Source organism: Felis catus, chromosome C1 (genome assembly GCF_018350175.1).
Source record: "Felis catus isolate Fca126 chromosome C1, F.catus_Fca126_mat1.0, whole genome shotgun sequence".
Lineage (NCBI taxonomy): Eukaryota > Metazoa > Chordata > Mammalia > Carnivora > Felidae > Felis > Felis catus.
This window is the reverse complement of record NC_058375.1, coordinates 192503749-192647927: the sequence shown is the minus strand read 5'-3', so window position 1 is coordinate 192647927 and position 144179 is coordinate 192503749. Positions and strand designations below refer to the sequence as shown.

Here is a 144179-nt window from a genome sequence, read left to right as displayed (position 1 = left end):
TGTAAGTAGATTTCACTGTAAAAATACTATTATACTTACTTTGCACTATTCTCTCAGTAATGGCACTGGGCCCACAGTGCAGTTATAGGACCAAATCACAGTAGGCATTTAAAATTCATGATCTTGCTGCTGCACGGCAGAACAATATAAATTGAAAGGCACAGCCTGGATACCATCTTGTGGTCTTTATAAGGGGAAAATTAGTGGCACTTTGATTCACGAAAGGCTTATGACAGGCCTGGGCCTGTGGTGGCACTAATATAGCCATCACTGGAATGCCAAGAGGTGGCCTGCTGTGTTAACAGCTGTCATTTTGTGCCAAACTCACATAACTAAAAGGTTATGGGCCAATAAAAAAAAAAAAAAAAAAAAAAAAAAAAGATGCTGCTCTTCTTTGGTTATGAGATGCGAGAGCAAGCACTTTGGAAAGCAAGCTACCTTGTTTCCTGTTAAAATATGCCTGTCAAAGTGGCTGGTTTCTATGGTGAAAGACATTTTGTAAACAAGTCCATGTCGGCATTTCTTTGTCTAGTTGGCGAGTCTCGCTGAAGTATGGTCCTTAGAGCTGAATCCTGGGCTCTGGGGGAAACTGACTTAGGATGGGGTTACTTGAGCATTTCAGTCAGGATGGTGGCTTGTATGGGGACCAAGGTGACTCTGGGAGGCAGAACGGCACCAGTGCAAAGCGCCTGAGCTCTGTGGTCAGAAAGACCTGGCTTTGCCACTTGGCAGCTATTTAATTTCATGCAAGTCACACGGCTGGTCCGGACCTGTGTTGCCATATATGTATAATGGAGTGACCGTCTATTTGGAAGCGTTGTTTTAAAAGATCAGAAATAATGTATACGAGGTGCTTTAAAACAGTAACAAACCTGAGTTCTTACTATCTGCCAGGCTCCATGCTAGGCAGTTTAATATGCATTATATCATTTGATTCTCATTATTGCCCATAGAGGTAAATCGTATTTTTATTTCCCATTTGACAGGTAAGGAAACTGAGTCTTAGAGAAATAATTTGCTGAAGCAATTTCCCCGGCTGGTAAGTGGGAAAATGAGGATATAAACCCTAATCTGTTGGCTCTGGATTCTGTTTTACTAAAGACTAAGTTATAAGGGTTAGTCAAATGGCGGTCATGGTTGTGATTTAGAGTCTGCCTTGCACTGTATAATTCTACCACAAGGAATTAGGGATGAGTATATCTCATCTATTGCCTGTTTCCCTGTAGGTTTAATTGAATTCTTGTCATACTCTGAAATTGCAGCTCCATGAGCCTGAGTATTTATTTATTTATATAGTCATAGTTATTGGGAAGAGAAAAGCAGTTTAGCATTTAGAGAAGTGGGACCAGGTACTGTGATTCCTCTTTCTTTTCGCTTTTCACTGACACAAACTTATTGTGTGTCTTATCTCAACCGTTAGAGGTTCTACATTGGGATTAGCCATCAGGAAAATGCAAATAATGGCCTCACCTAGGAAATGTTTCCAGGAATCAATTAAAGTGCAAAATAGTCCTGCTAATCTCCCTTTTGGGGCTATACTGGTGCCAACACAATGATCCTCAGGTGTTGAAGATCATTTTACAACCAACGGTACGCAAAACAACAAGGCATCTTTAATATTCAACGTGCCTTCATCAGAGAGGAAACTTAACCTCCCTTCAGTGTTAATAGTTCCAGAATGTTTTTACGCTTTTTCCACCCTTGTTCCTAGTGATTATAGTGTTTATAGAATGCATGGGAAATCTCTAAGAATTTACTCTTCTGTGAAAATGCACTTCAGTGTTTTAATGCCTAAAGTTCGGAATTAGCACATCTTAGGCTCTAAGGGCTTCTTCGAAGTAGGTGATCAGATGGCTGAGGTAAGGATGGGGTTCTGTATCTATAAATACTTTCCAACATCCAGGGTGCCTGGGTGGCTTAGCCTGTTAAATGTCCGCTTCAGCCTCTCTGTCTCTTTCTGACCCGCCCTCACTCATGCACTCATGTTCTCTCTCTTTCTCTCTCTCTGTCAAAAATATATAAACATTAAAAAAAAAATACTTTCCAACATCCAAAGCGCTAGTGTATTTTCTTAAAGAATGCGGGTACTTATTCTGACTCCCACCGTAGCACTCACTTTTGTCCTTTGCCTTAGGACAGCCCTGTGGGGAAGACACTATATTTCCCAGTGTTATAGATGAGAAAACTGAGTTGCAGAGAAACTGAGATCACTGATTTGACAGGCGTGTGTCAAAACTGGACTTCAGATATAGCCTTGGGATTCCAAAGAATCCTGTAGCCTCTCTTGAAGGTTTTCATTTCAGCCTTGACCAAGTCATGGCGCTACTCACAGCGAGATACTTTCTGGGGAAGAGATTGTGATGATTATTGAGCAAAGTACTGAGGTTGAGAAGGGGCTCTGGAACCCAGCTGCTTTGACTTAAGACCTGATTTTGCTATATAGCTAATGTTACTTTACTTTCATTGTGCCTCATTCTTATGAAGAAACACTTCACAAGCTTGGTGTAAAGACTAAATAAGTTAATACTTAAATCATATGTAAGAACAAAAGACACACTCTTTAAAAATTAGCTATCATTATTCTACCAAGAGGTAAGATCAATGTTTTGTTCCTTGCTATAATTACAACATCTAGAGAAACTTCTGGCATGTAGTAGATACTCCGGATCTTTTAATCGTTACAAATGATTAAATTAATGAATGCATAAGGCAATTATAAGGGATTATACCCAGTCCTGACAGCGAAGTAAGATTTAGATTTTGTCAGCTCAGTCCTCTAGTCAACATCATTTGGCAACAAAAATACAAAGAATAAGAGCAACATGGAACTTAGGAGCTAGGAGGAACCAATTACGTCATCTACTCTACCTTGTTGTGAATGAGGAGACTGAAGTTCCAAGAAGTTAGGCGACATTGTATGAGGCAATTCAGTGAATGGACAAAGCTGGTGTTACAATCTGGGTTTGTTTTTTTTTTTTTTAACTTCTCAAGGACTTCATGAGCCTGCTGGAACTATATCAGAGGTGTTTTGAATTTAGTTTTTTTAAAAAAAAACCTTTTTTTTTTAACCACCTTTTCACAGTTTTCCATGGAAGGAGGGAAACACAGTGGAAGAAGAAGAACCATCTTCTTTTTAAAGCTATCAGTTAATTTGGAAGGGAATCTCCATAATGTTTGTGGTGTAAACCTCAATTTTAGGGCCGGTTCCTAGCTTTGGATTTGGACACGGGTTGGGATCCCGACTCCGTGATTTGTAATCTCTGTGACCTCGAGCAAGTCACTCAACCCGTATGAGCCTGAGCATATCTCGTCTGTGAGGTTAATTATTATACAGACTCAAAAAGTTGTCATGAGGAGGATTAAAGGAAATATTGTGACTAGAGCACTTTGTACAGTCCTGGCACAGAGTAAGTTCTGATTAAGTGGTAGCCATTATTGTGGATCGGGTTGATTTTTTTCTATGGAAGTTCTCGCTTAACTATTTCTTGTGGGGTTCCCATCCTAGTATAGTTCCTGGATCTACTACTGGTGTAATACCTCATTTCTCCCCTCTTTATGCCCTACAACATATGGCTCCTAGCTTTGTTAAATACTCTCCCAAGCTGTCCATTGGTCCTGAAGTTTCATCTCTACATAAAATTTAGACCTTCTGACTTGTTTCTTACTTTTATTTTCAAAATCTTTTAATTTAAATTTTATTTTTGTTAATTTAAATTCAAATTATTTAACATATAGTATACTACTGGTTTCAGGAGTAGAATTTAGTGATCACTTACATATAATACCCAGTGATCATCCTAACAAGTGTCCTCCTTAACAACCATTTAGCGCCTCCCCCCCACCTACCTCCCCTACAGCAACCCTTAGTTTATTCTCTGTATTTAAGAGTCTCTTATGGTTTGCCTCCCTCTCTGTTTTTATCTTATTTTTTCCTTCCCTTTCCCTATGTTCATCTGTTTTCGTTCTCAAATTCCACATGAGTGAAATCATATAAAATTTGTCTTTCTCTGACTGACTTATTCCACTTAGCATAATACATTCTAGTTCCATCGATGCTGTTGCAATTGACAAGATTTAATTCTTTTTGTTGGCTGAGTAATATTCCATTGTGTGTGTATGTCTCTGTGTGTGTGTGTGTGTGTGTGTGTGTGTACCACATCTTCTTTATATGTTCACCAGTCGATGGGCATTTGGGCTCTTTCCATACTTTGGGTACTGTCGATAGTGCTGCTATAAACATTGGGGTGCATGTGCCCCTTCAAAACAGCACACCTGTATCCTTTGGATAAATATCTAGTAGTCCAATTGCTGTGTCACAGGGTAGTTCCATTTTTAATTTTTTGAGGAATCTCCATACTGTTTTCCAGAGTGGCTGCACAAGTTTACATTTCCACCAACAGTACAAAAGTGTTCCCCTTGCTCCACACCCTTGCCAACACCTGTTGCTGTTGCCTGAGTTAATCTTAGCCAATCTGACTGGTGTGAGGTGGTATCTCATTATGGTTTTGATTTGTATTTTCCTGATGATGAGTAATGTTGAGCACCTTTTCATGTGTCTATTAACCATCTGTATGTCTTCTTTGGAAAAGTGTCTATTCATGTCTTTTGCCCATTTCTTCACTGGATTATTTGTTGTTTGCGTGTTGAGTTTGATAAGTTCTTTACCTGATATGTCATTTACAAATATCTTCTCCCATTCCATTGGTTGCATTTTAGTTTTGTTGATTGTTTCCTTCACTGTGAGGAAGCTTCTTATCTTGATGAGGTCCCACTAGTTCATTTTTGCTTTTGTTTCCCTTGCCTCTGGAGACATGTCTAGTAAGAAGCTGCTGCTGATTTATTTTTTAAAATCCTCGTCGTAAAGCCTCTCTTTGCCTCTCTTACCTCTTCTTGCTACTCCTTTCCAAGTGTATTTTTCCATTGGCCCATCTCTGCTCTGTCCGTGGTCCTGACTTCTCAGGTTCACATTCTTGGCTTCTCCCCTCTTTTAGGCTATCCAAATCCTCTTTAAGTTTCAAGAAACAGCTGCAGTGCCAGCTCCTCCAAGAAACCTTCTCTGATTATTCCAGTCTTCATTGTATTGCTATTTTGAGTCCTGACAGTGCTTTTGAAACCTGTTAGGATAGTGCCTGATTTTCGCTGCAATGGGTGATCATCAACTGTGACTGAAGGTAAATTACTGTAAAGTTTTAAGTGCAATGTTGTATTTGCCGGTTGCATCTGATCAAGAACTACAACAAATATATTATTTTAATACCAATCTATCATATTGACATAATAATATGTCAGTAAATTATACAGAATAATAGTAAATATAGGCATGAGTTTCTGTAAAATAGGTAAAGATGAATACCTGACATTAATTTGCTGAAAGGAATTTGTAAATATTTAAATAAAGGTATTCAAGAAAGTACATTTTTTTCTTATTAAAATATTCATGTCAGTGGGAAAAATGTACAGAGATTTTTTTTGGTAGCGTTGTTTAAGATGTCAAAACATTGAAAACACTCTAAGTATATGTCAATAAGGCTTGAAGTTATGATATATCTATACACAATGCTACGCACTTATTGAAAAGAACAAAATAGATCTCTATATATTGATAAGGAATGATATCTTTGGCACAGTATGTACAAACAGCAAGCTGTAGACTAGTCCATATGACTAAATTTTTGTAATACAAACATATATTTCATATATATTTTATCTTTATGGGTAGGAAAAAATCTAGGTACACGATAAACTGTTAAAAGTGCTTATCTGTGAGAAGTTAGATATTGGAAATTGATTGGGGAAGCTGGAAGAATAGTTACTATATTTTTTAAGTATCTATACAACAAATAAAAAATCTAAGGTCTCTATGTCCTAAGTTTAGACCAAAGCACAAGCCAATTATAATAGGTTCCAAAATTTTTATACAGGGGCAAATGGATGGCTCAGTTGGTTAAGCGTCTGAATCTTGATTTTGGCTTAGGTCATGATCTTACTGTTTGTGGGTTCGAGCCCCATGTTGGGCTCTGTACTGGCAGTGTGGGCCTGCTTGGGATTCCCTCTCCCTCTCTGTCTGCCCCTCCCCTCATTCATGTGCACGTGCATGCTTTCTCTTTCTCTCTCTCTCTCAAAATAAATAAACTTTTTAATATAAATAAAATTTTTATTAAATAAAATTTTTATATAAACCTTAAAAGAAATGAAGTATATAAAGTATTTAACTAAAAGAATTAGCTTTTCCTTGTTATAAATTTTCTCCTAGCAAAGAGTGTTATTCATATTGCCTTCCTTTAACCTTAGAGATGCTTTCAGATTTGACATTATTCTTCTGAAAAAACAATATTCAGCATCCACAAATTTCAGGGACCCAGTAAGTAGTTAAGGGAGATGATATTTTAAAATATGTCACATCCTCAATGACTTTTGAACTGACCAGTTAGGACAGATGCAGACTGGTATGCTGGACTGGGGTATCCTGACAGAAGACAAGCCCTGGCCAGAGCTTTGAGCAGTGGTAGAAGGTAGTCCCTTGAATATGTTTTTCACCTTTGTCTTCTTGTGTTGATCTCTCCTTTTTCCCACCCCACCCAGAATCAGGGGCCATTTTGAAGAAGACTATTCACAGGCAAGGTGGAGGTGACAACAGGTATAGGCATGATTTGGTCAAGATGATAGAAGATATGATGGGGGCAGTGACAACTGGAAAGAGTGTGAGCTTTGGAGCAGACAGATCTGGGTTTGAGTCCTGGCTCATTTTCTGGTTGTGTGGCCTGGGGCAAGGCAAGTAATCTCTCTGAGCTACTTCTTTATGTGTAAAATGATGATGTTGATCCCTATAGAGCCCATGTTAAGGGAAAATGTGGTCACCTGTGAAGTGGCTGGGGATATACTTGGAATTTATAAATGTTAGTAATTCCTTATCTCTTCTCTTCTCCCCGGTCCTCCTTCTCATATGCCCTTAATTTACTCTAAGCATGTAAGGTCAGGTTTTTTTGGCATCTGCTGATAAATCCACTCTTTGTCCTGCTATGTACTACCTATCTGAGTTATTGCTCAGTGTCAGGTGTAATGCTGAGTGAGGTACAGGTGTTTATCAGGCAGCTTTGAATGTATGATTATCAAACAGTCCAGAGCACCAACCTAGCAATTTAGCCATAAATACACATGGGTTCACATGGGTCAGTTTCACCTCTTCTAACTCAATCAGCAGCTCCTTGAAGGCAGAAGCCAACTATTATCCTACATCTACAAAAATGCCTTGCACAATTATGAGCACATTTACCAATTCTTTGTTGGCTGACTGACTGGTCCAGGGGTAGCTGAGTCTCCTTAGGTGTGGACAAAGCAGCTTCCAAACTGGTTAACTGGGCTTGATAAGAAATAAAGCCCAAATCTGACTGTTGGAGCTTAATTACACTTTATAAGCAAACACATCTACACCTGCATCATTGCAAATTGGAGAAAATCTTCCATCTGTAGCTATTTTTCATTTTCTCATTGGCTTTGTAGCAGCTCATTAGTGTAATGGAGATGCCTTAAGGCAAGCTTCGATAGCCTTAGAACACAAGCAGACATCCCTGAGCTCAGGCAAGTACCTGGACAGGCCCTGAAAGCATGAGGGAAAGCTTTGGAAAAGGCAATTGAGAAACCTCCCGGCGAGACATTGTCTGCAGATCACTGGCCCGATATCACATAAAGGCCCCATCTGAGCCATTACAGCCTATTGTGTCAATGTGTTTTCTGGGAGGCTGTCATCCATAGATCACAGTCGGCAGTGAAGGTAATGCCTCCACGGGAACTGTTACTATTTCCCATCGGTGAATTCTATTAGAGGTCCGTGGGTTACTGCCACTGGAGTTCATATTAACTCGGTCAAAGGGATGGTGATTGATTCTGTGGAATTTTGTGAATACACACAAAATACATTTCATACTGTCATCTGGGTTTTGTATTGCACTTCCATGATCCTTGCTACATGGTAAATCCAATATCATCTACTCCAATTGCCACAGAGAAAAAAACAAATTTCCCATGCCATTTTAAAGCTAAAATACCTGCCCATTTCTTTTCTTCTCCAGTCAGAAAAGATTTAGACCTGGCTATAAACCACTGACTTCTCTTCTGACTTAACTACTTGATCTGATGGGAAGGGCATTTATAGAATGCCCACTGTGTACCAAGAAATAGCAGTGGTTACTACAGGATGATATCAGAAAATTGATACAGTGGGTTTGTGTCCCCAGGGAATTTACAATATAGTTAGACAGAAGGCACTTATAAAATGATTAAAGAATATAATTATGAAACAAATAACAGGAAGTACCAGATTAATACATATTGTATCACCAACATAGGGCAACAGCCATATTCTTGAAAAGATAAATTGTTACTGAATCTTGTGAAGCGCTGAAACCAAAAATAGCTATTTATAGGGGTCCTTTGTGGTAAACTGTGATTATTTTATAGCCTAATTTATTGATATTAAAATTTCTAAAGTTTGTGAAACTCCCTGTTCTTTGAAGTAGGTTATGTACTTTAGACTCCTGGGCCAGGAAAAACACCAAGTTTAGGAGTAACCTGAGAAAGTTTCCTAGATAAAGTGAATTTCAGTTGAGATGCTGAAAGTGAAGGACATGAACTGGTAGTGATTTGAGAGAGGACCCACCTTCTCATATGCTCAAAGCAGAAAAAAGCACGTCAGGTCTCCCTTTCCTTCCTGAATGGATGCTGCTCAACATAGGAAAAGCTAGTGCTGAAATGCTCATGCTATGTGCAGTGGAGTTTTGTAACTGATGTATGAGTCCTTTTACGAGCCTTTCTGAACTGCATTCTGACATATTCTATGTTCAGTGCCTTGACCACCTGAGACCTTACATGTACCTTATGGATAGATAATTGGTGGTCCATTGACCCCATATCTGGACTCCTAAAGGAGAGGCAGTTACTCTCAGGGCATCCTGTGTTATTGTGGTCAGTGGCACACTGAATGGAAGGGCCCAAGGATCTCATTCATTACAGAAATTCTTTTGTTTGCATGATCCCTCTCTCTGAAGGTCTTCAAAAACAGCCGTACTGGTGGGAGCTTCATTAGATTGAGGTCGCCATTTGGAAAATGGAATGATGATCTGGGTGGATAAAGTTCCTTTTAATTCCTTCATAACAATTCCTACAATATCCCTTGAGTTTGTACCTCCTTTTAATTTTCAAACTCTTTGTTGTTTGGGCTTTCTTTGCCAGATAGATAGATAGCCGATAGATAGCTGATAGGTAGCTGATAGGTAGGTAAGTAGGTGATAAGAGAAAGGTAGGTGAATAGATAGGTATATAGATAGATAGCAACAGCTCTTAGATTATTCTAACATTCATTTCTCCTTTGTCCAACCCATTCTAAAGTCAGCTGGAATGCAACTGTCCTCAAGTTCAGAAACCACCATGTTACTCCACTGATCAAGAATTCCCTATTGCTTATATTGATGGGTCCAAGTTCTTCACTCAAACACCAAGGTCTCTCACAAACTCCCTTTCAGTGCAACTAAACCCCTCTCTCTATCCCTTTCTTTAATCACCAGCATCTTTCCTTCCTTTGTACTCTCTGCTGTCTCCAAGTAAAGTTGGTTCCTTCCTCTTCTGTTGTTTTCTGGGAGGTATCCCACGGCTCAAAAGCCCCATTCACTTCTCCCTTCCAAGCCACATCCTTTGAAGCACAGGTTTGTTTTGTTTTGTTTTATTTTGTTTTGTTTTTTAATAAATTTAAAGAACTGCTTGGCAGGTAGACGCCTTATTTCCATGGCACAATGGTTGTGCAGCCTGAAGAGACAGGATCATGGAGGACTGAGGAATGCTTCTGCAGCAGTCCCAGACTTGGGGAGCATGGGATCCAATCTCCAAACACCCGCTTTGAAGGGAGCCCACATTGGCCAAATGCAGACATTAGTTCTGCAGAGCTAAGAAAGAATAGGGGATAGCTGTCTCAGGCAAGACCAAAAGCTGAGAGCAACGGACAGGGGAATGATTTAAGCTTGCAAATTACAGGAAAGCTGGGGTTCAAGCCCCAAACAAAATCCCAACAACCAGTTCTGCGGTCAGAGGGCAAGGTTCACACAGCTGAGAGTTCAGAGGCAAGAGGAAGTCAGCCACAGAGTCTGCAGGAGCTTATGGCATCTTTCAGTGGTAGTGGTGGGACCAGGAGAACGAGGTGTTGGCAGGTGTGTGGTATGGGAGAACTCAACTTCTGTCTCCCAAGGGCAGTGGAAGCAAGGAAGAGAGTAGTGGGAGGTTCCTTCTCTCTTGGCCTCTGGGGATTGGAGTGCTCCCCTGACATAGACAACATTTGTTCAGGGCACGTAAGCATTCATCATAGGCATTATTACATCTACCTGCATATATCTAAGGGAGCTTAGCTCTATGAGAGTAAGGGCAGATCTGTTTTGTTCACTATGTCTACATAGCCTAATGGGCTTCCTGGAACCATTTCGAGGTAGGATATAGCTGCTGAATGGGTAAGTTTGTTGAGGAAATTAAATGAACTAACATGTAGAAATTGGCTGAGTGTTTGTATTCCCTCAAAATTCATACACTGAAGCCCTAACCCCCAATGTGATGGTGTTTGGAGATGGGGCCTATGGGAGGTAGTTGGTTTGGATGACATCATGGGACCAGAGCTCTCACAAGAGGATTAGTGCCCTTATAAAGGGAAGAAGAGACTAGATCTCCCCTCCCCCCCATCTCTCTGTCGCTCTCTCTTTCTCTCCCTCTCTCTCCCCTTCTCTTCCTCTGCCCTGTAAGGATACAGTAAGAAGGCAGCTGTCTATAAACCAGGAAGCAGTTTCTCACCAGATACCAGATCTGCTATTATTGTTATAGCAATGTGAATTGACTAAATCCAAAGGGCTTAGCCAAAAGTGAATCATATATTGCAAGGCTGATTTAATTATACTAATTAATTGGTGAAAAGATCTAACTTGAAATCCTGCATCCATATATCATAATAAGGGGTAAAACACTTTTGCTGTAATATGATATGCATATGCCTGAAAAAACAACAAAAAAGCTTGTGTTCTGCAAAAGCCCACACTGAAAACAGCAGCACATTTGGTAAAAATAATATTGAGGCAGACCAACTAACACTGAGACAACATTGTAAACAGAGTACCGAAGAAACAACAATTTCAATTAAATTCTCATATTTTTAGGGGCTCCTGGGGGGCTCAGTTGGTTGAGTGTCTGACTTTGGCTCAGGTCATGATCTCACAGTTCATGAGTTCAAGCCCTGCGTCAGGCTCTGTGTTGAGAGCTCGGGGTCTGGAGCCTGCTTCGGATTCTGTGTCTCCTCTCTCTCTGTCCTTCCCCCATTTGCGCGTGTGCGCTCTCTCTCTCTCAAAAATAAGTTAACATTAAAAAATGTTTTTGAAATTCTCATACTTTAAAAAATCAAATCACGTCAATTTCTTAATAAATACATACTATGGTATTATATATAAGACTTTAAAAATAAGGTGGCTTGATAAAAGGGATATTAAGGGAAACATTGAGTCTGCAGATGATGGAGACAAGGCCAAGCAAGATACAAAAAGATTGGGGGAAACTGTGTAAATGATCACTTCTAAGACAGAGCGGGGTGAACAGAACAATGCTGTATTCCTCTGTGATTTGCTGCACTGAGGCTGATGTGCTTTGTATCCAACTGCCATTGCTTTATGACACAAAGCATCCATGCACTGGCAGAAAACTCTGTGTGAACCAACATGTCGTTTATGTTAACACAGTTCTTTTATTTTCCAATCATAGATTAGGTCTGTTACATTCTGGAAACATGTTTAGAAGTAAAACAGACAAGGTTTCGCATTCTGAATAAAGATGATCTAGAGAATTATTCCTTTTGAATATCCTGAGTTCCTCCACTGAAGAAGGTTCATGACGATTATAGAAGTCTTCCGTGTGGCTTATGCAGTATGTTTAAGAATTTTGAATTCGTGTGTTCAAATTCAAATATTCAGAGGTTTTTTTTTTTTTAAATAAAAATGTGGTTTTATGCTTCTTATTCCCACATGGCAATAATTTGGTGGCCTGGCTAGTGGCTTTCTCCATTGAGAGACTGGTTGTATTCATTTATGTTACCTGCATGTTCCTATAGGTATTGGGGTTAGCAAGACTGGTTATACTTTTCCTTTGCCGGGGCTCTGCTCTTATGTGTGTGTATTCATAAGTCGGATATTTGTAATTTAGGGAATGCCTGCATTTTATTTATATCCACAGTCCTTTTGTGGACTTCTCATTACCCTAAAATGCATACTCTTCAATTTAAAAGTGACCTAGATCCATACTAAACAGGTCACAGGTAAGAGAGATAAATGAATCCCAGAAATAGAATAAGAAATAATGAGTTTTATGGGCAAATCAAACATTACCCTCCTAATTATCACAGTTAGCTGCTTAAGGAAGATCTGTTGATCACCTTTGAATAGTGAGTATTTTAGTACCTTCTTCTAAATTTAATTTGATTTGATTGCTGTGGCTCTTCTGGAAAGACAAGTATATATAATGTCAATGTAATTTTATTAGCTACCTCCCACATAATTGCTTTAAAATAAGATAATTTTTCATTGCTACACCTTGAGGTTCTATTATTATTATTATAAACATAAACAGAGCATAAAACCTTTAATTTTTGTGTGACAACTCTCTATTAGTTTTACTATTGATCTTGTTATTGAGGTGAAATCAATACACATTTACATATTAGGTCTTTGTTTTTTCAAAGAAGATGATGAATATTTCTTTATATTGATCTAGAAAATAGGACTGGTACCAGGATACTCCTCAATGTAATTTTTATGTTTAGAATGTTTGGTTTGGAATTTGGCATTTCTTTACATCTGAGTCCCATGGTATGTAATCACTCCCCCACATACACTCTAATGAAGTGAATAATTAAGAGCTTTGTTCCTGTGTTTGACCATGGAAGGGTTTGTGTTATGCATAAGCTTCATTTAAAACAGTTCATATTCCTTGACTTGGCATTTAATGGATGTGTGCTCACTGCCTCAAATTCACCCTGTCCTGTTCCAACAATGATTGACAGCCTTGATTTAAGACCAGTGAGTTAAAGGCAGATTGTTCAAAGGATGGCTACCATTCCCTATCAGGATGTGAATGGTCTGCAGACAGTACACAGTCCACAAACTTAGAGCTTCTCAAACAAAGAGCGGGAAATATAAATGTATGAAACTATTAACGTAATAGGTTCTCTTCTCCTTATGATTTTACTTGGTTAAAAGATTATCAACACTAGGGGCACCTGGGTGGTGCAGTGGGTTAAGCGTCTGACTTCAGCTCAGGTCATGATCTCACAGGTTTGTGATTTCGAGCCAGGCATCAGGTTCTGTGCTAACAGCTCAGAGCCTGGAGACTGCTTCGGATTCTGTGTCTCCCTGTCTCTCTGCCCCTCCCTTACTCTTGCTCTGTCTCTCTGTTTCTCTCTCTCTCTCTCTCTCAAAAAAAAAAAAAAAAGATTATTTACACCAATCATGAGCAGTCATCTAGCATGAGATAATTAAGTGAACTATAACTGAATTGTTAGAAGTCATCGTTAATTTCACATCCTACCAGACCTGGAAGCTCAACTTACTGTTCCTTTTGGTGTTATTGCTAATTAATTATGTTTTCACGGTCAAAAATATTCCGTGTATTTTTTCCTGTCCTTCTACCACTCAAGTGTTACATAGATAAATATTTTTATGGGGTTTAGTTGTTCATTCTCTAGTCAGTCAAAGATGTTGTGATGTTCTACCTCCCTGTCTTTCTGATAGAGTGGCATATTTTCATGGAAAGTTATAGAAGATCAAGAAATAGAAGGTTCTTTTCACGTCCCAGAAAATGATCTCGCTTACCTCCTCTGCCTCACCTACTGTATCTACTGCTGTTGTTGTCTCAGACAATCTTTACGAATGTTTATTTTTTATTATTTTTTATTTTTTATTAAAAATTTTGTTTCAATGTTTATTTATTTTTGACAGAGAGAGAGACAGAGAATGAGCGGGGGAGGGGCAGAGAGAGAAGGAGACACAGAATGTGAAGCAGGCTCCAGGCTCTGAACTGTCAGCAAAGAGCCCAACGCGGGGTTCGAACCCATAGACCGCGAAATCATGACCTGAGCCGAAGTCGGATGCTCAACCGACTGAGCCACCCAGGCGCCCCCGAATGTTTCTTTTTTAGCTTTTATCTCTGAGTTCCTAAGTCAACACAAAACTACTTCACACAAATCCCCCTGCCCCCAAATAGGTGCTTATTTTTCATTCTCCAAAGCTTCAAATTGTCATGGTACCTACCAAGGATTTCTACTCTCACCTTTGGTAATTTTTATTCATGATTATTAAATAAGTTACTGAATAGACACATGAATTGCCTCGGTTTTTACCTGCAGAAACGTTTTAAAAATTCATTTTCAAGGAGTTTCCAGTTAGGAAGGAAGCCTGTAAGCGTGCACAGCATGCTGCCCCACTACTGCCAGTGTTCGTGGCCCTGGGGACCCGGCAGATGTTGTCAATGACCGTGAAGGAACAGTGAGCCTCAGGCTTCTGACACGCTACCTTCTTTGGAAGGAGCACTTGGATTGGGGGTTAGGAGAGCTGTCCCGACCTTTACAATATAAATATTTAGCCCCCCACCTCTTACTACAAATGGTTTAAGACTACTTATAACAATATCGCAAGATTAGTGAAGCCATGAATGGAAGTAATAAGGCAGGATAAACGTGAAGAGAACCAGAAATATGCCAAGCCTCCAGTCACGAGGGTTGCTGTTGAGCTTGCGGCCAGGGCAAGGTTACAGTCCAGGGTCTATCTCTAACATCCTGGTGACCTTGAGCAAGATGCTGCATCTCTCTGGAAAGTACAGGGATTACATTATAGGATGATTTCTGAAATATCCTCCATCTTTAAAATTCCAGATTTCTACAGTTTGGGGCTTTCACGAATCAGTCATCTGAATATAAAGAAAAAATGGTTTTAGGGCCGATGGAGTGTCTAGTAAGTCTAGCTAGTTATCTTGGAGATGGGGTTTCTCTTGCTTATGGTGTAGACAGTGCAAGAAAATGCAGAAAACAACAGCCTGTCTCCACTGAGGGGTTGGAGGGTGAGCCTCAAAGCTGACCATGTTTTTATTTTCATAGGGATAGCCTATGCAGTTAACCCCCAAAGTACAGTATCTTCTACCGTCCTCTTCTCTGCAAAGTGTCCCTTCAGCTTTAGACACAACCAATTTTTCAGATTTATTCATTCATTCACTTATATATGAATCTGACGTTTCTTTTAAAGGAAAATTACTTTATAGTTTTTATACAACATATCTTTTTACAGCACAAAGAGATTTTAAACAATCAGGAGAGTAAAAGCAGAAGGCTGAAACAGAACCAAACAGCAAAGAAAAACCAGACTAAATCCTACAACCCAGAAATCGTCATCACTGATTGTTCAAATGAAGCTACTTTGAGAGAATAGGTAAATAGAAATGTTTTTATAAAACTGGGTAATATTACACTTACTGTTTTAAACCCCTTGAATTGATTTTAGGGGCACCTGGGTAGCTCAGTCGGTTAAGTGTCTGACTTTTGATTTCAGCTCAGGTCATGATCTCATGGTTGTGAGATCGAGTCCCACGTCGGCTCTGCACTGGGCGTGAACCCTGCTTAACATTCTCCCTCTCCCTCTGCCCCTCCTTTGCTTGAGCATGTGTGCTCTCTCTCAAAAGAAAGTTGATTTTAATTTAATTTCAAATGCAATATAAATAAATGTAAACTGAAGTGAAACTAAAGGAATTACCTAGTTTAAAATAAACGCTTGCTCCCCATCTGTTGTGGCAAGATGACTTTTATCGCATACATTTATCCCACACATTTATGTTCACTTACAAGGGGGTACGGAGACCAAAACATTTAATGCCGAGCTCATTCTCATAACTTTATCATTTTCTTCTACTGTGATAGTTAAGTGTAACATATGTCTCTACCTTAGAGTGTAATTCCAGTTAAACTTGAGTATTTGGACCAACGGTTCCATGGGGATAGGTACTGCTTAGCCAAAAGAAAAGAAAAAAGTCCACATGTTTGTGTTTAATGGCTAATCCGCAGGGAGTTTCTAGAGAGATGATGCTGTGGCCCTGAGTATAAGCAGTGCATGGCATGAGCTCCTTTGCACCCTCAGAAGTGCATACTTCTTAAAACTGGAGAGAGGCAGGATGACCATATAGATGTGTGGAAGGCAGCCCAAGGATCTGGCCCCCACTCCCACACCGCCGTCAATCATCCAGTGGTTTCCAAAGCAGAGAGAACGCAGCCTAATCCATGAGAAGAGAACAAATTTCGAACTCGTCCTTTCCCAATGTCTATTTTTGGTGTATGCTTTACAATGTACCTCATGCATTACTGCAGTAGTACAAGTATATCACTTACAAAGAAATGAATACAAAGGTATACTTTGAGGGCACGTGCTTAAAATTTGCTTAGCGATAGGAGTGCCCAGTCACGACTTAGAGATCCTGCATTAAATGGAAGTCTCCATTCATAGGTTGCAGTTCCTCTCCCCTCTGTTCCTGCCACCTCCTTTTCAGAGAAGTTGGGAGGTCCAGAGAGAACTCTGTTGCCCTAAAGAGCAAAAATGCCATAAACATTCTGCATGAACTGGGGTAATTTAATTCAGATTTAAAAAATTGTTTTATAGGACTTATTTTAGATCGTATGTTAATGTTTTTCACTTCCTATGTTTAATTCATGCTTGTGGGCATTCTCCCAAACATATATTCTGAATTAAATTAAGAAACCAAAAAAAGAAAAATGTCTGGAAGAAGCTTTTGACTATACCTGACAGATTCAAACTGAATCCCCGTGCCTTAATATACAACTGAGGGGTATAACGTAAGCGGACTCGGAATTTCTCCCATGTAGCTCATTTACGAGAGTACCTCGGCTGCTGAGAATCTGCCTCTTGTTGGCCATCAGAACACTTACTGGAATATTTATTAGTTATTAACACGGAAAGTGTGTTTGCATGTGTGTGTGCACATGCTGAAAGAAATGTCGCTCTCCCCCTGCTTATTTTTCGGGCTAGTTTAGATTATAATATGTTATATGTGGGGGGGGGGGTGGAGGAAACAACAACTAGATCCAAGAGTGAATGGAGCTGAGACTCAGGAGGACAAGGTGATGGGCTGATGGGGGCAAAAGCAGAGAGACCCTCTCTGTATTTCTGGGATTCAGAGGCGCAGTCCCCTGTAAATCTAGCTGCAGAGCTCTTTCTGCCTAACACTGTGGCTGTTGTACCAGTCTGCTTGGGCTACTTTGCAAAGCACCACGGGCTGGGTGGCTTTTATGTCAGAAATTTATTTTCTCACAGTTCTCTGGAGGCTGGAGGGCTGAGACCAAGCTGTCAGTAGGGTTGTTTTCTTCCGAAGCCTCTCTCCTAAACCTGTAGACGGCTACCTTCCTCCTATGTCTGTACATAGTCTTTACTCTGTGTGTACCTGTGTCCTAATCCCCTCTTCTTATGAGGGCACATATAAGGACATACCAGACATATGGAAGTAAGGTCCACCCTAGCGGTCTCATTTTATCTTTCCTTTCACCTGTTTAAAAGCCTCATCTCCAAATACAGTCATTATGAGATACTCAGAGTGAAGACTTCAACATACGAACTTCAGGGGCCACAATTCAACCCACAAATAATGACATTCCCCAAGGTGATGGCCGGACAGTCATCCTAACAACATGCCAGGTAAGTTACAGCTAAATGCACACTGGACAGTAGCTTTCCCTGGCTTGGACTATCTTTACTTACTATTGTGAAATGCTTTATTGTGTAGCTGTTAAATAAAGTTTGTTGCTTTCCATGCCAGAAGTGGCTATATTCCAGATATGAATGAAATGTTTCCTGTGCTTTTTCTGTAATGAGAGATGGTGAGAAGAGAAAATTGGGGACATTAGTACTGTCAATTATTTTCATAAGTGTTCAGGAGTGCATGTTTTAATCTTATTTGTAGGTTTCATTTTCATGGAAAGAATTTGATTTATAAATCAACATAAATTTGGTTTATTTTCCTCCTGATTCAATTCCGCTTGAAGAGACCTGAACTTGAATTCTTCAGAAGAGAGAAGAGGGTCAAAATGCAATTGGTTTGCTAAGCTGCCACACAAGATTCTCTTGTTAACATTGGCAGTATTTTCCTTGGCTGACCAAGCACTTTTCTCCCTGGAAAGTAAACAGCAAACAGCTATTTATGAAACAGGTCAGAGCAAATATATTTGGTCAGGTGCAGGATAAATAGATCATAGATTGACTAAAATAGTCCTAAACAAAACAGAACAAAACAAATCTCTAAGCCACACAGATCCAACCTGAAGGCTTTCAAAGTTAAAATAGGCAAACAAAACATCTAATATATTCACGATCAGTTCATATTTCTATTAAAGGTATGTTTCCTAAAGCTTTATTCTGATAACTATAGATGACCAGAGTACCAATGAACCAACCAAAAACCATGAGCTTAACAGAATTTTTAGTCTATGGTATCTCATGATGTGGTAGACCAGAGAGGTGGTCTAAAGATTCTGGAACTTTCAAAATCATAGAGAATGGAATGATTGCTGCCTCAAAAGATAGGAGAATATAAGAAGTTATAATGAAGCCGGATATTCCGGATAATGATGAGTATTCTTTTAATGCCCAGGAGAGCCTATGAGGAGCTATATGGACAGAATTTATAGGGAAAAAAATACTCAACTGGTAAAGCAAAATAAACAAAATCTATCACCTCCACCAAAAATAATTCAGACAATGAGACATTTAATCTGTGAGATATTGACTTTCAAAGACTGTTGGATTTTTCCTGTTCTATGTCAATCACATCAGTCCCTTAGCAAAACCCAGTATCATTACAACTGTCAATGGGAATCATAGAATTCTAGATTTCAGTGGGAAATTAGAGATATTCCTTCCTTAAAACTCCCTTGGTTTTGACAATATTGCTCTAACTTGGCTTTTCGTCCACATTTCTAGTTGATTTTTCTTAGTCTTCTGTGCAACCTCTTCATGCTCTGTCCATCCTCAGGTTTTGGTGGTTTAGTCCTTTGTATTTTTCTCACTCCATCTGGGATCTTAATCACTCCCATGTTTTCAGCTGCCATCTTTGTGCTGATGACCACAGGGCACATCTCTCTTCTGAATCACAGTTCACAAATCTGGCTCTCTGCTGTGCATCTCCACCCACCTTGACACTACATAAGTACTTTATGTTCAAACCTGAACACCCCAGATTGAAACCTTCACTGTCCCCAGTTGAGATAGCCAGCTGACAGAATGACCTCCCTATGATCCCTGCCTCTTGGTTTTTATGCCTTGTTGTATCCCTTCTCACATTAGATAGGGCTGACCTGTGTAACCAAGAGAAAATTGTGGAAATGATGAAGTGTGGATTTCAAGGCTTCGTCATAAAACTGTGGCTTCTTTATTGCTCTCTCTTGGATTGTATGCTCAAGGGAAAGCCTGCTGCTATGTCATGAGGACACTGAACAACCCTAGGAAGAAGACCATGTGGCATGGAAGATGCCTCCTACCAACAACCAGCACTAACTTGTTAGGCCTCTGAGTGAGCCAAACTAGGAGCAAATCTCCAGCCCCAGTCAAGCCTTCAGATGACTGCAGCCCCACCCAACATTTTGACAGACACTTCTTGAGAGACCCTGAAGCAAAACCATCTAGCTAAGTTACTCTCGAACACTGAACCATAGAAATGGTGTGAAAAAATAAATGTTTACTGTCATTTTGGACCACTAAGTTTGGCGGTCATGCAGCAAATATATAACCAATATTCCAACCAAACCTAAAACTCCTCCTGTGTTTCCCTCTTCAGACATGTATGCCAGCATATAATTTCAACACATCACGCAAGGAATAATGAGGACCTGGTTTAACGTAGTGATAATGGATATGGCAAGAAGTGAATGGACTATGTAGACATAAAGGAAGCATCGGTAACAGGAGGTGGGGGGTAAGAGAGTGATAGGCATTTATTCACTTGGTTTTATGTTTTGCTGAATTCAGTTCCAAAGGAATGAAAGAAAAATTAAGCCAAATAACCTTTAATGAGTTAGGTCTTCTTTCATAAATCAGTTTGCCCAATTTCTTCACAGGAATCAGATTTTAAATATCATGACTGAAAAGAGAAAATGGCAAGAGGAGGGTACCTTTATGGTCAGCCAACAATGATCTTCTAGGGGCACCTGGGTGGCCCAGTTGGTTAAGCATCTGACCTCGGCTCAGGTCATGATCTCACGGTCTGTGAGTTCGAGCCCCGTGTTGGGCTCTGTGTTGACAGCTCAGAGCCTGGAGCCTGCTTCGGATTCTGTGTCTCCCTCTCTCTCTCTGCCCCTTTCCTACTCATGCTCTGTCTCTCTCTCTCTCAAAAGTAAATAAACATTAAACAATGATCTTTTATGCTTTCATATTTCTGTTTATACTCTTGAAATTTCCTTTATATGCATTAGCTCATTTGCTGTTTACAACAATATTATGTATTAGCTCACTCAGTGTTTATGCAAATAGAAGCAGTGAGAAAAAAATGAGATAATGTGCCAGTTAGTGCATTTTTTATTGAAATTATGGCACAAGGCTCAACTCAAACTGGCTTAAGCTAAAAAGAGAGTTTATTACTAAATTTGTAGGAATAGATACAGCTTCAGATCAGTGTGAGTCATTCCTCAATGAGGCCACCAGCATCCGTTTCTTGGCTCTGCTTTATTTCTTCCTCTGGGATTGCTCCTTCTTAGGCTCTGTGTAGTGTGGCTCAGTGACATAGGCTCCCAACAGTCAGACTGATAGAGCTAGAACAAGTCTCATCAGGTCACTTCTGGTAAAGTCCCAAGATTCACTTTGATTGGCTGTTTACCTCTGAATCATCCACATAATCCAAGGAAATATGAAATGCTGACGGGGCAGGCTTAATGCACATGCTTCACTCCTAGATCTGAGAAGGGATTTACTCCATCCTGAAGCTCAGAGGAAAACCAGAATGGGGTTAGCAAAGCAAGCGACTCAGGATGCGGGAACAGAAACCAGTAACTGCCCAATAGTAATATTATATGGAAAAGCTGGGAACATGTACCCAATGCGTAGTCATTATCAAGAAAAAAAGTTGTTATGTCTAAATGTGGAAATTGAAGCGAAGGATGCACCTAAGTAAAACTAGAAACCGGAGAGCCTGAGTGTTAGATTGATTTGAGCTACTCTAACCCGGCCACTGCTGAGATGAGTGTTAGCTGTCGCCCAGGTTGCACATAGTGGATGGTTGCTCTCGTAATGCCAGCACCCTGCCTCCCACCTTCTCATTTCTTAGCTGGGCTGAGTTATCCCGTGTTCTTAATGCTGACAGTGGAGGTCACGGCCATGCCCATATATTGTCTGAGCCTCCTTTGACTGCAAAGATCCCTGAGACTCGCAGAACAAAACCAAAACTGGGGCGGGGGCGGGGGGTGGGGTGGGGGGGGCACCAATGAATCAAGCAGCAAACTGCAGAGAAGGGACACCTCTACCCAAAGCAGGAAATCGGGTCAGATAGCAGAGCAATAGACATATTGTGCATCCTTCATTGGCGTGGAGACCACTTCTGGCTTGGAGTCTTGCGGGAGGGAAGCTTTCTCTCTAGCCCCACAGCGGGGACGCCGTGTCAAGTGGGGACACTGCAGCAGAGTTGCAGCAAAACCTCTCAAGTACTGTGGGCAAGTATGTTTCCAAGGAGGGGCCAAAGTGAGTCTTCATAAACAAAGTGCTGAGAAAATGTGAGTAAGAGGCAGATGAAGCAGTCAAGGCATGATCACTTAGTCATGGCATCATAAGAATTCCACTCAAGAGTCCTTAAAAGGTTGTCTACTAAATTCCCTGACTCAGGTAGGTCAGCTTTGAAATCATCCAAATAGCTGATCTTCTGTGTTATGTTTAAAGGCATTTGGAAAGGAAGATCCCTAGTTTGGAAACGTGTTCTTACACTGAAGCACAGTCTCAACCAAAAATTCCTCCTTACATATTACTATATTCCATTTCTGGTCTCTAAAGAGAGCTAAATAATTTGAATCTGGGAAGTGAGTTGAACGACCAGTTTTTCACGACTATTTGACCTCACATTTTGTCCTCTTGCTTTCCATTGCCATAATTTTTACATCGATAAATCAGAAATGATAAATAACCTCCTTTGTAGGAACATAATGAAGATGAGAAGATACAATATGAAAAGTATATTGAGCCAGAAATACAAAAAGCTCTATTTAAACAAGTGTATTATTCTAACCTGAATTACTAACAATGATAGTTGTAGTAATATGCCTCTGTGCAGAAAAAAGAGAATTGAGTAATTTCTAGTTTGGTAAACACGTGCCCTTGAATTAAGAAAAGAGGAGCAGTAATATTTAACTATCACTTGATTTTCCATTTGTTGTAAGAAAACAATTGAGAATTTCTCTGAGAGAGAGAGAGAGAGAGAGAACCATACAAAGAATAAGCAATATTTTGCATTGGAGGCCGAAATTGGAAATCAGTATGGCCTCAAGTTTTGTTCATTAATTTTCATACCTTTCTACAATAGCCCCCAGATATGTTAAAACCAACCTTTTCCTTTCTAATCTGGGGGCATTTTTGGGTGCAGATGGTCATAAATCTCGAAAGGAGTCCTGCTCACTTCTTGTAAGAATTACTGGCGATTTCTAGGTGGGAGCACACAGTCATGTATCATGCCCATGAGCATTAAGATTTTCCCAGCAGAGATGCTCAGTAGAAGTCTGGCAGCTTTCGTAGCTCCCAGCAATTTCACAGTTACTGTCCGAAGCAGAAAGGGCACATCATCAAATTCTTCCTTCTAATGCAATCTTGTCTTCCTGGAATTTGTAATATTTTTCTAATATGAATAGGGAATATTTTTTTGAGAGTGCACAGTCATGTTAAAGTAAATACCCCGGAGAAATACTTTCAATTAAAATTCAGAAGGTTTAAGAATCCAGGCTAGAAAGGATTTCCCTGACCTACAAAACCTAATAAGATTTTTCCTTTCCATTTTCTCCCGCCCCGTCCCCTCTAAGTGTGTGGAGCCGTCCTGCTTTTTTACCTGGTGGCCCCATTTAGCTCTGCCCTCTAGACATTTAAGTCAGAATATGGCTTTAAAGAATGTTTTGAGAAAACTTGACATACTGATCTACTCTCAAACTCAATGAATTTTTTTTTTTTTTTTGAAGCTGGAAAAGAGAAAGAAACCGCAAAAGCAAAGCAACAATAATATCTGTTAGTTAAGTAAGAAAAATCTGACCAGGAGACGAAGAGGTAGAATTTGTGGTGATTGAGGGAATTAAAGTAAGAGAAACAGAGAGGGGAGATTTTTAGGCCTGAAGGGAGGGCAGGATGCAGGCAGTGAACGTAGGAGTGGAACAAGGTGGGGGGCCAGGCGTCGGTCATTTCATCTGTCTTGGTCTCAGCTGCAAAGTGGGACCCGGATGGTGCCTGCATTGCAGAATTTCTTAGTATTACAGATAGTACATGCACAATACCTATACAGTTTGAGTACATAGGTACTTGCTTGTTTGAGGTATCACTGTAAGAAATGAAATGCCTGGCTATGAGGGGGAGAAAATCTCGTTTTCTGTGAATGTGTTCTTATTAGGAGTATAGCTATTCAACTGAAAGTAATAACAGATCATAGTGTCGATTGAAGATCATTCTTAGCCAAAGGCAGGGCGAACACAGGAGAAATGCCCAGGGTGAAACTTACGAGGTGCTGGCCCTGTACTGCACCGCACAGAGAGTGAGCGCCTCCTTCAGTTTCACTCCCGAGGAGACTCTCCTGCTTTCCCCGAGTCCCCGTCCTGTTCAGAGGACATCCTCCCTGGTTCATCGGCAACTGCCTTACTTTCCTTCCCGGCACTTTCCTTCCTACTTACAATATCTGGAGTCACAATAGCCACTTGTTGTCAGACTCCTTTGGCTCCCCAAAGAGCCCCAAAGAGATCATTACAAGGCACAGCACGTGAAAGGGAACCTAGGTGCATTTAAGACTATAAATTTTAACTGCAGAGAGGATCCCACGTTCAGTCGTCAAAGAAGTACACGGAGGGACTTACTAAAATTTCCACTGTTGAGGGCAACAAGTCATGACCTCATTCTCTCACGCCAGGACCTTGCTATAAATGCTAGGAATAGCAAGCAGGATCTTTTTTATTGGCTTGTCCAGAACAGCATTGGAGGGTGGGAGACGCCCGTCTCCTTCGAGAACTAGAGACAGAGGGGAGCTTGAAGGCCGTTGGTGGACAGCCTCCAACACACATATTCTTCTTAGACGTTGTTTGCAAAATGTCTAAAAAGGCACGATAACTTCCACTATTCAATTCCTTCAACCTCCTCCTCCATCTAAATCATTTATAAGCATAGCCTGTAATAATTAGCTCTTTTACTCTGGCTTATTGTATAATTTGATAAAATCATGTAACGCCAGTTATTGGAGAGTGGTAAAGTATATTAAGAACGTGTTTGGCTATAAGCCAGGGAAAGCCCCACTACAAGGACTTTTAGCAAAGGGGTTAATTTTCCTCCTGTACCAGATATGAAGAGTCGGGCAACTGCTTAGTTCTCTTGGTCTTTCTCTCCTAATCCCAATAAGGCAGAGCAGCTCCAGCTACGGAGGCAGAATATAAAGCAGAAAGGATAGTGGAAGGGGAGCACCCCGTGGCTGTCCCCTTTTGTGAGAGAAGCCAAAGCGCCCCAAGAACACCATACTCCTCCCGTGTGTTGGGGTTGAATTGTGTTTTTCCTCCCAACCCCCCCCCCCAAGAATATGTTGGACTATTAACCCCCCAGTACCTCAGAGTGTGATCTTATTTGGAGATAGGGGCTTTACAGAAGTAGTCAAGTGCAAACGGGGTCACTGGTGTGGGCCCTAGTCCAATATGACCGGTGTCTTTATAAGAGGGTGAAATTTGGATACAGAAACGTGCACACAGGGGGATTGCCATGTGAACGGGGCACAGCCATCGACAAGTCAAGGAGAGATGCGGGGAACAGACCTTTCCTTTGGGAAAGGAACTGACCTTGCATCCACCTTGATCTCAGACTTCGGCCACCAGAGCTGTGAGACAATACGGTTCTGTTGTTTACAAGCTATCGCTTGTGGCACTTTGTTACCACAGCCCCAGCAAGCTCATACCTCCCACACACTTCCATTTACAGCTCACTGACCAGAATTGCCATGGGCCACCCCTAGCTACAAGGAGCAAGTATGTATATAGCTGAACATATTCTAACGGAAACATTAGGTTTCTGGTAGCAAATTTAAAAAAGAGTTGGCTGGGCAACTAAGAGCATTTTCCACAGAGGAGCAAGTGTTTGCGCTTGGTAAATGGTGCTAGGATGGGTCGCTCTCCCTCCAGCACTGCTCAGAAATTTGGAGCAATACATTGGAGATAGAGTCGTGCGGTGGAAAGAAAGCAAAGGGTCTGGATGCTACCACGGATATTGCCACTAGTTACTATACGATTTCACCAAGGTTGCTTTAAGCTGTAAGCCTCCGCTTTCTCACCCGACAAATGGGAATAATAAGCTATGCTCTGATAGGAATATAAATTTATATAAATATAAGTGTAGGAAGCCATTTATAACAAGTTCAGAAACAGAGAGGTCACGAGCCGTTGGCCTATGACAATGCTTCTCAAGCTTTGTATGCACATAGATCCCATGGGCATTTTGTTAAAATGCGTATTGGAGTTCAGCAGGTCTGGGGTGTGGTTCGCCAATGTGCAATTCTAACAAGCTTCAGCTATATCAAGATAGCTGGTCCAAGGAGCACACTTTTAATAGCAAGGTCTGTATCACTGAAAGAGAAACTGAACCCAAGAGTAGGAACCTTTCAGAACTGAAAGTCTCACAATGCATTGGTGAATGACTCTACTGAGGAAAATATGTAAAGTATCTAAAAACTCTGCCCTGTTTGGGGGATATCTTCAATAAACTTAGCTTCTAGAAGAACGTATAAAAGTTGGAAGCAGAGACATAAGACCAGGGGCAATTACAAACCGTGTAGACTTGTCTAGAAGGTATTAGAACAGAGTAAGCTATGTTATCTATAAATTACTTAAATTTATAAAGCAATGGGAGGGATGCCCAGGAGGTGGGCCTGTGGCTAAGAATCCTATTTTTTCTTATAGTAACATCTTGTTATTCTTATAACAATCTATTTGGGGGCCCACCAAAATCCCCTCCTGGGTCAGGTTGTATTTTGATGCTTGACATCATTTCTTAGTCAAATCCCAGACTTAATTATTAAACTGATGACTTCCACGGTCCCCAAAAGGGAAGCCACCGTCCCCAGGATCCAGCATCCATGCCACAAGATGGAGTCAGGCCAAGCCAGACCAAACAATATCCCTGTTTGGGGGATGACCTGGCCGGAGGCAAAGGGCTCGTGGACATGGTTCATCTAAGCAAAGCAGCCAGCGAGAACTTTCATGGTATCCTCGTGGACAAGCTGACAAGATATAGAATGTGTAGAATGTGCGACAAGTAGTCCATTGACTTTGTGGTCCCCTCCCCCCAATAAAGACTCAACTTGGAAGGTAGTCTTTAGAAGGGTTCGGCATTTTAGTCTCATCTATATAAATTGCCCTTAGAACTCTGAAAGGACAAAGCATGAAAGTTAAGCTGAAAGTTAAGCATGCAGGCTTTGTATTTGATTACTTGGCCCGTCACCTAGAAGCTGTGTAGCCCACAGCTTCACCTCTCTATGCCTCAGTTTTTAAGTATGTATAATGGGTATATGATTAGTCCCTCACTCAGAGGGTGGTCGTGAGTATGAAATAATGCATGCAGACACTCAGAATGGGGCCCGGTATATAGGAAGGTTTACACACATAAGCGGTTATTATTAGGCCTATCCAATTTGTAGGTGACATGTAGTTGAGAGGGAAGGAAGCGTGTTACATGGCAAAATCAGGAGCCTAAAAAGATTTTTGACACAAAGGAAATCTGAGCTGAAAGTAACAAAATTTTCCAGTGAATAACCGTATACTCACTGTCTGTATTCCACCATTAGCATTTTACTATGCTTGCTTACATATCTGTCTACATACCATGTTTAAGTAGTTCAAAATATATTCAATGTTTTCCTGTGATATGCTCTTTAACTTACAGGCTATGTAGTAGTATATTTCTTCATTTCTGAATGCATGGGAACTTTACACTTATCTTTTTGTTAGTGATTTCTGGCTTAATTCCCACGACAGTGAAATCATCTATTTTGTCTAGTTTTCACTCTTTAGAATTTGCTGAGACTTGCATATGGCACAATATATGATCCGTTTGGGTCAATTTTCTGCATGAAGTTGAAAATACGTTTTCTATGAGCATTGTGTCAGGTTCTATATTTGATAATTAGGTAGACATCTTTGTGCTCAAATCTTTTATATCATTACTGATTTTTGTCTGTTTGTTCTGTCAGTTACAAAAAAAAAGTTAAACTCTATCAGTATGATGGTAGATTTTTCTAGTTCTCTCCTACTTCTTCCAGCTTACTTTACCATTTTGAGTCTATATCTATAGATCTAGAAGTGCTGTATCTTTTCGTGTACTCTATTGTACTATAAAATACCTCACTATCTGTACTGCGTTTACTAACCCAAATCTCATTTGTTGAGCATTCTTAGAGCTAAGCCAACTTTGTTTTAGTTATATTTGCATAATTTATCTTTTTTCTTCCTTTCATTCTCTCTATGTTTAATAAGTATCTTTTCTAAATAGCATTCATTTCTGATAAAAATACTTCAAGCTGCCAGTATTAGACCATTTCCAATCTATAAAAATGGGAACTTCATTATGCTTGAGTTTTGTTTTTTATTTAGTTATACACTGTCTTTTAATTGGATATTTTAGTCTGTTTGCAAAACTGATATAACTGAAAATTTTGGGTTTAAATATGCCATCTTACTATTTATTCTCTATTTTTACATCTTATTTCTTTTGCTATCCTTTCCTAGATTAATAATTTTATTTCTCCCCTTTTACTAGCTTGTTATTTAAGATTCTTAAATTATTTTCTTTAGGTTGCCTTAGAAATGACAACATTTTTCTTATTTGTTAAAGCCTAATACATATTACTGCTTTTCCATGTCTTGGGACAATGCAAGGGTATTAGACTATTTTAACTCTATTTCCCTATTTGTGTGTTATTTTATATTTCACATCATTTAAAACCTCATAGATCTTCTTATTATTGTCTTATACAATCAAAATTTATATTCCTTTCTCCCACCCATCACCATACCTTCTTCTGGTACCATTATCTTTCTGGTGAACATCTGTGCTTAGTATTACTTTAGAGTAGATCTGCCCCCAACAATTTTTGGAGGACATTTTCACTGGGTATAGAAATCTAAATTGGCACTTATTTTCTTATGGCACTTTGAATATGTCATTCCATTGTCTTTTGCTTCCAATGTTTCTGATAAGAATGAAGCACTATGTCTTATCCAGGCTTGGTGAGTTTTTGTTGCATTGCTACTTCTCCAATACCTTCATCATGTAATTTTAATATTTTTTCTAGATTTCCTAGTTGTTCTGGGGATGGGGGGGCACTCATCCAATACAGCTAGTCTACACTTGCTGGAAGCCATATCACTCGATGGTAATTTTTAAACTTTTTCTAATATACAGCCAGTGCTTGGAATATTGAGTTTAAGAGTGCTCTGTGCCAGAAGTGATGTTGAAGCTCACTGTCACTTAGATTTTAGCCCAATGATTCCTTATTATCTTGTCCGCTCATCAGTGCTTAGGTCCCAGAATTTTGGCCATTTTTTACAAGGAGGAAGTATGTCTCAATAATCTAGTATGCCATATTATCCATATGATTTTTTATTTGTATCTCTCCTCATTTAACATATCAGATGTAGAAGCATAAGAATCATCTCATTATCCTTATAGTCCCAGCCCCCAGCCTCCTGTTTGACAGAATAGGTGCTCAATAAATGTTAAGTAAACGAAATTATGTGGCTTTAAATAAGACTACCTGGGCATCTTAGTGGAGCCACCAGAACTGAAAAATATGAAGCTCAGTGTTGCCAGTTCATAAACAAATAACTTGTGCTCTAGGAGTATTGGTTCACACGAGGCAAGTTTACAAGGAAATAATATCTAAGTAACAACATAGCTGGATCAGTGTTGACTAGGAGACACAGCTGGAATGATAATGGATCCTCATTACATTTCTTCTTCCCTCACCCTTGAGCACTTGACTTCTGTCTTTCAGTTAATGCTAATAGTTTTCTGTATTGTCATTCTCATATTTTATTGCCTTTATTCATACTTCCTCTCTGAGCCTAGATGAAATAATAAAGGATGCAAATAAATAAAAAGAGACGCTACCTGTTTACAAAAGGCAATATAAGTGAGTCCACTCAGAAGACCAAATTACAGGTGAGAAAGTTGCTATGGTAAAGGTAAGACAGAAAGAGGAAATTCAAGGTTACTGAACACTTACTTTCAAGTTGCTAACATAGATCTCTATTCTAAGTGATCTTTAAAGCCCTTTTAGCATCGGGACACCCTTTCGTCCAGGTCGGTGTGAAAGAAACTTAAATTTAACAAATTCTTGCTCTCCAGCTTTCCTTTTGCTAAAGTTGTTACTAGTTCCCAGAAAAGTCTGTTATTACACCACTCTGTGAAATATTACAATATTCAGGATTACAGTCTCTCTTACAATGTAACAAATGTAACAGCCTCTGTTTCCTGATAGACTGGGAAGTACCTTATTTTAAAATATTTTTAGGATCTCCAAATCAGTCTGGGAAGTGGGTTCCTTGACAACGCATCTCATGTACTTTATGTAGATGTTGGTGATTTTAATTACAGACATTTTTGCTAAGTGCCTTAGATCTTCATTTTCTTTTAACCACATTTGACATCATTTGAGGTAATGCCATTTCCTCCTATTTAGGCCAGTCTCACAGAAACCTGCACAAATAATACAGTGTCCAAACAGTACTGGAGAATACTATTTTTAAATTTTACTAAAAATATTTTGTCTGATCTCTCCTAATTTGGGTTTAAAAAACTTTATGTATACTATAACAGATCTTGGATTCTCTATAGGGTGATCAGACAAACGTTCCCCAGAAATTTGTCATCTCAAAAGGGCAACGATGCACATCGAACACGTGGAAAGGACGAAAATACTCGGGATCGGTTTAACATCGACATCCCTCGAAACTCAAGGATCGATATCGCAGAAAAGCAAAGGGTAGATTAATGGGGCAGGCCAAGAGAACTGGGTTAGAACTTCACGTTTGGACATGTCGGGGGGAGGGAGTGGGCCCCTTTCATTCCGCCCCCTTTTGGCCTTCATCAGCGGCATTTCCCTACCTTCCCAAATAATGACGAGCACTGAAGCAAAACAGAAGAGTGTGTTGTATGTGGGACCCAGTCTGGGAGAGGCCCAAATGAAACGGCTCTCTGTAAAGCCTGACCACATTGGCATAGAATGGTCTCCGAGCATTGCAAAACAGTGGGGAGAGTGGAGAGAGGGTTGTGAGGCTGTGGTGGACCCTGAGGCATCCTCCCCGCACACCCATTTAGAAGGCATAAATGGAAGGCTAGGGCATTGCCTTGCTTACTCCGGAGGAGAGCGGTAACCAAGATTCGAAACTGACTCAGCTGACTCTTCTAACCATGCAAACGAGCATGCTTCCGGTAAAGAGAATTCAGTGAAATTCAAATGAGCAACCAGTCAGCAAAAAAACTGCTGCTGACATTATTAATCTTCCAAACTACCCAGATCTATCATACACAGAAAAACTCATCATTGGGCACTTGTGGAATAGGTATCCCTCACTTAAAGGAATGGTCACTGTCAGCAAAGTTTGCAGCACAGAGACTTTCTATCAAATCAATCTGTTCTCCCATTGATTTCCATTACAAAATCTGAGATGCATTCTGCTGTTAAATCCCATGAAGCATGTACCAAACGCTTTGCAAATGGCATGTTTAAAAGAAAAATGATAATATTCGCATAAAACATTGACAGTGATGTTTAATATATTAATAGCAATGCTGGGCTACATTCAACATGTCACTGCAAACAAATACTCAGGATGAAACATAACACAATTTTCCAAACTGTGCCTCACAGGCTGTAAGGGGTAATAATCCCTAAAACATCAGCAACTTGATTTCACACAGGCTTCAAACTGTCTTGGCATTCCTATCATTACATAGCCAAAGGAATTCTTTTATTATTGAAAAATCTTTCCTCGTTTTCTGCTGGCCTCTTTCCCAAAATCTTTGTCCAGAACCCCCAGAATAGCTTCTGATGCTATTCTTAGGTGGGGAAGGGAAAATGAGCCTGCTAGGTTCCATCACAGTGGTTTATCCCACTGCCTGCTGGGGTTTCCCCATCACTGAAGCAACTGGGCCTCTCCGGGAAGGAATGTTGCAGAAAGAAGCAGTGGGTCTGTGAAGGTTGGACCAGACACTTCAATGCCTTTTCAAACTTCTAAGATATAATACTACCAACATTGGTAATGTGTCTGTTTGCAATTCTATTTTCAACCTATGCACTCTGCTTAATATATGTTAAATGACCAAACGCTTTGCCTACTGTACGATAAATGACTGAATGTTTTGCATCATATATTTTTTTAATTTTTTAATGTTTATTTATTTTTGAGAGAGAGAGACAGACAGACAGACAGTGAGTACGGGAGGCGCAGAGAGGGAAACACAATCTGAAACAGGCTCCAGGCTCTGAGCTGTCAGCACAGAGCCCAACGCGGAGCTTGAACTCACGCACCGTGAGATCGTGACCTGAGCCGAAGTCGGTCGCTTGACCCACTGAGCCACTCAGGTGCCACGCATCATATTTGTTGAATAACTAATTGAATTTATGTGATGGTTTTGTTCTGCAGTAGAGGATACTGACGCTTGTAAGTGCTGTAGCTTAAGCTGGAAAAGTGACTACAAGGGTGCCTGGGTGGCTCAGTCAGTTAAGCATTTGACTTTGGCTCAGGTCATGATCTCGCGGTCCGGTCCGTGAGTTCGAGCCCCGCGGCAGGCTCTGTGCTGACAGCTCAGAGCCTGGAGCCCGCTTCAGATTCTGTGTCTCTGGCTCCCTCTGCCCCTCCCCCACTTGCACTCTGTCTCTCTGTCTCTCTCAAAAATAAACATTAAAAAAAAGTGACTGCAGATATTAATCACCACAGGAATAATGCACTACAGGTCATAATAACATTAAATGTTCAATTCTAAGGTCTGGGTAGGACATTCCTGACAGTAAACTTTTAAAGAAATTTTTGAATGCCTTACCTTTATCACTCCGGTAGGTCAATTTTTGTTAAGCAAAAGACTACTTGAGTCAGAGCAACATGCCCATCACCAGCAATGCGCCTTTATCCTGTTTGTATGACCCAATACAATGAAGAATTCAACATTCAGGGTTGGCTTTAACATTTCGTGAAAAAAAAAAAAAACCATTTTGTTTTTTATTAAACTATAACATCCCCGAAGAATTCTGACAAGCAATAGCAATATTGGCATGTTTTCTGGAGATCAGCAAACTATCTGCCAAGAGTTTTTGGTTAATTCGTTAAGACCAAGATTTCTTTCCTTCCTTCCTCCCTCCCTTCCTCCCTCTCTCCTTTCCCTCCCTCTCTCTCTCCCTCCCTCCCTCCCTTCCTTCCTTCCTTCCTTCCTTCCTTCCTTCCTTCCTTTTTTTAGCTCATCGTGTCCAGAAACCTCAACATGTCAGAGTGTCAAAGCTGAACACATCCAGGGAGCCAAGCCCATGCTAACTATACTCCCAGAAAACACAATTATAACTAAAATGTCTTCGTATTGACAAAACAACCAAAACTGTCACGATGAGCACCGGGCTCCTGTGGTTGTAGCCAGTACATTCTTTCCCTGCAGGCAGAACAAGGGGGAAACCAAATTATGAGCAGATAGAAAGTACAGAATGAAAACAGAAGGTGATGTCTATCCTTGAGGAGTATTTTTTCCAGGACATGAGAGCCTGATTAAGGTGCCATTTTTTTTCAAGGATGAAACAACTCTTTGGTTATATGTATATACATATGTCATTCGCTCTATGACACATACGGACAAAAAGTTTTTCTTCCAGATTCAAACCATGTCTCTCAGTCTTGTTTACTAACCTCCACCTCCTCTGACATGCTTATTTTCTGTGATATCATCAAAACATGCTCCCTAAGTTCACACGTTCTTTCATTGCAGTGAGACTGTGAAGGGAAGCAAAAATCCTAGGTATGTGGAAATATTTATTAATGACATGGCCACCTATAAATGAGTTCCCCATTCAAACATCTTTTGAACACAAGGCTCCCCTCCTCTACTCCCCATGGTGGTAAACATTTGTAATCCAATGCAAATAAATTTAGTTCTATTGCGAAGTGAAATTGCAAATCTTGCGAAAGGTATAAGGTTTCGTGATGTCAGTGAAAGTGAAATTGGTAAAGCAAGTAGCAAGTGAGGGTCTGTAAAGTTAAACAGACAACTGAAGGTAAAATCAACAGGAATGATGACTATGTTGATGCTTTAAAAGAAGAGAAGACGATACTTTGAATATCACAAAATTAATTGAGATCCCGGGGAAAACTGATGAAGCCCTCGAACATTTTAATAAAATGACCTTCCTTTTGATTATGGCATAAAAGTCAAAAATGAACTAAAGCATGTTGTAAGGCTCTTCACGTTTGGTCAAAACAAATGAAGCCAACGGTAATCTTGATTTATTGTTTATTCATTCTAAAATTAGCATAGTGGTACTTACAACATAAATTTTGTTCAATAAAAGATAGAGTAAACGTATTCTAATAACGTCGAGTTTTATTTTCAGGTGAAGTCTACTTTTCACCAACTGCTCTGAGATTTGGCCCCTGCTTTAAGTAGATTTATTTTTAGGAGGCTTTACCAGCGCTAATCACACATGGCTAATAAGGACTTCCTATACTAACGAACGAGACTTTTCTAGTAGAAACAGTCTGATGTCTTGGTTGCGTCTATTTACATATCAAATTTTTACTATGTTGTTCACAAAACGTCCTCAATTCTTAGTTTTGTGGGGCGGGGGAGGCAAACATTATTTACTCTCAGGTGTTTCCTACGGGATAACTTCCAAAGGGTGATATTATTCAAAGTAGTATCAGTGTCTCCTAAGGCAACGTGTGTAGAGGTCACAGACTCTGGAGTCATCTTGGAATCAGACCTATATTTGAATCGGCTTGTACCACCTAACAGACATATGGTAATGGGCAAATTACGTACCCTCTCTGAACTTGCATACCTTCATCTGTGAAAATGGAGCAGGGACAGCTCCCTCACAAGATCGTGGTGAAGATTGGATGAGAACATGTGTAAAATGCCTGATCCAGAGAGGGCATTCGATATATGATGCTTAGAGTGGTGATGTTTATTTTTGGTTTGTTTGACCGCCAAAGTTCCCTTGTGATCTTAATTTGTTGATTATTCTGTACATTCAGATTCTTTGTATGCGTTTTGCAATGTGAAACTAGGGTCTCTAGGCTATAAAAAGTAGCTTTTTGAAATGTGACTTTAGGAGTGCCTTGTGGCACAAACTTCTTAGAATGAATTCTAAAGTATTCCATAAAGCTTTGAAGAGAGTCATAATGAGGTCTTTCAGATTGACACTGTGAGATTTTGGTTGAGTTCTATAAGTTGGACGGTTGATATTTACAAGGAGAAAAACCTCAAAGGAAGCCCCCCTTCTCCACACTGAAGCATTTTTGTAAACAAATCTTGACTTAAAACAAGAAACTTAAGTCTTTCACCGCACACAGACCCCCAGGCAAAGCAAAGTCTTGAAAGTCAGATGCTCCTGGATTTGAACCTCTGCTCAGTTCCTTCTCAGTTGTGACCTTGACCAACTATTTCTAAGCCTGTGTATTTTCATCTATAAAGTTGGAGATACAAAAATACTTCCGTCAGGTTGTCGTGAGGATGAAATGAAGAATTGCATATAAAAATCGTTTGTGTGCCCATACAGCCTGGCATACTGAAAGTGTTTAACTAGTTAACTATTATCTGTATAATCTTTGAACTCACAGGTTAACAAGAATGTCATATTTTGTTCAAAAATGGCAAGAGGGTAATGCACAAAACAGAAATGAAGTTCACTTGAGTTCAGACATCAAATTACATGCTTTGGCCTTGCCTTGCCTTTGGCTTCTTGAGTTTCTCTGGGTCTAAGTTCTTTTCCTTCCCCTATTTACTGGAGAACTTGTTTTCTGCCTCAGGGCTTTTCAATGGTCTCTTCCCCATCCCCCCACACAATAGGAACATTACATTCGTAATACTTATTACAAATTGGCAAGGGGCTTATACCGCTCCTCTTAGTCTCTAAGACTTTGGTATGTCCCTTCCCACCACCCCTCCATGGGTCTCATTAGTTCAGATATCTTATTTGGTCTACTTAGCCAAAGCCAGGAGATAATGACGGTTAACATTTAGCATCGACCTAATAACACCAGATACTATGCTAGGTGAGTTGCAAACCTTACTTTGATTCTTCCCGACATCCAGGCGAGGCAGATACCATTATTTCTATTTCTGAGATGGGTAATCAGAGGGTCTGAGCTAGGAAGCTCAGTCACAGGGCCAGTAAGCAGCAGCACCAGTGACCATAAGGATCAAGTTAACGCATTAACTGGGATGTGATGGCTCTAAGTGGTTTTCTACTTCTGGGAAAGACCCATCTGGCCTTTCAAAGAGAGGCCTTCATGAGAAGTATGCCCTGTGCTAACACATATGTGTGCTATCATGATATCATCTTATTCATGTAGCCGTTTAACCTTTCTGTATCATCATTCCCCTAGCACTACTAATGTGTACATACCTAATACTAAATGCACTAAGATCCTTGCACGTCTTATACACACTCCAGTAACTCTGCCAATTATTCTCCTACAACGGATGCTGTAGGTCTAACCAACAGAACTCCAGACATCACAAAGCAAATACATTAGACTTTCCTCAAGCCCAGTAATTTGTTTCATTTCCCCTGGCAAGAACTAAATTTCAAATTATGCTCATTCTGTAAAGCAGAATCTTACAAAGATTATGATATGGAGTCCCACAGAGTCAGAAGGAGAGAAGGCTGAGAAGGGCGACTAAGGTGGATGGGTTTCTTTTCTTAGGAGTAAAATTAAGTTTCTCATCTGAAGAAGTACCGAATTCTGCAGTCGTTCCAAAGGTGTAGGCTTGGCTCATGGTACATTTCAGGGAAACGTGAATCACACTGACCACGGAAGGTCAAGCAAACAACTGGTCGACCCTAGAAACGTGCGTGTGCAGGGTTCGCATCTAAGAGAGGAGTATCTCTGGATATTTCTACGTGCCAGTTCCAGAGCCGGATCCGGTTCCGACTCTTCACCACCGCAGCTCGCTAGACACCTCTCTCCCTAAGCCACATGGGGAGACACGGAAGCTGCCTGCGCCCCGCGTCGGTCCGGGCGCCTTCCATTCTGACTCCCACTCCCGCGAAATGTCCCCTTTCGATCAACGCTAACTGGGCGTCTGCCTCCCGACGCGGACCCCGCGTGGGGTCCCAGCGAGGGGAGGACGGCTGGCGGCGCGCACCGGGGCGGGGACTGCGTGCGGGGGGCGGGCGCCGGTGGTTGTCTCCGCGCCGCTCCCCTTTGTTCGGTTCCATTGTGTGCCACTTCCTCCTCGGGCGCTTCTTCCTGCGCCCTGGCAGCCTGTGGGCAATTTGTGAAAGGGCTTTGGGGACCTTTTTCTTTCTTTCTCGGTTTATTTTTTAGTGAGCCCCCCCTCCCCCCCTTTGCACGCCTCTCCCTCGCGGCTCTCCGCCCCCGGGTCCCGGAGCCGGGCGGAGTGGGAAGTGTCACTGCCTCCTCCCCCACCCCCCGACGGCAGCTCCGCCGGGCTCCCGCCCCGCTCCTCCTCCAGGAGGCATCCTAACCCCGCATTCTGGACTTTCACCTCCTGACCGGCCGCGTCACCGCCAGGAAGGCGACACGCGACCCCGCCCCTCCGAGGGGCGCAGGCTCCCGGCGCCCGGGGCTCCGCCAGGCACCGAAGCGAAGGTCGGAGGCCGGCGCGCGGCCCAAGCCCGGCCGCCTCGGCGTCCCGGGAGCCGGCGCGAGTGTCGCCGCGGCCCTCCCCGTCCCTCGCGCTCGCGCTCCCCGGCCGCCGCGCGGCCGCCTCAGCCCCCTTATATAGCCCTCTAAAAATAGCTCGCCTCGCACCGCCTTGTAAGGCAGCAGGGAGATCCGCAGCCCGCCAATCCGCGCTCGCCGCCAGAGCCGAGCCCCGCCCCCGACCCCGCTCCGCGCTCCCCATTGGTCCTCAGTGACTTCATGAGCCCCCTGTTTACCTTACATGGTCACACGCGGCCTAATGGACGCCCTCCTCCGAGATCCCACGGCTGCGCGGAGAGCCAGGCGGAGGGGGGGAGTTTGGGGAGGGGGAAGAGCAGGAGGAGGAGAAAAGGAGGGGGGAGAGACTACAAACTAGCAAGGATGGGGTGGGGGGTGGGGAGGGAAGGGACGGGGGGGAGAGAAGCGATCGCGAGAAAAAAAAAATGCAACCTCCCAAAATAAAGAGCAAAGATTGCATTAGGAGCGAACAGCGCTGCAGAAATAGATGGCAGCTTCGTGTCAGTGAGTTTGCATCCCCCTTCCTGATCCACGAGCTGGAGTGATTAGAGCCCTGGAAGGGAATTGTTACTCCCGTGGAGAAGTCCCCTTTTCCTGGCAGCGGTCTGCACTTGTACACGCTGGATGCCTCTCTCCATCCACCCCACTCACTCTCTCCTCTCTCACCTCCTCTCTTCCTCTCTCCTGCATTGATTTTTTTTTCCTTTTTAGTTGACTGAAACAAAACAAAACAAAAGGGCCACTGGATGTCTGCCTTCTTGGGGGGTGAGCCAGACAGACTGACAAACAAACAGACCCAACTGTGTTCGGGGGAGGGTTTCTCCTCCCGTTTTGCCCGGCAGCAGCAGCATGGACGTGTTGGCTAGTTATAGTATATTCCAGGAGCTACAACTTGTCCACGACACCGGCTACTTCTCAGCTTTGCCATCCCTGGAGGAGACCTGGCAGCAGGTGAATGATTTAAATTACTTGTGTAAATCGTGTGGTGGCGGCGGAGGCGCAGGGGCTGCGTTGGTGTGGGCTCGGGGTTGAATTTTTTGTTTGTTTGTTTTATTCCCCCCACCCTTTTTTGGCTGTTTGTTGGTTAAAATGTTTTCGGAAACAGTCATCTGCGCTTACCTCTCCACCCACCCTCTAACCCCTTAGCGTGCTGAGCTGAGCAGCCGGTCTGAGCTGCCTGCGTTTCAGTCACCAACACACATCCTTGCGCACACGTTGTCGGGCTCACTGTCCCCAGCACAGACCTGCGTAACTTCTGGGGTTCGGAGGAACCGGGTGGAAAGGTGGTTTGGGGCTCGATGAGCCATTAATGCCAGGATACTGCGTCCCTACATGCTCGAGCTCTACCTGCTTGGTACCTTAAATCGGGTTCAGTTCTTTCAACTGGTGCTGACGACCGTCAGATGGGGGTCAGGAGGTAGGAGCATAGCGGAGTGTTTGCCCAGTAATTAGCCAGTGTCAAGACAAGAGAGAAACTTGATTTTGAGATTGAGGAGGTGGGCAGAGGGGAGAGGAGCCCAGTGACAAAAGATATTCCAGGATATCTAGGAGGAGCACGGGGAGATGTATCTACCTAACGCTGACCATGCATTGTAGGTTTCCCCAGTGCGATGCCTCTGTATGTGTCCCTGTTTCTCTTTTTTTGTTTGGGGTCCCTCCCTAGTTAGACAGCACAACCTCTGACAAAGGGTGATATGTGCTTCCGTGCCTCTGACTTTGTCTTAGAGGACTAGTTAAGAAACTCCTATGATGCTGAAGGGCACCGATGCCAAGTTGGCTAGGCGTCCCACTGAGGGCAAAGTGGGTCTGGTGACAAGTTCACCGGGCTTTGTGAAGTGGAATAAAGAAAGTGCTGGTCAGTGGAAAGTGCTAGATCTGCTGCGGAAACAGTGGTTTTCTCAGCATGGATTAGGAGCTGCTGAAGGGACACTCTGCAGGAAAGATGGTGGGTGGGGGGCGGGGGGTTGGGGTATCCTTTAAAAATACTACACTGTGCCCCGTGGAACGTCCAACAACACAGGCTGGGTTTGCACATCGGAAGTGTGAACTCGCACAGTCCGTCCTGGAGAAACCAGCCTGCCCTTGGGGAAGACCGAGAGAGGCTCGGTGTGTGGCTGCTCATGTAACTTCGCTGCATGACAGCAGCTTGTTAAGGCTAATGAACGGCTGAATTTCTCCTGCCAGGATCCAAAGCGGGATTTGCCAGCTCGAGGCTGGGAAGTAACAGTTGCCGCTTTCGCGGGTGAGGTTTGGCTTTTGGTGTAGGGTGAAGAGGGGCAAAGCCGATCCTCTGACTGTACCTTTGTTACTAGTTACTGTTCTCCCCTGGTTAGAGGCTGTGAGTTTTCCTCCAGGTACCGGCCCCTGTGTCCACATGTATGTTGCTGCCCAGGGATGCTGGCAGATACACTCGACTTTGTCTCTCAGTGCGCACATAGTTCATACGTTTTTAGCGCAAGGCATTTCTTCAGTGCATCCTTCCTCCGCCCCCCCCCCCCCATCCTTAATGAGACTGTCTCATGAAGGGTCTCGCTAGATCTTTTCCTCCTTTTATTTCACATGCTAATTAAGCCAAAATGTGGCCAGAATTTCATTTTCCGAAATAGCCTCCATTTCACATTGTCAGCCCACTGGTGTCAAACCGGTTGCGTATTTAACGACTGTCTAGACAGGTTAGGGTAGGGAATCTGTTGATTTAGTCAGCCTGCCCAAGGCAGCCCTTGTTTGTGACTAACTGTTAAGCAGTGTTGGAGGGAAGAAAGTTGGCTTTATTTGTTACGGCGTTCCCTCCTGATGAATCACACAACTTTGTTTTGGTTCAAGTTTTCACAGTAGTAAAGCCTGCTTCGGGGGAAGGCCGCTCCGGAGGAAACCTGCTTTTCTAGATCTGGTTTAGAGCGTCCAGGAGAAAGTCTGGATATGTAAAGAAGCATCACTGGTTGGATAATTCGGGGATGTGTTAGATCTATTGTTTCCTCAGAAGCCTTCTCTGCTTTTCCTTCCCCCTCCTCTCTCTACCCGTCTCCACTCACCTCCTTCAAGGAACCTCTAGCTTAGTTTCTACCGCAGGCCAAGGAATATCACCCCCCCCACACACACACACACCTCCCTCCTTACTTCTTGCCTTAACCCTCTCCAACTGGCAACTACTCTTACCTTAAGACCCTTTGCCAAGCTGTTTGAGAAGCATGCTCCTAGCCTATGCCGAAACATAACTTGTGGGGAAGCACTACTAAATAAGATATCACTCCAAGGACCTTTCTGCCCTGCTCTCTATAGTCACAACTGCTCTCTTTAAAGGTGACTATGACTCTTAAGTTCATGCTGATGACAAAACCTCCAACCTCCATCTCTTCCTTCCTCCCTCTCCTTGGCCCTCCCCTCCCCCACCCTTTGCTGCTTCTGTGTGTAAGGAGAGGGGGATGGTTATATGCAACTGCTGGGGCCAAATCAACCATCAGATGGTGAAATTTTGAGACTCCTTTGCTCAAAATGGCTTAAGAAGGTTGTTGCAAAGAACCCCAGGCAGGAGGAAGTTTCCTGATGCTCTGGGGTAATCAGATTTTGGAGGTCAAATGGGGAGCAATTATTAGATGTTCTCTGCAAGTGAACAGTGTACCTGGCCTTGAGATGAACGAAATACAGAGATTCTAATAATCTGATTTGGTTTGTAGAGAAAGAGTGGCTTGGATGATAAACCCAAGAACATCTGTGCCTTTGAAAATTAAAGATGGACTATTTGGGGATGTTATTTTAAACTGGGGTCTGGGATCATCGTCCTGCTTGACCGTCAGTGAGCTTGGGATGGTCCTGCTGTCACAGGGGTCGTCATTTTGACATTGGGCTTTCAGGCAGTGATGTCTATAGCAACATACAGCTCCAACTCTGAAAATCATTGCCGGTGTAATTTTAAAATCCAGATGGACATCCTACATTAACAGCTCTCCATTCCCCGGCTCTGACTGCATACTTAAGCACTTGGCCCAAGTAACATCATCTCTGCCTGTCATATAACTGTAAATTACACTGTGCTTCTGTGGTCTATTATTTTATGGAATTCAGCTGACGCACAACTCTTAAGGCTACTAGCCTTAAGTTCTTTGGAAACTTGCAGGAAATTTTCCAAGAGCTGTCTGAGCAAAAGTAGGAAAAAGTCAAAGGTAGGACAGAAGCTGGAGTAGCGTATAGGGTACCACTTGCTGATGGATAAAGGGAAACACATTCATGAGTTTTGTTGCCAGTAGAAATCATGATTTTTCTGGACCCGCTGTTGCCTTGGAAAATAAAAAGGATTTGATGTGATACACTTGGTTATTTTTCTCCGAGAAGCTACAAAGACTTTTAGAATCTGGATATATTTTCCATACCTCGCCTGCTCTTTCAGGAGTGTGGGTCAAGCAACGAAGTTCTAAGTTGTTATTTGCACTTAGCTTTGCTTCATGTCATTGAGGAGCATGGTATGTTTGCTTGAAAACTCTTATGGAATTATGCTTGTCATTAATGCTGATTCATAATTGGCAGATGGGGTCAGTTTCAGGCCTCCTTTTTGCTCAGAGAAAATTTTCCACTGCTCCTGGAAACAAATAAATAAATCATAGGACATTCCTCCCTCCTCCCCCCATTCCCCCATTGTTTTAAACTAATGGCACTTTAGTGAGAACTAAAGTGTCCCCATAACACTGCAATTTCATCTTGGTTTCAGGCACCCTGTAACGCTTGTTACAAGGGCTTTTGATACGAGGCATCTCTAGGGGACAACCTACAAAAATGGTTGCCTTCCAAGAACAGCCTCATGATACCAGGGATGGGATTTGTTCTCTGAGCTACATTGCTGCTTCCTCTTTTTGGTGCTCTGGCCTGTGCACTGCCTTCTACAGGCCTGAGCGGCCAGGTGCTGTCTCAGCCGGAAAGACAAAGCAAACTGTAGGGTCCCCGCATCTGTAGGTTTGCCTCTGTCCCCAATTTGCAGAAAACCTTGTCATGAATTAGAATTTCTTGGCAACAGCACCACCCAGGGAAATTTGTAGACACAAAGGAGCCTAGCTAACCACACTGAAAGGATAAACTAGCTGGCTTTTTTGCCTTTTTGTATGTTATGTGGGTGCTCTTTAGTTACATCAATCTATTTTTTTTTTTTTAATTTGAAATAATGACTTGGGAGATGAAAAAAAAAAAAAGGAAAAGAAAACTGTCCTGTAATTCAGATGTTCTTCATAAGGATACAGTCACTAAGTAAATGTGGCTTTACAAATGAAAGCACATGTGTATGCAATCAATCACACACTTAGCCTTTCTTTAATAGATTCTTTCCATGTTCTTCTTAATGGAGACATCTTTGTGTCGATTTAGGGGTCACGAACACGATCATTCCATCTACCTGTTTGTAGTTTAGTATGTTAAAGGGAGTGGATGCTACACTGCAGATATTCTCATTACATCTGTCTTCCGTGGGGGGATAAAGGAAATGGTGACTTCTTTGTTCTCCATGCAACTCCCACCACCACCCCCCCCCACCCCGAGGAGAATGTGATGTTGGGGTCCAATGCATTTAAAGGGCAGAGCAGAAGATGCACTGTGACAGCCTCACCCTGAAATGATTTATGTGTGGGTATGTCAGAGACCTTCAGTGTTCAGATGTGGGTTCTTCCTCTCTTCCAGCCCATTTTAAATATAAATGCCAGTGGGGGCTCTTTGCCTCTCCACTTAAATGGGACTAGTTTAGAGAGGGTCCTAATGGGGCTTTTAGTAGCCACTCTTATAAATCTTCAGATTCTTCTCCCTTCAGAGAATTCCTGTATTTTAACTTTTTGAGTCCAAGAAGGCATTGCAGTCTTCTTTAATCACTCTGTGCCCGTTGGGCAAAGGAAAATACAGTTTACTCTGGCCAGCCCCAACTGGCTCGTGTTGATCGGATGGCTGACGCCCCCTATCTCTGCAGTTTGTAGTAGTGGGCAAGGAGTTCTTTATCTCCTGTGCTGGACCCTGTGACTGGTGAACGCAGACTACTCTGTGATTCTGTTCACTCAGTACGTCAGTTAGCATGTATGTTGGAATTAGGATTTGCTGAAAGTTTAGGACAGCTCCCCGATTTAACCTGAGTGGTGCCAGGAGAGTGAGGGGTGGAGATTTGGTCTCTGCAAAGAAATCCCTTTGTTTTCCTGAATCATCTGAATGCTTACTTAGCATAAACAAGTAGAAACATTTTAACCCAAACTGCTGAATCTTAACAAGTACAGAGATTAGGAAGCTCTACAACTCCTAATAGCTTAAAATCCGTGGAACGATTTGCAGTACCTAATCATGAGCATTTCATGTAACGTGGGCAACTTAAGAAACACCCCTCTACCCTGTTCCATCGTGTGCTCGCCCTAGAGCATCCACCTGAGAAGCTGTCCTTTCCCAATTTAGTGTAAGAGTTCCCCAAATAAATGAAGCATTGCCTTTACCAGGATATGCTTTCACTTAAACACGGTCATGATCGTGTTCCTTCCCCTTCCTTGCCTTTATCTGTTGCCGCTCATTTGGAGGGTTATTTCTACCATCTTGACTCCTTTTTGTTTTCCTCCCTTGGTATTTTGGCGTGCCGGAGAACTTGCTAAGCGTCCTGCTAAGGGTGTTGTGTCCATTTCTCCCTGCAATAGAGCAGCTTCTAGCTGTCCTCGCCATCACATGCGTCGTAACGTTGGTATCACAGCCAAGAGTCCGCAGCAGTCTTGGTTAGGGGTCCAGTATCAGCCTGCTTGAGGTGCGGGTGACTTCTGATTTCATGGCGATCCCGTTCCTGATTGAGCTGGTGAATGCAGTCGGTCACACCTTGTGAGATTCTCTTTGTTTATTTATATTAAAATATGGAAAATATGTCACAGTAAAGACTTAGTCCTTTCTTAATGCTGGTTAGGTGCAAAGAGACTCTTGGGGTGATGCAGAGTTGACTTGGATATAAGCTTGTGAGTGAAGGTTACACTGCAGGTACTTTTTACTACATATCTGCCCTCTAAGCTGGACTCCCAGTAGGGGAAAGTCAACATGTTCAAAATTCGGTAGTACAGAATCAGAACATAACTGCCAGAAAAAGAAATTGTAAGTCTTGTGAGTTTTTGAGTACTGCCCTATGCCTATCTGTGTTTCCCCACTTTGCTACAACCTTGTTCATAACGTGTGCCTTAGATTTACTACTTCCTGTTGCTCTTTTAGCTAATGGCCTGTCGGGGCTGGTGGCCCTTGTAGGGCAGATGAGTATACAGTGTGAATACACATGTCCATAATGGCCAGGAAACAGCATCCATGTCTGTGTCATTCGGAAATGATTAGAGGTAATTAAAATAATTAATGTAGAGCCACATGCGATATCTATTTCTGAATTTGGGTTTATTGACATTCCCTGAGGGTCCATATTGAAAGTCAGGCCCCAGGCCTCGTACCAAACCTAGGAACATAGAATCTTGGAATTTCAAATCCTGAAAAGGGTCTTGGTTTCTTCAGTTCAAAGACTGTAGTGTTGGACCAAGTGGTTGTTAAAGCAGATGAGGCATTGAACCCTCCAAGGTCATATACACCTGTGGTTAACAGCGCTGGTGGTTCCAGGGCTCAGGACCCTTTTGGATGCCCACATCAGTTTGCTTGCTTTTTGTTACACTGTCTGAATATAATTTGAGTCACTTCTCATTTTTTCTTCCTCTCTCTTGTCCTCTCTCCCCTTTAAGGGAACAAGAAAATGCCCTTTTTACTTAGAACAGTACTAGTACATGGAATTTTGGAATTATCTGGGGCCTAAACCAAGCTCTTGGTTTTCTTGGCTAAGGCTTATGTGTATGATTTAATCCCTTTTCCACTTTTAATAATGTGTGCTAACCTGGAAAATGTACACTGTCCTGAAGAAAACGAACAAAAGCCTCCAGTTATATGTGTAGGTTTGTTTACAAAAGGACTGTCACTTAAATGATAACACGTAGAGTGGGAGTAAGGAGGGTGTAGGATGTAGGCAGTAGTTGGATGGACCATAGAACTGGGGTTTTATGTCAAAAGCATCGAATGTTCAATGGCTTTGTCGCTGACACCAGGCCAACAAAGGGACTGAACAAAACTGTAACAGCAATCATGTGCCAATTCAGGAAAAAAAAATATGAAGTGTTTCTAAGTTTCTAGAGCAGGTTGGATGGGCAGTGAGGTTGTAATGTTCTACAAATTTGAACAACAACAACAGCAAAATACTCCATATTGGGATAAGCAGTTGGGAAGAAAGTCAACTTCTGTAACCTTTCAGAATGTCCTCTTGGGGCTGGTGGATGAAGCAGGCTTGATTCCACATGGCCATCCTGAGCAAAGGAAATGAAGGGTGCTCTTTGCCCCTGTGCCTGATGATTTTTTCCCTTCCCAACCCAATCTTGGGATACTCTCTGTGGGAACGCATCTCACTGATGTTAGAAGTCGCAGTTTCCCCTCTAAAGGGGGGAAACTCCTCAAAGCTGTGACCTCCATCTTTATTTCCTCAAAGCTGTGACCTCCATCTCCAACTCCAGATATGTTCTTGAATTTCAGGCCCCACTTTTGGATTGAAAACATGGGACTGACAATAAAGCCCTTAGGGGTTGTCCCAGGATCATCCCGGTTGAATGTGTTCCAAAGCTTGAACTCAGCAACTTCTTTTCCCCTCTTCCTGGCTGCCCAGTTTCTTTTTTGAGATGACCTTCTTTTTTGTGGTCTAGGTTTGAAAGCTCCAGTCATCTTTGGCTCCTCTCTTCCCTTGAATCCAATCAGGTGGAAAATCCCACTGATTTGGCCCCTGACATACTACACCGTGCTCTTCAACTTCCTTCTCCCTCTGCCATTGCCCCAGAGCAGCCCCTTGCACTTCCCCTGGACTGACTTTCTACCTCCATCACCATGTTTTCAAGCTGTCGATGGCTCTTTCTCTCTTGCACATAGGATGAGGCCAAACTTTAAGGACTTAGGATATTCTAAGATGTTCCAGTTCCCGGCCTGGGTAATGATCTCCTTTCCCCCTCTTGAGTGCAGTAAATGCCATCCAAACTGGATGACTGTGCCTTTCCTGCTTCTGTCTTTATTTCTGTCATTTCCTATAGCCTTTTCCTTCTTCCTCCCTCTTCCCTTCTGATTCTGTTTGTCCAAATTCTACCCATCCTTTAAGTTTCAGATGGTTGCCACATCTTCCAGGACACTCCTTTCCCTTCCCTTGGCCGATAGTAATTGCTACTACTTGTACGCTCTTGTGTAGAGCTTTTTAATTTTTCATGATGCTTTTTAGTTTTGTCTTATAGTACAATTTTCCTTTCTTTTTCTTTTCTTTTTTCCCGCTGACTTAGTTTTCCAATGAGGTGGTATATTTTAGAGCAGAGTTGACGCCTTGATTATAATTTTGATAGTAAACTTTTTTTTAAGGTTTATTTATTTATTTTGAGAGAGAGAGAGAGAGAGAGAGAGAGAGAGAGAGAGAGAGAATCCCAAGCAGGCTCCCCACTGTCAGGGCAGAGCCCGATGTGGAGCTCGAACTCATGAAAAAGGAGATCATGACCTGAGCCAAAACCAAAAGTCAGATGCTTAACTGACTGAGTCACCCAGGTGCACTGCTAATAAACTTTTAATATGTAACCCTTCAGGTTCATAGAGAGCTTTGCACACAGTAGGCATTCAATACATATGTAGCGATTATGATATGACAGGAGTTAACATTTGACTATGTCTGCAGCAAATAGTTCTCAATCATGGGTACACCCCAGACGAATTAAGTCAGTATCCCTTTGAGTGGAAGCCAGGCATGGTTGTTTTTGTTGTTGTTGTTGCTGGTTTTTAAGCTTCCAGGTGATTCCAATAGGTAGCCAAGGCTTTGAGCCATTAAGCTTCAGAGAGTTAATATCAGGTGTATCAGAGTCGTCGGTGCCTGCTGCTTATATGGAAATACCTGATTTCTTGTGTAACTTGGAGTCCAAGTGTAACAGAGGTATAGAATAAAGCAGGACAGTGCCGGTGGATGCACGTCATCCAGCTCACTGGTTAATAGCGACTGCCCAAGCGTTGTTTCATCCTTCTTGTTTTGCTTTCCCTCACCTTAAAGTGTCAAGTGCGGTCCCATTTGGCTCACATTCCTGTGACCCTCTACAGGTTTACTTAACCTGGTCAAACTCCGTTTCTGGTACCTTTGTGGTGTTGGGCGTTCAACTGCCGCCATGCCGTGCTTCAAATAATTCATTCGCGGCAGGCCCTTGACCATGATTTTCCACTTACCTCAGCCTGCTCTGTGGTTTCACAGGGATGGATGCATGCATGAACATCTGTTGGATGATGCCAGATAGACGTTAGGAAGCAGCTCCCCATATTTCTTACTGACCTCACTGTTTGGAAGTAGATTCTGTTTATAAAGGATTTCAAAAGGCCCATGTCTCTAGTAAGAGGAGCAAAAATAAACTGTGGAAAAATTGCCACGGAGGACATCCAGGCAAGGAGGCTGCCTCCTTGTCCGTGGAAGGCTTAGCTCTTGTGGTAATGACCGTGGCATGTGGTGATCTTCACAAAGAAGCCTTAGAAGTGCCTCCATTTCACACTGTGATGTTTGCAAAAATGTATGTACTGTAGCTACATCCTTTTATCTATAAACTGCCTTTGATGGGGGTACGGGTTGGGGAGAAAGAACATCATGAGAGGAGCTCAGAGCTTAGGGTTGAAGGATGCCTTTTGGAAAGCTCAACCCAGCTGTGAAAACGGCAATTAGCTGTGGAGCAGTTGCTGTGCAAGGGAGTGCCTGCCTGTTCCTGACCCCGCTCCATGGGCTCATCTTCCGGAGCTCGGGTAGCAGGAATGCAACGGAGTGCTCACGGTGCTGGCTCTTATTTTTGGAGAGGCGGCACATTTGTCAGCGCGCAAAGGAGTGGAAATAGATTGCCCCCGTCCCACACCTTTTGAGCTTTTGATGTTTGTTCATATGGCCACCATAGATCCCGATAACAGAGCACAGTCCCTGCATATGGTGATAGAAGATGTCTTCTGGGAAGAGGCCCCGTGCGGAGCTGATTCTCCCGTAAGCCCCCGGGGATGCTGCTCCGTGTCAAATTGAGTCGTTGGGTTCACTTCTGTGTTCTTAAGATTGTTCAGCCCCCACCTGTGCATTTGCCTCTCTCGCTCAGTGTTCAGTATGGACCAGGAGATAATTTCCTCTGTGATGGGGATTTTCTCACTGCTTTTGAGCGTCTAACAAACATCTGTATTAAGCTTTTGTTCAGAAGGTATCAGGGTGTTTTGCTCATGGTCTCTTGTCGTTAGCACGTTCCTCCTGTGGCCAAGGAGCGGGCAGATATTACAGAATTTCCCGTTCAGAGGTGGGAAAATGGAAGCAGAGGAAGATTGAGCAAGTTGTCTTCTTGTGGCTGCGAAGTAAATGAGTTGCAAGACCAGTGGTAGAACACGTTTTCCTCCTCCCTCTTTCCACTCGGTGACTCTTCCTATCGCCAAGTAAGCATTGTAATAATATCTAATATATGTCTAACATCTTCATTCCTGAGGATGATCTCACTGGAGCACCTTATCTGCAGCATTTCATTTAGTCCTTCCAACCCTGTGAGATACAGATTCTGTGTGTCTCCATTTTACGGAGGGAGACCTCGAGGTTGGAGGTATTAAGTGGCTTGGAAGCGATTGAGCCAGGATCCAAACTCAGGCAGTCTGCTCGACACTCTGAATTTTTAACATTTATGCAGACTCTTGATTAGATAGGAGACACCAGGGCAGAAGCTAAAGACGATGGCCTGGCAACCAATGGACCTGTATGGATTTGAACCGTTCTCTGGTATGGCTTCTTTCTGGGGCTTGGTTTTGTCATCTCTAAGAGGACTGGATTGTGCTACATCTCCTTGAGGTCACAGTGTTTGGTGGTAGCCAAATTACACGGAGGTGTTGGAATAAGGCAGAGCTGAAACCTTGAGACAGCGTCTCTGAGCCTCATTCTGGCGTCTGTGGAATGGAGTTAATAATGCCCATGTAAGGGCAGGCATGTTGGCTCTCTGGCCCACGGTCTGGCATGTAGCATCCACTTAACAAATTCCCGTTCCTTCTCCATTTTCAACCATCCTCCCTCTCCCCAATTACAGTGCAAAGCGACACAATGCTCTTTTCTCTAAATGGTATCACCGGAATGGCTAGGGAAAGGTGAATGGTGGAAGGCAGGGCGAGAGTGAGGGCTGGGCATCGGGCATGGCATTCCTTCATCCATCCCACAGGGGAAGCTCTTGTGAAGTCTCTTATCCTTAGACCTGGGGCAGGACTGGCCTGACCGGGGGCCTACATGACGGGCTGGCCCGCTCATGCATGTGTCGAAGCCATTCCCCTTTCTTTCTCTCCCGTCTTACTTAGGACTTACTTCTCTTAAGTTTTTCCAGCGTGTGGTTATGTTTTAAGAGCCAGAATTAGGCATATATAACATAATACAGTGCTGGTTACTACACCTGCCATTTCTGCCTTACCTGATGACTGAGCTTACAGCAGCTTATGAGAGTGAATCAGGTTTTATGAGATCTATAAATATCTCAGATAGGATTTTTATTTCATTTTCCTCCTTCAAATAAGACATAATGGAAGCACTCACATACACAAGGAATATTCTTTCTGTGATAAAGTAGGGCGTTTTTGAATTGGCCTCTGAAAAGCAATAATTTGATGTGGTTGTTCGTGTTGGGAGTTTTATGGGGGAGGGGGAAGAATCACGCACATGCTGCTATAAAACGCCAAGATTATTTCCTCATACTGAAGGTTTAGCCCAGCACCTATGGAGAGATTCATTTCAGGGATGCCAGCTCTGTGTGCAGACTGCCTTCCCTCCTTCTGTGGAGGGTGTACATTTGTGTTTTCTCAGATACGTAGAAGCCAGAGAAGGAAGGTCCCGTTGGTTGGCAGGAGGGGGGCTCCTTGAAAGAACATTTCCAGTTCTTTGTCTAGTCTGCTTCCGGCTGTCTCGAGAGAAAATGTTCTCATCCTTCTCCCCACTTCATAGATTTCCTGGGAAGACTTCATACGACTTACTATATCCATGAGATCTTTCTCCTGGCATTTCACTTTTAAAAAAGTCCTCGGGGCGCCTGGGTGGCGCAGTCGGTTAAGCGTCCGACTTCAGCCAGGTCACGATCTCGCGGTCCGGGAGTTCGAGCCCCGCGTCAGGCTCTGGGCTGATGGCTCAGAGCCTGGAGCCTGTTTCCGATTCTGTGTCTCCCTCTCTCTCTGCCCCTCCCCCGTTCATGCTCTGTCTCTCTCTGTCTCAAAAATAAATAAAACGTTGAAAAAAAAAATTAAAAAAAAAAAAAAAAAGTCCTCAAGTGGATCGCCTGGGTGGCTCAGTTGGTTAAGCGTCTGACTCTTGATTTTGGTTCAAGTCATGATCTCATGGCTGTAAGGTTCAGCTCCACGTGGGGCTCTGTGCTGACAGCGTGGAGCCTGCTTTGGGATTCTCTCTCTCCCTCTCTCTGCCCCTCTCCTTTCTCTCTCTCTCTCTCTCTCTCTCTCTCTCGCTCTCAAAATAAATGAACATTTTTAAAAGTCCCACATTTATCCAATCTTGTAAAAATATACATTAACCAATACCAGGAATGGATAGGATTTTTCTTATATTGCTCTTTGAGATGTATCTCGAAGGAACCTTGAACATGTAACTTAGAAAAATATTTTTAAAAACAAGATGTAAGGATTCTAAGTACCCCACTTTTTCTGCCTGGAACATGGAAGTCAGAGCTCCATTTGCCGCTAATCCAGGTCCATTGTGACAAATCTAACTACAGATTTAACTACCTGAGCCTCTGGTTGCTTAGGTGTTGTTTCGTACAGCCTCTCTCTGCATACATCCTCCCCCGCTTCTCAGTAGCTTTAACTGGATGGTAATTTGTTTTCATGTGAACTTAGTATATCCAAACCCAAGACATGCAGAAGAGTTTTGCTTTAATATCATTTAGTTTTTTTCTATTTAACGTCATTTTAGTCTGCAACATAATCCCGCCATTTTGGCTCACGTATACCCACTGTTTTGCGCTTGTCATCAAATGTTGTGACCCCTCTGGTCCTTAGGTGTTAGTGTGTTTCCTTGTGCGTTACACCATGGGGTAGAGCTAGGGAAAGTTAGATTATCAGTGATACAAGCAGGAAGCTTCTAGGTTGAACTGGCTTGAAGAGGTGTTTTATTTGACCAGCACACCTATTTCAATTTTCTTTTTAGTTTGAATGCTTTTAGACAGATCAGGCACTCTTCAATTAACCTTGTACCGATTATTTCTACCTAGCTTCCTTTCTGATCTCTGACCCGGTGAGCATGGGTCTGGATTTGTGACCCTTAGACTGGCAGCTCTTGAAGGCACCTTCCCCTCCAAAATGCTATGACTCTGGGACAACCTTTATTCCCCCGCTCCGCCCAGTGTCAAACCGGTTGGCTTTCTGCTCTTGCCCAGAACCCATTTTCATTGCATCTTAGATTTCTTTGCCTTGTTGAGTGCCTTTGTTTAGGATTCTGTCTTATAAAGCAGCTTCCAAATTGCATCTGAATTTCTCCGAGTCATCCAGGTTCTGTTGTAGATCTTCAAAATCTGGGATGGAGAAGACCATCTGGTTTACCCCTCTCCCTGCCTGCACCGAGCAGTTGCTCCAGAGCATGTTCATTCCCTATTGGTATTTGCAACATTTTCCATTTTGGAAAGGGAGCTTCCTGAGCGTGCAGCCTCCCCTTGGTCTAAGTGAGAGCAAAAGGGACAATCCAAACTAAACGTATTTTTTGGTCAGACAGCCCTCCTTACCAAATGACTGCTATTTGTCAGGGTTTCTTTTGTCACTCCCAGAGACCCGATGGGTCAGTGGTGGGAAAAACTCCTTTTGTGGAAGAAAAACATATAGCCAGTTCTGAGGTTTCTTAGTCTGACATAGAGACAGGTTGTACAGAATCCTATTGACTGCTTTAACGGCTGATTTTTTGTTGTTGTTGTTGAGGTGGATTTTAGACGACTTGTTTCACTGAGGAAATGATGCTTTTTGTGTGAAGAACCCCAGGGCATTATAATAAAGTACTTTCCTGAGAATCCAGTAATTTGCTTTCTTCCTACCCTTGGCACGCAAATACTGCCAGCAAGGCACTTGGCCTTCATTTTCTAATGCTTTCAGGATGCTGTTCTACATTAAAGGTATTTAAAAAAATATATTATGTTATAGTGGCTCCCTTATATTCGTAAGGATATCACTTAGGTTGACCAGATGGTGATTTTCAGGGTCATTCTTTTCCTGTTTAAAAAAGCCATTCCTTTCAATTACTTGATGCTGGGGGTTTCTCCTCCTTTTCTCCAATCTCCAGTTCCTTTTCCTTCTTAAAAATTTCTGAGTGCTAAGTAAAGGTCGAGGGTCATTATCTTGTTCATATATACATTCATTACTTTTAAACTAATAACTATTTACCTTCCTGTGTGAATTAGCTACCATTAAAACATTTCTGAAAAAATATTTCTAGGAAGGAAGGAAAGAGAGAGCGGAAGGAAGGAGGAAGGAAGGAAAGGAAGGAAGGAAGGAAGGAAGGAAGGAAGGAAGGAAGGAAGGAAGGAAAGAAAGAAAGAAAGAAAGAAAGAAAGAAAGAAAGAAAGAAAGAAAGAAGGAAAGAAAGAAAAATGTAGACGTTATGCGAACTTAAAATGTTCTGACACAGCTTTCCATCAAAGAGAAGCAGAATGCAGAAAAACCTTTGTCTTTCTACCCAAGATGTGTCTGCCTACTTCTCCTCCTGCTTTTGCCCCCATGATCTCCTTTTTATGCTCCTTATTCATAGAGACTAGGATTTTACAAATATTACAATTTGAGGACCATGGGACACCTTATTGCAATTCCTCTCCCTCCTCCTCAATTTGCAGATAACCTGTCCGAGCCTTAGAGATCATTAGCCAAGTCCAAGCCAGTATTGGGCCTTCAAGAACTGTGAGTCCCTTTTCAATATTTTAAATGCATTCCCATGCTAACACAATGCATGGTGCAGCATAGCTGAAGGCCATGCCTCTTAAAGGGCTGGCTGCACTTCTTGAGCTTCAAGAACACTGTTAAATAACAAGGAATCACCACGGAAGGTAATCTTTTCCCCTTTTCAGTTTTTGGTTTTTTTCCTTCCAGTCCCATGACCAACTCAAGGAGAAAGACTCAGCTTTGTACTGGTATGTTTTTAACAACAAAGGCTTGATAATCTTTCCTTTTTTTCCTCCTCCATCTTCTCTTTTCCTTTTCTTGCATTCTCACTTTCTCTCTTTCCTGCCCTCCCCTCCCTCCTCCGTCTCCCTCCTTCTTCTCCTCCTTTTCTTCTCCTTCTCCTTCCCATCTCCTTCTCCTTCTTCTTCTTCTCACAAAAAAGAGAACAGGTCTCAGACCCAGAACTATTGGCAGGCGAACACCTAGCTAAAAGTTACTATCATTTTGGGTCTCTTGTTTTTAATTTTATGGTTAGCTTTTATGGACGGACATTTACAGGACAAGTATTTAAAAATACATGTAGCCTTACTGCATGCATAATGCCTTAGTGAGGCAATGAAAAAAGAAAAGGATAGGGAGATGGTTGTACAGATGGAACGCTGTTTTGGTAAAAATACAGAAAGGTAGAATGCAAATGGAGTTTGAGAAATCCTAGTGTGGCAGGAAAGTCAAGGGATTTGGAGTCAGAAAACCTGGAATTTTGTCCTGACTTTGTAAGTATAAACCAGGGCAAATTGCAAAGTTGCATTTTCCCATCTGCAATATGGGGATTATAATAATAGGATTGTTATAATCAAATGATACATGGATGTGAAAGTGACTTGTAAACTGTCACATGCCATACGGTGTTATTACTTTCTCTTCTTCGGCAGGGAAGGCTTTTGTTTCAAGCCTTGGACTAGCACTTCTTGTTCGCTTTCTTCCTCCTTAGGATTTCTGTTCAGTTTTCTGAGCAGGGATATAGTTGCTTCTTATTGGCTCAAATAGGGCTGTTATTTGTGCCTTACTCATGGCACTTCGAAAGAATTTTCCTGCTGGCTGTCTAAAAGCAGGGACACAAAACTTTCTACTTTGTGTGTGTGTGTGTGTGTGTGTGTGTGTGTGTGTGTGTGTGTGTTGGCTTTTTACATAAATTTTGAAAAAGTAAACTTGGTTTATAGTCGATAGTATGTCAAAACTTCTGGATAAAGATGACACATTTGACTTAATTTTTAAGATAAATTTTTAAAGATTAAAGTATTTTACCATTCACAAAACAGTTGTGTGTGTGTGTGTGTGTGTGTGTGTGTGTGTGTGCATTTGTACCCAGAGATGAAGGAAGTTTGGGGTTTGTGTAGAAGTAAGAATTCTGGGGACAGTTTGCTTCTGAAAGTGGAAGTCTGTGTGACTCATTAACAATGTACTGTCACATGTTGATAGATGAGAGGATGGGGACTTACCTGGGTAGGAAGTCCTAGACTTACCGTGACCTCTTAGCTTGACTTCCAGGGAAACCCAGCTTACGTTACATAGGGATTGGAGTGACAGTATGCTCCTCGTAGGAGGTAACTATAGATAAAAAGGGAGGTTGATCTCTACGACGTGAGGGCCACACCGACTCCACTAATGATGCTCAGATCTCCATGCTACTTAAGACAGGTGCCATACTGATGAGGACTTAGGAGGCCAGTGTCGGGTCCAAAGGTCCAGTCACAGACTGCCTCACCTGGAGCACTGGTGGAAATGGGAGACACCTCCTCTGTCGATGAGAAGCCACCAGGGTTTTAGCCTCTCTCTCTTTCGGGGTTGAGTGGCTCTGTCTTTCTATATCCATTAGAAGCGGATGGAAGTTTGCACCTGGGATGGCCCTGGGGACCAGCCTGTGTGGTGGCTCGGCACGGGCCGCTCTTGCTCTGTCTGCTGGGTCCGATGGCAGATATGGTTCCTCCCTCGGTGTAGGTAGACTGGGATGGGGCCCCTGAAGCTCGCAGCTTCCAGTTTGGTCTAGCTCCAGACCTTCAACGTAAAGTGGAGATGAAGAGGGCCAGAATGTCAGCTTCTCAATCCACCTCTGTAGGTATTTGTCAGGACACCCCTTTGGCTCAACCTCCCGCATGAGAAATCTGATTCCGGGGTCAGGAATGTGGCAAAACACTTGACTATGCAGCTGGGTTTTAGCCATCAGTGTGATTTGCAAGGAAGTGGGGCCATAAAATGCTTGAGATCATGAATTGGACGGGCTCCTCATCTGGAGAGCCATACCTTTCTCTACAAAATTAAATATTTATATACTTTTAGGGTTTAGTTTTGAGTTTTTAAAAGAGGATAGAAACACGCTCAACTATTAAAAAAAAAAAAAACCCACAACATGCTCCAGATCTAGTGGTAACATTTCTAAGTTCACGACAAATAGCTTTATTGGAAAACATTGTTTTGTTTTTTTAAAGAAAATCAAACCAGTCCTAAGACATTTAAAGAGCTGGCTCATCTGCAGGCCCGGCCAGCAGGCACCACGTGGGCAGCAGGGGCTAAGGGCTGGTGTCGGCCTTCAGCACATTCTGTTAGCAGAGAGCTTGGCCATTGTCGCTTCCTCCTCTGCCTCCCGCTTGAGGGTTCCTCCACAGTAACTTTCCCCATCAGGCACTGACTTAGTTTCCCTTTTAAAAACATTTTTTATTTTTGAAATAATTGCAGACTCCGCAATGAGTTGCAAATCTAACAGAGTCCCTTGCGCCCTCCACCCAGCTTCCCCCAAAGGAGACGTCTTATTATATAGCTATCAGATGGCTTAGTTCCTTCTGAGGTACTTGCTCGGAGTTAGTGGGGTAGGTGTGGCAGAAAGAAACACCTAGAAAAGGAGGGGCAAATGTGGTGGTTGTGGGCAGGGATAGAGCAGTGAAGCTAGAAGGAATCAGGCCTCCCAACCCCAGCCTCTTTGCAACGGGGTTCTCTTGGCTGTTAAAACGAAAAGCCAATTGTCTTCTGTGTAAATGAGAAAAAAAGAGTAAATACAAATGTCTATTATATATGCTGATATGCCTACCATTTCAAATAGAAGGATACGTGTAAGTACTTGTCGACAATTTGGGGGAGAAGGAGGAGAGAATGATGGGGGGTGAGGAAAAGGAAATTTTTACTTTCTATACCCTTTCTGTTCCATTTAAATGTTTTTTACTTGGGACACCTGGGTGGCTCAGTCGGTTGAGCGTCCGACTTCGGCTCAGGTCATGATCTCAAGGACCCATGAGTTTGAGCCCCGCCTCAGGCTGTGTTCTGACAGCTCAGAGCCTGGAGCCTGCTTCGGATTCTGTGTCTCTCTCTGCCCCTCCCCCGCTTACGCTTTGTCTCAGTCTGTTTCTCAAAAATAAATAAACGTAAAAAAAAACAAATTAAAAAAAATAAATGTTTTTTACTTTCACATATGTTCATTACTTTAATTTTTTTTAAAGAGCAATCCAGGTGATGGAATAATGGGCCACTTGTGTTTTCCTCATTATATGTTTTTTTTTTTAAGTCTTATATGTTAGTTTAAAAATTACCAAGCTTCTTGAGAGGATCAATAATTTGCACTGTTAATAGTGGTCTATAATTATAGCACAATTGCTGTTCTTTTAGTGCAGTCAGTAAATTAAGCCCACTTCTCCTGCCCTTAACGTATTTGAGAAAATAGAGTCAAGAATCAGCGAGACAGAGGTTGAGTATCAGGTTTATCATTGATAAAGCTGGAGTTAGATCCAGTTGGGAAGTACTGTTTCATTCTGGCTTCCCGGTGTTTACCTGTCCCCATCTCCTGCTAAGCTTCTGGGCTGGCCCATCCAGGTAAGTATCTGATCCACTAAAAAGCAGCTCACCAGGGATTCACCGGGCCAACCTGTCCCCAGGGTGCTTCCCGCATGGCAGGGGGTAGAGTCAAGCCCTCTAGGGAGGGGTCAGGGTAAAGAGAGATGATGTGAGCACTACACTGTTTTTCTTTCCTCTCCTCTCCTGTCCTCTCCTGTCCTCTCCTCTTCTCTCCCCTCCCCTCCCCTCCACTCCCTTCCCCTATCCACTTTTCCTTCTGTTATCACCAATTACTTTCTTTGCTGAGCAGGCATGAGTGAAGTAAGTAAAAGGAAGTTTGGAAGCTTTACTTTTCAGGATCTTCTGGGAGGTATTTATTTCTGGGGGAGGAGGGCCCTCAGGGAAACAAAGAACAAGGGAAAGGCTTCCCTCTACCCAGAATGAAGTCTGAGGAAGAAGGAATACCTTGCCTCCAGAGGAGGGGAGGGGGAGCCCAACAAAGCAAGTGGGAGGCCTCAGGGTGGCAGGAAAGAAGACAGGAGTCAGCAGTGATGGTTTTACATTGGTCGGTCTGACTTGGGGGAAGGGGTCAAGGGTACACTATCCTTGGCCCTGGTACTTAAGGAACACTGGCCAGAGAGAGAATGTTCAGGGAGTAGGCAGGGAAGGGGAATGATGCAAGGTGTGTTTGGTTCTAGTGGATCTTGAATTCCCCAACCTCACCTGCAAGTAAAAATGGAAAAAATTTGAGGACTTTGGACCAGCAGCCTTAATGTAAGAGTGGTATAGGTGGAGAGAAGAAAACAGAAGAATCCCATGTCTCTATTAACTCTCTGGCTGTGGGGACTGCTTTGTCCTTTACCTGTCCACTTGTCCACCTACTTCTTCTTGGCCACTTCAGAGCAGAACTCACTCCTAGTCTCTGAAGTCAACTGGCCCTTGCTCATCAGAGTATGTCATTCATTAACAAGGGATGAAGACATTAGGACAAGGGATGAAGACTGGTTCGTAATAAACCATTGAGATTATCGAAAGGGAAGTAGAGAGTGCTTAATTTTGTAGCTGTGCTTCATTTCTCTTCTGTGATTTGTTGGGGGAGGGTTCTCTTTCTTGAGTTTCTCAGTGGTGCCTTGTTTATGAATCGTTGTTAGTGGCTCATCTTATGAGAGGAAGTGGAGTCAAGAATGAACCGTGTCGCCACCTTGGTGACATCACTCTCCTGGTTCTATCTTTCATTCATTCATTTAAGTCCTCCCTCTCTTTGTCCTTCCCTTCCTCCTTTCTTCCTTTTGTTGAGGGTTTTCAATATGCTAAGCCCTGATTTAGGTGCTAAGGATGCAGTAGTGACCCAGGTGGGCATTGTCCCTGCTCTTATGGAGTTTAGAGTCTAGAAGTAGAACCCGAAGATAAATAAATACACACAGAAGTTTGCATCATGACCGAGATATAAGGAAAAGGACAGGGTGCCAAGACAGAATATTTCTTCAGTGACTTGCCCAGTCCCATCTGAAATAGTCAAGGAATTTTCCTGTTCATCTGACAGCTCTTTGGTATAGTTCCCCAAAATGTTCCCAGAACTTTTTCCTGAAAGTTTACAGTTACCACTCAAAAGGAATCTAAAATGGAACAGATACTCGGGGTTGACAAAACTTAGAGCCTTTAGATACTTTTATTTCATGTACGACTAGCCTCTTGGGTTTATAACTTCCCTGCTATGTTTGTGGCCGGATTTTTAGTCTTGCTAAGCGAAGAAGTCATCACATCCCATATTCCGTAGATATTGCTGGCATTGAGTACATGTATTACTGTTTAAAGATTTTGGTTTTAACCTTAACTTACTTTCTAATAGATGCATAGTATTCCTTACATAGAAAAGAAAATGAGGGAAGTGAAGGAGAGGAAAAGTTAAAGGTCTTTCCGTGTTACATAGCAAAGCAGAGCAGGTGAGAGATTTTGCCTCTGCGTGTCCGTGAAGGCCTTCCTTTGTAACAGAGTCTGTGCATGTAAAAGCAGGAGGTGTTTTATGGTCATCAATGGTGCCGGTTTTTAAAAATGTAGCCATGATGAGTATTCCTTTCCTTAAGTTCTGCTCCAGAACTGATTGGCAAGTTGCCATTGTCCCCTGTTGAGTGATGTGAACAGTGACAATGAGTGTATCAAGCTATATTTCTCCTAATTCTGCCTTGGTATGTAGTTAAAGGGAAAAAACGTTTCTGGGAAGTGTGACACTTCTTTAACAGCAAATGGATTGAATTGATGTAGGTATGATTTGCGACGGGGGATGCTTAAGCTATTGTCTAGAGTTGGAGAAGCTGAAGGCATTAATGACTTTACAAAGATAAGACATTTGCTTAATCTGCAGGGTTGGAGGAAGGATTTTGGGATTAAGACGTATCTGAAAATTTACTTTGCTTACCTTTAATGTCTGCCAGTTTGCAGCCCTGCAATGCCAGTTACTGTCGCTATTGAGGGTTGGGGGCAGGATAAAGGAGAGACCAAAGCATACTTCATATGAAAAGAAAGATGAAATGAACCCCTCTTTGGTCATTAGGTGTGCACAAGATTTGTTGGTGACACTGACTTGGTCCTAGAGACAGTGGGATTGGCTCCTTGGATCTGAGAATGGGAAGTGGTGAGCCAGCCCGGTGGGAGTTCTAGGCGAATCAGAGGGGGCATAAGGATAGAGTTGGTGGTTTCCTTTCCATTCAGGTATAACCATAGCTCTGCACTTTCTTCTGGTGAAAACAAAGTATTTATTTTGATACTTGCAGGTAACCCAGGAAAAGTGAGTGAAAAATTAGCAACAGTGGGATGCTTTAAAATTCGACACTGCCATTGAAAGAGTGTTACATTTGAATGATGTGTTTAAAATTTTGTTTTTGGCTAGCCCCCTGGCATGACCTTTTGGAAGTCTGTACCGTACAAAAACTCTTGGCCATTCAGACCTTGCTCCAGCTTTACTTTCTTCCACGTAACTCCTGGATCGAGGGCAAGACTTTTCTGGGAGGCTATCAACACCAGGTTCATCTGTTGAGCTTACGTGGCAGCTGCCTCCCTAGAGTTAAGACTTTAATGAAGCATCCTTTCCCTTGGAGCCAGCCTGCTTCTCCCAGTCTTTCCCCTCCACCCAGGCAGAGAGTGAAGCCTTCTCTTATGATATTGCAAAGTTAATAATGCTGCTCTATTGATTTTGTGAGCCTTTCAGTCACTGGGGAATGCGTGGGGGATGGGCCCAGCACTCACAGCGTGCTTCCTCCAACTCTTTTTCCAGCCCTGGAGCTTTTGTTTTGAATCTGGAAGCTTCCAACGAGGGCTGCATTTCCAAAGGTCAAATGTGCCTGCACATTTTGTCCTTAATGACTTAGCTCTGCCCTGAAGCCCTCACTGAACTCGCCAGCGTTCAACCTGAGCAGTAGGAGCAGTCGCTTCATAACCAGCTCCAACTGCTGACACTCCACCCTTGAGAAGTGCCTCAAGGAGCCACGGAGGGTTATTGGCCAGGAGAATGTGGTCATAAATGCATGTCTACAGGAATGGGCGAGGTTTCCTCTTTGCTTAGAAAGCCAGAAAAACATCAACAGAGAGAGACTACAAAGGAGAAAAACATATCCAGGCACTAAACCTTTGGTCCCCTCACCAACAAAACATTTGATGGTTTTTAATGAGGGAATTTTGCCTTTATTTTTTTTTTAAAGAGGGGGAGATATGTTTTTAAATCCTCTCTTTTCCTCCTTTGTTCTTTCGTCCCTTCCACATTTTCTTTTCCTCTTCTCCTCTTGGTAAACCTGGTGTGCACAGATCAACTATCTCTAAGGAACTGATGCTTCTTTTATTTGATGCTGAGAATTTCTTAACTCATTCTTGATCTTTTTCCCTTGCCTACCAGGCTACTCAGGGCTAAATTTAATTCTGCGCTTGATTCAGTAGCTTTCTTTTTTAAGCTAAGATTTTTTTGGTAATATTTATTCCTGTCTTCTTTTATTCTCATTTGAAGAAGTGTTACATGTGTGCTTTAAATTAGGAGTATAAATCTGTAAAGGAAATTCCTGAGATGATTGTCTAAAACGTTTACATTCAGGAATATTAGCTGGCAACATTAATAGGACCACTGGGCCTCACTACTGTCTTTTCAGCTCTTAGTTTTTCCCTGAGCTACCACTGAGCAGCTAGAGAAACAGCCACTGCTATTCATAAGTATAAAGGCTGAGGCCAGAGCAAATGGGGGTGTTGAGGAGGGAGGCCTGAGGCCAGAGCATTGTCAGACAAAAATATTTGACATTTTCTAGGACCCAGGGATGCATTTCTTGCTACCCTATAACATGTACCCCATGCTCAGAACCCCTAGGCTGTTCCTCCCTTTCCAAATACACGGGGGGGGGGGGGGTGGCTTTCATGTGTCTACACTATCTCTCATGTCATATGCTTTTTCTAGAATGTCATTGCTCTTTTTCTCTCACTGATTTTGCAAGGTCTAGCTCAAATGTGATTTCTTCACATGGCCTTCACTGACCTCTCCAAGAGAGTGAATTGTTCCTTCTTTTTTGTTGCCATAACATTTTGTTCATTCTGTTTACTAGTCGCACGTACACCTTGTTATCTTTAAGTTGTATGCATTTCAGTCCCTCTTTCCCTACTATATACCATGGGCAACTTGGAGAATATTGAACCCTAGGATTCCCTGAAGTCTCTAGCAAAGCATCAGGTAGAAGGTAGAAGCTCAGTAAATGCTGTTTAAGTAATTTAAAAGAGATATAAGATATAGTACCTTCCCCTGAAAGGCCAGCAAAATTCAAATGGGTGTAACCTGCTTATCCTAGCAGAGTTCTTGCTCTCTGGTCATTGTCCTGTTGGATAAATCTATCAGTCTGACCCAGTCACCCCAGGGAAGAGCATGCAGTGAGAAGTAATAGTGGCTCTTAATTAAGATTTTTTAAAAATCATTTAAGAAGTATTTATTGAGCAGTTGATGATGCCAAACACTGTGCTTTAGCCCAAGGGAAGTTTAAAACTTGGTGCCAGACCTCCAAGCTTTTGTAGATTTGTCACAGTTCTCACTGTCTTCTGTGTGACATTTCATGGTGCCGCCTCTGCAGCTTTCCATTCTGGTGACGAGATTCTTGTTGAGAGCAGGGGTTTAGGCTGAGTGGTGCTGGGCAAGAGTAGCTGAGCAGAAGACTATCAAAAGCTGAGTCTCTCCTTAAATAAGGAGTTTCACGGAAAATTGTGGGAACCGTTTATCATGGTCTCCACCAGGCCCTACAGTCACACTCCTTGACTATTTTACTGATGTATGTGATCCTCCGGGTCCCTGTAGGTATTTGAGTTTGTGAATCCCCACGTAGATTTATCAGGAATGGCGTTGTTAACTTCTGGAGTAAAGCATCGGTAGAAACAATACTTGTCTACTCCAGCGCCTCAAGGACGGCCATGTGGCCTTGTATGATGGGTCCTCATCTAAGAGATAGGATAGAAACTGCAGTCCAGAGTCTGAAATTGAGATACTTGGAGGCATGGTACTTCTTTAGGCAGGGGGATCAGGATAGTATATTCCATCTTCCTCATGCCTTGCTTCCCTTAGGCAAGCAAGATTTGATCATGAGAAGCCAAAGACCAAAGGGGAACTGACTTGAGGAAGGCCAAAGCTAATTACAGACGAAGAGCTGGTAGAAGGCCTCCCGACTTTGGTCTGTATTCTTTCCATGCCACGGCATTGCCTTTGACTTTATATATCCACAAAAAGTCCCAAAGTTGAAGGATTTTGATATCTAAGATTGGTTAGGCACAATATCCCAGTGCAACACCTGGTTTTTAAACAAAGAAGGTTTTCTACCACACATTTCTTAATCACAGTCATGTTATTCACCCACTGACCATCTTCCTCTCTAGTCTGTTGCTACCAGATGATTATAAACAAAACCACTTTAAAATTAATGTTTAGGCTTCATGTAGGGAGCAGGGCCAAGTGTCAGTTATGCCCTCGAGCTGCTCTGCTGCCCAGAGTCTGATGGATTCCCTTGGTTAGAGGTGCGTAATCTGATAAGAGCTGTTGGCATCCAGGATTCATACACAGGAATGAGATGCTCACTGTTCATCTATTTTCCATTGCTGCTGTATTTCCCCCCTCTTCTTTTTGCTGCTTCTCTTCCTTCCATGTCCTTTTTAAAGCTGCATTTTCTATTTGACTCTTGAACACAAGAAAAGAGTGATTGATAACGCTGGTGTTGAAATGGGCCAGTAGCCACGATTCTCAACAGCATTGGTTGGGGGAAATGTTGAATCTGGTTTACTTAAATATGAATTTTAATATTTATTACAACCGGGAAATTTTTTTTAATGTTGGATAGCAGGTTCAGGTTTCCCTTTAAAAATGTATTATTTCTAGTTTTCATATATTTGACATTAATCCAATAAACAAATAAAATTAGGTTCTCAGTAACAGTTATGATAAGTTTTCTTAATGCAGATCTTAAAAAATGATACTAGCTTCATATCTTCCTATCTCAACAGTGACTCTTGATATGGACATGTTGGAATGATTGAAATCCTATTTACTTTTAACAGTCCAAGCAAGATATGGAGCAATCAGAGAAACCCCAGGAATCTCTCAGTAATTGTGGTGTCAAAACCAAGACTCTTCTTCCAGTCTCACCAGGAGAAATTACACAGAGATATGTAGTTGAAAAGCTTGTGAAGTTTGAGATAAGGTGTGGTGTTTCCAGTTTGGGAAGATCCTGAACTTTTGTTCGGAATCCTATTCCTTCATCCTGAGGGATGATGACTTGTTGAATTTTTAGAAGTCTTTTAATTTAAGTTTATTTGTTTATTTTGAAAGAGACAGAGACTGCAAGTGGGGGAGGGACAAAGAAAGAAAGAGTCAGAAATCCCAAGCAGGCTCTGCACCATCAGCACGGAGGAGCCCGACAACGGGGCTCGAACCCACAAAACTGTGAGATCGTGACCTGAGCCAAAACCAAGAGTTGGATGCTTAACCTACTGAGCCACCCAGGAACCCCTGTTGAATTTTTAGAATGTTTGAGATCCTGGTAGAAGATTTAGAGTCGGACCAAAAAAAGCCTAATAGCCAAGAAACTTTTAGCTCTGTTTCTGTATGGCTACAGAACTATGGAAAGCCCAGTTTTCTTTACTAGGTTGGGCTCCCCATAAATAGGATGGGGATTTTAATCCTTTGCTGCCTAGATAGTCTCATGGGGGAACTCCAAAGTCACATGATCAATATTGATAAGCATTTTCAGAAGCTGTACGCAAAGGAATTCTCTGTAAAAAAGTATACATCATTTCGTGTGGATTACATTTAAAAAGTCCCAGTTTCATCTGGCTGCTGTAGTTATGACTCTGTTCCTGATGCTGTTAGCTTGTTTGTGTGTGTGTGTGTGTGTGTTTTAGAGATAATGGCAGGTTTCTCTAGATCTCTGATTTAGTGGATCATAGGTTGAGAGCTCAGACTGCTTTTAAGAACAGCACAGATAAAGCACTCCTACCTTAGCAAAAGTGATCCTTTCATTCCCATAGTTGTTTGCACACCCTGATAGTGTGGATGACATTTCCATTTTCTTCTTCCGGAAAGCACATTCAAGAACTCACGTTACTGAAGATCAAGCCAAATATGACCAAATTTCATGGCAATCGCAGATAGAGACACGACATCAAAATATCTCCTTCATTAAGGCAGTGGCACTGCTGGGGCCCACATTCCAGGATTCTGAGTAGAAAAAACATGTTTTCTTTATAGGGGAGTTTTATTAGCAGCAATGTTCCGGTATGTGGTTCAGGTTAATTAATGATGTAGTCACACTGCTGTCTTGCATGAGTTTATTCCAGCAAGTAGGGCACTAGGAAATTGTATTGGCATAGCCTGTCATGCCAAAAAGGAATCCTTAATTTGGACCATCTCAGTGTTTAGAATATGTCTTAGGAAGCTCTGTCAGCAAAGTAGTTTAAGAATTCTTAAGGTGGGTACTGCCTCACACTGAGAATTCATTCTCCATAATCTACTAAGTAGCAAGTCCATTGGTTTCAACGAATACATACCGTTCTAAAATATTTTGTTGGCTGAGATGATTGAGACCTCAAAGACACAGACCACCCACAAGCTCCGGGTAGAGCTGACCCTCATCGTGTAAGGAGATTTGTACCAAGAACCACCTTTTTCCCATGAGAGTTTTTATTAATCGTGAATCGCGGTGGTGTTTTAAAACTTAATTTACGGTGTGCATATGTAGGAACCTTCCTTAGAGGTTGAAACAACAAAGCAACCGGATTGGAAATTAGATTTTCCCCCTTATGCTGCTAATGTAGTTCTTGTTCCATTGGGATTTCCCCTTTGCATGGGCTGATGATTTCTTTGAAACTGTATGGAAATTGGTTCAGACAGGAACAAAGGGGAGAGGGGATGGCAGTGATGATTCAAATTAGTGTCTCTTCTTCAGTGAGAGTCTGGTGTGCCTGCGAGTGCATGTCGTCCGATATCAGCTGAGCCACCTGAGGTTAAGCGAGGTCCCCGAGCTACTGGAATCCAAACTTCAGGCCCCAGCACTAGATTCTTCCCTGTCAAGTTTGGTTGAATTGTTAATTTGAAATCTGTACGTTGTAATGTGGCTCAGAAATGGGCCAAGCACAATTTTACTTCTCTTTACATGATGGAAAACCTTCTCTTCGTTTCTCCCTCGTCTTTGTGCAGCCAGCATGTGAAAGATTCCTACTGCCTGACCTAATGAACAAGAAAGGGAACAGCTTTGTGGCTCTGGAGCAACGATAGGTTTAGAGAAAGGCATCGGAAATACATGAAAAAGAATCTACATTTCATTGTCGGTGACACACGCGCGCACGCACACACACACATACACACACACACAAACCCGGTACAGCTATATTCAACATTTTCACCCTTAGCTCTTGCCTAGTTCAAACGCCATACCCTCTTAATTGGATTTTGGCTTACTTCCAGGTTCAGTGTTTGAGGGCTCTGTATCTGTGAAATAATGATCCCGAAATAAATAGCACCTCTCAGTAGAGATATCTTTTTATGTAAAATTCTTAAAGGGAATGGAGAGAAACGAAATGCTTCTGTGTTTAGGAATTTATGGGAAAGTCACCAGAATGGGCCCACATAGGGATTTCTGGGGGCCTCGCCTATGTAAATGGAGTGTGGCACTATTTAGGGTGACAGAAAACACAATCCCTTGATGACTGCTAAAGTTGAATGAACTTTTTCATTTAAGAGCCTTTCATTTAAGGACTGATGATAGTAAGGATGCCAATGTTGGGGACCCAACTGATGTGACCCTCAAGAGCTTTGAAGACCAGTGGCTAGAATTACTTTTTTCAGGGAGGTCTTTCAAGGTGAAAGAAATGGGAATAAATGATATGATGTGGGTTGAGCCTCTACCTTTAATCTATTCCCTCAAGGCACCAGTTAATAAGCACCTGGTGCAGAGGCCTGGAGAGGGGTGGGTTTTGTTCATCTGAGCGACACTCAGAGCGTATGATGCAATATACACTGCTGAGAAGAAATGCCCTTTTGTCATCTGTGTGAACTGGGCAGATCTGAGGAGCCAAGACTCATCTGTCTTGAGAAGAGGCTCCATTTTACTTCTGTTTGATGAATGTGCATCGAGTGTGCGTCGAGGAGGAATGACAATGAAGCCTTAGACCTGATAAGGTAGACATTATAGGCCAGCTTTAGGATAGACCAGTTATTCTTCCCTAGAATTCCAGGACTGATGAATGGCTTTGCTGATTCATTTGTTTATTCATTCAACTTGTATGTTTTGGATGCCTTTTCCAGGTGCTGCGCTAGGTCCCGGAGATTCATTGACTTATGAGACTAAGTCCTACTCTCTTGGAACTTCCAGCCTGGTAGAGAAAGATAGACCATAAGCATGAAAACCAATAATTTAGATCTTTCCAGGACTTGGTAAATACTAAAAAGCAAATAAAATGAGGTATCCTGATGAAGAACCAATAGGGTGTTTGGGCTAGTTTATCTAAGCAGATCAAAGGACACTGAATAGGTGACAATTAAGCCCAATAGATTTAAAAGAGAGCAGGTGTGCAGTCTGCATCTGGGGCGTGGGAACAGTGGCGCTGTAGCTCTGAGACAAGGTATGAGCCTGGTGTGTTTGTGTGAATGGGACAGGGGTAAGAGAGGAGGGAAGCAAGGCTAGATCCTAGAGGAGCTGATGTGTTGCGGCAAGGAGGTCCACGTGATGGCAGGCCATGGAAGGATTGGCAGCAAGTATTTTGAGCTGGAAGGGGCTTATGAGAGTGTGGTTCACTCGTTTTTATGGAGAAGGAAGTGGAATGCCTGCTCAGGTTCAGTAGCTTAGTGAGTGGGGAGGGGAGAGAGAGAGTGTGGGGAAAGCAGGGGATTGAATCTGATTCTTAGGTCAGGTTCTTCTCATCAGTAAAGAACAAGAGTTGAAAATAGCATCTTATCCACTTGTCTTTATTGCTTCTCTTTCTGGTGGCTTCTAGAGGTCAGAGGAGAAAAAAAAGCAAGTGGCAGAAGAGGGAGACACTGTCCCAGGTGAGAAAATGGTTTTTACTTCCTACCCAGGTACATATTCCCAGGGTTGTCCTGTGGCCTTTTGTGAACCTAAATGTGCCTCACAGTTGAGAATACTGGATGTAGCTCAGACAGGAAACATTGAACTATTTCTTTTTCAAATAAAAAACACTGTAGAGACAAGTAAATATCACCTATAGCTAGATCCTAAAATACTGACATATCCTGTAGGAAATGTTGGTAGTAAATGCATACGCAGTGTTTCTGATGTTCTTTGTTCTAAGAAGGAAGAATTTTTGGCTTTCATCATACTGTTGTACTCCTGCCTGCTCAGGATTGTGATCACCATTGACTTTTGACTGGCTTGTTTGGGAGTTGCTTCATTCATTCATTCATTCATTCATCTGACAAATGCTCGAGACAGGCCATGATGATTCAGGGACTGCTCCAGGTGTCTTTGTGTAGCCTCCATTCTAGTGAAGTTTACATTTAGATGTGAGGCTGATATCCATGGTGAACCAGAGAATTAGTTTCACAGCATCCTTTGCAGAACAGAGTCCAAGGACCATTTTCTTCCAGAGTCTCCAACCTCCTTCCTCTCACCCCCCCGCGGGGCAGCAGAGCCATGGGTCAGTTCCTTCGAACCTGCTCTGAAGGAGCCATTCTCACGTTTCACCCTCTACCCTTCCACTATGATTTCACAGCATCATAGAACTCCAGACTAGTATGGTAGGTTCCTTATAAGTCCAACCCATTCACTTGGTAGAAGAGAAAACTGAGCCCCCAGGGAGGCAAGTTGCCCAGCTAGAGTCCCCTGCTTTGCTTAACCTTTTATACGCCACAGGTTTATTTTACTTTGATAATTATTTGGTGTTTTTTATTTTCCCTTTCTCTGCCATTGTTATATTTGTTTATATTTACCGTCTTCTTGGAAGTGTAGTGAAAATAACACTAGTCAGAGAATAGCTACAACATACATAGTGTATGTTTCAGGCCCTGTTCTAAGCACTTGACATATGTCAAGTGATTGGGACTTTCACATACTCCTGTGTGGTGGTTGCTACTGTTAGCTATTTTACAGATGAGGAAACTGAGGCACAGAGGGGTTAAGTAACTTGTCCAACAATGATGCAAGCCAGTAAGTAGTTTAACCTGATTTTTGACCCAGGCAGTCTAGCTCCAGGGCCAATATTCTTAATCCCTTGTCTTCTGCCCCTCAGTGTGCACAGGGCTGTCTATTTCCTTAACTGGGGTGGGCAGTACAGCGGCACATATATATATAGTCACCTTAAATATTTTGGGGAGTTGATTCTGTGTACCTCAACTTAAGTAAATGTACAGCCATCCATGTCAGGAAAAGTGACTTAGGGCTTGTTTTTGTTATATTTTTGGCTGCCATTTTACACCATCTGAGGAGTAGAGTAAATACCCCTCCTAGTGCTCCCAGGTCATTCCACAATGGAAGTTCCTGAAAACTCTCTTGGATTTGAAAATATCCTCCATGATCACCAGCCACTAAATCGCATCTGCCATAAGGGGCCCTATGGGATTTGAACCTGTTGTTTTTGGGATTCAAGCTTTGTGTGTGTGTGTGTGTGTGTGTGAGAGAGAGAGAGAGAGAGAGAGAGAATGTGTGTACACACGCATGTTTCTGTACATTGTACATGTGTGCAACTGTGCTTTTTGGGTAAAAGAAGCACTCATACATGGATTTTCAAGGGGGATTAGGGGTAAGGTATATTTAATTAATCCAAATGAAAAGGATAAAGCAGTGTTCCAGAAGGGAGTCAATGAAATGAGTTTGCTTTAACAAAAAAAAATCCCAGTAGCCTGAGTCAGCCTGTGCGAGTGATTTGGGAGAGGCAGGGGAGATGATGTAATGGGTTCGGCATGTTCCCATCTTGGCCACTCAGTGCAAAGGGGCCCCGGGAGTTTGGGGAGGGTGTGTGCATGTGAGTGCAAAGTTAACGGGAGCGGGCGGGGGTTGGGTAAGAGTGGGTTGTAAAACAGGATTAATAACCCCTTGTCAGACCTTTCCCTGTTACTGTGTTTTTCAGTAATTTTGGTTTGAATGAAGGCTCTCTAGCCAATTAATGTTTATTTGTTTCCTTTGGCAAGACCCGTTGGGGGAAGGGATGAGATTGGTGAGTTAAAATTTTTTTTTTGTTTGTTTTTGTGTTTTGGAAGAAGAGGCAAGTAATGTGAGTTTGGGTTTTCAATGAAGGCTCCCCTACCCCTCCACCCCACCCCCTTAAGAGGCAGGAGGCAAGACACGACCAGCTGGTGCCTTGAACTGACACAGGTGCAGAGGCTGTGGGGGGTGGGGAGCCAAGAATAATTACAGGTTTCTGAAGCATCAGGCCCTGCCTGACACAAGCGCTCATCGAGAAAACTGCTCTTTATGGAAAATTAATGGTGAAGCTGAAAAACTGTCAGGGCCATTGTTGTTCTTGGGAAGCCATCACTCCTCAGAGGGGAAGCCTTCTCCCAAGGCCTTGGGCTGTCATCAGCGGTGGGGATAGTGGGCCTCCCTTCCTGAGCAAGGCCTGGCTGGCACTCTTCTGTACAGTGATGGGTTTTTCCTTTAGGAGTGCCTCCTCTGCATTTTTCTTCTTTCTTAAACCTCACTGTCAGCCCAAATCTAGATCTTTGGCCCAGTGTAGGATGATTCTTCATTGACTGTTAAAGCACGAATTTCATTTCGTCCATAAAAGTGTAATGACCAAAGCAGGGGCGTCTAATGAAACTTGTTTTCAAGCTGTAAATGAACACACGGGGTTTCCTCCCGTGTATGTCGAACTGAGTACGGGCTTGGTTTGGTAGCATATCCACACATCTCATGGGATCCAGCTGTACGTGAGCCATGGTGTCTCTTGACCACTCATGAGTTTGAATTTAGTTCTAGCCCAGCAGCCAAGTAATAATAGCGAGTGACTCTTCTTAAGGGCTGGTGGAGGGTAGGTGCAGCAATTGTGGGTAGAGGCCAGTGTCACGGACTTTGGATCAGTATGTTGAAACAGGTGACATCTGGAGAAACAAGTCTGAACCAAGGTAGGAAGCCTTTTCAGGGCATGGGCCATCCTGTCCCTTGTGGACACTTATTTCTGAGGATCATAGACATTCTGAAGGAGGGAGTCCTTTTCCAAGTTGTTGGAGGTGTGGGGGACTCCAGTGCCTTCCTTCAAGGAGCGTAAGACCTGGGCCCCCGCTCTGCGCAGGTTATGTGATTTTACAACTCACCTTAACATTTAATTTGGCTTTGAGTTGTTTTGGGGACTTCTTTTATGCGCTGCAACTAAGGAATCCTTGGAAGATGAAAGGGGTATTGGAGGCGGCCTATTTCAAAGACAGCACCCTCTCCCCAGGCCTTTAATCTTCTCTCTTTCCTCCCCCACCTCCCCAAGGAAGAATATACAAACAAATATTTTCTTTGTATGTTTAAAATAATTTTTTTTGGTTATTTATTTTGAGAGAGAGAGAGAGAGGAAGAGAGAGAGAGAGAGAGAGAGAGAGCAAGTGGGGAAGAGAGAGAGGGAGAGACAGATTCTGAAGCAAGCTCTACAACTGTCAGTGTGGAGCCCGATGTGGGGCTAGAACTCATGAACGATGAGATCATGACCTGAGCTGAAATCAAGAGTCAGCCGCTTCACCGACTGAGCCACCCAGGCGGCCCTGTATGTGGAAAATAGTTTGGGAGAGGAGAGATGCTGAAGAAGTTTTGGTACACATCTCCTAACTTTCATGTTGGTTTAGAATTCAATTAATTTTCAGAATTTACACATTACCAGAGGGAAATACTTAATTTGGTTTCATCTCCAGCAACCGGTTGATGTAAGAAACAGAGGGAAGGAATGCGATCTGACATTGTAGCCCCATGGTTGTTTCGTGGAATTGAGCAGTTCTGACAGTGATGTGTAATGCTGTTGCACCTCTGGGGTGTGCTATTGATGTGGCTTTGGGGTGGTTGGTTTTTTTTTTTTTAGCCTAATAGCTAAAAAATTTAGGAGGAGATTTTTACTTGTACTATATATTTACTTACCTTTATTTTCTAGACAAAATCATTCTCTCCTAGCCTTCCACCTTAATATTTCCTGGCAATGAAAGTCAACAAAGAGTGAATATTTGTTTAAAAGGAATCATTTTTTGGGTCTTATGTGGTTGATTCTTGTCACTGGCTCATACACAGTCTCTACCATGGGTTAAACTTAATATTACATTCTCCTCCTCAAACCCGCTTTAAAATGTTGAAACCCAGGAAGATGTGCAATAAAGTCCAACTACTTGGTGTCTGAGGTTCTCCAGTGGGCTTAAATGAACTTATTAATCATAATCATGGTGCTTCTTATCTCTCCACTCACTCCTAAGAAAAATGGTACCAGAACTCTCTGACGGTGCTGTCCACTTCCTTTCCCATCTTTCAACTCTGACTTAATTTTAAAAAACTTGAAACATGTTAGAACCATTACATCGTATCATCCTTTAAAGGGAAAAAAAAAAATCACAAAATTCCCATGCATATCAAGCTTTGCAGTCCTACAGAGTTGGTTTCAGGAGTCAGAGGAATACAGATTTTGCTAAAAAGTATAAAGTATAAAAAGTATAAAGTATACATAAAGCATAAAGTATATCTAAGAAGGAATTAGGAAAAAAAAGAGTATTTTAGAAGATAATTTTTACAAAGAAGCTCAAATTACCCCACTATCACTGGCTTATCTTGTGTCACTTTTATTTCCATTCTGGGATGTGTGTGAAGATTTTAAAGTGCAAAAAAGTAATTAAGCTTTGGGACAATCCCAGGAGAAAGGTAAGGGATTCATCTCCCTGTTTCTGCACTTCACGCTCTTTGGGGATGGTGGTACCATGGTTAATAGCACGTGACAAAACCACACATAATAAATATCAGAAGGGGCTCCCATGGGGAGCCGGATGCAGTTACTTGCATGTGCAATTACCTGGGTGAGCACTCTTTCTGGGAACAGAGTTCACCTCTTCCTTGCTAGAAGCATCGTCACCGTTAATATCATCACCATCACCACCATCATCATCATCATCATCAATATCATCATCATCAGGTCCAGGTCTGATCTCAGAAGAACATGACTTTGCAAGTTTCCATGAAATAGAAAACGATATATCCTTATATTTTTGCATCTATATTCTTTCCCCAGTTTGCTTGATCTCTTTGCCCTTTTAACTCTTGGATCTTTTAGGTGAATGAAATAGGTAGAATGATTGGGATTAAGGGTAGCTGGCTAAAGGGACCACAAATGACTGACAATTAATTATAAACATAGGTAGTCGTAGGTGGCATTTTATTTAATTGACTCTATACTATTCCAGAAAAAAATAATTCACAAAATGCGATTTCTTTTCTTTTCTATCTTGTGTTTGATTCACCAACTTGAGTATTCATGGATACAAAGACTCCAAATAATCATAAGGACACAGTAATGAGTGATGGCAAAAATATTGGACCAATGGCTTTATCTTATGTTCACGTTAAAAGACACAGAAATGAAAACAAGAACTTTTTATGTTCTAAACACTTGGTTTGTAAAGGGATGACATTGAGGAGACTGGACTAGAGTGTGCCCAATTGACTATGGATATAGTGATGGTGGTGGTTATGGATGGGGGTTGTAAGGAGATTTTAGCTCATTATTTTAGAAAGTTCTAACTCTTACAACTTTACACCACTTCGAACACTTAGATATCTTTGCCACCTGAGATAATAAGGGAGAAGTTTATTTCTGAAATATTACTGTTATTGTTTGAGTACTCATGTAACTTAAGGAGTATGATCATTGCTTTTAAGAAGATTGTAATTTTTTTTTTAATTTTTTTTTCAACGTTTATTTATTTTTGGGGGGGACAGAGAGAGACAGAGCATGAACGGGGGAGGGGCAGAGAGAGAGGGAGACACAGAATCGGAAACAGGGTCCAGGCTCTGAGCCATCAGCCCAGAGCCTGACGCGGGGCTCCAACTCATGGACCGCGAGATCGTGACCTGGCTGAAGTCGGACGCTTAACCGACTGCGCCACCCAGGCGCCCCAAGAAGATTGTAATTTTTAAAAATTAATTTATTAAATTTTCTTTCTTATTGAGAAATAATTGACATGCATTACTGTGGAAGTTCAAGTTGCACAGCATGATGGTTTGACCTACATATATTATTACCACAGTAGGTTCACCCATTATCCATCTTCTCATATAGATACAATAAAAAGAAAGAAATGAGAAGGAGAACACTTGTGATGAGAACACTTAGGATTTACTCTCTTAAAAACTTTTCTGTATATCACACAGCAGCGTTAGCTGTAGTCATCATGTTTTACATTACATCTCTAGTTCTTATATATCTCATATACCTTTTGACCACCTTTTCCAATATCCTCTCCCCCGACCCTCTGCCTTCGGTAACCACAAGTCTGATCTCTTTTTCTATGAGTTTTGTTGTTGTTTTGTTTGTTTTCAGATTCCATATATGAGATCATACAGCATATTTCTTTCTCTGTCTGACTTATTTCACTTAGCATAATTTTTGCAAGGGCCACCCATTTGCCACAAATGGTAGGATTTCCTTGTTTTTAGTTAATGTTTACCTATTTATTTTGAGAGAGAGAGAGAGAGAGAGAGAGAATCCCAAGCAGGCTCTGCGCTGTCAGCCCAGAGTCCAACACACGACTCATTAGCATATACCATGAGATCATATCCTGAACCAAACTAAGAGTCAGACACCTGACCAACTGAGCCACCCAGGCGCCCCGTATTTCCTTGTTTTTTAACGGCTGAATAATATTCCGTTGTATATATACTCTACAACTCCTTTATCCATTCATCCAGTAATGGACACTTAGGTTGTTTCCTTATCTCAGCTATTGAAAATAATGCTGCTATCAACACGGGGGTGCAGATATCTTTTTGACTTAGTGCTTTTGTTTCCTTTGGATATAGTCCCAGAAGTGGAATTGCTGGATCATATGGTAGTTCTATTTTTAATTTTTTTTAGGCTCCTCCATACTGGTTTTTTATAGTGGCTGCACCAATTTATGATCCACCGACAGTGTACAAGGGGTCCCTTTCCTTTGCACCCATGTCATGCTGGCATGGGTGTAAAGAAAACATTCGAGAAGGAAGCATAGGAATAAAGCTCTTTGACGTGGGCTTTGGTAATGATTTTTTGGATATGACACCTAAAGCAGAAGCAACAAAATAAAAAATGAAGATGTGGGACTACCTCAAACTAAAAGCCTCCTGCACAGCAAAAGAAATCATCAATAAAGTAAAAAGAAAACCTGTGGAGTGGGGAAAAATACTTGCAAACCTTGTACTCAAGGAGTTAAAACCCAAAATATATGAAGAACTCGTACAACTCAATAGCGTGAAAACAAATAATCCAGTTTAAAAATGGGCAGAGGACCTTAATAAGTGAACAGGTACATGAAAAGATGCTCAACATCACTAATCATTAGGAAAATGCAAACTAAAACCACAAGGAGATTATGATCTTAATAAACCAGGCATACCATCAGTCTATGGACTCATAGATTCATTTTGGAGATACTGTTTATTTGTCCAGGATTGAGGAGGTGTGTATTTCAACACTTGGCAGTCAGCATATTTTCTTAACTCCATTTTTTTTCTAGACCAAGGTTCCTGAAGAAGATAGACTATGTTGAACTTTGAATGAAAGAATGATTAGTGGGAGGGAAGTTGAAAGATTATATCAAGCATATGAATACGAGGGAAAGTAAAGAGTGGAAAAATAGGTAAAGAGAATCTTTAGGGGAGGTTGTCGGGGAAATGGCAAAAGTGACTGGAGATGTTTGCAATCCTGAATGACAAATTTCATATAATTTATGATGAGAGAAGGACAGGTTTAATGAAAACCATTTGGTAACCTTGGCATCATCATGCCCATATATGGCCAAGTTTCTTACATATTTCTTGATCCCATTAAAGTAACTACCTCTTGCCAACATTGGGAGATTTGGGGGAACTTAATTTGTGCTACAAGACTTGGGTTATTCTGTTCTCTGTCAATTTCTGCCTCCAGAACCTGTCACAGAAGTTGTAGGCATGGCAGTAATAGGTTTGAATTTTTTTTCTTTTTAAACTAAGGCTTGGGTTATCACTTTTAATAAGCATGTTTCAGTAAGTACTATGAACAAAATGGAGAGAGTATTAAAAAAGATTTCAGGATGATCAAATTTTAAGATGACTTCAAAACCAATTTCAGTTGATCCTATGAAACTAGGAGAAGAAACCACACATTTTGAAGTTGAGATGTTGGAGTGTCTTCACAAAGCTCATTTGGACCTCGTAAATAATAAGAAAATCACTTGGTACTTGGGTACATTTCCTTCCCGTTGCTGACTGTAATGGATTTTCGAGGGAGTGGAAGTTGATCCAGCGGCTCAAGTCTTAAGTTGTATTGTTAGGTCAGGTTGAGGAAAGTCTCATATCTCCCACATGAAGTATTGGAAAGGCATAATTTATGTAATTAAATTGACATCTGCTGTCTCAGAGTTGGGGTTTGCTAGCTACAGTGTCATTGGGACAGAGTAAATCTCTGGTTCTGGTATATAAACAAATATTTGAACTTTACATCCAAATTTGCAATCTGGAGACACTCCTAGTTTGCTAATGGTCATTTCTTTTTTTTTTTTCTCTTTCTCTTTTGAAATTATTTGAACTTACAGAAAAGTTGCAAAAATTGTGCATGAGTTCCTGTATACATTTGCCCAGCTTCCCCTAATGTTTCATGACCATAGTACAATGATCAGAACCAGGAAATTAACATTGATACAATGCCATTAACTAATCTGTTTACTTTATTTGAATGAAATGGTTTTTCCCATCCATGTCTTTTTCCTATCCAAAGTCCATTGCATTTAGTTATCATATCTTCTTAGTCCCCTCATCAGGGACAGCTTCTCAGTCTCCTTTGTTCTTCATGATCTTGATATATTTTTTAAAGTTTTTATTTATTTATTTTGAGAGAGACAAAGACAGTGCAAGTGGGGGAGGGGCCGAGAGAGAGGGAGAGAGAGAATCCCAAGCAGGCTCTGCATTGTCAGTGCAGAGCCTGATGGGGGCTCAAACTCACAAAACCATGAGACCATGATCAGAGCAGAAACCAAGAGACAGATGCTTAACTGACTAAGCCACCCAGGCACCCCTGATCTTGATATGGTTTAAAGAATACTAGCCAGTTATTTTGTAGCATGGCCCTCTGTTTGGGTTGTTCTGATGTTTTCTCATGATTACACCGAGGTTATATATTTTGGGCAGGAATGGAATAGAATAATTTTGTGCCCTTTGCAGCCTGTCATACCAGGGTACAAAATATGATTATGTTTTATTACTGGTGCTGCTGACTTTGATCGTATATTTAAAGTGGTGCATGCCAGGCTTCCCTACTGTTAAATTATTATTTTTGTTTATGTAGTCAAAATATATCCACCTTGTTGGGGGGGGATACTTTGAGACTGGCAAATATCTTGCTTCTCATTATAGTTTCATGTACTAATTTTAGCATCCATTGGTGATTCTTGCCTGTAGTCATTACTTTTTTGTTTGCTTAATGGTGATTTTTCTATTTCCATCATCACTTCTATGTTTATTAATTATAGTTTTATTAGAAGGAGAAGCTAACCCTTTCCATTTGTTTATTGATTCAACTATTTATTTCTATCACTATGGATTCATAGATATTAATTTTATTCCATGTGTTAAAAATACATTATCACGATTCATTGCTATTGCTCATATTGTCCAGATTTGGCCACTGAGAGCTCCTTCAAATTGGCTCCTGAGTCTTTCTGACATATCTCTACCACTTTATGAACACTTCCTTACCTTCCAGTACCACAAGATAGTCTAGGCTCATCTTTTATTTACTTTGCCCCACACTTTGAATCAACTGTTTCTCCAATATGCCCTGGTTCCCTTTATTGGATGATGATATTTAGAAACCAAGATCTGTATAGTAGGTGCGCTCACTGCTACCAAGGTGTCTTTGCTTGTAGACTCTTCCTATAGACAGAGCTAGGAAATATGTATGTAAACCCCCACACACATATACATGTTTATTTCTATATAAACCTCTCTCTCTGTATATATGTATTAACATCTATGAGTAAATTCCAATTAAACATCAGAGTCATTTCTTAAGGGAGTCCTTGTAATCATTAAAGAAAAACATTGGAGATAAACTTTCTCTTTGGCTTATAAATAATCTAACATTAAAATTCTCATTCTTGACATTTTATTTCCCAGCACTTCTGATGAGTTTCTGATTAACAAAATCTTCTCTTCTCTCTAAGTAGAATATTATAAGAAGTGGATTTCTCAAGACAAAAACCATTACAAAATGATTTCATAGGGTTATCCAGCACATCCTGATGGGTACTCCTGCTTTTCTGATTCTCAGATGGAATAAGAATGCCCTGCATTAGGGTTGCAAATGATAGCTGCTCTTAAGTGGTCCAGCATTTCCCACATTTTAGTAGATGTATCTCTATCTTTAGATCATTAGCGTGACCTGTGTGCCCCTGGGATTTAAACTAGGGCATACTGGGTAGATTTTTTTTTTAACTTCCCAGAAAAGTATGTAAATGTGTTTAGAATCTCTCAGTTGCCCACAACTCTGAATATGAAGAGATCTGAGCTTCCTAACGATCACAACAATTTCTTAGTGGCTTTCAAATCTTTGAGCTAGAAAGTATGTAAGAAGACATGACATACAGAAACTCTATCAAAAGACAGAGGTGACTGTGTTGTGAAATAATCTTTGTGTGTGAAGCAAAAAACTGCCTCAAGGACGGACAACTTATCATCCATGATTCAGCTGATTTTTACCCAGAACATATCTGTGTCTCAAAGATCTGGTTCATCAGTTTTGGGCAAAGCTGAAGAAGCATTACAGTTACGTTCCAGAAGACATGTATTAGTGTTCATTTCTAAGATTGCTGGCCTCAGCATGGTCCAGGATAGGGTGTCAGGAGATGACTTCTGTGGAGTGGAGGAGATAGAATAATCAAAGTAAGAGTATAAAGTTGATTTTGTCCTTGTTTGATAGATATTATATACCTGCTGGGTGCCAGGCACTGTGCTTGGTAGGTGAGGGTTTCAAAAGAGAAGAGGAGCTTAAAGGGAGGTTTTAGGAGTAAGATTCAGAAGTGAATTCATTGCAGCTAAGCCTGAGGGTTTCATTATTGGAGAGAGATAAATGGCAGTTTCTAGCAATGAGATGGAAAAAGGGAAAAGAAATTTTTGAGACCTGGAATTCAGAAAAGGGGCAACTGAAGATAATGCAGATTTCTAGACCTGAGAAGGTGGCAGTGTTGGTTTCAAATATGAAGTGATGGGAAGCTAGCTACTCAACCAGAGCTATTATTTAATCAATAAGTAAAACAGAATCAAAACTTACTTTTCCCACAAGCTTTTCTTGATTATATTATAGAATGTAGAATTCATTGTCCACTCATCCCCTAAGAACTCATCAATATACTTTATGTTATGTTATTTGGTATCACTTTGCTTTGTAAATTCATGTCATTTTTAGCTTGTAATTTCTTATTCCGCACCTACCTCGCGTGGATCTATTAATATCTGCTTCCAACACACAGAAAGCCTTGTACCTTGCTGTGAACACAGTAGTTGAGTGAAAACTTGTGACATGAGTGTTGAATGAAGATTAGACTCGTTCATTAGTTTATACTATTAAAAGTCAACAGTGAAAGCCAAAGTTAATTCATAGTTAACAATCTTATTTTGTCTTATTCGCTAATGCAGAGTTTTACCATAAGGCTGACTAAAAACCAATCTTTTTGGTAACCAGACTTACTGTGGTGATCATTTTGCAGTGTATACAAGTATTGAATCATTACGTTATACACCTGAAAATGATACAATGTTATAGGTCAATTATACCGCAATAAAAAACACTAACAAAAAATAAACAGAAGACACAAGACAAATAAATGTATAACCAGTGAGAGACCATAAGTAGTGATTTAAAGATTTTGAAGTTTAAACTTTATACGATGGTATTAGATACTTTGGCAAATAGGAAAGAAAACTTCACAGGTAGAGCTTGGGTTATTCAGAGAGGAGGAGTGGAGTGAGACAAGCAAGGAGGAGAAGTCGGGCATGAGATGTCATGAGGATACAGATGGGGACTGGAAGCCCTGAAGGGCAGGCTGGCAGAGAATATACCAAAGGCAGTGACCAAAAATGGATTCTGATTTAGAGGTTAAGTACTAAGCCTAGTGCAAATGCAGCTAGAACCTTGTCAAAATAGGGAAGCAATGGCAGTGGCTATTGCATGCAGCCTAAGAAAAACAGGTAAAATGCTGACATATGCACATGGTAAAGAAGCACAGTCTATATAAAATCCAGACAAAGAGCTCTGAAACTCCATGGTTCTATGATTCTATATCCGGGGAAAGGTAAACCCCACTGATAGTGCATCTCTGTTACAAATATATGGGAGAATAAATGGGATAAGAGAAAAACAAAGACAAAAACAAAAACAACCTTTTGAAATGTCACCAAAATAAAATCCTTAACATATACAGCACAATGAGACATATCATTAAAATCTATTCTTGACAGAATAAAAGCCTAGATTCTGAACACTGGTTGAAATCGAAGATGCTCTACGGAGGCAGTAAATTAGGAGCTAGTCTCATTTTAAATTGGTCATCAGTGTTTCTTTGTCGGAGCCCAGAAACCAGAGCAAATTGAGCTGATGGTGCAAGTTAGTGCCACCGTTTTACACAAGATTCTGGAAAAGCGGGATTTGTACGTGAGGAGAGCTTTCTAGTACACACTTAAATATCCACACTGTTGCCGCAACAGCATTTCCACCACCTTACAAAGTCTGAGGAGCACCATGGGTGAAGATTTGTTGCAACTCTGAACTCCTCAGTTTGCTCTATTTCTTTACCAGGTGAAAGCTTTACGTTGAAATCTATTGGGTCCCATCTTTTAGCAAGTCAGATAGCTGTGTTTCAACCTGTTCTTATCACATAGTCAGAGATACTAAACCATTGTAATGGGACTCATGCTTCTTGCCACAAAACAGGTAGCAATCGTATTTTGAATAACTTGCTGTAGACAATGGGAGTTTTGTCTTATATATCAAAGATTCTGTGAGAGGCATTCTTGAGAACGGTGTCTGTTCCTGCCAGCTAGGGAATCCGAGGCAGAGCTTGCTGTTGGCTCATCGTGGCCGAGGTCACCTGTTAGTTTGGGTGGGTATGGTTTGTTCTTCAGGGCAGGTTGGAAAATTGGCTTATTTTTGTGGCTTGCCCCCGTCTATTTGAAAAATGAACGTGGAGTACGGGAAGTCTTGTTTCGGTATGAAAAACTTTGTGTGATTCCATTTGCCTCTTGCTTACGCGGGAACTCCTGGGGCTGCTTGGAGCATCTCACCTGCCGACTTGGGTTGTAGGGCAGGAGATGACTTTAACCCCGAATATTCTCTGGGATCCCGACGGGGCGAGACAGCCCTTCTGGGCCTCTAGCTCCCCTTCATTAAACTCACATGATGTGGCCCTTAGGAACCCTTCAGAAGCCTTCAGGGAGTAAATAACAGGGTCAGACCTTCCACCAAGAGAATTTCAGACTCGGGCCGCGAAACCATTCTCTGTGTCTCCCTGCTCTGCCTGTCAACATGTGGCCTCATGGTGTTCTTTGCCTCTGATGGCTGTTTCTCTCCCTCCCGCCTTCCCCCCCTGCAGACATGCCTTGAATTGGAACGCTACCTACAGACGGAGCCCAGGAGGATCTCGGAGACCTTCGGTGAGGACTTGGACTGTTTCCTCCATGCTTCTCCTCCCCCGTGCATTGAGGAGAGCTTCCGGCGCTTGGACCCGCTGCTGCTCCCCGTGGAAGCCACCATCTGCGAGAAGAGCTCGGCCGTGGACATTCTGCTCTCTCGGGACAAGTTGCTCTCTGAGACCTGCCTCAGCCTCCAGCCAACCAGCTCTTCTCTCGACAGCTACACGGCCGTCAACCAGGCCCAGCTCAACGCAGTGACCTCATTAACGCCCCCCTCGTCCCCTGAGCTCAGCCGCCATCTGGTCAAAACCTCACAGACTCTCTCAGCCGTGGATGGCACGGTGACGTTGAAACTGGTGGCCAAGAAGGCTGCGCTCGGCTCGGTAAAGGTGGGAGGGGTGGCGACGGCGGCGGCCGTGGCGGCAGCGGGGACAGTTAAGAGCGGACAGAGCGACAGCGAGCAAGGAGGGGTGGGGGCCGAGGCGTGCCCCGAAAACAAGAAGAGGGTTCACCGCTGTCAGTTTAACGGGTGCCGGAAAGTTTATACAAAAAGCTCCCACCTAAAGGCCCACCAGAGGACTCACACAGGTAGTGGTACAAGTTGGCCGCACGTGGTTTCTTCTTCCTCCTCCTCTAGCCTCGCGGTGGGAAGGGCGTCGGGGCTCCGAGGAGCGGCCTCGTGCTGCCTCGGGGGGTGGGAGCCAGGCCCGAGGGCCGGGGGGCGGGGCAGCCGAGGGACACACGCGTGACCTTGAGCCCCCGCAGAGGCCCCGGGTGCAGGCCCCGGGCTGGCCGTGCCAACCCCGGCGTGGAACCAGGCGGTTCCAAGGATGCCCCAATGGGGGGGGCTCCGGCCGTCCGGGCACTTGTCACCTCCCGACACTCGTCGGTGTTTCAGGAGTGTAGTTCTGCAGCCTTGATCAACCGTGGAATCTGAGGAGGCCCATTTGAAAGAATTCACAGTTACGCAAGGTAGTCGGGGCGTCCCTGATTTTTCGTCAAAGTCACCAACAGCAGGAGGGTTTCAGAGTTCATTAGATGTGATCATTCTATAATTAATTGGCATCTCCTCTTCTGCATTGTTCTCTGGCGCGTGCTTTACGGGGAGATGGCAGAATTGCTTTTTAATGAGCTTGTTACCGAGAAGTTGCTAAAGTGATTACATCGCTACGTGTGTGGTAGGGGAGGGCGGGGACTGGCGGGGACTGTATATTTTTCTCAGGACTATCTGCGTGATTCCCAGGAATCGTAGTGATCTTTGGAGCAATGGGATAATTTGGAAGAGTGGGGTTTACAGCGAAAAGAGTGAGACTGGCATTTTCCTTGACACCTGGTCTTCGTCGTGCGCTTTGAGACGCAAGCTTAGGGGTGGTGTTTCCTCTTGGCGTTAGCATCCTAGGAGCAATTACTGTCGTTGGTGGCTTTTGAATGAGTCCCGGCTGTATCGCCGGTGTGGTTGTGCATACTGCTTGTACCTTGCAACTGAGTAGGGAACAGCTCCAGAAGCAGCAGAGTGAGAGTGTAGCCAGAGGGAAATGCGTGACTGGATTTGAGCCAGGAGAAGTGGCCGGCGGGAGTTCTTTTTGCTCTTGGAGCTCGTCTTCCCGGTGCTTTGCGGCGGGTTTTGGTCTGCGCCACCCAGGACGTGTGCAGTGAAAAGTTCATTGGCTGGAAGATCAGAAAAACGAACTAGCTAGTTCTGGTTCTAACCCTGCCACTAACTAGCTCTGTGACCTTGAGAGTGTCCCTTTACCTCACCGGGGCCCCGTTTGCCACGTCTGTCACGCAGACTGGCCTAAGGCCCCTTGCGGCTCTGGTGCGCCGGGGTGGGGGGTGGGGGGCGTGAAATGCCTTTGTGCAGGACAGGAGTACTTCCCTGAAGTAAGATGCAGCATACGTGTCCAGAAGAAATCACCATTTTGAACCTCAAAACCATTCCCATGGGAGCATGAGAATACATTGCTTCCTTGCTATACAGGACTGAGGCACGTACTCCTCCAGTTCTGCACTTAACTGCCCATGTAGCTCCTGCTCGGTTCATGGGACGTGACTCCTAACGTGACTCTTGAACCCCACAGCTCAGGCCCACTTAGGGTTCCCCGTGAGGGTTTGGGTCTGAGTTGTCCACTCCACAGACACCAAGGCTAACATCCCCTGCGAGAGTCAGCTTTCTTTCCCTCCCTGAGAGTGTCCTGAAGGTCATCATTATTTATATTTCTTTCTTCTCAAGTCAATGAGGAAAGTAATGGCAAGACATTGCAATGCTCCCGGGCTTTCATTGGTGACTCACTTCCTGTTCTCCCCAGGAAACCCAAGAAAGCAGGATGAGGCAAGAATGCTGAGCTTCGTTGGGGGCGTGGAATTCATGAGTATGGATACATTGTTGAATTATTGACTTTGAGACGGCTACATCCTGCCTAGTATGGAGGCCGGAAGGCTCTGGGGAAGCAGGATTCTTTTTTCCAAGGGGGAGTCCAAAGCATTTCCTCCTTTTTCCTATCCCCTTTGCCCAACGGACGTGTCAGAAGGAGACCTCTTAGGAGTGATCCCTTATTCGGTGCTTTGTTTTTTGGGCATCGTCTACTCAGAACGATTACCAAGGTGGAGCTCATTATGTTCCCCAGCACCTGCAACCAACCACTTGCCGTAGGGTGGACTTTAGTGGAAAGACTCCTCTCCGCGGGGGATTTATCCAAGGAGGCACCCTGCATTACTGAAAGGCAGTACTGCAGAGTGGTGAAGAGCGGGGCTTTGTGGTTTGGTGCACTTCGGTCTGAATTCTGCCTCCACTGCTTCTTAGATCTGTGACCTGGTTAAGTGCTTTGTCTTCCCTAAGTCTCAGTGTCGCCGTCTGTAAAGTACAGGGATAATTTTGTCTCCATTCTGGATTGTTTTGAAGGCTCAATGAATAAACGTATGTAAAAGACTTGGCAGGCCGTGAGAGCTCATGAAAGATGGTGGTGGAGTTGGTTGTAGTTAGTAGGATTGCTGTTGCCATTGATTAGTGATGATCGTGTGAAAAAAAACAGCTCTATGTATACTGGAAATAAGGCCGTTGCCAAAGTTAAATACCATCGAAAAGCAAGAAGCCTTTTTCGTCACCCTGTGCAGGGGGTGACGATGCTCGTGGACACCAGTTGAGGAAAGTGCATCTGGATGTGCAACCGTCGGCTCATTGAAGGTGGAAGCACCGTAGAGCTTGGCTTTCCTAAGACAATGCAGAAAGCAATCACCTTGCATCCTCCGGAAGCCTTTTGCCTGTAAAACCTCCCTCCTAGATAAGCGTGGAAGGAAAAGTAGGTGCCACAAGAGAAATAGGAGGGGAGGTGGAGGTGGAGGATGGGGAGAGAGAGTGTGAATTAATTTGGATCAAATGGATGAGAATCAGAAGTATTTATTTGGAATTGGTGTGAATGGGGCACATGGGGAACTGAACACAAAGGTGATAATTTATGTGGTGTGGATGAACTAAGAATAATGAAAAAAGCATGAAGGATGGAATCAAATTAAGTGCAAACATACAAAAGCAATGGACTAGTACAAGCTTGAGGGCAAAGGTATATGGCGATGGGAATTCTGGTTGGAGGAGTCGCCGATATAAGCGAGTGAAAGGGCAGAACTGCCGACCCAATGTTGAAATGGAGTTTAAAAGAAATGGGCTCTGCTTGGATTCGGGCAAGCTCTTTAACACAGGGCTCACTTTAATCCAGTGGAAACATTTCTTTATCTTTCAGATGGGTAAGTGTTTGGGGACAGAAAAAAAAAAAAAAAAAAGAAGACGAGAAAACAATTGGTAAAAAGAGGGAAACCATTGGCCTCCTTTTCTCTAGAGTTCTGTATATGCTGTATCTCTTCTATACGGTAATATGTTGAAAAGGAGACACAGTTGGAAAAATGAAATAAAATAAAACGTGTGGGTCTCCCTGTATGCATAAGAAAGACAATACATTGTTGGTAACATGGATTTGCTTGCACTGAAGAATTTTTAAAATGTTACTCATTTAATCTTTATATAGATAGAATTTACTGAGCTGGAAAAGATATGCCTCCCCGCCCCCCTCCCCCCCCCCCAGCCCCCCTTCTGTGGCTGTTCTTTTGAGGATGCTGAATCCTTCAAACTTTTTGCCCTGGAGCATGTTAGGCAATGAGGTGATTTTTTTTTTTTTTTAAGGTAGCAGATGTTCAAGTTGGTAGCTAGGGCACAAATATTGTTTGCCCAAGGAGGTGAAGTTAGGGATGGGGGAACCGAGGGAGGGGGAAGACAAGGCAGGGACTGGGACAAAGGGAATATTGTGAAGTCTCAGGATCTTAGTGAAAGGAAGCATATAAAAATGGACATATGGTTTATTCATCGCGAAGAGCACTTAGTGCTGGCATGTGCGTAAAAATGTCCTTTAGCAGCCAACCATTACAGACCTTTCTCTCCCACTCTGTCTTCTGGTCTTTGTGTAACGGATTTTTCTTGCTCAATAATTCAATTATCATGATCATAGTTTTATTCATTTTCTTGGAGTCAGCTAAATTGTCCTTATATTTTGATGCAAAGGAAATCTTCACTTTCAGTTGAAAAAAATCACTTTATTATGCGCATGTTCCGCACCAGTCAGTTTGTTAAAATGTTAGTAGTTTCTATGCAAAAAGAGAAAGAATTGTTTTCCACGCTTCTTCTTGGTCACTTCTGAGAAGAAGAAAAAAAAAAAAAAAGCCTGGGATTGAAATGGCACTTTGTGTTAATTGATCAGACTTGCCTAATATGGAAATTCAAATAAAATTTTCTAATATGGAGATTCACGTACACTATGCAGAGTGAGTCATGTTGACAAAGTCAGGACAAAGGCCAGGAATGAAATCTTTGATTGCTGGTCACAGAGGAGGGTAAAAAAGAAGGCCATGTTCTCACATGTTCTACTTGGAGGATTCTTTCTATGGACAGGGGGTTGCTTTAGACTAATCAACGGGTGTTGATAAGGACATTGTGGATTTTTGTGCCAAAGAACGTAAAGGGGTGCTTTTTAGGTGGAAAGATAACACAAGTGTGCAATTTACTTAACGGTTTATGTCTGCTTTGGGACAGGTCTCACTGAATCACGGGGTGGCACCATTTCTAAGCTGAACTTGGATCTGGGGAAATAGTTTGTTTTCAAATGAAAAGGTAGCTAAAAATATTATAAACGAAAAGACGAGCGTTGTGTTTAACAGGCGAATAAAAGTGCTTAATTTACATAATGAAAGTTCTTCAAAGTTTGAAATATGATTTATGTTGTTTATTCAACAAAGATAAAGCGGGTGTTACATCCTAGGCATTGTTCTAAGTGTTTTACAAATTTAATCCGTTTAGTCTTCGTATTAATCTAATGACATAGGTGCTATTCTTATAATATAGAGGGAATGAGGCCCAGAGAGGTCAGGTAACTTGCCCAATGTCACACAGCTCCTAGGTGGTTGGGCCAGGATTCAAACCAAACAGTATTGCTCAAATCTGAGCTCTTAACTTCTATGCTAACTAACAAGGGGAAAAGAAATCAAGTAGATATTTTTTCTTAATAACTCATTATTAAGAGGAAATGAGAGACATAGTTTAAATACAAATTGACAATGAAAACTACTTTCAGTGTCTTCTAAATAGAATAAAGTTGGGAGGGTCCTTAAACATATTGCCTCATCAAGTGACTAAGTACCAGAACAAGGAAATTACAAAAGAATGGTCTTCCGTTTCTAGGCCCATTATTGTTACTGTTATAGTTACTATTATTATGGTCATTACTATTAAACCATTTTTTTTTTTTTACCTTAGGATTAAAGAGAGACTTCTTCTAACAGTCCCAGTGCACTCGTTAAAATGACAAATGTTAATACTCTCTCCCTATGAAATCAGGCAAGCATTATCACGTGTTGGGGGAAACTGAGCACCAACAGCGTAAAAATGCCCCAGCCCGGGTTCTATGACCTGTCATTGGCAGAATTAAAACTTGACCCGGGCCTCCTGTCCCTTGGGCTTACGTGCTATTTAATGGATCATCCTCTTAGTCCCTTTGTTTGTTCTATCAGTCATTCCTCAAACGGGGCAGTAAGTGCCCAGAGATGTCGGGCTCTGTGCCACTGAGTAAGCAGTGCTGGGGGCAGCCCTTCCAAGAAAGAGTGCAAAGGGAGACATAGCATGGCATGAGAGTAGGGGTGCCTATCAGAGGTCAGAAGTAGCGAGCATGACTCAGAAAAAGTCGCTTTTCTCTTTTGGAACAGGGTGTTTGTTAATGCTGTTCATCGTTTCAAATGATGCCAATGTGATAATACACCCATTTGTATAAATAGAAGCCCTAATTCAAGGTCAGGCGTATCAGCGGGGATAAAATTAAATACCTCAGTCTGGAACTGTAGGGGGCCCATCGACCACTTTCAACCTCCTCGGCCCCATAGATAAGAATTCTTTGAATTTATACAATAGCAACTGAAATAGGGCAATTTTAAGACATTAAAGGGCCTTTAATATGCTGAGACACATGGCTGCTAATGAAGTTTATCCATGTGTTGAGGCAGAAACTCATTAAACCCCTATTATGGGATGGAAACTGGAATAAGGGTTAACTGTTCAGTTCACAAGGTGGAGAGAGTTTAATAGGAGGGTGTGATAGTTTGGGTTTAGCATATTCAAGAGCTTAAGAGAAAGTGTTTGAAAAGAACGGGTGTGAATGAGATGATGGAAAACAATTGATGGGAGAATTTTATGATTCAAGAAATTCTTAGAGCTTCACCACATGGTAATTTAGCAATATGCTGGCTGTTAACATTTATGAAGATAAATTTAGGTAAACATATACTGGCTGAAATGGCATAAACCTCGGCACATACACAGCAAGCACGTTTATTTTATTATTTTAATATGGTAATAAATGTAGGCTTCACGGGATGCCTATTCCAGATGTCCTTTTAATGGATAATTGGTAGTCGCAAAGTAAATAAGCATGTTAAAACAAGAATGGAAGGAAAAGAAAAAAGTATGAAATTAATAAGTATTTCATCATAAACGATATTTCTTGAACACCCATTATACTAGACTCTGTTCCTTCCCCCAGCCCTGGGGACTTTGCTTTTTGATGCAAAAGCCTGAAATGTGGTTTTCCAAAGTCACTATATTTGGAACCTGATCTCAAAAGAGAAGATGGCATGGGTTGGGGGTGGGAGGTAGGAATGAGGGAAGAGAAAAGAGGAATCTCATTTCAGAAAAGGCAGTTGAAGTAATAGAATTTTATAAATTCTCAGACTTAAAGGTTGGGCCAGCTCTGTTTGATAGAGAAGAGGAAAAGAAGGTCATGAGAAGTCTGTGCAAATGAAGGAATGCCACTGGGAAGGCCAAATGTGAACTTCAAAAAAAAGTAACTGTTCTGTTTAATAAATAGATAATGTACAGAGCTGTTTGTATTATAATAAGAATGTTAATGACTGTGAGGAGTGTGGTTGTCCTATACGTATTACATTGGGAGGTTTGAGGAGATTAAATGAAGCTTTGTAAAGAGTACAGGCTAAGTGATAGTATAAGAATTAGCTGGGGCGCCTGGGTGGCGCAGTCGGTTAAGCGTCCGACTTCGGCCAGGTCACGATCTCGCGGTCCGTGAGTTCGAGCCCCGCGTCGGGCTCTGGGCTGATGGCTCGGAGCCTGGAGCCTGTTTCCGATTCTGTGTCTCCCTCTCTCTCTGCCCCTCTCCCGTTCATGCTCTGTCTCTCTCTGTCCCAAAAATAAATAAACGTTGGAGAATTAGCTGGGGGTAGACAATACTTAATGTCTTATGTCTTCTGAAATTAAAACAAAAATGGAGTGATTCTGTTTGAGTCAGACAAAAAAAAAAAAAAAGGAGTTGAAGAAGGTAGTGTGTAATAAAAAAAGCAAAACAAAACTTTTTTTTTTTTAACTTTGGAATATCTTTTTTTAAAAAGTTAGAATATAAGAATAGATGAAAATGCATTTGTAAAATGATTGTCTTTCTTTGAAAGATACCTGGCTTGAATTTAGTAGAAATTATGGTGGAAGCCTTGAAAATGGATCAAGAGAAAACAAACTTCTCGTGTAAGGAAGTGAGTTCTGGTAAGCAAATGGAACTCTCTGGGGACCCAGCCTATGCTGGGCATACGTGCAGTGGGACTGAGAGCTCTGCCAGGTGACTCAGGTAGTAATGGTGAGAGTCTGGCTCTTTCCAGCCAGGTGATTTCTGTCTGTCCCCACCCTAATGGAGGTGAACTGGATGGCCGTGGGCAAACCTGTTTCCTAAAATCTCAGTTCCTTCTTCAGGCCCCACCTAAGAACCTTACACCTGATGCTTTCTTGCACTGAGTCACTTCCTGCCTTTGAAGCCTTCCTTTATTACCCTTCTTTACGTCAGAATGACATTTCTTCTTGTTATTATTTCTCTAATCTTCCATTACGGGAGGCAGTTAGTGGAATTTCAGGAATCTTCAAGCAAGCAGGGAGACAAGATGGGGGCGTTTTGGAAGCTGGGACAGCATTTTCCACCTTCCGTCTTCTGCTCCTGGATGTTCTACATTTTCTAAAAGTAACTTCTTTTCAACCGTTTTTAAAAGTCCTATTGAGGGGCGCCTGGGTGGCGCAGTCGGTTAAGCATCCGACTTCAGCCAGGTCACGATCTCGCGGTCCGGGAGTTCGAGCCCCGCGTCAGGCTCTGGGCTGATGGCTCAGAGCCTGGAGCCTGTTTCCGATTCTGTGTCTCCCTCTCTCTCTGCCCCTCCCCTGTTCATGCTCTGTCTCTCTCTGTCCCAAAAATAAATAAAAAACGTTGAAAAAAAAATTAAAAAAAATTAAAAAAAAAAAGTCCTATTGACATGACAGTTATCGAGCTAAATGTTAGTAGAAGCAAGATTGTTCAAGGTAATCAAAAGTTAGTGACTTTTTAATGTGCTAGCTATTTGGCCAACCAATGACAAGAGTTATTCCTCATTCCTGCAGTGTCTCTATGTTTGGTAGCCAATGTTGGAATCTGACTAGCTTATATAATGGAGGTCAACCCACTTAAATTATTTAAGAGTGTCTGCAGTGAGAATAAGCTTTTCATGGTTTGTCCCATATTTCTGTTCACCTTTCTTTCTCCTTCACCATCTGTGCTTATTGAGGTGGAGAGTTAGGGACTGACCTGGGGTTGGACCCCCTGAACTAGGCCTAGTTGGCAGACTGCCCCCGCCCCCTTTTTTTAGACCCTGAGTCTTTTGCCTTCTTCCCTTCAAAAGTTACCTGCATTCAGGTTAGACCCCTTTTATTTTGTTTGCAAAATAAAATGCATTTATAATTTAAAACCCATTTGATATTGCAAACCACTCATCCAGTATCATAAAACGTAGAGTTAGGCTTCTTTTGTTGTTTCTGCCTTTGGAATGTATCCTTTCTCTATTCATTACCATAATTGACACTTAGGGAGTTCAGTAAAGTAAAACAGTATTACACATACTGTTTTCAGGCAAACAATACAATTGTTCAAAATCCCAACTTTGTTGGGACAGAACAGTCTCAACTGTTTCACTAGGTTAAGCTAAAGTTGATAAAAGCAATCAATCCTTTTGTTTTAGGGAAGGAAGCCAGAAACCATCTTCAGTTGAGAAAAAACTTTCCCTTCATGGTAGATTATTATCGCCCAGTTCAGTGTGTTATGGTGTATAATGTCTTCCTTTGGAGCCCTTGCTATTTTCATATCAGGGAAATTTTGTAAAAAGGACTATAAATTGTTCCAAAAGCGAAGGCACTGTTAAGTGAGGAAGGTTCTAGGCATCTAATGGATGCCCTAAAAAATGTAAAATTATATAATCTACGCCCTGATGAATAGAACCCAAGAAGAAGCTTGACTGGTACATATCCTAGTATCCGAGGGCAGCACGATGCAGTAGCAGTAGCAGAGGATAGCTGTGCAGCAGTCATTTTTAAACGTTTTCGGTCTTCATTTTGCGTGTTCACGTGGTTAATGTCACCTTACTGGAATTCATTACAGGGATTAGGAACTTACGGTGTCTGTATCTCCTTGCCGTGGGGAACGCACACTCTTTACCCACACTCGAGTTCTCTTGTAGAAAGGAAATAATGATTGTTCATCCTGAATTCTCCATTGGTCACGAGCTTGTTGAAACGAGTATTGGTATTTTAAAAAGAAAACAAAAGATACATCTCCCTTCTCTGATATAGGTAATAAGACATCTTACGTTCCTGGTGTTCAGGAGAGAGTGTCAGAAAATCAATATGAATAAATTCAAGTACACAGAGGATTCAGCCTATTCGGAAGAGTAGCGTATGGCAAAATGACACTATGCATTATTAAATATTTTTTGCTTCACCCACATGTAAATATTAGCATATAGAAAAGGTACCATAGGCTACTTACAAATTTAGGCAGAAGGCGATTTGCTGGCTTTTTTTTTTTTTTTTCATTCTTTGTTGTTGTTGTTGTTTGGTGTCTCAAGGCTTACAGCTAATCTAAATTTGAAACTAAATACTGTCATTACAGAAGATTTTTTCCTGAGTTCTTCCAATTTCTCTGGGGACAAAATAATGGCCGCTCGAAGCAGTGGAGAAACAGTAATTAGGGCAAATAGTAATACTGTGCATGATTGAGGAAAATGTGAGGCAGGGAGGGAGAAAACGCAACAGACAGACTTGTACAGCCTGTTACTAGGAAACCACATCAGCATTAAATACAGTGTGCTAATTGGCTATCCTGTTTCTGCCTGGGTACCAGCCTGGGCCTGCTACACAGCTGTTTCTGCTCTTTCTGGTTGCTAGGTAACTGCATCATTTTTTTCCCCCCTCTTTGTATTCTGGAGGCTAATTGGCTACTTCTGCTCCTGGTGTTGCTGCTGGGTACCAGTCTGGGCCTGCTGCTCTGCTGTTCTCCAAAGGGATTTAAGAGGAGGGGGGGGAGGGGAGGAAAAAGGAAAAGGAAGATATGCTGGCAATTAATGGAGCATAAGTGCAAATTCTACACAATGTCTGGCACCTGCGTCCCCTCATCCTGCTTTCTCAACTAGATCCTTTAGCTGTGAAAATAGATTCGAATCTTGGAGTCTTTCTTTTCTCTGCATACCTTTTGATTAGAACTTGAAAGAAATAAGACATTTGACGACGACTACTTAAATGGTGGATTTGGTCTTCTTTAGAAAGAACTGGCAAATTATTACACATTTATACTTGATATGGGCACTAAGAGCATTTGCACGAACGTTAAAATCACTAACTTAATAACAAAGCAGGATCTTTAACATCTTAAAGGTAGTGGCTCTTTATCTCTTAAATGGACCAGAGTCTTTTGTAGCCGTTCTTCTTGGTATCCTACAGAGTATAAAGTAAGAAATAAAATGGACTAAAGGCAATCATCGGATTTTCCCAACTGTTTTATTCATTAAGGAGTAAAAGGAGACTTCTAGACACACGACTTTACGTTATGGATTTCATTCCTCTGATAAGCATAGCGAAGGTCTCAAATGCTTTTTGGTGGGACATTGCTTTCCACAGAAGGAATGCATGTTTTGCACACCTTATTTTCGTTCCTTATAGCAAATGAGCAAATGGGGTGCGAGAGAAACCTAAAATTGGTTCTGTGATGTACAAAAAAGTCTAATCGCTTTCCATATAGTTGCATCTCCTATTGAAGTAGAGGTTTCCATTTCCTCATTATCGAAATCCTCCTTGGAAGTATGGGGACGAAGGTTCTTCAGAAGTGAAGTGATGTTTCAAGGAGGTTCCACTGTAAATGGTTGAGAAGGTGTATGCAAATTGAGGCCCCTTGAAGAGGCAGCTTCATTGCTCTAGAAAGGAGCTGTTTTAGTGAGAAGACTCGGCCCACCGTTGTGTGACCGTGCTCAGAAATAGCTAGCAAAGGCAACTCTTATTCGACGTGAATAGCGGACACTGGTTCTCCATGCTAATGAGATGTACCACTCCCTCTCGAAAGTGAAAAAGGAGAAGTTCTATTCAAAGCAACAAGCCACTTATAAGACCAGATCAGGCTCTGTGGAATCTTTTCTGCTTAAAGTATCCTTAAAATAGGTGGGAGACCTCAAACTAGTCTAGGATGACGGAGAGAATATTATAATGTTCCATAGGCCTTAAACCCGCTAACCATTAGTAGCATTCAAACTGCAAAAGAAAACCTTATCATCAGAGGATAACTACAGAGCGGGCAAAATATTATTCCTGCCCTTTCTGTTCAAAGGACCGGTTGTTAATCACTCAGGAGTATTTCCCCATGGAAGGACTTGGCCTTTTGGTTATGGGGAGTCATCAGATGTCGGGACATTCCTTCATCGCTCGACAGGTTTTATATTCTGACTTTGGGAGGGAGCGGTTTTGACTGCTTGAGTGTTTAGTCTTTGTTGAGGGAGATCGTCAGAATAACAACTTTCCATGTGTATGACGGATCGTCCCTAGTCAACCGAAGCAGGATCTGGAGTGAACCGTCCGAAGATGGCCTGGTGTCTGTCTTTTCCACCGTTCCTTCACCCGTCCATTGGGTGCAGTTACATGTCTACACTCGGGCTCTGGTAAGATCTGTGAAACAGGGGGTTTCGAAAACTGGCATAGTCACGGGTAGCCTCAGCCCCGAGTGAACACCAGTTCCCAATCCTGAGCTTCCTATCTTCATGCTCTTGTGGGTGGGCAATCTTTATTCTTTGGATGAAAGCAGTCGGGGGCATGCAGGCACGCTTGGGGGGTTGAGGAAAGGAGGTAGTCCTCAACCTCACTGCTGCAACCTTTCCATTCTCCTCAGTCACCTGCGTTGCTCATTCTCATCTGCATGCAGTACTACTGCTCCTTATATGAGGTAAATCAGTTGACAAACCTAGCAAAGAGGAATCTGAGGGGGCGGGGCTGCCCAGCAGGGCTGCTGCTAACCCACATTCTGCCTGCGTGGGAATCAGAAAAAAAGTGCCCCTTTTAGGGGGCAGATAGCAGCCCCGCGCTGGAGAAGAGCTGGCGGCAGTCCTCAGCCCTTCAGCTGCGTGCTCTGTGCTCACGTCACATGGCCGCCTGCTCACCACAGGTGCTGATCCACTCCAGCGGGCCTTCCCTGACCCTTCAAGAACTTGTGAGGCTAATGAGGTTCCAGCAGGAACGGGAAAGTCGTGACTGTTGAAGGCGGGCGGGGGCGGGGGGGGGGGTGGTGGTGGTTCTGGGGCCTGCTCTCAATGGCTAAAGAGGCCATTATACATGAGAGCAAACCTTTTAGCCCAGCCGTTCTCCCAAATGTGAGGTCATTAGTTGACTAATGCGGTGATTCTCAACTTGGACTGATTTTGCCCCTCAGGGGACGTTTGACCATGTCTGGAGACGTTTTTGGTTGTCCATCTTGGAAGGGGGGGGTGTTGCTCCTGGCATCTGGTAAAGGGAGGTCAGGGATGCTGCTAAGCATCCTGTAGTGTGTAGAACGGCCCGCAACAAAGAATCGTCGCCCCCTGAAGGTCCGCGGTGCCAAGGTTGAGAAACCCTGGCCCAGTGCAACCTCGGCCATCCTTTTCTTCTCTTTGTGTTACTCTTCACCACTTGCAAAGTATTTCCTCATCCTCTTAAGACTACGCCCCAGGTCTTGGTTCCCTTTTATGATATTTAAAAAATTGACTAAGTATAAATATTGTATGATTTATTATTTCTGTCAGGACTTAGATGTGCTGGTCCCCCCTCCCCCCCCCCCCCGCCCTTCCTTATAACACGAGAGAACTCTCTCCACCTCCGCGAGACGCTCAGCTTTCTAGATTTAACGTTTGTGATTGGGACTCTTCGCAAGTGACATCCCCTCCCCGCTTGCTGACGGCTCCTGACCTGTAATAATTTGAGGTTTTGCTGAGGCAGGGATTTGAATCACATGAGCTGCCAGGCTGGTGTGTGGGAGGGAGGCTTTTAGCCAAGTGGGCCTCGCCGACTGGGCACTGACGATCATATTCTACCTGTCCTCTGGTATCCGGCAGCCTCACTGGATAATAACAATTGTTTCCTTGTTATTAAAAAGAAGTTCGAGGGGCGCCTGGGTGGCTCAGTCGGTTAAGCGTCCGACTTCAGCTCAGGTCACGATCTTGCGGTCCGTGAGTTCGAGCCCCGCGTTGGGCTCTGGGTTGATGGCTCGGAGCCTGGAGCCTGCTTTTGATTCTGTGTCTCCCTCTCTCTCTGCCCCTCCCCCGTTCATGCTCTGTCTCTCTCTGTCTCAAAAATAAATAAACGTTTAAAAAAAAAACATTTTAAAAAGAAGTTTGACTGTTGGTGCAGAAAGAGGTGTCTGAGTCAGAAAATAGAAACCTCTGTTAGGAAAACCGTATTGCATTTCTATGTGCCACTGCAGCGCCTTTCCCGTCGCTCACGATTCCATTTTGCACCAACACCGCGTGGAAAGTACTGTGAAGCAGTTTGAGTTCTCAGGGAGAAAGGTGCCATCGAAGGTAAAAAGATTTAAGTGGCAGTATCTAACGGACACATACTTTATGCTTGCATTTTTGCCGGGAGATGTGAGTCATGCATCGGCCCTTTCAGCTACGCTCGCACGCACAGAAAATAACATTGTCAGAAGTGTCGTCCCCCGATACAATGGACAATATGCTATTAGAATTGTATGGCATTGTCCTTGCTGTTTGGAGATAATACCGCTGACATTATTCCCCTCATACATGTGAATGTGGCTGTAGGGAATACGTGACATCTGTGTCTTTCACACAGATTAGCTTATCCCTTGCCTCTTGGAGGGATTGCGATTAGTGGGCCGGCCTCCTGGGGTCACGGCAAGTGCCATGTTTTGGATCACAGTTGTTATCGGACCTTAGTTTTAGGCACAATAGGGAATTAGTAATATTTAGCTCCATGACCTGAAGAGGCAGTGGTTATTTAGACAGCTCCCCAGCGCAGATGGGCTAAAGAAAGGGTAGGCTGAGGCACTCCTACTCAGATTGGCTTTGGGAAGGAGAAGGCAATTGGGTCCCGAGCCTGGGAATGGCTGCCTCCACATTATTGCTTTTTCCGAGTAAACAGGCAATAATATAACTTGCCTTAGCCGTTAGAGTTTACCAAGTGCTTTCACACACCTCATTTCATTTCACCTTCGCTTACCTACGGGGCAGATATTCTCATTGTTCCCACTTAATAGATGAGGAAACTGAGGCTCAGAGGGTGATTTGTCACAGGTTTCTCTGCTGGGCTGTAGAGCCTGCCTTACGCTGTTTTTCCTGTAGAAATCAAGTGTGGTTTTTTTGTTTGTTTGTTTTGTTTTTGTTTTGCAAGAGTGCCTGAATTAAAACAGGATATAAATGAATGCAGGGTATATTGTTATAGTTGAGCAAAATAAATGGCCTACTGTTTGCCATTCTACTTATTTGACACATATGCTAAGTAACACGAGTTATTGTCGTACTTGTCCAACAGGACAGCAAATTCAGAAGAGCTAAGAGGACAGAACGATATAATGGATAGGAATATTGTATGTTCCTATATCCTGTCTAGTTTGATTGAATTTAAAAATCCTTGATCTTAGGGTTTTTTTTTTTTCCATTTTAAGAAAGCTGGTTTCGAAGATGCAAACACATGCGAGGGATTGATTCTCAAAACGTTATCTCAGTACTCGTTCATTTGCACATTGTAGAAAATTTGTGGAGAGAAATCGTGAACAGAGACACTTCTCCCTGACCCCTTACAAGAATGCACCTTAACAGCCCTCATTTATTACTAAATGGGCAAATCCAAACGGAGGTGCCTTCGGGAAGTCGGAAGAAGCTAGGGGTGGATGGATCTTGCTGCACAAGTTGCACATTGCTGTCTTAGGTACACCGGAGCTTTGCTAGGGGAGTGCGAACAAACAATTTGCGCTTTTATTTTTATTTGTACGATAAATGTCGACTCAGGATAATCCTGCATTAGCCCCCTTTCCCCCCACTTTTTGGAGGATATTTGTGGATGTATTCAATGTCTTATGGAGAAGAATCCTCGTGCGATACAGGGATTCTCAATCCCCTAATGGGCAGCGATCCCAAGCTCAGGTTAAGATTCTGCTGCTGTGTGCAGCAGTCTCTCCTCCGTATTCACAAAAGCACACGGTGAGGAAGAATAGCTGGTGTCTAACATTCTGCCAAAAGGATCTACGGGAACCGCCAAGCGACAGGCACTTGCATTGTCTTCCAGAGATCTGCAGAAAGGAAAGGTTTTCACACCAAGAGACAAATCCCTGGAAGGTGCTAGGAACAGCGCGCACGACCCGTGTGGGTTCCTGAGGATTGTTTGCCTACATATATATATTTTTTTTATCTGATCCTACATTCCTGTCTATCTTTGTATTTTCAAATCTACTTTCCCCTTTTATTTATTCTACCTGCTAGAGAAATAACCTTCATGAATCGTTGTATTCCGCAGGGCCCCCGTCCGCATTTGATACTCGCCTTTTGCTTGCGACTGAGTTCACTGCCAAGCGTGTAGAACGCTTCCCACCCACCTGTGAGTCTTCCCCTCACCACAGTCAGGTCTTGAAGTTTTCCTGTGGTTTTCTTTGGTATCCGTCTTCTCCACAAAGCATGTTTAATAAGCAAAGGCAGAGACTGGAAACAATCCTTTCATACCTCCTTCCCTCTACTGCCCTTCCCGGAGCTAGAAGGACCCTGGGCACAAAGCTTATGGGATCAATTACCACGAGCTCCCTGTTAACCTTTTTTTTTTTTTTTTTTTTTTTTACTCTGTTGTGGGAAGAATAAAGCAATAATTAAAATTAACTGAACAGCTTTTGCTCTATTGAGGCGTTAAATCTTTGTGTAAACACAATCACATTGTGCAAACATAGGTCCTTTCAGCGGGCTGATTCAGACAGCGAAACCGCCGAAGTTTTGAGGTCTCTGGGTCAAGGGCCCGTTTTGACACGGTTGGAAAGGTCACCTGCTCATTTGTGTCTCTGCCGCGCTGCACCGAGTGCCGTGAGCGGGTGGGCTCCCTTGCCCGCCGCCGCAGCACAAAGAGGAGCCGGCTGGCATTCGGCAGATAGCGGGCCGAGCCGAGGGGGCAGGCAAGCTGCGCACAAAGCAGGACTGCGGGCGCGCACGGGGCGGGTGGGGAGCGCTTGCGAGCCCCTGGGGCCCAGGCAGTGAGACGGCTCGAATGCGGAGAAAACAGCGGTTATAAAATATAAATGTGTTTATTATTACACTGGGCCCATGCTATATAATTTTACACACGCTCATATCCGTGATTTACGGCCGCAGCTCCCTACGGAGGAGAAGCGTGCTAATTTACCCAAATTGATAGGGAGACCTCTGAAATGATCAGAATTGAAGAAGCAGTAACTGAGGGGGGGGGGGGGAAAGGTCTCCTAAAACCACAGCAACAACAAAAAGTGGCTGCTGTGTCAGAGGCACCCTTTGTTCATTCAGTTAGATACGCAGAGCTTCGCTTTAATTATTCATGATAATGCCTGCCCTGCAAGGAGCTTGCCTCCCTCGGCACCGCGTCCGGTCCGGTCCGGTCCGGTCCGGTCCTCGGTGCGGTGAACACCCAACCAGCCTGCCCGGCTTTTCGGGGAGTTGTGTTGTGCTCTCGCCCGCGACAGGTGAGCCGGCTAAAGGTTGGGGGGTTCGGGCACGCCTGCCGCCCCTTTCTGGGGCGTGGGTGCTGAGCGCACTGCAGCGAAGGAGAAAGACCTAGTGGTCCCAGCCCGGGGTTCCGAGCAGTCCCCCACTTAGCAGGAAGCGCGCTGGTGCTGTGCCTGCGTCCTTGTCCTGAGTCCTGCAGGTGGGGCTTTGCCCACGGAGGCAGGAGGAGATGTAACCCTGCAAGCGGCCCAGGGGTACCCAGAGAGTAAGGGGCGGACCTGACTTATGAGTCCGGTCTGACTCCAAAGCCCGTTCTCCGGCAGCATTCGCCTGGAATTTCCTAGGAAAGAAGCCAGGAAGAGGCCTGGGAGCAAAGACCCCACCCCGCTTCCACTACAGCCCATCCCATGTGTTGTGCTTTCGGCTCATTTCCTGGTCTCAGCGGCAATCACCCTCATCGTTTCCGACAGCTTTCCAGGGTGTTTTTGTCTGAGCAGGATCTTGGGTTACTTGTTCTGGAGCTCTTCAGAAGGAAAGCACTTTGGGGCAGCATGCGCTGGTTCCAGAGTCCGGGAACACCCATGATTCGTACCCCTTGCAGGGGAACTTCAGGTAGACAGCCTGCTGCAATCCCGGGATAAACTGATGGGCCATTTTTACCCGGATGCATGCTTGCTAGGGTGTGGAAGCTGAATGGCCACCCAGTCTTCATAGCAACCCCCCCCCCCCCGGGGGGGCATCCCGGATACACATCCTTGCCTTTTCCCCTTGTTCAGTCAACATCAGCATCGGGCTGGCACTACTTTCTAAGCATGTTTTGTACTTGTCCACTTCTCTCCATCTCTGCTGCTAGGGGCGATGACATCTGTGTTTCAGCCACTATCTTCTGTCTCTCAGAAGTCCTCTCACATCAGCTCATTTCCCTCAGCAGCCCATTCTCCATTTTATAGCCAGAATGATACTGTGAGAATTCACATCTGATCATGTTATGGCTCTGCTTAAAAGTTCACAATGGCCGCCATTGTGTTAAGGTCCAGATTCTTAAATGTGGCCACTAAGATCACTGTCCCGTAGAAATAAATAAATTATGTGAGCCGTGTGTACCCTTACACATACATCTTCTGGCAGCTTTGTTTATTTTCATTGGTTTATTTACTTTATTAATTATTCATTTATTAATTAGTTGTACTAATTAATTACTTTAATACTAGACTTTAACTCAATATCGCCAAGCTTTATTTCAACATGTAATCAATATAAACAATTGTTAATGAGCAGTTTTACGTCCTTTTTTTTTTTTCCATACTAAGTCTTTGAAATTCAGTCTATATTTTACATTCAAAACACATGTCAATGCAGACCGCCCACATTTCAAGTGCTCAGGAACCCCATGTGGCTGGTGGCCACCAGATCGGACAGAGCTCATCTTTAAGCCCTGTGGTCTAGCCCTGCCTGATTCTCCAGCCACATTGAGACTCTCTATCCCTGTGGGACATCTGGGCATCTGGGGTCGGTGTGGGACAGGATGTGGCAGAGGACCAGAGAAACTCACCCCTGCTAAGGAGTAGAAGACATAGCCCAGAACTGGGCCAACTTCACTTTACAGTTCTACTCTGCGGGGCTCTCAGGCAGCTGGAGGTGTGGGTTAAGGATGAAGCCTTGGCTTTGCTTTTGGCCTTGGGGGGGGTTTCCATTTTTGGTTTATCTAAGGCGGTGTCAGGCTAAACAGATGTTTTTTGAGAAAGTGAAGGGAATTAAAGGGAAAAACACTGGTAAAGTTGATATGTGGTATTCCTTTCTGAGGAAAATCAACTGCCTGTCCCACACAGAGGTCCTTTGGTGGGTAGCACTGTTCTGGGAGCCCAAGGTGGACCTAGGGGAGGAGGAGTGAATTGTAGTCCACACCCTTGGCTTCTAGTCTCAATAGATTACATTCCTTCACTTGCTCGGTTTTAAAAAGTTAGTTACAACAGCTATTATATGGGTGCATCTAAATATTTTTGACATTCTTTCCAGTTGAAAGATTCACTTTATCAGAAAATATTTTCAAGGGGAATGTAAACATTTATTCTATTTTAATTGCTGGCATTTCGGTAAGAGTCAGAGTGACGTAGTGGTTAATTAAGCCTGTGGACTGAAGGCGCAGCTGCCTGAATTTAAATCTTGACTGGACCGCTTATAAGCTGGAGAACTTGGTGAGTGGTTTTATCCTCTGACCCTCAGTTTTCTCGTCTGTGGAATGGGAATGATGTGTCTCATAGGGCTATTGAGAGGATTAAAGGAGAGAATATACATAAAGCCCTTAGTTTCCTGTAGTGCCCAGCATATAAGGAGAGCTCGCTAAATATTGCCTAATAGTCCATTGCCTCAGGACTTGTAAAACACTATCATTAATTGAGGATGGCTGGATTGGGCCACAGTCTTGGCTCAGGATGGTCATTCAAGGTGCTTTCTCTGAACAGATACATTCATTGTCTAGTTTGTGTATAACATTTTGTGTCTTTCTCTCACATTTAGTTTTCTACACTATGTATATATCTGTGAGGAAGGAAAATATAGACATCTCATCATGGTTTGATTCTGTCATCTATATCTCCACTAGAAAAAGCCAAATATATTTTAGTGCATGATACATAAGGCATGGTGAGATATATACCATATTTTATTGGTACACAGGCTTTGGGCTCCCTTTCTATATGTGGTGTTGGGTTTGTGCAGTTGGGTCTAAATTCTTTGGCTTTCTCATCAATGACATGTTGCCGGTTGAGGCACTGAGGCCTGGAGCATTGAATTCAATAAAAGGCCAGCCCCAGGAGGCGTCTGCTCCTAAGACTGGCACACAGATCTCTACTCATCCTGACTGAAAACAGTGACGGCAGGCCCTTTATTCACTAGGAAAGTATGTTCAGGCACTAGGTGTTTTTATGAGCCACCTTGCATAAAGAAGGATTTTTGTTTGGAATATTTTAATAATCACCATGCCTATAACTGCTTTACAATATGCAAAGCATTAACACAGATATTATCTCTCGTCATACTTCACAATGGTCCTCTAAGGCCAACATCAAAGAAGCGGTCAGCCCCACTTGGCAGAGGAAGAAAGTGAGACTCAAAGAGTTTGTCACTTTCCTAAGATCATATACTAAGTAGTGAGAATGGGGACTAGAACCCAGGTCTCCTGATTGTGAGCCATGTGTGTGCGTGTGTACGTGTGTGTGTTCTACTAAATTGTACTTGCACACATGAGACACCATTTACAGGAGCTCAGGCAACCTTTCTGAGTAAAAGAAGTGATTGAGATATGAAATAATGTTTACACTGCAAGTATGGGCCATTTAGGCATGTATTGTTTTCATTCATCAGTTTCCGTTACCCTTTGAATTATTAAGAACATAAATGAAGCTATTTGTAATAGAGACACAGGCTAGCAGGGGCTTAAAAAGATATCAGATTTTTTTGTTCTTTCACATAAAAATCCAGAATCTCAGACAGCTGTACTCTAAGAAGTTGTCAGCAGCCCAAACTCCTTCTGTCCTGTTTGTCCCCCATCCCTAGGGTTTCTGCCCTTCAGGAATTGCCTGTGTCCACACAATTCAAGATGGCTGCCACCAGGCTTGCTTCCCAGGAACCTAGTTTTCATACAGCTATTTTGAAAATGGGAAGGGGAGAGGATGTCCCAACCTTTGAAAGTACAGCTTGAAATTGCACTTGTCACTTGCACTCACATCTCATCAGCCAGAACTTAGTCATATGTCAACAAGTCACTGCAAAGGAGCTGAGAAATAGTCTTTATTCTGGGTAGCAGTGAGCCCAACTAAAATTTGGGGGTTCTCTTATAGAGAAAGGGAAAATGAATATGGAAAGTCACCTGGCCATTGTGCTATGCTCTTTGTCTTAAGAATAGTTCCATTTTAGGGGCGCCTGGGTGGCGCAGTCGGTTAAGCGTCCGACTTCAGCCAGGTCACGCTCTCGCGGTCCGTGAGTTCGAGCCCCGCGTCAGGCTCTGGGCTGATGGCTCAGAGCCTGGAGCCTGTTTCCGATTCTGTGTCTCCCTCTCTCTCCGCCCCTCCCCCGTTCATGCTCTGTCTCTCTCTGTCCCAAAAATAAATAAACGTTGAAAAAAAAATCTTTAAAAAATAAAAAAAAAGAATAGTTCCATTTTAGCTTGTAATGCAGGCATTTGAACATGAAACACTTGAGTTCTGAAAGTCTAAATGTATAATACAGTAAGGGAAAAATTTTAGTATATTCTAGTTCACGGCACATTGCAAAATCAAAATAACTTCATGAGAACTAGGTGTCTGTGGAATGCCAGAAGTTTTGAATGGAAACCTAATTTACATTTTGCATTTTATGAGGATAGCCATTACTGGAATAATATGAAGTGAATGGGAAATTAATAACTTGGGAGAGCAAGCTTAAAGTGTCAGAATAACCACGTCTTAATATTTCTTGCATCCCCCCCCAAAAGGTAAAGGGTAAAGTCACATCGCCTTGACATTTTCCCAGGATGAAAATTAAGTAGAAGAATAAAGAGAAAGTATTTTGTGGCTGTGAGTTTAGCACAGACAAAATCAAGGCTGTTTCAGGTTAGAGGTATGTAGGCTGACAGATTGTGTGGGGGTGTTTCTATATATGTGGGTGTCAATATGTTTGTGCTGAATTGTTTGCAGATTTGGGGGGGGATGGCATGTGTGTGTGCGTGTGTGTGTGTGTGTGTTTGTGTATGTGTGAATATAGATTCCATGGGTGGCTTCAATCATTGTGTTTTCTTCCTAATTATTCATATTACAGAGCAGCAGAAAGAGGATGTAGGAGAATCTAGGTTGTGGTGTTTCAAGTAGTTTTGAAGAAGGACAAATAATGTATGCGCATGTTCATCCAGTCAAGTTAGTCGAGGGTCTTTGACCTGTCTTCAACGTTCTGAGTGTTGGAAACACTAAAGTGAATAAACCTGGTCTCTGTCCATGACGGAACCATTTGGTTTTGTGAGGCCACAGCATGTAAAAAATTATTCAAGCAATATGATAAGACTCTTTGAAAGGAAGTTATGGGACCAAAGAGGAAGGAGTGCCCAACTCTATCAGAGTTGGTCTAGAACCACTTCGCACAGGATATGTTCTTTAAAGTACTAATGCCACGTGTTGGGGGAGGCTCTGAGGCATCAGATATGCAGAGGCATGGGTTCTGACCTCAAGGCAGTCAGTCTCCTGGGGGGATAGCATGTCATCAAGACCCCACAAGGGTCTTGCCATCTCTTCAGCCATTCTTGAAATTCCTCCTTATAAACTCGTCCTTGGCCTCAGCTATGACAAACCACTGTCTCTCATTTCTAGCCTTTGCACATGCTGTTCCTTCCCCCTGAGATGCCTGCCATAATGTTCTTACAGAGTGTTAGGGCTTCCCTCCACATGTCCATGCACACACACTTACCAGATATATCAGGCCTCGTGTTGTTGTATGCATCCACGGAGCCTCCCCACCCGGGAACTCCTCTAATGCAGGGACCCTTTGCTTTTACCTTTAATTTCCAGCACTGTCATGGCTCAGTACATAAGAGACCAATAATTAATGCAGATTGAATCCACCTTGTCACATTAAAGAGGCTGTATTTTCACCCTCAGTGAATGAGACCAGAAGTCTAGACATTTGACTTTGCCTGCTCACCCGTGGACAGAGATGAGGTATTTCAGAGATAATGTGTGTTAGGGGTTTTGAATCTGGAAGGCAAGGTGGTAACAACTTTTGGGGCTGTTAATTTTTGACGGATCACCAATCTGTTAATTCGCAAGCCTTGTATTGATTCCGTATGATGTGCCTGAGCCTGTGCTAGACGCTGCGGATGATGACACAGAAGCAAGTGAGAGTCACCTTGCCCCTTTCCTGGACACACATTGGATTCTTAATCCCATTTATTGAATTGGAGGTGTAAGGCATTCCAATGTTAAAAGCACTGTCTATGTAATGTGGGGAGGGAAAGCAGGGCAAGGAATCAAGACGTAAGAAATTAAATATCTCACAGGACATAGTAAATAAATAAGTAGCCGAAGAGTGAAAACTCTGACAAGATTTCAGCTCTCTAAGCGGGAGAAATCCATTAGGCTGGGGTGACATGTGGAAGACAGATTAAATTCTGAGTACAGGACATTCTGGTAAGTGGGACAGGCTGGGGAGGGCTACTCAAGGATGATGGAGAGTGAGGGGTTTATATAAGGAGCAACGGGTAGATTAGGGTAGAAAAATAAGTGAGATGGTTTTGTGGACGTCTCTTTTGAGTACATAGGCAGTGGTATGTGAAGAGCATCTCTGTCTTAGGTTGTAATTTGTCAAAACAAGACGCTGAGCTTTCCCTTTTGAGTTACCCTTTCCTTATATTTCATATTCAGGTAAGGTACATATTTGGGTTGCCTTAGCTAATGAGGAAATTCAGTCTCTGAAAAACAGTGTTTGATCATCTTGGAAAAGAGTTACGCAGACAAATGGATGTTTTAAAGCTTGGCTGATTTAATATTTACATCTAAAAATCTCTGGAGAATTAGATCCATGCTTGAATAGTAGCTGGTCCAGGGGAGGGCCCATCTCTTTATCATTTCTATGTAAATTATCCAATTTGTGCTTCTTGAGGACTGATAAACTTACCTGTTTTATTTTTTTTTTTTCTTTTTAATTTTAGGGCAAATTGCCATATAAAATAATCATATGCTTGGGTCACTTCTCCACCATCTGCGTTTATATAATTAGGGAATAACAATTAATATTAACTTTATCTTAATCAGAACAAATTCAGGATGCTGAAACCAATCATTTGCTAGCTTCTCAAATCATATCTGAGGTGGGTTTTGGATTGTCTACTCCCATGGGTTTTCTAGACCATTGATGTATTTCTTTTTTTTTTTTTAATGTTTTTATTTATTTTTGAGACAGAGAGAGAGCATGAGCAGGGGAGGGGCAGAGAGAGAGGGAGACACAGAATCCGAAGCAGGCTCCAGGCTCTGAGCAGTCAGCACAGAGCCTGACGCGGGGCTCGAACTCACAGACTGTGGGATCATGACCTGAGCCGAAGTCGGTCGCTTAACCGACTGAGCCACCCAGGCACCCCGATGTATTTCTTTTCATATTTATCAAATATGTAGCAGAAAGTTAACTTTCATCCTGATAGTAAACGCTTTGGGCTTGTATTTTCCAATTTTTATTTAGTAAAAAATTCAGCGTGCTCAGGGATAATAGATGAGGTATCTTCAACTACTGTGTATGTGCCATTGATGGCTACCATGGGTCCTGGGTCTGATGAGACTTGTTTCAGCCTTCCCCACCCTCCCCACCCACCTATACTGGACCTCCACGCACCCCCTGTTTCCGTCACTCCCAGGTATAGTCCTCTCACAATGACCTCAGGCTCCCTCAAATCCTCCCCAGGAAGTGTCCAGTAAGCCTACCTTTCCTCAAAGCTGTGTGCTCCACATTTGTTCTTTTCCTTACTACTACCCTCCGCGCATAAGAATCAGTTTCTTGCAGTGCTCGCTGGGAGTTGTACACCTGAGTTGCCCACCTCTGCAATGAACTGTACCTTCGGGGGAAGCGTCCCCACCTGGGACTGGCTTGCCTCTGAGGGCGCCCGTCTGCATTTGGAGATGTCACTTTCTGAGTGGCTTGTTGATAACTTTGGATATTAACTAAACTTGGAACATGTGTGGAGCTAAAGTAACATTTCTTTCTCTTCATTCTTAAAATTACCTTTTTAGAAGTGATTCAGAAACTAGTAGTTTGGTCACGTGGTGGTCTTAGGCTGTGCCTGCATACATCCTCTGCAATATGACATTTGATATGCACAATCTTCACATTTGAATGCAAAAACGAAAGATTGGCCATGAGCTTAAAATTCATATTTTTAGGCAATCATGTTCCTATCTAAATACATCAAATCGAATTGTGGGAAATTGGCTTACAGAATAGCACCTTTACTACTAAGTGGAAGAAGTGTCCTATAAATTCATTTTCAGTAAATTTACATGGTGTCATCATCTTCACAGGAAAAAAGATAAATGTTTTAACTTTCGTCTTCAAATTCAGTTTCTGTCTAGCTTTTAACTTTTTGTAACTTTGGCAATCACCAAAATATACTTAAGTTTCCAAATTGACATTAAACTTTCCTTGGCTTTATCTCTAAAAAAGCTGATACAAATAATTTTAAAAAATTAAAGCAACAAAGACAAAAAAGAATAAAGCCAAATAAGAAAAAATGCAAAAAAAAAAAAAAATTAACCTCAATGCCAGAAAAGCATGGAGTTTACCTACATAGTCATGCTTATCTGTGTCATGACTTGAGAACATATAACTTTAGGTATGAGTGTTGAAATCTAAATTTTTAAGTGAGTTTACAGTCTTTTGAGAATTACAATAATTCCTATCTTAAGCCTTGTGGGATTTTGTTTTGTTTTGGGGGGGAAGGGTATTAGCCCACTAAAAATATTAGAACACTGCATACATTTCTAATTAAATAAAGATTCAGTTTGACTTTGAGAATATTATGATACCCCTTGGCCTAGGAGAAACACACTATGGTTTCTGAAACACGCGTATTGGAATCATGGGTTGCACATTGAAAAAACTCCAATTGCCAACAGCTATACTTATTCCAGCCTCTGGGATAGTTGCCAGTTTTCATGACCAACATTTCAAACATTCCTCAAACATTCCTCCAACATTTCAAACCAATTCACCAAGAACCTAACACATCCCTCCCAAAGAAACTTTTTGGTCAAAGTTGAGTCGTTAAAAATGGAAGCTGGCCCCCAAAGATTTGTTTAATACTGTGTATTTCCTGGCTGTGCTTCGCAAGGTAAAGTGGGTCTGAGAAGTGATGCTTGGGTTCTAGTTTAAATCTCATGGAGAAGCCCTTGCGCCCATAGCCTTCTCTGGCCTCCACGCACCTGCGCACTCCCTTCTGATATCCCCATCATCGCGAGAACATCTTTCACGCGTTTGGGACTTTGTAATCGACGAATCACTTTTATATGGTAAATGCCATCACATCTTGATAACTAGAAGGGAAGTAGGACAGGTTTTTTTTTTTTTTTTTCTGTTCCTTCCCTATACAGTTAAAAACAAGTCCCAAAGAAGTTTACTGACTCTACAAGGCCACGCTGCTATTAGGCAGCAAAGGTGGTTTTGATGGCTAGTCCTTGTTTCTGATAACAAGTCCATTTTTCTCCAATAGAGCAATGATTCAAGCCTCATCAAGGCATCAAGGCATGGCTACCCTAATGTTTCTACAGAGCCTTAGGGATCCCCTCCTCCACATGTCATTCACACGCATTTATCAAACACATGGGCCTTGTGTTGTTTGTACGCATGCGTGGGACTTCCCCACGTGGGAGTCACCTACTACAGAGACCCTGTCCTTTTCTTTAATCTCCAGCAGTGTCATTGCTCGGTACAGATTTGAGCCAACAATTAATGTAGATCGAATCCAACTTGTCACACGGAAGAGGCTGTATTTTCATCATCCATGAATGAGGTTTTGGTCTAGGTATTTGACCTTGCCTGCTCAGCTGTGGACAGAGATGAGGTGTTTTGGAGATAACACATGCTAGGGTTCATGGATCTGGAAGGCAAGGTGGTAACAAGCTTTTTTGGACTGAGCGTGGGGAAAAGTTTAGGAAGGCTGAATCCTTATGCTTGAGGTGATGGTGGAGTTTCCACATAGAAAATGTATTTTAAACCAGTGCTGTCTAAAATAGAAAGCAAGCCATATATATATAATTTAAACTTTTCCAGTAGCCACCTTTTTTAAAAAGTGAAAAGGAATAGGTAAAATTAATTTTAATAATAATATTTTACCCCAAGCCAATATATCCAAAATACGATCATTTCAACATAAAGTCAATATGGGAAAAATTAATAAGACATATTTTGCATTCTTTTCTAAAACTAAGTCTTTGAAATCCAGTGTGTATTATATATACTTACAGCATATTTAAATCCATATGCTAAATTTTCCACGGTTAAAGCTAAATGTAGTTAGCCCTACCAAAACAAGAGTATATAAATTATGCTTTATCATGGTTCAGTCTTTAACTTTTAATTAAAATTAAATTAGAAGTCCGATTGTTTAAGTCACCTTAGCCACATTTCAAGGGCTCGTAGCCACATGGGGCTAGTGGCTGGACACCAAGACGTCAGTATTTGTGGGGTTATGTCAGAATTCTTTCTTGCTCCTCTCCACATGCTGAAGTAGGAACCCTGCCTTACGGAGGGTATGGTTTAAATTTTAGGTTATACGTTTTAAACAGCCATTTTTTTTTAATTTTTTTTCAATGTTCATTTATTTTTGGGACAGAGAGAGACAGAGCATGAACGGGGGAGGGGCAGAGAGAGAGGGAGACACAGAATCGGAAACAGGCTCCAGGCTCTGAGCCATCAGCCCAGAGCCTGACGCGGGGCTCGAACTCACGGACCGCGAGAGCGTGACCTGGCTGAAGTCGGACGCTTAACCGACTGCGCCACCCAGGCGCCCCTTAAACAGCCATTTTAAGGTGGCGATCCAGGCTGTAAGGACTTATCCAGACCTCAGCCAGTTATTGTTTTATTAGTTGTTTCATGAACAAAAGAAAAAAAGAGGAAACGTGTGCTCCGTGCAGTGACCGCTGCTTTATGCAAATTGAACCACTCAGGTCCTAGCACCTTATAGCTCCTGGGTGAGCAAGTAATGGATGAATGAAAAAACCAACGTGGAACATGAACAAATGAGTACACATTTTCTTTTATGGTGTGGTTGCAAATGCTTTTCAAGTTCTGGAAAAGAAAGCCTTGGTCTCGTTTTCCAACAATCACCTGACTAAAATTCCTTGGAAAAAGAAAATATTGAAGATCCAGCTGGAATCTAAGAGGAACTCTGAACCAGTTTTCCAAAGCCGAGTTAATAATAGGGTTTTTCTACTTGCTGCTCATATACCCAGAGAAGGGATTGCCAAGCTGGGGAGTGATGTTTACTGCTTACTCTTTTTCCAGTGTTAAGAAAGCTTAGTGACATTTTCCCTCTCGGTGTCTTTATTCCCCAGGTGGCTTAAATTCTCTGGTGCCGCCGAGTGTGATGTGAAAGCAGTTGATGGGTCTTTGCTGATTTCCTCTTCATGTACTCAGTGGCAATACAAACCCATTACGAAGTATTCTTCCTCCTTTCCATTTTACTTTTTCATTTCCCGATCTGCAAAATTTCAAGTTGCTAATCCAAATTCTAAGGAGCCTAGGACCTTGACATGCCCAGATAACAGAAATCTAGTAACACTTTTTAAAAAGTAAAAAGCGGTAGATAGAATTAGTTTTAACAGAAATCTGGGCGTGTCAAGGTCTTAGTCTCTCTAGGAATTGGATTAGGGACTTGAAAATTTGCCGATCAGGAAATGAATGCAGAAAATTTGCATTAACGATGTTTATTTTCAAGGGACTTTTAACCTGGTATGCAAGATTCTGACATGTTCATATTTTATTCTACAATCTATATCTTAAAGGCAAATTTATGGCGCAATACATTTGACATATCACTTATGCTCTCCCAAACACATATTCAGTGAGAACCTTTACAAATGAGTTCCATAAAATGACGCACTTGGCTTCCCAGGGGGGATGTTGCCCAGGAGACTGTGGTCCCAGGTGTGAGCTGAATATTACAGGGAGATTTTCAGGATAGGCCTTTCTTTAGGCTCAGGCAGATAGAGAAGAAGAGTGACCTTTGATGGTGAAGGAATACTTAATCCATTGTAGCTCCATACTTTAGTCCCTGGAGTAGAGGATTAGCCAGCAAACAAACATCTTCTACTCTTAGGCCAGTTCAATGTATAGAAAGACAGGAACTGAAATCACACGGGCTGCCCTGCTCCTCTGGGTGCACTCGGTTCTTTGTTGTAGATCAGGATGTCGTATTCGAATATTCACTGTATTCTACAGGATTGAGCCAGGCCCTGCCTTAGTGCTGTTGGTATCACAGTGAACGAAACAGGTGCCCGCCCAAAACTTACGTTCTAGTAGGGGAAGCAGGCAGTAAAACACACAAACAATATGCAATCTAATTTCAAAGCGATTGAGTGGAGAAGGTGACAGAACCTGTTGTTTTATGGAGGACGATGAGGGTAGGTCTCTCTGAGGAGGAGACATTGGAGCAGGGACCTGTATGGCATGAGGGAGCATGTATTCCAGGCAGAGCGTTTAGTAAGTGCAAAGGCCCTGAGATGGGGGTAGGAGATGAGATTAAAAAGGGGCCAGATCACGTGGAGTCTATACGGCAGGGCTGCACAGGCTTTTGACTTGGATTCTGAGAATGACAGGAAGCCAGTGCAGCATTTATACTTTAATTTCTTCTTAACCTTGTTTGGGTCAGGAACTTCTTTGGCAGTCTGGTGAAATCTGTAGAAGGTTTCATAGAATGTTTTCAAGTGCACAAAGTAAAATCCAGGGGATGTCAGAGAAACCAATTTATGGCAATATAAAGACCAAAATCCCCTATAAACAACCCACCTGCTCTGATTTATGTTTTCAAAGGGTTTGTCTGAGTGTTGTAGGGAGACTGGACTGCAGAGACCGAGTATGGAAGCACCAGGACCAATGGGCTGGGAGCCAAGCTGCTTCCATTTATTCTATGGGGCACTGGTCTCTAAAGTAGGGTGTGCAACATAGTCTTTTTGAGCACAGGAAGAAAAATGCATACCTCCCATTTATATTTAATTTACTCTCATTCTTTTTAGTTTCTATAGTGAATGCATATTTTATAATATCCTAATGTATTAGGACATCAGTAAACTTATATAATTCATGAATAAACCTACTTATATCGGAGATGCATGTTCAAAAGTATTTACGTGCATTGGACCAATCACATTTGATGATCGTGATGTAGAGAGAGTTACTCTGTAAGAAACTAAAAGAAAAAAAAAAAGCCATACTGGTTTAGCCCACATTCCATCTCAGAGGCCATTCTGTGGGAGAGCATGAATTCTTGCCATGATTCAACCTTGCTAAATGTCAAGTCCTGTTTCTCAAGCATCCTTAGCTCTCCTTAAGAGCCCTTGTGTGGCTATAAATCCATTTACACCTGATTAGACCTACTATCACCTCTGAGGGAAGCACGTCTCCTGGGGCTAATTTCCAGATAGGAAAAGTAGATCTTGATATTCCCCCTGCAATTCAGGGGGTTCTGACCGAGTCCTCACTTGTGGCCCTGTGAGCTGTGCAGGCCCTGGCACGCTCCCTCGTCCATCCGGTTTGTAGGCCGCCTTCATCCACATACTCCTTCCAGACCTGGGTCCTCGTGTTTTTTTTTTTTTTTCAACGTTTATTTATTTTTGGGACAGAGAGAGACAGAGCATGAACGGGGGAGGGGCAGAGAGAGAGGGAGACACAGAATCGGAAACAGGCTCCAGGCTCCGAGCCATCAGCCCAGAGCCTGACGCGGGGCTCGAACTCACGGACCGCGAGATCGTGACCTGGCTGAAGTCAGACGCTTAACTGACTGCGCCACCCAGGCGCCCCGGTCCTCGTGTTTTAAGCCTCTCTCCATCTTCCTGTCTCATAGAGACCCCTCCCGAACATTTGTGATCGCTATTGAGTTGCAGTGAGCTGAGTGGTGGGCATTAGTGCAGGTGCCATACCAGATAGCGTTGGCAAGGGCATGCCATTTTCTGCTTTCTGCCCCGAACTAGTACCTGGAGTGGAGCAGGGGGAGAAAGAGAGTGAAAGAGAGGGCAGGATGAAGGAGATAAGCTGATTTTGCATGAGGTCTGCTCCAGTTACAACTGAACGACCCTTTCTTCTTTTTTCCTTCCCTCCTTACTTTCTTTCTCCTTTCCTCCTTCCCTCTGGCCCCTTTCTCTTCCTTTCTGCCTGTCTTTTAGAAAGAAAGCTGTTCTTTTACAAAGAAAGAAAGCCAAGCTTTTTATGAAATGCACAGAAATCTTTAGGTAGGCTGTTCGGATGAAAACTAATGCATCGTGGATTATATAGATGGTTTGCTCCCTGCCCCGCCGCCCCAACCCCGAGATCAAGCAGTGGGTGCTGGTGTCCAGGGAGGTGTAATCTTGACCATGCAAAGTACTGACAGAGGGTTTTCACGGCTGTCTTTCAAGTAGACATTGGTTTACAGAAGCCGATATGGAACCCAGAAATGAGGCCAGCCTAACCCCGCTATTTCTGAGCCCTAAATAAAGAAGTCTTATTCCCGATTCTTTAAACGTTTTTTTGCTCCTCTGATTTCTGAACTCTGCCCTGTATCAGGCACTGCTCCTTCACTTGGTGGAGTTCTTTCTTGGTTATTTTTAAATTTCGCATTATTGAGCATTTGCAGAAATGGCAGCTTGTAGGTAAATGAATCAGACGCTGGAAAAATAGCTTGATGAGACACAATAATATAACTTGGGTAAACTATCAGGGCACAAAGGGACTTGTTCTGGGTGCAAGCAGGAAACTGTGTTAGGTGATACAATTCAAAGCCAAGTCAAGCTATCTGCAGTTTCTGTCTGAACACGGGCAAAAGGGACACTGAAAAGCTACTGGATAGGATAGTTGGTTTGTGCCAGAATTAATTAAAAGTCGACATTATTTTCTAGGAAGTGAATAGATCCTTCATATCATTTGTCAAAATAAAAGGAAACCAAACTATTTTTAAAAATTCACCAAGAGGAAAACCAAAACAGTTTGAAATAATAATTTAAAAAAAAATACCCAAAGACATCCATTTGAACCTCCATTTTCTCTCTGTCCTTCCTGTGTCCTTCAAAATGTGGTTGCTTATGATGGATGGGTCAGTTCGATTGCGGGATTGATTTTGGGGACTGGAAGTCTCTGCTTGGTGCTGTAGAATGTCATGGGATTTCCAGATGCCTTGTTGCATTTGGGGTGTGTTTGTTTCCCCTGGGTGCCAGGAAACCCCAATTTTACTTGTATTTGAGGGCCTTGGGGGTGGGTGGAGGGCATTGTGAATCTCTAACACCTTTGGTGCCTCGTTCTGTTTGTTTGTTTGTGCCAGATTTCCTTGAAGTAACAGAGCCTGGTTGGTAATCAATCACATTAAGTGAATGATGCCAACACACCTCTCAAAGAGGGCGCACCTCTCCCCAACTAAGGTCTCCAATTTCCCCTTCAGCATTTCACTCGTTCAGAGTAGATCTAGAGAACACGCCACTTTTCTGGTGAATTTTCCATCGATATACGGAGAAAATATTTAGAACTGAAATACACACTACTTTCCAATATTTAGGTTGCCCAGAGTGATTCCAGGCTCAGCTGTCTGGAGCCTGAGCTCTGAAAGTTTTGGGTGACAGCCGTTAGACAGCTTCTGAGAACACAGGTAAACGTGGGAGGAAGAGAAGTTGAAATTGATTGAATACTTACCTCGTGTCAGGCTTCAGGATATGTGTCTTATATTTGACAACATATTTAAACCTCACAACAAACATGGGAAGCTCAGCCCCATTTGACAGAGAAGGACACTGAGGCATAGGGTCTGTAATTAATTCAGCTTCCAGGTGTGTTAACCCCAAAGTTGACTTGATAGCCCCATTCTGCTACCTTCTCTTCAGCAGTGCAATTTTCTGAAATTTCGGCTTTAAGGATTCAGAAGGTGAACTTTTAACACTGCTCAGTGATTCTTTTTTTTTTTTTTTCTGGTTTCCAAAACCGAATGGGTTTCCTCCTGTGCTTCTAGCCCTCCTTCATGTCCTCTTGGTTCCCTTTAAAAGAAATGCCTGTGTTTCTCATTCCTCTTCTCTATGGGTCTTATAGAGCAGTGGCTCACTGGGGCATCGATTTAATGAAATAAAATTTTCAATCATGTTTGGTTCAATTCTAGGTGATACAAATAAAGAATCGTGAACACTTTGTAGTCCGGTATAAAGGGAAGGAGAAAGGTGAAAGAAGAAAGTGGGTCAAGTATAGTACCTGGGCAATGTCTCCTTAAGCGCTGCCTAGTGAAGGTCTAGCTGTTAAAAATAGAGATATAATGGAGCAGCCATAGGACTACTTGGGCACCTGTGTGTGTATCCTGAAGTTGTGGGTTTGGCAATTTGTAATATTTACCAGTGACGTCAACATCGAGTGTGCTGGGCGCTGTTCTAATTAACATATAATACATATGTGTATTAAGTTATGCTCTTCAAACACTTTGAGGTCCGTGCTGTTATTATCTCTAGAAAGACAGAGGCGCAGGCAAGTTTCTTAACTTGCCCCAAGTTAGACAGTTAGGGGCAGCATTGAAAGCTGAACCCTGGAAGGTTGACCTCAGAGCTCATGACCACTGTGCTAACCTACCTGTCAGTTATGAGGGCTCGGTAACTCTCATGATTTCATCGTGTTGTAAAGATTATTTCTTCTTCTTCTTCTTCTTCTTCTTTAATGTTTTATTTATTTTTGAGAGAGAGAGAGAGAGCATGAGCAGGGGAGGGGCAGAGAGAGAGAGAGAGAGAGAGGGAGAGGGAGAGGGAGAGGGAGACACAGAATCCAAAGCAGGCTCCAGGCTCTGAGCTGTCAGCACAGAACCCGATGCAGGGCTCGAACCCACGGACCGTGAGATCATGACCTCAGCCGAAGTCAGACGCTTCACCGACTGAGCCATCCAGGTGCCCCAAGATTATTTTTCTTCGTAATCAGAACCAGCCCACCATACAGTTGGAAGGGTAAATATTTGCCATGTTTGGTGACAGACGTTGATGGGTTAAAAGAAAAGGTCTAGGGAAAAATCGTGTCTTTCTCTTGCATATCCCTCCATCTGTATTTACTGTGCGAAAAGGTCACTTGAGCACAAGAGCTCGAATTTCGTACTTATAAGCAGCTTCACTGTGGCTAAAACCTTGCTCTACAAATTGGCTTTAAAAATATTTTGTAATACTCTGTATCTCTCTCTACTATGAAAGCTCTGGAACCATTAAGTTATGGCCTTCTTAAATAGGACTTTGTGACCGTATTTTACATAAATGGCAGGAATCGTCAAGGGATTTCTGTTTTACTCTCAAACTGTAGCCCTTTCTCCTGACTGTCCATCCACTCCCATTTACTGGAAGGCACAGTGGTTCTGGGAGACCTGAGCTGTTTGCCTTGTCAGTCAGGTCCCTGGCTCCAGTTTGTGGTGGGAGGGAAGAGGAGGGAGAAAGCTAAAAAGGCTGAAATGGTAAATTACTGTAGGTACTGGAGAAAAATAGAATTAGAAGCATTTGCGGTTCGGACGAAAATAGCGCATTTCCTTTCTGCTTGGACAGTGGGGGTCAGAGTGCTCCAGGGAATAGAAAATAAATAAAAATTGATCCCTCACCAGTTGAAGGAAATGCTCTGACTCTGTGAACTGAAATGACAGCTCCAGATTAGAGGATCCTGCGAGACCACTTTTGAAGGTTAAAAACAACAACAGCAACAGCAACAACACCACACCAGGAGACTAAAGAAAATGTGACACAGCGTATTAGGCAACGTAGTCTTTCGAGAATGATTTCTACGGTCCTTCCTCAAGACGGTGGCCAGAGAGCAGAACTTATCAGGTATGTGGCCATTTTGTTCCCGTTGTTGACCATGGTCGTTCCGTCTCTTCTTGCAGGTGAGAAGCCTTATAAGTGCTCATGGGAAGGGTGTGAATGGCGTTTTGCACGAAGCGATGAGCTCACGAGGCACTACAGGAAACACACAGGTGCAAAGCCCTTTAAATGCAACCACTGCGACAGGTAAAGAAACGAGGAAGCTTCCGGGATGGGGAGGGGAGAAGGTGAGGCGGGTTGGGGGTGGACTGCCCCTATGCTTCTGGGGTTATCCCAAGCCTCTGCCCCAGAGACTCAGGCCTGGGAATGCCTTTTACTTGGCCACTGAGAAAACCGAGGAGATGAGGGTGCCTTTCAGGGTAAAATCAAGAGATGCTATGGACTCGTGGTCCGGTAACATGGGTAATTAGCGAATGCCAGCTTTGGGCCAGGAATCATGTTCGTCACTGAATGGCAATGAGACACAGTTCCTACCCTCAAGGAGATGATGTGGCAGATGATTTTACTGTAATATGAAAAGTAATAAGCTAGAGAGTGGTCACCTGTAGCTGCTCCTTCTGATCTTTTTATTAGCATCAATACCAGTTTTCCTCACGCTTAATAACATGAAAGAATAGAAAGCCTGCTGAACGGAAGGAAGGCTACTCATAAGGCTCTCCTCTGAAGCGTTAGTAGAAATGAATTTACTGGAAAGAGTCCCCATTCTTTGGGGGCCTGAATCACTCATTCTCCTTTGAAAATAGGGACTAAAGTCTAAAAGATGGTGAGGCTTTGAGAACTTATCCTATAATTCAGTTTCAAACCTTCAGCGTTTGATAGTGGAAGAAAGAGCACGTAGCAACAGATACTTCACAAGTAATAGTATCTGACAGCCTTGGCATTATCAACCAATAAACCCCAAAATGGAGACTCTGCAGGCCAAGGTGAAGGCAGGATTAGGTTTAGACATAATCAAATAATGGGCTTGCATCTGAGCATGTTATCCTTCTAATCCTATTTCTGTGTTTAAAAGGAAGCTTAAGAAAATTAACCATCTTTTTAATGCAATACTAAAGGTCTCAGTTATGATGAGAAAAATGCTCCTAATACGATAAAAGCCCTGAAAGCCTCAGGGTTCCCCAGCCCGCAGGATGTCCGTAGAGGCCTGGCTCTCCGTGGGAGGAAATGCGATCGCTTTCACATCCTGCCTCCCCGCGCCTGTGCTGGCACCTCCCCGCACCAGGCCTTCCTCTGGAGTCGTGTGTGTGTGTGTGTGTGTGTGTGTGTGTGTGTGTGTGTGCGCGCGCGCGCGCGCGCGCACATGCGCGCGCGTGTGTTTGGAGAGCAGAGCAGTAGTAGCCAGGTCTCATGGGTGGCCGGTTGGCTTGGTGCTCCTTTAAGATGCTTGTAAAGGAGCATTCATGTTTTTCCTCCTTTTTTTCCTTCTTCCTGAAGAGGCTATTTTCCTCTTATCTTCATTCTTTAAGCACTAAATAAAGCCCCCATGCCTCCTGGAGCCCAGAGATAACCTCCCACCCCAGGGCCGGCCGAGGAAGTCCACTTTACGAAGCTATTGTCCTTCATTCCCTTGGAGTTCTCTTCTGCTCCCCGAGAACAGAACCTGATTTTTAATTTCTATCCCTTACCGCCAAGGCCTCCTGAATTTATGTGCATCGGCTGCTTTTCTACAGATTATACTTCAGCAATGTTTCTCACTTGACATCTTCCCTCAACTGCCATCTCAAGTTCATTTCTCTCTAGTCCTGGCTGCTAATAAAGAAGCTGCATAGCGTGTGGCTCTTTGCCCACAGTTCTCTGAGGGAGAGGATTATATCAACTGGGATGAAGATGAATCCTCTGTGAGCTGTCCAAGTGTGGTGGTAGCAGGCATACACAAAAGACGCCCATCCCTGAAGAGTGGTGTGGCCGTGGCTCAGATTGTGCACTGTGGACTGCATGCATCCTTAGAAATGGATGAACAATTCTTATTGGGAAACGGCCAGAGTTAGTATTCCTCTCTTCAGATCAACTGACTTCTTAAGAAATGTACAACTGTCCAGCAGTCGACATGCTAGGACTAACTCTGACCGTTTGTATGATTTCTATGGAGAGATAACTTCAAGCCCACTGGGTATTTCAGTGAAGGAGATGTCAGAGATGGGTAATTTGGTTAGTCTTTTGCTTTATTTTCTTCTCCAAAATATCTGCTTTCTGGAGCTAGAAATTCACTGGGCAGATGGTACAAGTTCTGTGACACAGTATTTGGGGGAGATTGCGATTTGGGAGAGGTCTGGGTCAAAGTCCCGTGGCATTGGCCAACAGTGCATTCTCAACAATGTCCGGAATAAGGGGTTGGATTCTCATGTAGTGTCTCACGACAGGCAGCACCTTATGTTTCAATGGTGGCGATTGTGCTAAGAATAGAGCAGGTCTGGGAGGTGGCATTGGGGGATTGGAGTGGTCCCAAAGCAGATGAAAGGCAAGCCTGGTATGACTGGGGAGCAGGCATTCCTAAAGGACTTTTACCTTCAGAAAAGAGGGCATCTGTAGCCCTTAGCAGGACTGTGAGTCCCGCTGGTACCACAGCGTGGATAAGTGTAAGAAACCTCCCTCTTGCTTCTTGTAATTTGAGAAAGCAGACCACTCCATAGGCTAAGCTTGGGATGGGGCTTCCTGTCTGCAAAGCGTGTACCAAGTCTAATTTAGACTTTTATTTTGCCGATTGGGGAAGTTGAAAAAATAAATGAGTTTTTCTTTGTGTATTTGCTTTGCTTGCATTTAAGATTACCAGATGCCACAAAAATGTCTGCATCTCTGGCTTTGTCCGGAAAAATCAGAAGATCCGGTCACGCTGGGCTCGCATTCCCGTGTGGCCAGAATTCTCTGGAGCTAAACAGTCGTCACCACGCATTCGTGGTGGCCACGTGCTCACTACTCTCTCACCGTTCCCACCACACCGCATGTCTCCCAGTGTGAAGCCAGGCCACCAGTTGCCATGCATCCTCGCTTGCTCCGTTGTCTCCTCTTAGAGAAGAGCAGGATGGCTTCATAGCCATGCCTTATCACAAGTACAATCAGATAGTCGGACCTTGTCCCATTGCACCTGTTCACTTTCTCTGCCCAGCCCCTGAAGACTTTGGGTTTTGTGACCTCTGGCTTTAGGTGTGGGTTGGGGGAGAAAGCCGTGAGCCTCTGCCACTTCCTTGCCATCAGACTGAACAGGATAGCCCGTGGAGTGACCACTTGCTAGAGGGATGAGTCTTGTGTCTCAGCCCATTCGGCATGAGGCCGCTGGTGCTGGTAAACAGGGCTCTGTTTCCATGAGCCGTGATATATAGGCCATTGTTCTGCCAACTCAGCATAGTTATAACTCAGGGAGACTGCTATCAGGACAGTACCTTCGAGATCCTGGGCAGTGGAGAGGAAACATTGTGATCTTTGTGTCAGCCCACTTATAGGTGGTAACAAATACCAACCCATCTCTAGCCCCTTTGGTGCCTTAGAGGGTTGCCGTTGACTTCATGCCCTCATGACTTTACTGTGCCTTTTTCATAAGCAGGCAAAATGACAATAGTGGTTTGACTAATCCTCTGTAATGAACAAATTTCAATCATTAAGGACCTTCTTATTTAAGGTCATCTGACTGCTGTATAGTCATAAATACCCTCTGGGGGTATATTACCCTTAGAATCATTTGATTCTGCATTTCTAGATGGCGAGTTTATGCATTACCTTTTTCTATTCCTATGTGGCTCTCCGTAAGTATAAATTAATAAATATAAATTAATCACGACTAAGTATCTTGCTGGTATATTGAATTTAAATACAACCCCAATGGCGAGGGACCTCGTCTGAATTCTAAGCACCATACACTTACAAGAATTTGCACGAATAATGAGGCTGGTTCGATTCAGCAAGAGGGCAGTTACATTTCATATCACGTGAAAGACTTGGTTTGTTTTTTCACTTTTCTTTTTCCCTGAAAGATCTCGAAGCGTAAAGATAGATGCTTGCGCATGTATCGCTGGATGCCCAGCACATAGTGGTAGGCAGTGGGTAAAGGCAGAATAAAAATCGGAACGTGTGCATCACCGAGGGGTTTCTTCAGATGAAGCTCCGTATCAAGATCACCATTTTCTCTCAGGTTCTCAGGATATAGAAAGGAAAGAGGTTCCGTCCACAGGCCAAGACCTGTCTTTTACCGCCACCATCTCCAATCCCCGTGTTGCTCTTTCAGACAGCCAGCGTTTTCCTGGTGCCTGCTTTCCTGCTTTCTCACAGGTGCTCACCACTCAGGCCTGACCGCATGCGCTTCTGGATTCATTTTCCAGTTGCTGCCATTGCCAATTGCCACAAATTTAGTATCATCTTTATTTAACTTTATAAGTGCATTTTCTCATAGGCACCCTCTTACGGGTAACCTTCCGTGGGTTAGAAGGTGACACCTGGCTACAACCAAGCTGTCAGCAGGGCTGCATTTTTTTGCTAGAAGCTCTGGGGAGACTTCATCTCCTCATCTTTTCCAGCTTCTGGGGGTGGCCCATATTTCTTCCCTACTCACTCGTCCCCTCCTCATCCAAGCCGTTGAGTTCTTGTCCGCTGCCATCTCTCTTGTCTTCTCTTTCAATTCCCTCTTGCATTTTTGAAGATATCCGGGATGGCATTGGCCCTACCCAGATAATCCGGAATAATCTCCCTATTTTAGAATCAGCTGATCAGCAAATTAATTCCATCCACAATCTCAATTCCCCTTTGCCACATAACCCACCATGTTTACAGTTTCTAGGGATTCAGTGTAGACATTTGGTGGGGGGGCAAACCCATTACTCTTCTTGCTACAAACTCCTCAAATTGACACCTCAGCTTTCCCTTCTTCTCAGTCTAAACAGCAGGTGTGGCTAGAGCACGGGCTCTGGAGTCACACTACTTGGGTTCAAATTTTGGCTTTGCCTCCTTCTGATGACTGTCTCAGCTGGTGGAGGACATAAGAACGGTGTCTTCTTTATAGAGTCCTTATTGAGGATGTTAACTTTTTAAAAAATGCCTACATAAAGAACTTCCCAACTTAGATCCTCTTTCCCTAAGCTGTTGGGATGAAAGAAGGAAGGAAGGAGGGAGGGAAGAAGGGAGGACGGGAGGGAGGGAGGGAGGGAGGGAAGAAAGAGAACAGGCAGGCAGTGGTCAACACTGAGTATGCCCTCAGGATAAGACAAAGTCATGGAAGTTAACTGCTGAATTCCCTGTAGGCTGTATTGCTAATCTGTATACCAGGAACATCAAGCACTTACTTTTAAAGAATATTTATCCCTATTTTATAGTAAGTTAAATCCCCTTTAGATAGCACTCTAAGGGATTATCCAACTATCTCGCTCGTATTAAATTAGGGCTTGAAATAAGTGGGTGTGATTAGAATTAGAATTATTATTATTCAATACATTATTGGATTCGATTATTTTCTACTGCACTTTTCCCATTTTTACATGTTTTCCATTTTGGCCTTTGTTCTGTTTTGCTTCATTTCCTTGGGGTTATATCCTGCATGTGTACCTATTTAAGAAATCAACACAGAGTGGGTAGAGTGGGTTCACTCAACACAGGAGGTAGGGTGGGTTTTTTGTTTGTTTGTTTGTTTGTTTGTTTGTTTGTTTGTTCGAAGAATGAACAAACACTGGGAAATCCTGCCCCAAACAGGAAATCTTGCTAACCTGATCAGGGCAGCTTGCTAACATCCTAACAAGAATGTTGGGCTGTGAGCATGTTTTGGGCCTCAGGAGAGCCTGGGAATATTCTCACAGGTAAGAGAGTGGCCACTTTCAAGAGAAGAATCCAGAGGGAGAGCACACACTCAGAACTCAGAATGATTGCTGTCTTGGGTGCTGACTGTACTGAGATTCTAGCCAGAACCTTAGATTGATTGTAGGCTGCAGGCATATGGAAATGCCCACTCTGTTAGGTGTATGATACAGAAACCTGACTCAGACTGGTGTTAGCTTCTAAGGGGATTTTGTAGCTCAACTGACTAAGAAGACAAAAGTTAGATTGGTCTTTAGGTTTGGCTGGATCCAGGGTCTCAGATGTGGTCATCAGGACTCTTTCTCTCTCTTTCTCTTCTCCTGCCCATTTTTCCCCGTTGACTTCATTCTTAAGCAGGCTGTTTCCCACGTGGCCAAATGGACACCAGCAGCTCCAGCTTCAATCTTAGTAGCTCAGCAGCCCGAGTGGGAAAAGAGCTTCTGTCTTCCAATTGTTTCAGCAAGCGTTCCAGGACTGGCTCTCATGACTCTTCATGGGTCACGTGACTGTCGGCCCACTGTGGCTGTAGCTTTAGCCTTAGGAGGAGGGTCAGCCCCGTACTCCTGGGAGTGCAGAAGCGTGGCTAGCCAAGAGAAGATAAAGTTGCTGGGACCAGAGGAAAGGGGGAGGAGTGAAGATGACCACGGTGCCGGATCTGAGCCTGAGGAGGGCACTCAGTGGTGGACCTCAGGCAACAAGAAACCGGGCATTCGAAAGAGTGGGCATTTGAAAGAGTGGGCTTGCCGATCTACCTAGGTTCTAATCCCAAGTCTGCCGCTTGCTAGCTACAGGACCCTTGCCTCAGTTTCCTTACCACACACACACACACACACACACAAGAGGTGTGAACACTTACCATGGAAGGTTGCTGAGAATGTTACTGGATAATACTGGGGAAATACCAAGAGCATGCCTGCGTGTTTTCTCATTCTCAATAAATGTGAGCTCACTTCTCCGTTCTTGTTCTTGACTTACTATGTAATAGAGTGTCTGTACAGACCCGTAGGTTATCACAGGCAGCATTTCTGTGCTTTTGCTGTAAAGCTCAAGACTAAAATCTGGGCGGTGAACTGTTAGAGTTCCACCATTCAATGACACAAGCTAATCACTTTCTGCCGTACTACGGGCAACATACGGGCATGTCCCATGTTTCCGAAGCACTTTCTCGTTAGTTTCTTCTTGAATAATGACAACTATGATAATAGTTAACATTCATTGACATCTTCCTATGTGCCGGTTAATATTCTAAGCACTTTACATAGATCATCTCATTTAATCCCCCAAACCAACCTGTGAGGTAAGTACTATAATTATCGCCATTTTACTGAGGAAGAATTAAGGCCCAGAGAGGTTAACATGCTCAGAGTCACTCACACAAAGAGTAGAAGAGCTGGGATTTGAACCCACGCAGTCTGACCTCGAGCTCACCTTCCCTACACACTGCCTTATGTCTCGATACGTATGTACCGCGTCCCTTTAAGGTAGGGCTAATCGTTTTCTAAGGGGTGCTGGAAGTTGGGTTTGTTACCTGGACCCCTCTTATATCCTTATTGTTGTTTATATTTCCTAGGTGTTTTTCCAGGTCTGACCATCTTGCCCTCCATATGAAGAGACATATCTAAAAACCCTAAAGGCCAGAGTTGCCATGGCGTCGGCCGTTGTCTAAAGGAAATGCCGTGAGGCAGGGGGCTGGACTTCAGGCGGGGAGCCATTGCCTCGCAGAAGAAAGTTCTCACGTATAAACCTCTGTGTACACACGCACACACACACACACACACACACACACACAGACACGCACTCACATAGACCCACACACACGCACTGTCATGCACTCAGCTATATTTAAAATATATACGTCTATTCTTTATGCCTTGCCCTTGCCAGATGGTGGAAGACGAAGAAGAAGGAAACCAGGTGAACTCAGCAAGGCAGACTGGCTGCTTACTTCAGCACTATTGGAATTATTTCCCGCTGTTGCCAATGGAAATCAAAGAAAATGGATGTGACGTCTCTGCAGGTGGACGGCAGTAAGAGGGGCTTATTTAACTTGCTTCTCAGTGCAACTTGATAGGAGAATACAACGTCTTAAAGTTGCATATGTGTAGCACTGATGTTTCTTTTTAAATAGTTGGGGGAAAATGACCTAGAAAACCAAATTGCAGTTTGGTAGCCAAAATTAACTCTTGGTTTATTTGTCCTTTGTGTGTGAAAAGTCCTACTATTCCGTGCGTCCGACTTCCTCACAGAACTGTTGATCGGTTTTGGTTCTTCTTAGTACTATTGAGATCTTTCGAGTCAATACCAACGGCCTTAGCGGCGGCAGACTCTGGAATAACACCTTACACCTTTCTGGCCTGCATTTCTCTAGACTTCACTCTCAAGGGAGGAGTTTTCTTTTCTTACTTTTTGACTCTTGCACACCATATGCACTAGGGATTCTGGAAACTTCTAGCATGACTGCAAAGTGGCCAAGAGAATAAAGTCCTTGATGATAAATCACAGTATATCCCTTGAGCCTCACCTTATTGCCAGTGCTAGATTTTTTCTTTTTAATCTCTCTGTTTTTGCTAACGAAAACTTGAAAAAGCTTATTTGGAAGCTTAAATGTTTTATCTTTTCTCCATGGACTAAACCTCTCCAGGACTCTCTCGGCACCTGGATGTCCAGCTCTCGAAGCAGCCAATCAGATGGGACATCACAGTTCTCTCATCCCCCTTGAGGCATCATGACCTCAGCTCATAGTGACCAAGCCCGTGCTGTGTGTCATTGCCACCTTAGAACCACTTTCAGCATAGATGTCGCTAGTCTCAAAGGGCAGCTGCATATTTAACCTAACTCTGGGTTCTGACCTGACAAAAAGCCAAAAATATCACTCTTTCCAGGAGTGGGGAGAACTGAGGATGCCTCCCGAGTCTAGTGGCTTCAGAAAACATCATCCTATCTTCCTCTCTCATACCCACTGAGCTCATATTCCCCCACTTGTTAAAACACACAATTCGAAATGCCATTGTGGGAACGAAGGGTGGACATTTAAGGAAAGGGTCGAGAAGTTTCTCTCATGGTCTGTCTGAAAGGAGAGACATATTTCTAATTCTTTTTGGCTAGACCCCCCCATGACTCGTGACCTAGAGCACCCAGGATCAACAGAGGCCTCACACGTACCCTGCAAGCTGACTCCAAGGGGGCATACATTCCTCATTTTCAGCCCACACACATCCAATATCGGTCTCTATCTACCCGCATTCTTAGCTAGCTGGCCCTGGCCTCAACTCCAAAGACTGCCTTTAGGACCATTAAATGGCCTATGCAAGCAAGCGGGGTGGTTATTAGGACAGATTGTATATTTTGTATATTCTGGGACCATCCCTTCAAGACACGTCTAAAAAAAAAAAACAAAATGGCGTTTGGTCCGCACATGGTTGATGCTCCCTCATACCAGCTGGCTCCCCTTCTGCCCTCCTTTGACTGTTTGACTCATTGACTGTTAAAATGCCGCCCCATATCTATTTGGGATGCAACACTGAAGTCTTTAAAAGGAAATAATAATCTAAGCAACACAAATACATTTCTGACAGCAACCTTCGAGATCCTTGGCATTTGGTTTCTCAGCTTTCTGCAACCTTTGATTTCACTGAGATGTTGAAACTATTCGTCTAAGGGTAAAGGAGCCTCCGTATCACAAATGCTATAACTGCCGGTTGGACACTTGGGCGTTCTGAGGTCTGGCCCTTAAAGTTTTCTTTCTCTTTTTCGTTTTTTTTTTTTCGATGTAGACCAAAAACAAAACAACAGCAACAACAGCAACAACAACAAAAACCAACAACAACAACAACAACAACAACAAAGAAAAGAAAAAGAAAAACCACCCTAAAACACACACACACACGCACACAAAATAAAATCTGCCCATTTGCCGGAGGCAATTCTGTATATGTTAGTTGGAGGGTATTTAAAAAAAAAAAATCAGTTTTATTCCAAAGATTTAAAACTAGACATGACTTAGAAACATTTTCTGGAGCACTGCTTGCTGACAATCTTCTAGTTCTCTACTGCATTTGAGTGCATTTTGTGGCCAGTCCATCAGGGCGTATCATGGGATTCTATTTGAATGTGTGGTGCATCCTTTCTGGATGAAGGATGTGTGGGGGACCCTTAAACCTCAGCTGTATTAAACTGTAGCGCCTCCAGTCAGTGCACTAGATGAAACTTTAGACACCCCAGATTTTGTTGGTTCGTTGATTTCCCTTTCTATAGCAGCCTCCAGCATGAATGCACGCACAGACCAGTGATGGCATTAGCCGTGGCTGCCACGATTTACAAATGTTCTCTCCCCTGCTGGAGCTGCTCTTGCCTCTCGAAATGCTATTATTAAGGGTTTATAATACTGAATTTAATTTTTGAACTGACCAATGCAAGGCTCTATTAAAAAGAAAGTTTAAAAAAAAAAGAACGCAAAAGAGTAATCATTGCTTGTTTGCTCCCTGTTGTCATCTGTGGTCTTGAAAAGTTCTCATTTGAATGTGGCGGAACAAAGGCCCTTTTGGTCCTCATCAGTGTCTGAAATGTTCAGTAATTCCTCTCTCTTTTGTATCAGTGAGGTCCTTTGTAATCTGCTCCTGACCTTGGTCGGAGCAGGGCGCGCTGAGCCACGATGGTGAGGCTTACTTGCTTCAGAGTCCTTTGTGGGCTGTGAGAATTGGCCTGCAGTTCGGTGGGTGCTAAGTGTATGGCTTTGAAACTGTTCTTCTCTAGCCTGGTTGACACCTGTGATCGGTGACCTAGCCACAAAAGCGAGGGTAACACCCCATCATTTTGGAAACGGAGTCGTGATAAAATGTCCATCGTCTCTGCAATGGCAGAGATGGTTGGTAAGAGCCTGTGAGCGGGAGCAGGCTTTCCAGGAAATAACCATCTGATGATGCTTTGCCCCCCAAGAGGACAGGTTATTTAAAACCGTGCTTTAATGGACATTTAAAACACATTAAACCGCTTTCTCATTTAAATCGTTACCTCCTGACATTCCCGGGGATCCCAAATTTGGAAGGAAAGACCTGGCATGGTGTTTCCTGCGGTTGTCCTCTCGAGCACATTTTATCCAGGGTTCAGAGCTTGATGTTCAGAGGAAGAGTGTTTCTAAGCCATTGACCATTGCTTCTGAATCTTCCTGCCACATGGCTGTGAGTCAAAGATGTGGAAACGTGAAATGATCATGCTTCTCCTAGCTACTGGCCTCCTGCCCCACTACCAGTTAATTGGCCCAGCCTAAAGCCTGGTGGTGATGAGTCCTATGTCCAGAAAAAGAAATGTTCAGATTCCATGACAAAGCTGCATTTTATAAAAATATCGGAAACCCCAAAATGAACTCATGCTGGCCATTTCCTCCTCCTCTCTATGTGCTTTCCCTTGCAAAGCCCTTCAGACACCCCATCTCCTCCCTTCCTGCACCTCTTGTGCCCTTTTTACATCTTCGATTGCCTGATTATAACAGGGTAAAAAGACAGCCAACCTCACGCATGATTAGCAGAACTGATTCCTATCTTTAAAAAAAAAAAAATCTTCTTTGAATCCAGAAGCCAGAGAAGATTTTTTTAAGGACTTTCCTTTGGGATAAGCTTCCAGATTAGCCATGTCTATTTGCATCAAAAGGGGAAATAAATGGGACTTTCAGGGCAGCTCACCTAGTGCATTCAGAACATTCCGCCCATAGCCCCCATGCCTGAATTGTATGGCAAAGTCAAAAGGAATGAACTCAAATGGCAAGAACAACCACCTCTAGTGATCAGTTTCATTGGTTCAAAATGATTTCCGCCATGGAAGTCGCTTCATAAAATATAAACTACGGTGCAGAGTACTTTTGTCTTCTCTTTTGCACAAGTTGGTTTTAGGAGAAGGAAGAAGGTAGGGAAAGTCAGAGAGATGCGACGCATTTAACTGCAAAAATCAGGTTTGTCGTTTCTTTTTAAAAGATCTCATGAGGGCCAGCGTTTCTGGCCATAATTTTGCACCCAGATCTTTGCCAAAGTGAACATTCGTCAAGCAGAGCCTGTTTGAAATGTACATGTGGAAGCTTTCTCTGGCATCTTCCGGAAGTGGCCACCTGCCAAGTGTTGGGGGGGGGGGTCGTGGGAGGGTAGGGGCTGGAGGAGAGAATTCGAATTCTGAGTTTGGGTTAAATTTCGGTAAACATGGTGATCTCTCAGTTTGGAAACTAGAGGGGCTGGCCTGAGCATACACCAATGCCTCTTTGACGGCCTCCTTTCCTCAGTGAGGATCTTCGGGAATACTTGAGACGGAATAACAAAAATGCGTCCAAGGAAACAAAAACTGCTTGTAAACATGAGATCCCCTGACTAATGGCCTGAGGCTTCAGGGTTTTCTCTTGCTTTTAACACTCTTAACCCCCCCTCTGTTGGTTCCTGATAAATAGATCCCGGAAAAGGGGGGAAAAATAAAGCTGCAATTCACTTTTCTTCTGTGCGCCCTTCCAATAGAGTACTGTATTCTTCAGGTGTTTTGCATTTACGTTTTTAAGTCCTCGGGAAACAGGTATCAAAAATGGAGAGCGAAATCCTAGGCGGTCACTTCACTAATATCCCCAACCAGATACTCTTTTCAAACAGGGCTCCCTCTCAGCGGTCATGAGGGAAGGGTGATACGTTCTTTGTTGGGGACTGTTTATACAATTTTTTTCAACTGTAAGCTTTGGAATCGTAAACTGCTTTGACTCCAGCTTCTGTCTACTGCCATAAAACGGACCCCACGTCAGAATAATGAGGGTGGTATGTGTGCCCACGCCTAGACAGGCGTGCAGATGTACCTATTGTACCTTCGCAGAAGGAAAACAGGCTACTGACGTTTAAGAGGAGTAGCCACCAGTGCCTAATATCTTTTGGGGGGGACGGATGCTTATAATGCCAGTATATTGAAACCACACTGGGAGCTCCACGTGGAGGGGAGGGGCGGCGGGTGGGGAGAGGGGACATTTTAATCCTAGGCCTTGGGACCGGAGGCAGAATGATTTCTGCAAATCCAGGTTCCGAAAGGCTTTGGGGCTCATTGGCTGGTTCTCAACCGTTTTCTTTCCTTTCCTTTTCTTTTTTCTTTCTTTCTTTCTTTCTTTCTTTCTTTCTTTCTTTCTTTCTTTCTTTCTTCTTCTTTTTTTTTCCAGCATGCATTTCCTATCTAAACCCAGACCTGATTTAATTTCCTTATCTTTCACTTCTGCTTCATTCCAGGGAGGAAAAATACACCTATTATGGCCAAGATCTCCTTGCTAACACAGAGGCAAAAATAAATGTTGAATGTTTTTGCAGCCTGCCCTTCCTTTCCATGAATCGCCCCAAACTCCTTCTCTCATCACCCTGTCCCCATACCCAGCACACAACTTCCCGACCACCACCACTTTTCTTTCAAATCTCTATTATCCTCTTAACAGTTGCTTGAAGAAATTTATTTTTGCACTATACATTTTCTTTTTGCCAGATGTGTCTAACAAGTGTGTTAGGAGAGACCTACTCCCAGCCCCCTCCCCTCCCCCGCCTCCCCCCAGGTCACATTCTCTCAGGCCTTCTCTGGTATTTATAATATATCACAGAAGTACCCAGTCTTATAGCCCTCGGTTATGCCTTTTTTTGACATTTTATTTTTTTTAAGCTTTTTATATATATATATAAATATATTACTTTGTCAAGTTTTTTTGCTGTACAAAAGTCTTAAGATTTAAAACTATTATTTGTATTATATGATGGTGGTATGTTAATGTTACAAAATTATTAATGAAGAAAAAATTTATTTTTGTTACTGGTCTGTTTCATAATTCTTTTTTAAATTGGTATATTGTAAGATATCTATGCAAAAAATGTTATGTGACGCATTTTTATTTAAGAATGTAATATGTGTAATAAACAGTAGAATGTGTTTGGCCTTGGAATGCCTTACTGTAGTTCTCCTTAGCTCATTTCGTCGGGAAGAAGGAAATCCTCAAAGGGACCCAAATGGGCCCTTATACACCTCACGAGAGTTTTCTTTCTCAGAGAGAGAAAGGGAAGGCGAGATTATATTAGGTCATTTGTCTTTGTTTGGGAGGCTGTTGGTCGTGTGTGTGTGTGTGTGTGTGTGTGTGTGTGTTTTATGGTTTCACCGAGGTAGCTCAGTGCCCAATAAGAAGGAACTCTGAAAACTTTCTCTGAGAGGAGGGGAACAAACGGTTGGAGGTTATGAAAAGCAATATCTCAGAACGAGGTGGGTTACGGGATGTTATTTGTTTGGGGGGGTGGGGTAGGAGAGGCTTATTGAAAGCAGTTTGTTTGGTGAGAGAAGGCGAGAGTTTATTCTGGGGCAGCGTGAAATAGGAGCCTATTTGGAAAGGCTACCCGGAAGCAGTTTGTGGAGGAGGGAAAAGAGGCAGAGGTCGGAGGGAATAACTGAGGTGAGGGTTGGGGGGAGTCGACGCCCAGGAGAGAGTTGGGAACAAAGTGGGGAAGAGGTGGCTAACCAGAGGTGGAGACCTTCAGGTGGCCAGACATAGGGCGGGGAGGGAGATGCAAATATAAGCAGCCTCAAACATGGAGGAAAGGGGGGGTGGGTGGGGTGAAAGGCCTCGGGAAATTCTTCAGAGCTGAAAAGAACACTCACTAAAATCTTGTCTCCCACGCCCGACCTCCAGGAAAGAACAACCGAGTGAGGAGGAAGGTAGGGAATCGAACCCGTGTTGTTATCCCAGCATCCCCTGCAGGGCGTTTCCCCCAGAGAAGTGGTACCGTTAACTGGAACCGACAGTAAGCACCTTTCTCACTTACGGGGGACGTGTCACTACTCAAGCTTTCTTTTCACGCTTTGGATTTGGAACCGGCTAGAGCGGTGAGTAACCTCAGTGCCTCGTCAAATGAATCCAGCAAGAAACTCTTCAAATTTGCACAGAGGAAAAAGCGAAAAACTGTGGTGCGGTGACCGAACTTAGTCCATTGGCACAGACATGTTCCAGTCTCTGAAGAGGAGAGCAGGAGAAAGGATGATGGCGGTGGGTTGGGAAGGGAAGCCGAGTGATTGTGTCCTCACCCTGATAAAATTTAGGCTACCCGGAAAAGGAGTTGCTGCGGGGGCCAGAAAAGGGTCTTGAAAATTGTATCAGCGGCCACATCTCCGGAGCAGACAAATGAGCTGGGCAACAGGGCAACCCAATGTTGACTGGGGAGAAACCTCGAGATCTGGCGGGGTGGGGGGGCTGGGAATCCCTGGCCCAGAGACCACGGACCTGTCTCCTGGTTCCCGGTCCTTCAGTAGCTCTGTAACCAGATGAGTGATTTAATTCTCATAACCAAAGTCATTTGCCTAGATGTTTCTTTGCGGGAGGAAGGGTAAGATAGCTTTGCAGTATGACTTGGAACAAAGGTTATTTTTCTGTACCAAGAAGCTGACTGATAAGAAAGAGATCGAATTGGATATTTTAGGTGGGGGACGACCAGCATTGTGCTGAAAGGGGGAGCGGGTAGTAAGTCTGATCGTTTCACATAAGGAGACGAGATGGTTTACATAAGGGGATATTCTAGACAACTGAAGCTTCCACATTTAGAGACTTAACTTTTGCTTAAAATGTGGCTAAAAATACATTACCCACTTTACAACCTTTTTGAGCATCCATTTTTGCAATATAATACAAGTTCAGGGAGGACTCCAGACTTTGGGATTCCTGAGCTCACCCGAAATGACTCCTGACTTTATACTGGGTGACTCTCCCTTCTCTGCTGTGTCCTCCCTATTACGCCGTCTTTGTGTCAGCTTCCAGCAATATTTCTCTCCTCGTCCACTAGCAGACTGGAGAAGCAAGCTTGGTAACTAGCGAGTGCAAAAATAAGGATGATTGTAACTCAACAGGCTGTCGTCTGAAAGCGTAACCTGGCTCTCCTAGGGGAGAGAAGTGCATAAGCCTCGTGACAGTTGTAATCTGAGGTTGCCTACCCAGCGGGGTACTCTGCGCTAATGGAAAGGAGCCTCATAAAAAGCAGAGCTCAGTGCAATTGATAAATAATTTAGTCAATTATCAAATAATGTAGCTCGTCTTCCGCTTACGAGTAGAGGCTTAAAAGAGGAGATGGTTAAAACTTTTAACTGAAACAAGATTTCGAGGTGACAGCTACATGACGGTTTGCAGGGTTATCCGTGAGGAGCCAATTCATGATTCCTTCTCCAACATTAAACGTTTTATCTGCGCTATCAAAGACAATCAATATTTTGCCTGCTTGAACTTGACCTATTTCTTTTTAAGAAATTCTGTCTTATAATATAGTTATACATACCACCAAACTGTTTAAAAGTAACAGAAAGAGACAGGTACAAAAGGGTGGTAGAACAAGACGTATGTCTGTATAGAATTTTCTCCTCAAGTGCTGCATTTAAGCTGTCCAGCAAGACTGCATGGTAATGGAATAGGTATCATTCACTGCCATGACCCCTTGCCCTCACAAATAGAGAACCCGGGGCTCAAAGAGGGCAAGTGAATTGTGAAGGCCCAGGGGGCAGAGTAAGTGACAGAGCTGGCTCCTACGTCCCCTGATTCTCAATCCAGTGGACAATTAGCCAGAAAGAGGTAACTCTAGAATGTACTGCTTCTGGATAATCCAGGAGCTAACTTGATGCTTGTGTGTGTGGCTTAGCCACGGCATCACCGCTGACAACGCTGACTTTATTTCCATTTCCTCCCCGATTCATTACAAAAGGTACTTTTGAATATGAGTAAGTCATCACACGCTAGAATTGAAAGGGAAGTTGGAGATCTCTTTCAAGGCCACCGTTGTACTTGAGTAAACTGTGGCTCAGAGAGGTTGCAGCTTGCCCACGGCGATACGGCACATCCTTTTGCAGAACAGGAGTCAACCCAGGGTTGTTGACATGCAGTAATGCTCAACTAAGATCGGCAGTGTTTCTCCAGATTTAGTCACTTGCGTATGAACTTCAAGATTCTTGCGATATCCTTGCGCTATTATTTCCTTAATATGTATTTTTTTAGAGACACTGTTCTGTGCCATAGTCTGAGATCTATTCTGTTCCATTTCTCTTTAGCTAATTATTTAGTCCATATGATGCTCCTTGGAGCACATTTCAAATTGAATCTAAAACTAAGTGCATGTGAAAATTTAATAAAGACTGATTTGATGACTGGGAAGTTACTTAAGGACCCAGAGGTCTCTTAGGAGGAAGCAGATAATGTGACCGTGAGTGAAGTGTGCATGCATTCTCTGCCTTGTTTTCCCATCCTTGGAACACCCATCTTCCCTCAGGGAGAAGCGCTCTCAGTGGATGGGCTCATGGCCAGGTCATGCCATTATCCTGGAAATGGTGCCCTGGACATTAGGCATTGACTGAATCCAGGAAATCACCTTTTCCTTGTGTCCCCCGTCAATAGTCAATGCCTAGAAATAAATGTATATGCTGTAAGATACAACTGCAAAAAAATGTGCTCACCTCCGCGGCATGTTTTCTGAAATTCCCAGACCACCATCTGTACGTGTACACATATACACAATGTGACCCTCCAAATAATTTTCCAACCAGTTTCCAGGCACTTGATAGTCTACTCCTAAATATTTATTTTTTGCCTAGTGGCTTTCCTGTATTTAAACTACAGCTAGGCAGAAAGAGGTGACTCTTTATGCCTTATCCATCATGTGTACCTTACTGTGCTCAAGTTTATTCTATCCTTTCAAAGGAAAGGCTTCAAGTGCAAGGTGGATGGGAGATATGGGGATCATGGATAGAAAAAAAAAATCACAGATACAGGTGGCTAACTTTGGGACTCGGGAGATAGAGAGAGGTTAGCACTCAGGCAGGCACTTCTTTGCCCATCACTACAGAACCACGGGAGAGTCAAACGAGTTCATAAAGGGACTTAAACAATATTTTGTTGCTGGCAAAGTCTGCTACATGATCAAAATAAGAGTTTCCAGGAAGCTGGCCTGCGGAGCTTATCACAGGAAACAGCTACCAGCAAATGGGTGGCTTCTAGTTAGATAATAATGGCAATGACAGACCCTCAGTTGCCAGGCTGGGTTCTGTTCCTTGAAGCAACAACTTCCTGGGTCCTGGTCTTATGAGAGGAAGGTCAGGTTCCCTCCGTAAAAATGGGAATGTGCTTGAGTGTTTGGGGGAATATTTAAAGGGTCATCACCGAAGGATTCTAAATAATATCAAAACCAAAGCAAGAGGATATATTTCCGGCAGCATCACTGGGGGGTTAAGTTCGCAGACTGTTCTCAGAAGCACATGACCCAGGATCATGGGATTGCCAGTCAAAGAACCCAGGCTGTAAGAAATAAACACCCTGATCTTATTTACATGCTCTGGAGGACTCACGGAAACGAAAACAGAAAGACTTGTCACTTGAAACCTTACCTGAATGGATTCAGTGTCGAATTTGTCACAAAAATCATTTTCCATCCCTGCTTGGAAATGGCTAATCCCACCCTAATGCATATAGTGTGCAATGACAATATTAATGAACGACTATAATTTGAATCTTCTCTTTGGCCCTGGGGACTCTTAACACCTTTCTGTTCCCAATCTTGATTTTTTTTTTTCCCACTTGTGGTCCCATTTATTCTCTTTTCCTCTTTTCTCCCTCCCTGCTCTCTGCCTCCTGGTGTCTTCAGAAAATCACTGTGAGGAACTCGCCCCAAAGCCCACATTGGGCCCCCTTCTCTGGTATTGTCCCAGTGAGCTGGCCTCATCTTCCCAGGTGCCTTTTCTTCCTCTTCTGTCTCGTTATAGCATCCCTATTTCCCTGTGGGAGGGTGTGTGCGCTTTTCAGCATAACTTAAAAAGATGCCACTAAGACAATGCTTTGAGTTGTTCTCCTGGTTTCCCTAGGCACAGTTAGAAATCTGCGGGACGACCCAGAGGATTCGAACGCATCTTCGTTTGCTCAACACCGATCTCCAGGCAGGAGGGCTGCCTGGATATGTGCGTTGTAGAAGATTTGTCAGCTACACGCATACCTGTTTGAACGTTTCTCAAGACACATAAGCAGTCATAAAGTAATAACAATAAAATGAATCTTAGAGAGTCAGGATTGTAAAATGCCCAATGGCAATTTTCTCTCTTAGCTCACCGTCCTGTCCATTACAACATAGGTGGGTTTTGATTTATGTGACATATTTGACCCCCACATAGCAATTGATTTCGGTTTCAATGCATACAAAGGCCAGGTGTGTGCAGTGTTTTACAGAGGGCAGACCAATGACCACGTACATCAGAATCATCGAAGGTTCTTTTCAAAAATGCAGTTTCCTGAGTCTCATCCCAAATCTGAATCAGATTCTTTGGGGGTGGGACCTAGACCCACCTAGGTCCTAGGACCGAGCATGTTCTCTCGGGGTCATTTTCAGAGCATCTCAGAGCCTGAGAAACACTCACATGTAAAGCAAAGCAACATTTTAAAATTTCATGTAAGTGTTTTCTAGTTTTTATTCGGTGGAAATATGGATTTTCATGTGCACCTGTGATTTGCTGAGAGGACAGTGTGTCTGTTCATCAGACCGTATTGTTTAGGATCTGTCACTATGAGAGTTGCCTTTCCACCAGTGACTACTGGGGGACCTCCAACAGGGCAGCTGATCAGGTGAAGTCCCGGGGACCTTCCCCTGAATGTATGCTGAAACAGATGGCCTCTGGGTCTTTTCTTAGAAAAGAACTCTGGTGGTAACTCCTTGGGGATAGTAAGGTTCATCTTTGTTGGTTTTGATTCAATCTTCTTATATGGCTCACGCCCTGTGCAGAGATGATCTGTGGCAGAGCCCTAACCTGGGCATAGAAATGCCAGCCTATTACCCGGCCTTAATGACCCATCCCCTCTGGGCATAAGACCAAAGTCTGGACCCTGTCCTTGGCTTCTGAGATGCCAACAACAACGTCTCTGTGTCAAGTCCTATTTGTTTTTTATACCTTTGCCTCCTTCATCACTGCCCCTTGATTCCCCTGAAGTTCATCTTTTAAGCAGAAGTCCCCCGGCCCTAAGAGCTTGAGGACCCCAGAGGAGTCCGCTGTCTGTCAAGCAGCCCTTGAGCTAAGCCTGGTTTTACCTCCAGGTTTTACCAACTAGAGGACGAAATCCATGCCACAGTTGGAGAATGTGGGTTTTTCTATATTCTGAGAAAGCCATTCCCAAAATAGGCCCGTGGAAGACCGAACAGGGAAAACTAGGAGGAAAGGGGAATTTTCAAAATGATTGCAAAAGCTCTCCTTGAAAACGTGGACACAGCTTCCTGCTTATCTCCTTCCTCTGACCCGCACTGCCCCAGAGATGAGGTGATTGGCCCAGGGAACAGGAAGGGAATCGCCATAAATCTGAGCTAATTTGGAAAGGGAAGGATGAAGCAGATACTCAGCAATCAATAGAGCGTCGTCTTGTTTTGTGGTAAATGTTTACGGCTCTGTTGCTGGAATGTAATGCCGCTGCATCAGAACATGGGCCATTAGAGGTGAAATGAGTTCACCTAATGCCCTCCTGTGTAATTGGTACGCATCGCTCTTCCATGTACAGGAGCCAAAGTCCCTTGCTTCCACCTAGAGAAAAGGTTTTAGATGATTCTCCACGTCCTCTCTACGTTTTATGACTTCACGATTCCCAGGAAAAGGGGAAAATGACCCATTTCTCTCTTTCTCTGAGTTCCTCACGTTTGCGGGACCGGAGGTACACACGCCACTCAATGTTCCCTTCCACTCCTGAAAGCGCTGTTGGGAGAGCAAGCAAGGAAACAGAGCCGCGAGAGAACAGGGACTAGATTGTTCCTTGGCTAAGCTTTAAGAAGTGATGCGCGGGGCCCCGGCCGCCCCAGCACGTGCTTCCTTGTCATGGAAAGGAGAGGGCATAAAAAACCGCTTTGACTGAAAAGCGAGTTCACTAATTGGTGGCTAATGACTAGGCCGCCCGAAATGTCTGGAATTTGGTTTCGATTCAATGTAATTTGACATTTGCCAACCATTATTAAATCCCTTTGATGCTCTCCCTGCGCAGCGGCGAGGAGCGGCTGATTGGCTCTTGGGGATGCAAAGTGAGTCTGGCTGGGCACCGAGTCCGAGGGGGATCTGGAAGGCAGCCATCGTCACCCCTCTCCCCTCGGCTCCGCCAGGCCTTGGTCTTGCCCGTCCCCGTCCCCGTGTCCGTCTGCTCTCTGCCCTTCGGCCTCATTCTCTGAGTGCTATTCCCCTTCCAGCCCTGGCTCACCTGCCCCTCTCCTCTCCTGGCTCTTCTCAGAAGTCACCCTCCCTTTGCAAAGGACACAACTTCACTACAATTGTCTCAAGATGAAAAGGTTAATAAAAACCCCGCAAGGAAACTTGTTCAAAGCTCGCGATGGGTCAGTTGTCCCTGAGGGAATTTGAGAGTCATTGGGTCCCCCACTCCCACCCCCATATTGATTTCCATTTTCCCTGACCTGTTGTTCTGCCCTTCCTCCCACAAATAAGCTTCTTCGCTTTCTCACTCACTACACACAGTCCGGATACCTTCCCTTCAGCGGCCCCCAAATAACTCCTCTAGTTCCAGCCTCTGCAGGGTCTGTCGCCTGGTTACCCTCAGGAACGGACACAGTCCCTGGGCCCCAGATGTCAAAACACCAGCAGCTCTGATGCTCTGATGATCTTCCTCGGGACAACGTAAAAGGCCTTGTCCTCTGTCAGGCGTCTTAGAATATCCAACACGGCCTTGCAAATAGTTTTGGTTTTCTTTCCGGTTCCTCATTTGTCCTCTACCCCAACACTTGCACTGATACGCTCACTCTGCCAGAACCTCCAGCTCCTCCCCATTCACATTTCTGCTACATCTCCTTTCAAGAGATTGAGTGAGGAGGGAAAAAAAAAAATCAGAGCATCAGGAGAACCAAGAGAGACACTGCAACAATGGGGAAAAACATAGAATTCTATTAAGGACAAAGACGAGTTTCCCTATTACTTCACGTGTGAGGCAGTGAAGGCAGGAAAAAAACCAAAAACCAAAAACCAAAAACCCCAAAACAGTGGACACTTTCCTACCTCTAACGATGTCTCTGGTGAGCTGTGGGACCTGAGGCAAAGCACTGAGCCTTTCTGGGCCTCGTTTTCTCTTCCTCAGTAGAGAACAGATTAGATGTATCGGCAAGTCCTTCCTTATTCTTAAGTTCTGTGATAATACAATTTCGAGAAATGTACGATACAAAATTTATAGGACAGCAGGTGTAGAGTGGTCGCCAAGAATGGTTCCTCTTTTCATCCACTCTTTTCATTCCTTAAACAAAACTTTATCGAGAGCGTTTGAGTGCTAGCTCATCTCTGTCCCATCTCTGTCTTCCTAACGAAGCTTCATTTTCAGGTTTGGAATAAGTTCTAAAAACACCGGAAGCCTTTATATCCAAAGACAAATGTAAAAGGATTGTGAAACACGATCACATGTTGATTATGAATCGCCCCCCACGTTGATTGGCTGAGCCTCTGTTAGCAACTGGAAGGTGGCTTTAGGAATTATGAGTTAAGGGGCACTGGGGCGGCTCAGTCGGCTGAGCGTTCGGCTTCAGCTCAGGTCATGATCTCATGGTTCGTGGGTTCGAGCCCCACACCCGGCTCTGGGCTGACAGCTCAGAGCCCAGAGCCAGCTTCGGATTCTGTGTCTCCCCTCTCTCTCTGCCCCTCCCCCGCTCTCACTTTGTCCCACTCTGTCTCTCAAAGGTAAATAAATGTAAAAAAAATTTTTTTTTTTAATTAAAAAAAGAATCACGAGTTACTACATGGAAATGATGAGACTGGCGCATGTTACATGCTCAGCCAAGTACTTACGTGTTGCGTGCTACGTGTTACACATTAATACATGGAAATGATGGGACTGGCGTATGTCACATGCTCAGTAAGTTCTGGCTGTCATTATTATTACTAATAGCAAGCTTAAACATTTCAGAGAAGAGTTTCCTGGATCTGAATCTAATCATTGTCCTTGAGAAATTGGACGTGCTGCTCACATGCACCCCAAGTCTTAGACTGGCAGCCTCTGCTTTGGGCTCAGAGAAGGAGAGACCACAAGAGGATCTCCATTCATAGCACACAGCCTCTCTTTTCCCTCCTCTCCTGCAGCCACCCCAACTGCTGTGCCCACCCCCGGCCCCCACCTCTCCTCACCCGTCTCAGATTCTCCTTGACTTTGAAATCGCCAGAGAAGAAGCTAGGGGGAATGGCAGGCGGGGGTTGGGGTGGGGGTGGGGGGGGAGGTTGAGTGTTTTCCAAGTTCAATCCTTCTCTTTCTCCAGAGACTTCAGCCCCGAAAAGCCAATCGGTGTGTTCTCCCAAAACACTACCCCGGTGGAAATGTTTGCCATTTTCTTTGCTAAGTGTTATTTTTTCCATATTAGAGGTCCGATTTCCTGCAATTCTTGGAGAGTACCAGGAGGAAGAGGGGTCAGGAAACTCAGCACAGAGGGGAGCAGTGATTAAGTGCCCACTCACTTCCATCCTTTTCCTTCACGACGGCAGGAAAGGGTTTTGAGATGTTCTTGTACTGGTTATTTTTGTATAGAAAGAACAGGGCCTTTGTTTAACGGACCCCAGATGATATGAGCAGAAGATTCAGCATTTTCCCTTCAGTTTTGTCACTCACCAGCAGTGGCTTTCCAAGAGCCGTGTCTCGTTGGGCCAGTTTCTTCAGCCCCTAAACAGAGACAATATGTGCTTGATAAATGATTTGGATTTCCCTCCAGATAAGATGGCAGGCAAGTCTAACTTAATATTATTGTTGTAAAAGGCTTCTGTCTTGGGAGGTAGCACTCAGTGAGAGGTGAAGAAAGGACATCTTCAAAAGGGAAAGGCACCAAAGAGAGTTATGGAAAAATATGTTGAGATATTCTCTACACGCTCCCCCCCAACCTCTCTTGAAAAATAACTTTGTAGAGGTTTTCACCAGCTAATCACAGGTCACAGCGCTTATAGTACAGCAGTCATAGGATTGTGGGATTGATTGATTTGACTTGATTATTTAGATTTTTGATGTCAGCTCTCCATAAGCACAGAAAGAAGGAAAACGACTTATCCAAGTATTCACTAGTGACATACTAGGATAAGAGCAAAAGTTATCTTCCACTGCAGCTATTATTTAAATAGCTTGCCCATAGCTTGAATATACTAATCACTTAATATTCACAACACCAGTTGTGCAGTCAAGAGGGTAGATATTATGTAAGCCTAACTCCCTGCCCCTTCTTTGCTTTCGAATGAGGAAAGTAAAGCCCGGGGGGGTTGGGTGCCTTGTCCGAAGTCACAAAAGTGCTAAGCTCTAGAGCTGACATGATAACATCTCTCTTCTCTTAATTCTCTCTCTCATCTACCATGGGCCCATCAGCACTTTATGAAGCAAACGTTACCCAAAGATTTGGTTCATTTAATAGATACTTATGCTTATAATTAAGTTATCCTAATATTTTGGAAGTTTATTCCAAAATGAGTTTTGCTATATTTTTATTAAGTAACTGGTCCATATTTAAAGATTAAAAACACAGCTGCATGATTACATTTGGTTATTTATAAGATCGGGCATTTTTACTTAGGATTGCGAAAATGGTATGACACAGGAATTCAAACAAGGATTAATTAATTATTGACTAGCTCATCTGATGGGTACAATAAGCTAAAGACTGTGTTCAACACTGAAGATTCAACGGTGCCCAGGCAAATATTTTAGAATTGTGTTTTTATGTTTACTTATTTATGTTAGGTAGTGACAGAAATTCAACCTGAAATGGTCTATGCCCAAAAGGGAATACATTATAAGGATTGGGGTATAATTCACTATAGGGATCTTAGAGTATATTTGTGGAAACCCTAGGTGTAGAATATGGCTTCTAAAACAACTAGAAATGGTAATTCCAACACTCAGGACCCTCTGTCTCAGCTCTATTCCTCTCGGCCCATTTATTTCATTCTTGTCTTTCTAAACATTCCCCTTCTTTCGCCCTCATGTCAGATAACATGGCTGCTGATAACTCTGGAGTTTATTACTTTCAAACCAAGAGACTGGGCTCCTTTCCTTAGTTCCAATCCCCAAATTGGACCAGAAGCTCACCCTAGGTCATATGACTCCGCCCCTTGGAGTAGGATACTCTGCTTTGGCCAGGTACTCACTCCTCACCAATTGGTTGGGGGTAGGGATGATATTACACTGGACCAGCAGGATGGGTCATATGATAACCACGTGGGTGAAGGTGAAAATGAGCTGCCGCTAGAGGAGGGGTGTGAAGAAGACAATCCTCTGAAGAATGGACAATCCCAACTCTCATGAAACTCCCAATGTCATGACATATAAACAAATAATGGCACTATAATTACGTGAACTCAATAAGAGAAATCTAGCAGATCACTCTAAAAACACACAAGGAGGAATGACTCTGCCAAAGAGGAAATCAGGAACAAAGAAAGTAAGACTCCAGATGGGTTTTGAAATATGACACAAAAGAATGATCAGTGAGGAAAGGACGTTCCAGGCAGAGGGAAGCAGCACAGAACCATAACGTATAGGAGTGAAAAGTGAGGCTGGAGAGGGGAGTGGCACTCTATGTCCCTTTGTGCGTAGATGTATGACCCATCCACCTTCCCCATCCTCTAAGGAGCAGATAAGGTCCTGAAATGATAGGAAGCACATCGTATAGCACCTTTGGCTTCTCTGAGAACTTTTTTTGTAAGTTAATTAATTTATTTTGAGAGAGGGAGAGGGAGAGAGCGAGCACGAGTGCGGGCGGGGCAGAGAGAGAGGGAGAGAGAATCCCAAGCAGGCTCCATCCAGACTGTCAGCTCAGAGAGGCTCCATCTCACAAACTGTGAGATCATGACCTGAGCCAAAATCAAGAATCAGACACTCAGCCGACTGAGCCACTCAGGAGGCCCCTCAGGGCACTTTTACATAAACTTTTTCATTGGATTCACACAATTTTGGCGTGATGTAAACAGGACAGGCCTATCCCCTTCCTCCCCATTTTATTGATGAAGAGAGAAATATTTAGAGGACTGTGATTTGGCTAAGGTTAGTTTAGGGGAAGAAGTGCGAATAGAACTTGGGTTTTCAGTTCCCAACGGAGTGTTCTTTCTGCCCCTCCTTGGGTTTTACTTTAATGTCAACATAAGGGATCACATCTGTGTCACTAATAATTCAGTCTATTGTGACAAGCCACTTGGATGGTGCCAAATGAGCTCTGTATATTTTGTTTCGGTCAGTTATTAAAATATCTTGTGGGGTGCCTGGGTGGCTCAGTTGGTGAAGCATCCAACTCTTGATTTCAGCTCAGGTCATGATCTCATGGTTCATGAGTTCAAGCCCCACATCGGGCTCTGTGCTGGCAGCATGGAGGCTGCTTGGGATTCTCCTGTCCCCCCTCTCTCTCTCACAATAAATAAATACACTTAAAAAAGAAATATCTTGCAGGGCTGCCTGGGTGGCTCAGTCGGTTAAGCAGCTGATTTCAGCTCAGGTCATGATCTCACAGCTTGTGAGTTCGAGCCCCGCATCAGGCTCTGTGCTGACAACTCAGAGCCTGGAGCCTGCTTCAGATTCTGTGTCTCCCTCTCTTTCTGCCCCTCCCCTGCTCATGCTCTGTCTCTCTCTCTCTCTCTCTCTCTCAATAAATAAATAAATATTTAAAAATTTTTAAATTAAAATTTAATTTTTTTAATTTAAAATTTAAAAAGGGGAGGTGAGAGGGACAAAGAAATAACCTCTCAGGAACTGGCTTATTTCTACGATTCTTTTGTTATAATCAATACATGCAGATTTAAGCACATCAGGTAAATATGTAAAATAAACCGGTGATTATTTTTCACCTCACAAAAGAATTGCCTGCTAGATTTTAAGCTACATGAAGACACATTTTTGAAGAGCCAGAATTTGCTCCGAGTATCCTGCTGTGATACTTTGTAAATGCTCAATAAATGTTTGATGAATGATGAATGAATCAACCAACACAGGGAACTTCAAAAATAAAGGCACAACACCGACCTTTGATTAAGAGCCTTGGCGTCAGATGTCTTTGGGATCAGTTGTGGGCTGAACCGCCTACTAAATGTGAAACAATCAGTGAATTATTATCTAAGCCTGCACCTCCTTAGTTGTAAAATGAAAATAATAATGGAACTTACTCCCAAGGTTGTTTATTTACTGCATAAAAATTTATTGAGGATCCACTAGGAGCCAGGCACTGCTCGAGGTTCAGGAAGGTATTTCAGAAAACACAGGTGACAGGGTCCCTAGGCAATAAACACGAAAATAAATAAGTAAATGAATTAATTAAAAATGTGATGCAGCGCTAGGAAGGAAGTAAACAGAGTAATGTGGACTCAATCATGACCATGCGGGTGACTTTAGACAATGTGGTAAGAAGAGGCTTCTCTATGGGGCGCCTGGGTGGCTCAGTTGGCTAAGCGTCCGACTCTTGATTTCAGCTCAGGTCATGATCTCACGGTTCATGAGTTCAAGCCCCACATCGGGCTCTGTGCTGGCAGTGCAGAGCCTGCTTGGGACACTCTCTCTCTCTCTCTCTCTCCCCCTCCCTCCCTCTGCCCCACCCCCTCTCACACTATCTCTGTCTCTCTGAACATAAATAAATAAACTTAAAAAAAACCTTTAAAAAAAGAAAGGAAGAGGCTTCTCTAAGGAGGTGACATTTGAGCTAAGAGCTTGGAAGGGGAGAGTGTGAGCATCCTTGTGTAGAGCTAAGGAAGAGCTTTCTGGGCAGAGGAAGCAAGGGCAAAGCCCAGGGAGAGGCCAGGATTGCAGGGCTGAAAGAACAGAAGAGAGGCCCTGGGGCCAGAGCCTAGGAAGCAAACTAAGTACGAGGCAGGAGAGAGGCTGGACATTGGCAAAGTCATGAAGTGCTCTGTGGGGCAAGGTCAGGAACTGGGGCTTTGCTCTAAAAGCAGTGGGGATTCAACTGAGGAATTTAAACAGAGGGGTGTCCTTACCTGATTTACATTTTTTAACGAGCAGTCTGCCTCAGTCAAGAGCACCAGCATTTATCTAATTGCTCAGGTGAAGAACCTAGGTCTTTGGTTGCTCAGTTTCCCTCTCCTGCTCCATCAACGAATTCAGTGAACTTGCTCCCTAAAATATATCCCAAGCAT

The 144179-nt window shown here is 43.1% G+C and overlaps 1 protein-coding gene and 1 long non-coding RNA gene across 3 annotated transcripts; one reads left to right on the top strand and one right to left on the bottom strand.

Annotated features, from left to right (window-relative positions):
- Positions 1-33789: 33789 nt before the first annotated feature.
- Positions 33790-37578, bottom strand: LOC109502826. Its single transcript, XR_002161686.2, has 2 exons — positions 37420-37578; positions 33790-36781 (listed from the first exon to the last, which is right to left on the bottom strand). It is a non-coding gene; the product is annotated as an uncharacterized LOC109502826 (long non-coding RNA).
- Positions 37579-37607: 29 nt separating this feature from the next.
- KLF7 (Kruppel like factor 7) lies at positions 37608-129996 on the top strand. 2 transcript variants are annotated; one of them, XM_006935507.5, is made up of 4 exons: positions 37608-38152; positions 81216-81846; positions 116357-116480; positions 123637-129996. In XM_006935507.5, the coding sequence occupies exons 1-4, from the start codon at positions 38051-38053 to the stop codon at positions 123686-123688; spliced, it is 909 nt and encodes a 302-aa protein (XP_006935569.1). In that variant the 5' UTR covers positions 37608-38050; the 3' UTR covers positions 123689-129996. The 2 variants fall into 2 exon arrangements, with proteins under 2 accessions (XP_006935569.1, XP_003991120.1); XM_003991071.6 differs by having other exon boundaries at positions 37612-38152; positions 81216-81843.
- Positions 129997-144179: the final 14183 nt, after the last annotated feature.

Bases quoted from the DNA above. Each gene is read 5' to 3' on its own strand.
- KLF7 (XM_006935507.5), top strand. From the start codon at position 38,051: ATGGACGTGTTGGCTAGTTATAGTATATTCCAGGAGCTACAACTTGTC. The intron at 38,153-81,215 runs GTGAATGATTTA...CCCCCCCTGCAG, and splicing joins TGGAGGAGACCTGGCAGCAG to ACATGCCTTGAATTGGAACG. The intron at 81,847-116,356 runs GTGGTACAAGTT...CTCTTCTTGCAG, and splicing joins CCAGAGGACTCACACAGGTA to GTGAGAAGCCTTATAAGTGC.